This window comes from Strix uralensis, chromosome 12, assembly GCF_047716275.1.
Source record: "Strix uralensis isolate ZFMK-TIS-50842 chromosome 12, bStrUra1, whole genome shotgun sequence".
Lineage (NCBI taxonomy): Eukaryota > Metazoa > Chordata > Aves > Strigiformes > Strigidae > Strix > Strix uralensis.
This window is the reverse complement of record NC_133983.1, coordinates 21,611,446-21,755,624: the sequence shown is the minus strand read 5'-3', so window position 1 is coordinate 21,755,624 and position 144,179 is coordinate 21,611,446. Positions and strand designations below refer to the sequence as shown.

The following is a 144,179-nucleotide window of genomic DNA, read 5'->3' as shown; positions in this document are numbered from 1 at the left end:
TCTTATCACTGCTTTCTAGCCTGTGCTAGCAATGGTGGCTAATGGCATCCTGGAGTGTTTGACCAGTCAGTTGGATTGCCCTCTTATTCCCATGGCTCAGTGCTGTTGCCAAATTTCTACCCTCCTCTGACCAACACATCCTAAGAGGAAAAAAAGATGGCATCTGGGGGAACCTTTTTCTGTAATCTGCAGTTTTACAGGTCAGAGTTCATCTCTAGAGGAATTTAACCCTTTTTTTTTTTTTTTTTTTTTTTTTTGGTGCATTCTCCACTGAAATGCTTCAGCTCTAGGTTGGAACACACCAGCTTTTTAATCAAGTCCTAGGACAAGCATCCAGCACAAACCAACAGGCAAATATTTGATGGGGAAAATATCCAATTACTCATGTTGGCACCTAGCCAAACATCAGGTGCCATATTCTCACCCTTGTCCTAAAACACCAGGGGATATTTAATGCTTTGTAAGGAACCAGGATATGAACTTTATTTCTGACTTGAGACATGGAGATGTAATCAGTGTATCACCTCACCATGGTCACTTATTGGGGGTCCAGTGTCATGGCTCTTGTAGGCAAAGCTCATCCTTCCTCTTAGACCCTTAAATCTCTGCCTGCTGCCTGACAGGCTCCTGCCATCAGAGAGGGGTAACTGCCATGTTCAGAGGAGGCATCCCAAGGAGGTGACTTGGATATCTTGAGGGTAAAAAGGTAGAAACAGTGAGAAGCTACAAAATAAATATTACAGAGATTAATGTTACAAAGATTACATTGCAAAGATTAATATCTGACCCCTGTAGTTTTCTGGAGTCTGAGCTCTCACCCGCTTTGGAGACACCACATTGTCTTCCAGACCCCATCCCTGTGAAAGTTATGGGGATGTCAAGAAGCTTAACATGAAAATTAGTATGTTTTACACCAGAGGAAGAAAACAGTAATTGGGTTTTTTCTTCCCCAGCTATTTCTGTGGCTCATTCCTCCTTTCTCTTCTTTCCATCTCCCACCCTGGCAGTCCCAGTGAGTTGCATCACCCTTTCCAGCCTGAGCACTGCTGCTGCACTGAGTAAGCAAGTGCTTTACGAGCAGACTCCAACACAGTGAAACATGGGTCTGCAGAAAGAGAAAACTCTGGTTAACTTTAATTAAGTTTGCATTACTTTTCCCAGTAGGACCTCAAATTTAATGGTATTACGTTTTAAGCTGTTTGGCAAGCCTTGAGAAAACAGTTTAGTGTATTTCACTAATAAAAACAAAAGCTGTGTAATAAACCAGGCCTCTGTTGAACCAAAATAAGAAGACATTGATCCTTTTGAGCATGCAGAAATTCCTTTTGAAAGATGACACTGTTGACTGTGTGCCGGGACTGAGGGCTTCTTTCCCAGTTTGTCCTTGTTTTGCCTTGACTCAAGCAAAATTGCCATCGGCTTCATTGTGAACCTGACTTGAGAAAGTGGGCAAGAATTTCACAAACACTTTAGAGAGACAGTCTTTTCTATTTTTTCCTCTTTCTTTTATTTGCAGCCCCCTAAAAACTCTCTTCTGCTTGGTATCATGATAAGAAGGGGATAAGTAAGGCAAGATGCACTTCTTGCAGCCTGCTCTCCTCCCTCCTGCATACTGGGTCATGAAGTACAGAGCCCTGGATATGCTGGAATGGGATGGAGGAGCTCATTTAGAAGTCAGAAAAGCCAAATGTAACCACTGGATGACACCCCAGCTATCACCACTTACCCTATACTGGGAACAGGAAATAGCTGGAGGACTCAGATATCACTTCTGGTAAATGCTGACTTGCTAATGGTGACTAAGAACCTGGTCTGAAGCCCACTGAAGTCAATAGAAAAGGTGTCCCCTGACTTCAGTGACCTTTGGATGAATCTCTAGCATGCTGGAGCTGTAACTGCTACAACTCTGTTGGAAAGAGAAGGGGAGACGGAGGCTCACTGGCAGGAACAAGCTGCATCTCTGGCAGCGGCTAGGTGTAGAGATTTAGTGACCTTGTTAGCAGGTCAGAATGGCCTCAGCTGTTTGAAAGGACCGAAAAAGAGACCTCAGAGCCTCATGTGATCACCTGAAACTACTGCAGAGTAATGGTAAGTCAAGATGAATGAAGATGGCTTTGCTTTGCTCCTCCCTGGCTTGTCCATGCCATGCAACTACCTTCATGGTCCCTGGGATGTATGACCTCAGATAAAGTTGGATTAAGGGAGAACATTTTCTCCTGCAGTGACCTTGGGTCCATCCTGTGAAATGAGATACCCGAAGCTGTGTGGGGCCTGATCCAAAGCTCACTGAAATGAACAGGAATGTTTCCATTGGCTTGCCTGGGCACTGGATCTCTAAATATTTGGTAACTCAAATCTAAAATGAAAGCTTTTTTTGAAGCTTTAATTAAATTCCTGTGCTAATTCAGAAAAAGGATCATTTCAAGGTCAAGGACACTGCAATTATTTCTTTAAAATCTTGTTATGATTGACTGTTTATGGGGTTGACTCTTCTTTTTCTTCCTTTTTTTAAAGTCACTGCAAAGATCCTTATTTAAACTATAAATTGAATTAAAAACTCACATTTAATATTTAGTTATGATGTGGTTAAAAATTTTATGTGCCAGGCAGTTGCTCTTTTATTTGCTTACAATGTTGTCTTTAATGAATGCCAAAACCATGCAGCTCAAATGAGCAAGCAGATGCCAAGTTATTAACAATTATTACCTTTTACAGTAATTTTTGGCAGCCTTTCACTTTTTTGGTGGTCTAATAATTTCAAAACAGGGAACTTTGAAATATTACACCAAGACCAAACAGCACCGTGGATTGGTTGACTTCCTCTTTTCTGACTTATTCCAACTTGTTTCCTATTGTGAAATATTTTTCCACCCAACATTTGCCCAGCATGGAGTGAGGTTTACCCCTGCAGCTAAAAGCCATCTTCCTGATGAAAAATAACAACTACAGAGGTCTACAGACCATGTCCAACTACTGTGTACAGCATACAGAAAGGACAGTCAAAAGCACAGTGCAGGACTCAAAGGGAGTCCTGAGCTCACTCTCAAGGTAAACAAAGGTGCATGAAATTAATGAATCCTCCCAAATCAGGATTAACTCTGCTAAGTCAAAGGCCAGATTTAGAGCCCCAGGTGAGGCCTCTTTATTCTGCTAAAGCAAAGCAAAAAGTCCCAAGGCCAACACCACGAGTGTTGCTAAAAGCCTGCGTGCTTTTTGGAAGAGAGGGATGCTTTAAAGCTGGATTGAAGTTAATCACTGCTCGCAACTTCGGTGTATGAGCAGGGCCATGTAGTACTGTGTCATCTGCAGAGGCTCTGAGGATCGCTTTTCCATCCCAGGTCTCCTAATGCTCTTTATATGGTCTTCAGAGCCATTTTTTGATAGTCCATCAGTGTGCTGGCTGGAAGCAGGCAAGGCTAAGTCATGCTGCACCCACATATGATACGTATCTCATTTTCTGTTCTGGAACTACATTACTGTTAGTTGCCCACGTGATACTCAATTCCTCAGTAACAGCAATTTCTCCAGTTTTCTTCTCTTTTCAAGGATTTTTCTTGATTTGTTTCTGGTTCTTCTTAGATTTTATTATGGAAAAAATCATGAGCAATGTTTACATGTCTTCTGCTTACTCTCAGGTGTTACATCTTCCTAAAGTAAACATTTCACTCTTCATTTCTTCTTGGAAAAAAAGAAAATTGCCTAACTGTATTTATTAATTACAGGGAAACCTATTGGTAATTACACTGTTTTATAAATAATATTGTTGATAATGGTCAAAATCGATGAAAAAAAGTGGGAAAATCCTGGAAGGCTGTGGTGGTGCCATGCTCACTGTGGGGGGGAGCTCACCCACATGCATTTGTGTGGGCAGTGGTATTTAACAACCAGCTTTTCCTTCCTCCCTCCCTCCAATCCTAAATAGCAATTAGCATCCCCTTGTCTTGGGACCCATGCCCAGAAACCTTGCCTGTGAAACCGCAGCAGAATGGAAAGCAGGATCAAGGGCAATGTTGAAAGTCACAGAAATAGTGGTGTTCACTCATGAATGGCTGAAGAGCTTGTGCTTACTTCTGAAGAGCTCAAGAATCGTGGCCAAATTCAGGCTTGGCCTTAATGGGGACACCTCCTGCTTTTCTTAGGTTTGAATTTGACCCATACTGTTTATGAACCCTGGTGTTAATGCTACTTTGAATCTGCCAATCTTTTTTATTGCGACACTCATTCCTTTCAGTGCTGTGTCTTGGATTCCATAGGTTTCCATAGGTTGATTAGTTTTCCATCTGCCTCTGGAGTCAGCACAAATGCCTGTTTCTCCATGGTGGAGACCAAGGCTTTCCATAGCCATCACTATGAATACTTGTGGTAGCAGTCACGCAAGGCAGAATGGGCTTATCCAAAGCCCCAGAATTTATCACCATATTGACAGAAGAAGATGTTCAATTTTTGGTCAATAGTCACCTCCTATGGGAGTAATAGAAGGGCACAAAGAGGACCACAGAAGAAGACCACAGAAGAGTGGTCATTCGACTTTGAAGCTTTTTATTTCTCCTCATCTTCAGGTCCTGAGCATTGTCATTTACTAGAAGTCTCTTTCTGGGTGGGAGTCTTGTATCACTATTGAAATAATTTGATTCTTTTTTCTTCTTAATTCTTGGACTAGAAGATTTCAGGGCAAAACATCTTTTCTGCACTTCACTTTTTTTAAGTTAGTTTGTCAGTGTCATAGATACTAGAGTTTTAGGACAAAAACCAGATGCTGAATAACATGAAAATGAAATACTGACCCTTATTATCAGCTATCAGTGCTGCTTGACTCCCTTTTGTGTGTGTCATATTTCATTCTGAAGAGAGGGTACATTTTATTTATTTATTACACTTTAAAATAACTTGAGTGGATTAAATTCTGTTCTTCTAACCTAAACATTTGAAGGATGTTTCCTATTGCAAGATGATGTTGCATAACCAAAGCAAGATTTAAAAAGTCACTGGGGTAAAGTCTGTAAAATTTATGGTGTAATTTATTAAAGGGACACAGTCTGCTACTTTTTATAGTGATGTGAGTATGTGCCGTGTACAAGGGTAGCAGTACCCCGGTGAGTAGCTCCGGGTGGGTATCGAGAGTCAATGAACAGTTAGCATTTACATAGGGTAGCAGTTTATTAGGAAAGCAGTTTATTAGGGAAAGAGATTCAAATATTTAAAGTTCCACGGGGGGAAGCCCTGAACCCCCCTTTCCCAGATTTAGAAGAGAATTAGGGAGCCAAGCTCAGTTCCTGAGCTTTCCCATCCTATTGGGACCAGGCACTTTCCATGCAAATTGGTCCTTCCAACAAAAAACTTGTAGACATCAGGACAAGCAGCCACTGCAGATCTGTTTTCTCCAGTATATGGTGTGACCAATGCAAAACCTTTAAGTAAAATCCCAGAAGAAAAGCAGAAATTGCAGCCACTGTGTTCATGACATGTCACTGTACATTTATTCTTCTTTTTTGGTGCCTGTAACTGCTTAGAAGCCACATGGCCTGATTTCCTGAGAAACACCTTCCAAGGTGAAGCTCTTCTACTTAATAATCCCTAACTATTATTGTTATTTTTACTATCGTTATGCTCATCAATAGTAATGCTCCCACACATGATGCAATTAGTTACTGTGTTACAGTAGCACCTACTTAATCCAGGATTAAGGCCTCGTTGTGCGAAGCGTTGCACGGACAAATAACAAAGAGGTCCGTTGTAACGATTCCTTTGAAAACAACATTTCCTGTTTCTATGCTGAACAGAAATGAGACCACACAAGATTTACAATGAGGGAAGAATTGATTACAGATCTTAGCAGCCATTTTCATTTTTAGGTTTATTTTTATTGTTATTGTTATTATTAGTTCTAGGCTAAATAATTCAGGAAGAATATACTTCTCACTTGGACTTTCCAGCTCACAAAGAGCTTTTCATAGTACTGATAATTTGCAGAAGTTAAAGAACAAGCTATACACAGTAAAATACCTACAATTCTTTCACATGTGGTGTTTGCACCCTAACCTGTACCCACTGGAGATTTACAAGAGATCAGGTTTGGTCCTGGGTAAATTCTTTAGCTTTTGTAACCACTTACAGCACTGGAAGACACCAAGATTATAGCCTTGACGAGCCTAGAAAATATATTTTAGACATTTTTATTGAAATTGCTCTTTCTGTAAATCTGAGCCCTGTATACTTATGGAGTCATGAACTCCAAGCAACAAAAAAATTACCACTGACTTCAATAAGGGCAGTTTTAATCAAAGGTTATTGGGGGGTGTTGGCTCTTTTGGCAGGGTTAAATGAAAAGTAGTTTCAATAGTTCTACAGCAACCTTCAAAAACCTCCTTAGAGATTTCCTGCTGTGCGTGCTGAGGATGTGTGTTGGTTTGCTGTGCTGTAGGAGAGCTCTGTGCTTTTCACATCCCTCCATACCCCCTGGATGGTTTCAGTGTCTTAACATACATTTCCATCCTCATCCCGACAGCATGCCAAACCCACACCCTGGTATTGCTGTGTCCTTCCAAATGTCTGATATCCATTCTCACCTGTAACAACATAACCTGTGCTTTGAGACTCAAGTTATGGGAAAAAAAATTTATGCTGTTATCAGAATGTGAGTTTTTATTTTAAATTTATATTTTCCTGAAAAAGGTTATTTCTCCCCCTCTCATCTTTGGGATTATTGCAGACAGAAGAGTCCACCAGGCAGCGTGAGCTCATCAAATTGTCTTGAAGAATTGAAATTTAGAATGTGTCTACTTAGAGAGAGACAGATTAAATTCCCTGCATCAGTATGGGGTGGGAGCAGGAGGATTTGTAGTGTTACACACCGGAGGTAAATAGCACAAGAAAATTACTACTAATTGCTTGTGTCCCTGGCATTTTTCAAAATCCTTCAGAAATGGAACTGTTTGAGAAAGCCACTGGAGATGTTGGGATCTTTGCAAAGGAGAGATATATTTAGTGGAAATTCCCCTTCTCTGTCCTGTTCCCAGGTCTGGACAGGAACTTTCAGTCTGATTTGCATTCTTAGATTTAGCAGCCACGCTCTGACTCCTCTTCCCTTTTCTTGTCATTTTGCTTTCTTTATTTTTTCTTGTATTTCTTTTCTTTTATTTTGCCCTTTTCCGTGGGGAGGGGATAGAAGAGAGAAAAGGCTTTTCTAGCCCCCAAAGTATGTCACATCACTATATTTACAGGCTGGGGGGACATGAAGGGGGGATGCTCCCTGCAAAGTCCCTCTCGGCAGCCAGGGAAAGGGGAGAGAAGCAAAAGGGCAGCCTTTGGGAAGTCTGTTATAACAGATTTCTCTGGGACTGGATGGTAAATATCTTATAATCTAGATGATGGTGGAAAATTGCTTGGGGGCCAGATGGAAGTATCCTACTGGCTGCATTCGAAGCACTAGCTGCCAGATGGAAAAGGCTGGCTGCAAATACACCAGTGCAGTTAAAATGGAATAAGCATTCCATATAGGCAGTTATATCTGCACAGATTATCCATGAAAACGGAGAGGAGTAAACTGTTCTCGTGTAAGATACGTGCAAAAGAGCACAGACACAGCGAGCTTGCAAATGCAGCTCTGGGTTGGCAGAAGTTGGGGAGAGAAGGCGGAGATGCTGCAACTGTGTGATGTGAATTGGAGTTCAAACTGGTGCTAATCGGGGGGATTAAAGCCATTCCTTCTCCCCTGTAAACTTGTCACAGCACATTAAGGCCTACTTTACAGCAGTATTGGTAAAAATCTGCACAACTATAGCCAAGGATATTGGCATTAAACCATAGGTAGTCCAGATCTTAAACGTTGCACTAATCCTTTTGCATTGGAGACTCTGTCCTTAAAAGAAAAAAAAAAATAAAGAAAAAATGAATAATAAAAAAAAAGTAGTGCCAGTTCATTTAGAAATTAGAAGAGAGAGCAAATAAACAATTAAATTATTCAGGTATCCAAAATCTGAGCACAGCAGTCATATTTCATAGTAATGCTTCCCTTTGTAAACAACTTATAAATGGCAAATAAATATTTAAGACATTTTAATACGAAAATTGCAAACACGACTAGAATGTGTCAAACATCAGTTAAAACACATTAATTTGAGTTTTCATAGCTAGTTAGAAACCAGGGTTATAAACAAACTTCTGATCTCTACAAAAATGATTTGCCATTTATTAAAATGGCTATTTGGTACAGATAAATAAACTTACTCTTTATTAACTATTTATAAGCGCATCATTAATAGACAGTGTTATTATACTATAGCAGAAATGTTGAATTTCTGACCTGCTCACTGCCAAGACTCGTAACCTGTGAAGACTGGCAAAGCAGATCCCCTTGGTTGAAGTGCAATCTGACATCTTTCCAGTAAGCGTGCAAATGCTCCAGCCCCATCAGAGGCTACAGGCTTGAAAGTGAGGCACAAACATCTTTGGCCTGCATTTTGCCTAGGAATAAAAAGGTGACCCCCATCTGCAATGTAATCTGGTAATTTTATGTGTCAAGTTTTAGGACTCCAAAATTTGCAGTGCTGGGGAACATAGGTGTAGGGTATTTATGCTAGGTCAGAATAAAGCTAATTCCAGCCTGTAAGGATTTATTCCCCCTGGGAACAGTGGCCGAATACCATCAGCTGCCGTGGTTTTGAACAGATCTTCAGGGTTTCTGCCAAACCTGCCTGGCGGTACTTGCAGAGGCAGGGCTGTGGATAGGAGCTCACCCGTGTATTTCAGGGCATGTCTTTTGCCTCTCCCTAACCCCCTCGTGATCTGGAAAGTGGCCCTAAGGGCACATACCATTGTTCTGAAGTCAAGCTTTATTATTTTTTTTAAGAACAGGCTACTTGAGACCTCGTTTTCTTTTGAACTAGGGAGAGCCCATCTGTGAAGTAAAAAGATCCTATATATCACCCTGCTAATAAGTTTTCCTCAGCAGTTGTTAAAGTCAAGTGTTGGTCTTCAGCTGGAGTTTCATTAAAATAAAATAAAATAAATAAATAGATATCACTGGCTAGGAGATGAAAAGTATCCTTTCAGCCACATTATAAACTTACCTCCCACCCCAAAAAGAATTAATATTTCAAGTCATGTAGCAAAAGGATTTCAGGGCTTCATGTGGCAGAGGAGAGAGGGTTTTTAGGGGGGATTTAGATCTTTTTATCCCCTGAATAAAAAGATCTTTTACAGGTAGCTCTACAAAGCAGAACAATTAACACTATATTAATGTAATGGCTTTTCCTACAAATTTATCGTGTGAAATAACATAGAGAAATCATTTTTATGATGAACAGCAGCCTCCAATAGGAAGGTCATGGAGAGAACATTTTCTTGGAGATGTTGACACATTCATTTTTACAGGTTAGACACTGGCAAGAGGAAAAGATTGAAGCCTTTTTTCTTCAGAGGACCTTGCCACCATCTGATTTCTGATGTTAATGCAAACACAGTTGTCATCTCTTTGATATATTTTTTTCTCTCCTCCATTTTCTTTGAGGGAAGTCCAAGTTTTTAGTGCTGGGCTGTGAATTAGGACTCCATTGTTATGTGAACTGCAGGGAAACCTATGGAAAGGCTTAGTGAAGTCTCCAGGGTCATAAATCCCCCTCAAACCCATCTTAAAAAGTCCTCATCTTAACATCTCGTGCTTCATGAGTTCCCAAGGCACAGTCTGAACCCCCTGGAAGTGGAGCACATTTCACCACACCCGTTTAGCTACCTCTGAGCTGATGTGCTTGAGCTGGCCACCCTTCCCAGCTTGCTTTCATTGATGTTTTGTAACTGGGAAGTGAGGTTTTTAATTTTTAATATACATTTCCGCTATAGAGCTGGAGAGGACTGAATTCATCTTGAAAAGGAGATTAGAAAATGGGGTTAATATAAAATATATTAATATTCATATACATCCTCTTGAGAAAAGTACCATGGTATCATCAGGACCTGAAGGTATTCAGAAATCCAGTTTTTGTTAGGGATCACTCCCAGAAACACTCTGTCCGTCAGCAGCATCTCAGCAGGCAGGTTGCAGAGATCTTGCAGGCTGGGACTTTTCATTTGGAGTTTACCAACCCCCCTTGGAGGGCTGTTGCCGGTGCAGATCCAGTTGAGCACTTGCTGGCCAGCACAGAAACACACTGCTGTAAATCTCAGCAGACAGTCCTGGGGACCCATACAGGACCTTGTTGCATATTTCTCAAAGTTATCATTTATTTTACAGTGCAAATAATGTTCCTGTGTTACCTCTGAGAAGAAACACAGAACATAATCCTTCCTGTGCCCTATGTCCACCATGTCCTCACCAGCCTGCTTTGTCCCATGACTACCCTTACTGTTGCTGGACCTGCTTCAGGATAAAATATCTGCTTGTAAATTTAGGGTGGAAATTTCTAGCCACTACAGCAGGATCTACATTTCAGTGGGATACTTGCATCTTGCTTCCCAGGTGACCTCAATATTAAGGATGGTGCTGTATGAAAGGTGTTGTGTGATAGAGGGAGGTCTCCTGGTTTGGACTTGTTGACTCTGAAGAGCAGCAGATTCAAGGTGTTTGTCCGTGGCTGAATTAGGGCTGTAATTAAAACACCACCACCTACGCAATACAGTCACATAATTACTGCTTACAGTCACATTTAGCCATGGTTCATGATGTCAAACATATAACATGCACAAACCCCAACAGTGACAGGAGGCATTTATAGCAGCTTGTTTGGCTTTGAAAATGGACGATGTTGGGTAAAACCATCTCTTCCACTGCAAATGGAACAAAGAAATAAATAATGTCATGAAAGGAGTGGAAAGCTTTCTGGTGGGATGTGCCATCTGTTGGGAACTGGAACAGGACGGGCTTTTCCCTGGTGGGGGACACGGAGCTTTCCGGGCAGACGTTTGCATGAAAAGGGACTTGTTTGTGCATGCGGCCCAGGGAACCCTCTGCTTGACTTAACACAGGGATCGCTGTCTGCCTCAGACAGGTTTCCAGCCTATGCCTCCATCTGTCACAGACGCTGCCCCAGGGGCCCGATCCAGCTCTGAAACGCTCTTTCAGCTGGGGTGGACCCAGTGCCAGGGAAGGCAGGCAACAGCCATGACAGTAGCCAGAGCACCTCCCAGCCCCAAAAAGCATGGAAATCGCACCTAAAATAGTTACCCCTCCTGAGTTCTGTCTCTATCTGATCTTTGAAATGTGGCAGCATTCACAGCATTGACATTGAAGTGAGGAGCTTCCTCATCCTGAGTGGGCTATGTCTCAGCAGAAATGCATCCCTTTCGCTGTCTTTTAATTTGGAGGAGATTTATTGTGGCGATGGGCTCTGGCCCCGATGCCTGTGATGTGGCAGAGCTCATCCTTGGTCTCCTTAGTGACAAAATCTCCCAGTGGCTTGATGCAGAAGGTGAAGGACTATGTTTCCCATTGGGTAGCCACAGGGGAGGAGAGCCTTCTCAGGGAAATAATATATATATTTTTTTCTCATTAGACATCTAAGTTTGCTTACTGCTTTACCTCTTATGGAGCTGCCTGGTGTGAAAGGCTTAGTGACACCATTCCCCTTTTGCAGTACCCTGAATGGTCATGGGGTTGCACACACATCAGTGAACTTCTCTTCACACCTTCAATGCATATTTATTTGAACAGGAACACAGCAATATAGGGACATAAAAAATACCATCAGCTCTGCTGCTCTGTGCTGCATAGGCCACCTAGCTCTTTTGGCAGGCTCCTCTTGCTGTTGGCTGAACCCTGAGGTCTCTGTTAATAGGATAGCACTGTTTATTATCTCATAGAGATCATTATAAATAGATGCTGTTAAAGATAATGCCACATTGTAAATAAAGGCGCCATATGAAATCACAGTATTTAACTAGCTGCTGTCGAGGTATTTCTTTTCAAGAGAAAAGAGTTGAACAGCCAACACTTTGTTGAGGTGAAGCCATCCAAACCATCTTGGTGACAGATCCTTCATAAAAATCATTTATACAAGAAATAGCTCCTTGTGTGTGTCTTTTTTATCTAGTTCAACAGATGTATTGATTTGGAACCCCTAACTGATACAAAACCTGTCATTTTTAAACCCTACAAAACCTTGTAACAGAAAGTTTGTTCCTCAAACAGGAAAACTGAGACACGGGAGACATAAGCAGGTCATGTTGGCACCAGTTTTTCTACCAGGCTGCACCTTCAGATTCAGATTTATTAGTCTGGAGACAAATGTCTCCTTAGGGGCAATGAAAACCAAACGGGGGCAAATATCTTGGTCCCAGTCAGCACTCTGCTTGCCAAGGACATGAATGGGATGGTTCAGCATCATGGGGAGGCCTCAGAGCTGAGATGTGTTGAGGATTGACCCTGCTTGTGCAATTCCCACTGAAGGTTCACAGAGAGATGACAATCGCTCCAGGAAGTCTGATAGCACAGAGAGGCTGGGGAGAGGGCAGGGGGGCAGAGGGGAGGGAAGGTTAACTCTTGCATCACCTGAACTAGCTCTAGAATCTTCTTTTGGGGTCAACAGAAGATGAAAGCTCCTTTGCATTCAGAGTATTAACGTTAGACTTGAGCAGTGCTGGTGGCACAGCCCTTGGTTCGCAATGCGGTGTGTACAACAGTATGATTCCCAAGAAAACACTGGAGTCTGCACTCCTGGCCCAAGCTGTTTGTAGCTTTGGTGTACGCTGCATGGAGAAGGGGGTTGATGAGTACCTGTCTTCCATATCAAGAACATTTCTATGACAAAGGAATAGAGCAAAGCCATCATGCAAAACTGCTCTGTTGCTCAGTGAAGACCTGTGCATAGGTAGGACATATCTCAAACTTTTATCCTTGCCAAGTGATTCCCACATCAACATCTGCAGAGACCAAAATCCCCAGCTCACATTCTTTGAGCTGTCAAAGCAACCCTCAGCATCAGGATGAAGTTATAATTATGCAGGATGAAGAATTTCACTTAACAGACCCTAGAGGAAGCCTGACTCGGGCAGAAGCAGCAGTATGATAAGTCAACCAGGGCAAAAGGTCTGATTGCTATTTCCCTTCTAGAGAATGGGAATAGTCATCTGGGCAGGGAGAAGCACTTATTGCCCTGAGTCAGCCTGCAGTTTTTCCCTGTAAAATACCTACGCCAACAAGAAGTGGCAGATGTTTCATGTAAATCTGCCATAGGACAGAAATGTCCAGAAGGTTGGATGACCAGATGTACAGATAGAGATGGGGAGACGGAGGAAACTGCCTTTCCCCTGGAGGAGTACCAGGAAGGAGTTTTCATTAGTACTTTGGATGCAGGATATGCAAAGCCTGAGAGCTATTAATAGACATGGCCTCTTACAGGGATGCTGGAGAAGAGCGGGCCTCCAGGAATGAGGAAATGACAAATCATTTTAGATCCACAGAGGTTGTTTCACACATGAATGAAGCTGCAAGAAATTCCTACCTATGTCCTTCTACCAGGCTGCTGGCATTCAGTTCACTTTGCAAACACCGGTCGATGTCTAGGAAAGAAGAAGGCGCAATTTGGCTGTGGAAATGCTCATGAGAGCATTTATCCAGAGCCCATGAGGCTGATTAGGGTTAACACAGACAGGCTTTTCAAGAAAGGTGGTTGTCTTTGGGGAGTGAAGAGAGTGTCCCTGAAGATGGGATGTGAATTTGGGGAGAGCAAAGGGTGGCTTTTCAGGAGTTTCATCATGGGTGCCAAGGTCTTGCTGACCCATATGCTTTCTACAGTGCTGGATAAATTTGGGTTCTGACTGTGAAAAGAATTTAATACAGGTTCTTGAAAACTGAATAAAACCTTCTGCTTTGTCATGAACACCTTTGTAATTGCTGGGGCTGTGGGGGAAAAGGGACACAAGCATATTTGGCTGCTGCTGTGTCGTTCCTATAACCATTTATCTTGGGGACTTGCCTAAATCATGTGGTCTCTCATTTCCTAGGTTTCCCTTCATACAGAGATGTGAGAATAAATGCAATGCCCAGTTCTGCAGAGAGTAAAGGACTCACCATTCATGGTCAGGATCATCCCTGTAAAGATCCTGAAGCAGGTTGATATGTCTGTGTCAAGATTAAAAAAGAAAAGCCAAGAGAGTACTTTACCTTAATAATTGCATAAGGCGGTAGAGCATCCCTAGGGCTTGTCTTTTAGTCCTGCAGGGAGTACTCGTTGTCTCCTCCCAGCTGCACTGTAGCACTAATGTTCTTTATGATCCCAGAGATTTACTCTTCTTACTTTCCTAGTCCGTGAAATGGAGATAATATTTAGCTATTGCACAGATTAATGTCAGGCTACTGCAGAGATGTAAAACACTCTGCTAGTACTATGTAATTACATTATTATGGTCCTATAATAACAGAGGCAAACCTATTTTATTTAAGTGTTGGCAAGGGTAACATCCCACTGTATGCAAAAGTTCATTCAATTTCTTTCCAGTCTGCTCAAACGGCAAAATAATTCTACCTATTCCCTGTGGCAGTAGCATTTACAGTGGTTAAAAATAGCAAAGCAAAATTAGTTCAAAATAATGAAAACAGAGCATGATATTGTCATGCTACCTATGTGGCTGTTGCTGAATAGCTGGCATTGAGGAAGACAGAAAGGAAAAACAACCAAAAAAAATTGTTTGACACTGCCAGCAGAATGTATATATTAAAGACCTTTTGGGGCAAAGTTTCAGTTTTCCATTATTCTGTGTACACCAGTTGTTTCAGACACTTTAGCTCATCTGAGCAGAGAAAATTACAATTTTATGTAATTCCCAGATATGTGACCACTTCCACTTGTCACCTGTCCATTGCCTCAACAGACCTGAGTCCACCCAAGATAAAATCATGTGGATGTCTAAAGGAGGAGGAACATGATGGAGATAGAGATGCCTACCCCCTGCCAGGGGTGGGTGGGGGTCCAGGTGGTGGGTGGACACCAGTTTGCCCCCCACCATACTTCCAACTAATCTTTAATTCATCCCAAATTCCATTTAAGATGGAAAAAACTGTGCAAAGAGGAAAAATCTGAAGGACAGGTTTTCTAGAGATGATTAAGGGAGGACACCTCCCGCCTGTTTGGTGTGGTTACCTTAAAAAAACGCTCGTCTGTGCCTTGAGGAGAAAATGATGACTCATACAGAATAAACCAAATTTCTCCAACTCACAGGAAGACACAAGAGCAAATGCTCTTTATGGTATGAGAATAATTCCTGATAATTTTAGCATCTCCTTTGCTTTGAACAGTTTGCACTGGTCATTACCTGTCCCTGTTGGACATTGAATCAACGGGTTTTTGGGGGTATTAATCAATAAAACTGTCTTTTCCTGATTATTTTCCTGGTCATGAAGGTGTTAGTTAACTTTATCCAGTCTGGATAACCTGAAGAAGCCAAATGTTTATCCACTGGTGCATACATAGTACCTACAGGTATGACATATAACTCATTTTATTTTCTACTTTAAAATGCCACCTCTCTAGGCAGCAAGGAGAAATAGGTCTCCTTCTCCCTGCTCTAGCCCTTTCTTTTTTTGAATTGTATTTTCATGAAAAAATCTCACATTTTTACTGTTTTTAAAAAATACTTTCTGCAATAATTCAGTGTTTTCTTGTGACTTGTATTAATACATCCAAGTGCTTCAGATGAGACTGGAGCACTAGGACACTGGTGACCCCACAGAGATATTTACTGAAGGGTTTTCAGCTCTGCAGACAAGTGATAAAAGGTAGCACTGGGAAATGGAGACAGGAGGGGACTGCCAAAAACCAGAACTACTGTTGGGTTTTCTCCAGCCTTATTCACTTTCAGGTATGCCATACAATATGCACGTAGCCTGTTAGGTCTTATAGGGGAGGTGGTTCTTTGAGTTTCTTATTGAATTGCAAATGTACAAATAACCTTTTGAAATTTCAGAAAAAATATTTTCCTTTTAAATTTTCTCCTCCTTATTCAAGACTGTGAATTACCCTGATTTGAACTATTAGCTTCTCCAGCTTCTCTACCTATTTGTCATATAAATCTGTTGTAGCTTGTCATGGACCGAAATCTGAGCCTTTTCATGGGTTCTCTGGACTTTTTATCAATTCTGTGAATTAATGACTGAACTTTATCGGCTTCAGTAGAAGCTCATGCGTAAGGTCTAATCAAAACCCTGCTGGAACCAAGGACCTTTCAGGTAGAAATTACTTCAGGGAACCAGGCACTCCGGCGTAGAGTCTGTGATATTCACGGGGGTCATCTGTGGAAATCCTTCCCAGACCACTGAGGGATGGTGAATCCTTTCTCTGGGGGTGTTTGTCACTTAACATCTGATGTTCCTCAAGCCAAAACAAGATCTGTTGGGCTTCACTTCATAGAAGTCAGTTCACTGAGGGTCGCTGTGCTTTTACCCGACAGGGTTGTAGTTGTGCACTGCTGAAACATACCTGCAAAATCTGAGCATCTTGCATACACATTCATGGTGAGGGAAAAAAAAGAAAAAAGAAAAAAAAAAAAAAGAGAGTGGAGAAATATGGTAGATTTTAGGAAAAATAGACTGAGTATTTTTCCATCTTGGCCTGGCCATGTTCAGAATGTGTGATTTTACTGGCCTATGCCAAGGGCTCATTTTTGGGGGTTATTTTTGTTTATATAAAGGAATATATTTCACTGTCAATATTATAGCAGAGAAGAAAATCTTTTGGAAGAGACATATGTGTTCAGTTGCTGAGCATTATATCCTCTTCTTTTCCTTGCTTTCTATTTCTCATCAAGCTCTGTGCTCTCTCACTACGGGAAGTCATAACAGCTCTCATGCCAACAACCATCTTTCTTTTTCTTCTTCCTGAGGAGCTTTCAACTTTCCTTGCTGTCTTCAACAGCTCAGTGCCATCAGAGGTGAAAAAGGCCTTTAACTGCTTCCTCTGGTGGCATGATTGAAGGATGTTCCATTCTAAGAGGCATCACCAATCATGCTTCTTGGGTACCTGATTGACATGGGCATTGTCAGCTCTGATCGAGCTGGCCCCAGATAGACAAGCACCTGAATTCACCTGTGATCGAGGAACATGCATCACTACTTGACAGCCTGAGCCCCATTAGCGGAGGAAGGGTCATTAAAGAAGTAAACTGCTGGCTTGTTCTTGCCATGACCGTGTTTTGTATGGTCCAACTAAAACAAATGTCCGAATGGACATTCCAAGCATAATAAAGAGGTTTCCATATCCGTTGTACTTTCATTGCACAACACCCTTCAATAGAAGTGTTCAGCTAATGGAAAACCAAAATCGCTCAGGAAAAAAAAAAAGAAAAGAAAAAAATTGTCCATTTTTTCAACATCCTCTTTGCTTTCAGATGAGAAAGGAAAAGGGGATGTAGAGAAGAATGCAAAGAGCAAACATCTCAAAATGCCAACAAGAGCCTTTTGGAAGCTGATTAGAACCATTTGTGTGTGGTCAACAAAAAAAATTGAAGTTTGCAGAAAATGGAAGGGAGACAACCTCTGCTCTGTTCTGAGTAACAGAACAGATGCCAGCGTTTCTTCTGACTTTACAACTTTTTCTTGGCCTATCCGGGTGAAAGACTGATTAAAAATGGGGGCTGAGAATGCTTGTTGAAAAACCTCCCAGATTGTAATCCTAGCACAAGGACAAATGCAGACTTGCAGTAAATCATTCCTGGCTGTCTGGATCACTTATCAAATACAGCGAGCAAAGACACCCAGTCACGGACATAGGAAATTGCACGTCCAGTGGCCTGCTCCTTGCAAGGGGCCTTTGCCTTGTATTCAGTGGGAAACAGAGAGTAGAAAACAGATTATCTGATTTGTAGCTAAAAGGGAAGGGGGGGGGGGGGAAAAAAAAAAAGAAAAAAGAACAAGATTTTCTGAAAAAAAATCATAGACATAGATGGAAAGAGATTTATCTACTCCAAAACCATTTTTCCTTCAGTGGTGTCTTAGGTAAAATGAAATAAACCAAGAGGATTGAATTTCACTGGGAGAATGACTGTGAGGTCTGCTGTGCAAGCCAGATTTTCCAACCATACATTTAAAAGCGGTTACTCAAGTTTGGGTAAAAAAAAAAAACACTTACCCAATTTCCGAGCAGTCTGTGAATCGTGAGGTTCGGAGATGCAAAGAAACAGAGCACTTATTTACAACTCACACAGAGATCTTTCCGAAAGACGAACATGTCAGGACTTTTTTCGCTGCCCTCTTGACCTCTCAGGGGGTTTGTGTTGCGCTGTGTTTTATTTTTCACCATCAGGGGCTTTAGTGAACATAAAATTCCTTTCCCCATGAATGCTCCCAAGAAAAATGGGCAGCCAACACAAGCTGCCAAAGGTCTGCTAGGTGCAACAGCCATGAGCATTTTGAATTACTGGAGTGCCAGTTAATCAAAGACAGCTCAAACTGGAAATATCGTGCTCATGGTAAATTTAGCATCCATTATACCCACTAGTAAAACCAGCAGCAGCTGAAAACACTGGAGAGGGAAATTTAAACTTCAGAAATCAAGGAATCTCACTCAAGAAGAGTGTCCTTTATAAACGCAAGAGGGTTAAAATCTGGAAAGGGTAAAACTGAGAGCTCAAGGAGCATTGATTTACAAGGTGAAAGAACCATCAAGCACGGGCAAAGGAAGAGCCTTTTTTGTGTTGTTGATTTTTACAGGATTAAAGGAGATGATTCATTTGCTACAACTTCAACCAAAAGAAAAAAATGAGAGGTTTGGCCTCCAGAACTGGTGATAACAAAGTGGCTGGGAGTTAATACTGATCCAAGATTCAGACCTTCCACATTACCCATGAGGTTTGCTAAGTTTTTCATTAGCAGTTTTTAGTAGTAATTCAGTCACGCTGGCTCAATATTGTACCAAAACACAATGGCTAAATCCCTGATGGGGATTTCAATCTATGAGACCTTATTAAACTCCAAAAACTGGCATCTGTTTTAACCTGGCATAACAACTTCATGGCACCTGTGCCTCTATATGGACCAATCAAAAAATTGCATATATTTTTCTGGTTGAATGATTTTTCCTAGCAAACCTGGCTTCTATATTTAACCTGATTTTCAGCAGCATCACCATAGATTTTGTTTTCATACTGAATGTTTGTAACTTTTTGGCATATCATAATCTCTTGGCACACCCTAATGCTTCTAAATGGTGCTAATATAAACCACTCCTTAGCATTTTTAATCCAAAATGCTTTATGACTTGATCTGAAATAATGCAGTTGCTCAAACTATCCAGTGGTGTTGGTACAAAGCAGAGGAAGAAACCCAAAATTTGAGGAGGAGATAGTATTCTTCACCTCTTTTCCATAGTTTTAATGCTAATCGATATGAATTCAGCGATAATGAGAAGCAAATATATTCAAAATCAGAACTGCTGTAACAGAGAGCAAGATGGGACACGGTTCAGTTTTATTGACTGGAAAAGGTGCTACACTCAGGATCTCTGAGCCTGTTGTAGGAAAGGTTTTCCCAAAATATAGGATAGTTACATGGGAGGCTTATTTACCTTTTAAGATTATCACATGGTCAAATTTCTCTAATATCTTGCACTTGATTCCTGAACTGCTTTAAAAATGGTTATAACATTTGAAATTTGTCTGCTGTGAGCAGAAATCTAACAAGGAGAAGTTATCAATTTAACAAAATCTATTGTTAATGCCTCCCTAATTCTAACACTCCTCAAAGCTTACCCCAGATACCAGAGTGGTGAGGCAGTGGATATGCTCATCAGGTATCCTTATTGAAATAATTAGCATAACTTTATAGGGGTTTTTTTTCATCTCTTTTTTTTATTTCTACCATGACAAAACAGCAATAACTTAGTCATTCTCCAGCACAGGAACTTTATTTTTAACCAGAGGTATGGGCAAAGCCTTTTATTTGTGGAAGAGCTCCCCTGTGTCAGACTCACACATGGAAATGCCTAAGATGGGCGGAAGGGGAGGACTGTCCATCACCAGTGCATGTCCCAGTGGTAGTTCCAATCCTGTCAACAACAAAGGTGCTTCCATGACACACCAGTGGAAACCACCACTGATACTAATTTATTTCATCAAACAGCAAGGGTTTGACATCAACATGCATTACTGAAAGAGCAGGTGGGGCAGGTTTGCAAAATAATTGACCCTTGCACATAGCTGCATTAATGGGGACAGGAAAAAAAAAAAAAAAAAAAAAAAGAAGAAGAAACCAGGTCATTATCTGAATTTTCTCCATAATTTCCAGCTGTCTAGATGTTAATGAGGCCTTTATAAATTTTCTCAAGTCACTCTTCGCAGCCTTTGTTCAAAGGAATTGTGGTGAAGTTGTCTTGTTGTAGGGTTACCTTAGCTAATGTTGAGGGTTTTTTGTCCGGGACTGTCCTTAAGTTAGTGCCGGGTACCTTCTGCAGGCTTAGCTGAGAAGCTTCTGACAAAGCTTCTGTTTTCTGCCCCAAGGAAGCAGCTTTATTTTTATGATCCTAGCAGGGAAAACTAAAACTCCAGACACTTTATTTTTATGTAGGTATTTTGTCTGTCTTTCCAGCTTCAACCAAGTTGCAGCAATACTCTAACAACCAATAACCTCTTCAAAAAGGATTTTTTTCAAGATTTTTCTTTTTGCTGCTAGGGGAGTGGGAAAAGAATTCAGCTGTATCTCTTTATCTTCACTGGAAGGAAAGCAATTAGACAGATATATTACAATTCTTATCTTATTCCCTGTGTCTCACACGTATGTTATTGGAGGGAAATTTCAGTTCAGGGAACATGCTAAAAGTTAAAGGAGGATAACTGTGCTCAGGGGATGGAGATGAGATGGTGTCTCTGTGGGTGAGAATCCGGCTGAAGAGAGGTAGAAGCCCAGGGCTGCAACAGGGATAACTTCAAGTTACTTCTCTCTTTATATGAAAAGGAAAGAAGGAGCTGCCACCTCCACTCTTTCCTCTTTTTCCAGTTAAAAAGAAATTTGCTTTCTCTTACTAACTCACTGAGAGTGCAAAGTGATTCCTCTCTGCAAATAAAATTAGTGAAAACACTTACTTCCTCAGAAATACTGCTGATGGGCTCACCTTTTGTAATGAACCCTAGCAACATCCTGTTCGCTTATGTTTTAGTTCTTGGCTACAAAATTTGGCTTCTATTAAATGGACACATATGAATCTTGCAGTGATACTGGAAAACAAGTTTTGTCCGCTGTCTTAATTCTACATTACAAAACCACTCCAAAGTTGTACATATAAAAGAAGCCTGATATCAAAAAGGAAAATATTGGCATGCTTTAAGATTGTGGCATTTATTCTGCCTGCCAGCTCAGAAACACCCTAATCTATAGCAATACCCTCCCAGACAGCAGAGTGTATTCTATACACCAAGTTTGCTCTCCTGAGGACAGATATCTTTGTTACTCTCTTTGAAGAGAAAAAAATATTTTGCTAAGAGATATTAAAGTCAAGCCTCTAATGTTTTTTTGCTCACTTGCTGAGAATTCAAGAAACCTTATTACTGCTGAGGGGAGAGTCACGGATATAAGCTGCAGGACTGTGCAAGTGTTTGAATCATTACAGACAGGCGTTTCCAAATGCACCTCCTTTTTAATAATCTGTAGAGTGCTTCCTATTTTTCATATTGAATATTTCAGATAAATTATTTTGGAAGTGAAAGAAAATGGGGTGAGGAAGTGATAGAGTCATTTTTAGAAATTAAGACAACATCTTCATGCCTGAAGAATTTTAATGTTTCTATCTATGGGGGGGAAATGCATTTCATATGAGTTCTCCTTTCTTATTGAGTTCTATGCCATGATGTAGAAATATGATGGAAAATTTGGGAATTCTGTAATGAAGATGGACAGTTTCCACAGATGAGCTTTGATGCTCAGTAACCGAACCTGAAGGGGACTTGTTTGCTTCCAGCCAAGGCACCCACAGAGTAAGTGAGGTTTCAGAAGCACAAAGGACAGAGTCACCTTCCCCTGACCTTGTCATCTTATTAAAAGGTGGATCTGTATTCAGCTCCCTGTTGACTCCTTCGGGTCTCAGCTTTCCATCTCTGGCAGGAACTGGTACCAATGCCAACTTTTGCATTGACAAAGATTTGAGCTGACACTGGTGGTGATACTTTTTCAATAAATTTGACACCAGACACCAGAAATGTTTGCCACGAGGCAAGACTGCTCTCCATCCTACGAATGCAAATACATCTCTTCTAAAACTGTGTCAACTTAACTCGCTGCAACTTCTTTTGCAGTAATAACAGTTTCCTACAAGGGGAAATCCAGCAAGTGAGATCTGATTGTGGAGCACCGTCAGCCTGCAATGGCACTCAGGAGAGTGTGTCAGCATTTCTGTGTTTATAAGCCACCTGATGTAATGGTAATAAGATGCTAACATGAGAGTCCACCTCTGCAATCTGCCAGCTGCTGGCTGCTCTATCCCTTTTTGGTTCAGGAGTTTTAACAAGATGTTTCTGGTCTGTAATCAATGTAAACTTCCCATACAAAATCTGGTGGAATGTTCTGATTCCTGAATAAAACAGTGCTTCGTTTTCTGTCTAAGCATAATGTTGCCCTGCTTTAGCTGCAGCTCTGAAGATGAAAGAAGTTTCTAATCTTCTTCTGTCATCTAACTTTTTCTAAAACAGGATGGAGCTGGCAGGTGAGATATCAGAGACCAGCCAGCACAGCTGGAATATCTTGGAACCAAAATGCATCTCACATCCTTATTGACATTGTCCGCATCTCAGACTGAGTCCTGTTGATACCCATAAGCTTTGGTTTAGGTTTCTCTAACGCCAGAAAGCTGTCAGCCTCAGCGGGACTGAGGCATATGAGAAAAGTTATTCACATGCGTAAATACTTACAAACACAACCCTCAGTGTGTTCACAGATGATATTTTTTAGTATTGTTGTCACTGTCAATAAATTAACTAATAATTAAGCAGCATTGAAAATATATACTCATTCTGTACTATACTTAGGCACAATTTATTATGCATTTTTGTGTCATTTTATTGGGAGACTCACTAGCTGTTTAATAGAGTGGTATATTTGATGGTATAACCCAGCCTGACCTCTTGATGTTTGCAGGTGTGCAAGGGTGGCATGTGAGCAAGACACTCCTGAAAATAAAGTTCACCAATTCAGCAGTGATTTAGAAATTAAATCAATGGCATGTCAGGAATACCAAGTTGACCTAAACCACAAAACTATATTTGCATTTGACTCTTGAAGGCTTTTGTGATGAGGATGGATAGTCAGCAGCGTGTGCCCAAAAGCCTCAGCTGCCCACAGCATGATACCCTGTGGCTTCCCCTGGGAATCAGGGCTGCTCCCTGTGCCAGTGAAACCTCCAGAAACGATCAGGTCAGTGCTGTGCTCAACCTCCCTTGTAGTCTCATATCGTACTTGACAAAGTCATGTCCTTTCAGGCAGGTTTCTGGAAACAGGTTTGCTTTTGTGCCTCCTCCAAGGGCTCAGAGGAATAACAGTTCAGAGGACAGAGGCACGAAAGCCCTTTGAGGACTACCAGTGTCCCCAGCAGTGATGCTCTCCCAGCGTGAGCTCTTGTAGCACAAAATTGACTTCTTTTTCCTGGGTCTCAAGCAAAGCAACTCAACGTTGCAATATTGTCCCCTCTTTTGACTGGAACCCAGGCCTCCCAGCTGCAAATTCAATAGAAAGTGACTGCTTTCTATTGAAAACTGCTTAATTGGCTGCTGTTCTTGCTCCTCCAGCCGAATTTGCATTAAAGAAAGACCTGCGATCTTTGGCATTCCCTATGCAAAACTCCATATTTAGCATATAGAGCTGGCAGTTCTCTTAACGCCCACATCTGTCTCTGCTCGCCACAGCTGATTTATGTTTAATATCTCAAAGGCATGTGGTGCCAGTCCCACGTTGAGCTCTGGATTGTGGTGGTCCGTCTGTATTTGTTGAAATTGGGCCCAAAGAAGCTGGCTTGGAGCAGAGACTGCGAGGAATGTGAGCCAGTGGCCGTCCAGACAGCTCTGTCAGCAAGCTCAGGAAACTGGCTGAAAAATACTGGGAAGAGGCCCAGATTTCAAACAACCTGTGGAGCTCTCATGAGAACACACTGTTTTAAAACAGAAAGTTGAGTGATATTCTTAATTACAGATTTAAAAAAAAAAAAAAAAAGAAGGTTAATGATGTCCCTTGCCCTTGCAGAATGCAAGGCATGTTCCCCAAATCGTGACCATGGAACAAGCAGCCTTCATCCTTTTGCATGGAGATCTCATTTTCATGCACTATATTAAGCATTTTTTCTTCCCAGACAGAGATAAAGATCAGGACACTCTTGGGGTCCCACAGTTATGGGTTGAGCTGTAGATCTTTACAGCAACACTGGCCATATAGAGAAATCTTTGGCTCAGGAGTTGGCATTCGTGGACTTGTGCAGGCCATTCACCGCCATTCCCCATCAGTTACCTCAGAGCTGATGGTAGGCTTTGCTTGTTAAGGCTGTCATCCCATAAAACAGCTATCAGCCCAAGAGCTTCAAGCCCAAAGGGCAGTTTTATCTCCTGAGCTAATGAGCTCCATGGTCTTATGTCAGGGACAGAACAGCTTGAGCACAGATATGATTTAACTAAGCACTCGCTTTAGGGCTCAATATTGGACCAACGGGGTGAAATGCAAGAGTCTGCGTTGTTTGCTTGATGATCTAATGGTCCCTCTTGGTCTTAAATTTTACGAATTTAGACTCTGGATGGAATCTGGTGTATTGTGTCAGTCAGAGTCTAGCCTGGGAGAATGAATTACAGCTTTTAATCATGAAGAGGCACCTTGTACCCTGTCTGCACAGTTGAAATAGCACTTAGATGCTTTCTCTTGAGAAATCTTCATTGGGTTTTTTCTTTTTTATTTATTGGTCATGTGATTGAGTCAGCATATCTGGAGCTTGGGAAATTGCACAGATTTAATATTGGGCTGCAATTCATTATATCTGAGCATTTAAGTCTATATATGTTGAGACAGTGTTTCATTGCTTTTTCAGGCCAGGAAGTGACTATCCCATATCCTGACTTGCACAGAGCTTGCAAAGAAAGATGAGTTAAACCTGTGTTCCTTGGATTTTATTCATAGTTTATTGATTTTAAAAGATTTTATCTCAATTAAAAAGTACTCAGAAGATAAGTTTTAAAACACTGAAAGGCGCTGCTCATAAAATGTAAATTGGGAAAAACCAAAAGCAGACTTGGTAAGAGCAAACTGTTTTATTTAATTTGAAAATATTTCATATGAATGGAAAGAGATTTTTTCCTGTGTTTAAAAACTGATCTTCTCTTTATTATTCCACATGTCAGTGGAATACAAACTTTTTTGAATGTCAGTGATGACATTAGGAAGTGGAGTAAACAGAGAAAAACACATTAAAAATAAGCTCTTGATAGTGACTCAAGGTTAAATAGGATAAAACCTTCCTTGTAACATTTGTTAGAGGCTAAAATTATGCGGCTATGTAAAACTGTAACTATCGCTGCATTTCACAAAGATTATCTGTTAAATGCATGCTTCTTTTGGTCAGCAGCTTGGTGGCAATGATTTATGCCAACTGGCCTAGAAACCATGAAAATTAGTTTATGGCTCAGTCCTGATTCTCTGTTAAAAGTGTCGGTTTGAAAAGCAGTGTTGGGAGGGAAGGAGAGGACTTCAGAAGTTTCAAGTGGAATGGAAACCCAGTGTAACAGAGCACTAGACTATTTAATATCTATATTTAGTACCTCCTGATCCCTGATGGCTGTTATATGGACAGGTATTAAATGCTGGCCTTGACGGAGAGATCTGCACAACTTAATAAGCTCTGGACAAAGCCTCAAATTACTGGTCCAGAAATAAGGAACTGTGAAGAACTTCTGGGGCCTGTTTCCTCTTTTTAATTACTTTGCTTCTTACTCTGCTCCTTCTGCAGGAAGTTTGTTCCAGAGCTTCTTGCTGCCAATGGAAATGACTTGGTCTGAAGAGACCACCAAATTCAGCAAACTAGACATTTTCAGATCATTTGTTTTCCCTCTAACCCCATAAATGTCCTTCTGGCCAGCATGTGCCGTGTATGCCAATACTGTTCTTTATCTGGCAAGTTCTTCCTCCATGCCAGCACGTTTCCCTGGATGCAGTCGCAGGGGACAGTTGTGTCCCTGCCCCATTGCTGCTTCGCTAAGCTAAAGAGAACAAGGTCTCTATTTCACCCAACATCCTCATGCCTTCCCACTGCATCTATTCAGGTTCAGATCACTGAAGGCACATGGTATTCCAGGTGAGGACCAGTATCTTTCACCATCACATTCTTATTTTCCTCTTCTCAATGCATTCATTAGTGTTCCACCTGTCTCTTTCAAAAACAAGTCACACTAGCAGCTGGTAGTCTTATTGAGAATGAGTATATATGTCAGGTGTGTCTGTTCCTCTATCTTTTCCCACCAATAAGAATAGAATAGATTCTGACTTGCAAAAATCCTCACTCTCATTCCCTCAACTTCATATCTTGCAGTCTTAAATCTAATGTCTTTTATATTAGTTTAACCTTCAGGGTCCTCTAATTCTTTCTAGGAACTATGCTGAGCCTCTTTTGTAATAATTAGGTCTCCAGGCTTAATTTTGCTTCTTTGTCAAATCTTGTCAGAACTTTGGTGCTATGGTTCTTGAGAAGGACACTTAAAATTAGTCTCAAGATGGATCTCTGGGAATTGCCTGTAACCTCCCACCATCCAACCATTCCAGACAATGTGATTGACTCCCCTTTATCAGGTTTCTTAATGGGTTAAAATTTGGTGCAAGATTCCATCTTCTTCACTTTAACCAAAGACAACTTTGGAAGTACTACATGCTTTTTTAGCTCTGCTTAGAGAATGCAAAAAGATCAGGGAAAGACTTTGTGTTAGAACAGGTAAACTCACACCACATTTTGTTTCTTTTCTTTACCTTGATGTCTGTAATCACCCTTATTCTCTCCTTTTTTTCCTAAAGCTTTTCAGATTAAGGAGGACATCTGCAGGCATTTGTAGTTCATCAGGTCACCCCAGTTGGATACATTTATTTCTATTCTGCTTAATGGACTCTGCCAGTTTTTCCAGTATTCTGGGTGATTTTTTTTTTCCCTCTGTACACTGATTTCAGCATATTGAGTCCGCTGAGTTTTCTTCCCACCTCAGATGTGGCAACTTCCATTCCCAGCCACTCATGAGCCATCCAGCCTTTACCCCATTTTCTATACACTCTTCCTTACTGAAAACACATGCAATGCATTCATTCAATTTTGGGAATTCTACTCAGTTTCTTTTAATCTCATCGCCATCCTTACTGCATAGCAAACCCACGTCTTCTTTTCTGGTTCTCTTTTTATTCTTCTGGTTAAAGAACTTCTGTTGTTTATTTTAATATCCTTTGCAAGGTCTAACTCAGCTTGACTTTTGGCAGTTCTCACTTTACCCCTATGCTTGCTGACCTCTAAAATGCAGCTTCCTTTGTAGATTCATCTCTTTTTCCATTCTTATCCCTAACAGACCCTATGAAGTGAGCCAGTTAGCTCTGGACCCTTCAGGTTTTGACTCTCTCATTTGCAATGTGAGACCCACATCAGTTTTCCACTTCTGGTGCACAGAATTTTCAAACATCCTGCAAATACAAGTCAGCAAAAGTTTAGCTGGATCTGATTGCCCTAATTAGAGCAAGCAGACCTGATATCTACAAATTTTGGGAGTTTTATTTCCTCCTCTGCTTTGGGTCAGCTTATAGTGGCTGAAGTTTTATTCTCATTCTCAGTATCCTCTTCCAGAAGATTGTCTCTATGTGCCAAAAAAAAGGGCTTAAAATGTATTTAATTTTGCAGTTTTCTGGTAAAGATATCTACTGGTAATTACATCTCAGGGTAACCATGTCTTGTCATTACTGGTAGTATTTGTCCTCCCATCTGTATCTGGCAGTTATGGTCTCACATGTTGAAACAATTCCTTGTGGTATTACATTTTCTAATAGTATTTCAGGTCTTTATTCAAACCCTAAAATGTGAACAATTTTCTGAGAATTAAAAGATAGGGCACTACTTTGAGCTTGACACTACTATCATGGTGATGGATAACAAGGTATTCCTTAAATAACAGAGCAAGGTACTACAAGGGAATGAACTGGGGTGTTATAAAACAAGTAAAATAAAGCTATCTCTGACTGAGGAGCTCACCAACAAAATCTAACAATACCAGCATTGAACCTGGGAAGATCCTTCATATGATATGGCTGTTTACATCCACAGTAACTTGAATCCCTATGTTTAGGCATTAGAGTTTAGAGAATAAACATAAATTATGTTTAGAGAATAAACAAAATTACAGTCTAAATCTATTGTCCTCCCACATATAGCGAGTGCAAGATGTATAATTATTGACTTCAGAGCTGCTATCGCACTTAAATGAAAGGCTGTCCCACTGCCTGAAAGCAGGAACAACTTCCTTGCTTGAAACTTCTATGATATTGTCTAAGGGTTTGATCCCTATAAGGAAGTAAAGAAATGAAAGTTATGCATTACTTGTGTTGCCTGAAAATATTCTTCCAAACCATTTTTTAAGCAAAAATTAAAGACTTTAATTCAGTGAGTTTTTCCAAAAGGTGTCTGCTTTTGTTGCCTTAATTTTTAATTAGAAACTTGCAAGGTTTCTGTAATATTTTCAATGAAAACTGAAAGATGTGGGTTTTCCTAGTAATTTTTCATTTTTTGCACTTAGAGTAGCATTTTGCTTTTGTGTCAATAGAAGATTGTAAATGCATGAGTAATTTTTAGGAAAATGGCCTTTTTTTTTTTTTTTAACAAACATATCCTAGGGATAATAATGTGCTTTTGTCCAGATTCTGTACTGAAATGAGCACCATTTTCCCTTTCCAGTGATGCTAGCTCATACAGTGTTGAACAAAACTGAGAGGAACATGCAGCTCCTGTCCTACAGAAACACCAAATTGCAAATGAAACCTAACAGCTGAAACTCCCATTGTGATACATGAGGACTGAGGTTGCACAATCATGGCTTAATCCTATGTTACTATTTGTTTTATGCTTGCAAAATCTGAACAAATATCCAGAGATCATATTTATTCAGCATCTCTGCCACAGAATGTCATGGGGGCCAAAAGAATGCTTTCAGTAAGAGATTAGACAAATTAATGGTGGATAAGTTCACTGGTGGCTACCAAACATGGGAGTCTGGATGCAATGTCTGGTTTACTTAGTTCCTAAACTGCTGGGAGCTGGAAGGACAAACCAGGGAAAGGATTGTTCTGTTCTTGCCCTTGTTTTTAACCTATTTTCCCTAACCAGTAACTGTCTGCTACTAACAGAGCATCATTATTATTATTACCAGTATTATTATTTCAAATGATCCATGTTTAATTTAAAATTAGAAGTAACTACATTGTGCTACATCTTCAAATCCTGTATTTTCTCATGTCTCTTGAAACTCTGAAGCCTTCCAATCAAGACTAGGTTGTTCAATCAAATATAATTTCATCAAGAAAAAAAATGTTCTCAATAGCACACTAGATATCCTCATAATCCCATCTGACTTCAAAATATCTGTTATTTTAACTTTCATCACTTCTCAAGATGGAAGAGTTTAGATGGAAGCCCTTCCTGATTTTGATGTCATCTAAACATTCTTGGAAGTTACCAATAATCCCACAGCTGTTATTTACCTCATTCCTTCTCTCTTATGACTGTGTCACTAATTTTACTTCCACTAGTAGCTGTTCTGGGATGAATTTCTCACTGTCCACCTGGGACAGTCACATTCCCATCACACTTCACTTTCAACCCCGATTGGTTTGATCTAAACGTTAGTATGTGATGGAATTTGCTATGGTGGTGAAAAGTCTCATCGTTTTTAAAAAGTGCTCCTTCAGTTGACTTCGGGAAAGAGTTAAAGTTGGTGGCACGTATGGCATTGGTGTCTTGCTTTTCTTTCTGAATCAGAAGTGAGTATTCAAGAAGAATCAAATTCACCAAGATGCAAATAGAATGGTGTGTGGGGAGGAAATGCCTTTTTTTCACTGGGGGGAGCGAGTCCTTTAAACTAAATTTCTACAGACATTTTGAGTTAAATATTTCTGAAGCATAGAATCATTTTTTGTTTATTTGTACTTTAAAAGTATTTCTATCCATGTGGGGTTTTTCCCTCTAACTATTTAGAAAGTGTATTGATCCTTGGACAACATTCTACTCTATTACAACTGTCAACTGAACAGTAGAGGCATGATCCAAACCCGCTGGAACTGAGCAACTTACATGCAAAAACAATGGTAGCTATCAACTCACTTGTAGTTTGACTATTCAAACTGGATTAGAAGAGAAAACAAAAAAGGAAATGTCATTTTCAGCCAGCCCACATGATCCTATATCGCACCAGTTTCATTCTTCCTCCCCAAATATATAAATGTTTGCATCACTTTACTCAGATTATTAAAACTGCTTTCAGAATGTATAATGAGTATGTTGGTTTCTGGTTTACCAAATAAAAACAGAGCAGAAAGAAAACCCTTCTTTTTTAACTGAGTAACATCCAGCCAGACAAAACTGGATTGGTGGCCACAAAATACCATTATAATCAAATCTGATATAAAGAAAAATTTTTTATTTTCTATATGCCACTGGTAATTTATGCCCTCTACCAGATAAAAATTAACAGCAAATATCTAATATGCCTTTAAATGTGTTTTTTTACAGTCTCATGGAATATCTGTGAGCAGTTTGCCATGCCCTTGAATCCATTTGTTCTCCTGCTTTGTTTGATGACTAACTATATGGATATTTTATTTCATCAGACCCTAAGTTTGTTCAGAAGTGTTGGAATTAGAACTTTGTTGCTCAGTTTTGACAGACCACATAATATTTTTAACGGAAAGAGCATAGCAAGGATATTTGAACCTACAAATTTAAGGTCTGGTTTCTACAGTACCTTGCAAATTGCTTTCCAGACATGTTTTCCCAGTATACTTCTATTCTTATAGTCCCTTATAAACCAAAGTGCTTAAGGATTTATTTAGATGCTGAAATGTGTTGATGAGTGGGAGATGGACTTAAGAACATGCTTAAAATTAAGTACATAAGTAAATACTTTACTGAATGAGCCCAAATGATTGCAAAGTGTGACTTTTTTCCCCACTCCTTAAATTTAAATTAATACTCACGGAAATATTTTGCATTAATTTCCCATATGGTATTTAGACAAGCAAGAAGGGAGGCAGCACAGGCTACTGTAGCCACAAGTAAATACTGCAAAGAAGGTTTCATGCTCTGGACCCATCCTTCCCAGGGGCAGACCGCTTGGGGAATTGGGAGTCCGGTGGGTTTTGGCACAAGGCAGGAACAACAGCCCCAAGGGAGCTGCCTAATTACTAATTACCTGGCAGTTACCAGCTGAGGAACATTAGCTTGATCCAAAGAAGACACAGGCAAAGATTACTATTTATATTAAAATGCAAATATTTAGGAAGACCCTTTTAAAATAATGGTTATATGCATGAGCATAAATGTGCATTATTTAGATCACTTGCTTCTTTGGGAGCTAATTGTATAGCTAATTATCATATTTCCTAATGCTGTTGTGATATAGTTTCCTGGATCATTGCACTGGAGATGTAAAACTGTGCCCTTGCTGAAACAAATCTGTTGTTCAGCAAACTTGCTTCAGGCTGTAACTTGATGGCCATGGGCTCACTAATGTCATCCTTACTCAGGTGAGCTTTCTGCTGGCTCCAGAGAGCATTTTGCCTTAGTAAAAGAATAATTAATCCTGAGGATCAGGCCCGGGGCTGCTCCCAAACAAAGCAGCAAGTCTTTTAAAATTACTTTGTCTGCTATACTTCCCCTGCACCATCAGTGTGTTTTGCAGCCCCTTTGTGGAAAGAGAGCAGGAGGAAGGATTTCTTTCCAGAAGATGAAGGATTTCTCTAACCTTTTTGAGGTCTGTCATGCCCAAAGCATGGCAGGTCGGCGGCTCTTGTGCTCTTGCTCCTACGACTGAGCAATGGGCATTCACTGCTTTCCTTTATTAAATTGGAGACCTTGGTGGGCTGCTGGAAAAAAAAAAAAGATTGGGAAGGGGGTACTGGGGAGGGGAGGGCAAGCGCGTGAGAGAACCACATGTTAACATTGCCTGTGTATGAACAGCAAGCTTTCTGGCTTGACATTTATTGAAAAAATAGATCTTACACTGTATCCACCCAACACCTGTTGAGAAACACTGACCCCATTACAGAGGTTGGATTTACACTGGCTCTGTATAACACCCTATAAAGGAGGCCACTGGTGCAAAAGATTAAAGAATGCTGTTAAGTAAGTTGTTTTATTTCTTTTGAGACTGAAAGAAAGCTGCAAAGTGAGAGAAAGCTTTCCTCGGTTATTTACTCTTCATTACTGGGGATCTTGAAGGGCCTTGTATAAACTGCTCTAGTCGGGTCATGACAACACTTTATAAGGTGCAAATGTTGAGGTGGAGCCAGTGCTATACTGCCGGGGAAGCAAATGGAAAGGTCCCTCCCGACTAAATGGAAAGTTAGTGCTAATAAAAGCTCATGACTCTGGCACAGCTTCCCAGGCACAAGGGGCCCATGAACACGGGTTTGCACCAGGACTGCCGAGCCCCGAGCAAGTGCCCCAGCCCCGCACACGGCCGATGGCAGTACGCACTGCCCTTGGTGAAGTTTCTCCACGTGAACTTCATAAAGTCCTTGTTGGAGCTAAAAATCATATGTTTAAGGGCTGGGGGAAAAATCCCTTCTTTTTTACTAGCTGCTGTATAATGAATAGCCCATTTCAAGGAATGTGTGAGTTCCTATTAGGACTGAGTGAATGCTGCAAAATATTTTCAGTCAATGTGTGTCCCAGTTTTCAAACAAATGGCTTTCTGTGTATTTGCTCCCCTCTGCTCTCTGCCCTCCCCAGTCATTTGTGGCATCTGGTTCTACCTGGGCAAAGGCTGACAGAGACGTCTCATCTGCATTCACCAGTGGTGGGATAAGGCTGTGCTTGCCTCTCACCCCGTTTTGTTCAGTGAATTATTGCTTGTGATGGGAACCTCCAGCATTTTGGGGCCAAGCAGGTGAAGTAAGGCTTGCAAGGGGTCATGGACATTGAGTAGTTAGGTCCAAGTAGGACAATGAAGGATTGTCTTTAATCCAGCCATAGACTTTTGAGGCTTGAATATATTGCCTTGAGACATCCTGAAATATGAGACTGCCAGGTCTGATGCAGGACCTGTGGGAGACCCACATCCTTTGGGAGTAGCTGTTGGAGCCAGAGAGACCCCTGAGGAGATCCCAGATAGCATTAAACAGCCACATGTGTGTTGATAACTTGACCCCTTTAATCACCCTCTGTTCAAAGACTGGCTGGAAGTGTGGGGACTCAGAAAATCCCCAGCCAAAGAAGATAAACAGAAAAGAGACGTGTCCACTGCTCGAAAGATTAAAATACAAAGGAGACACCAAGGCAGGAGGTGTTTGCTTTCATCAGCAAAGATGAAGACTCCTCAGAGGGGTGAGGACCCTGGTAGGAGACTGTTTCGCTCACTCATCATTCCACAGAAACCTGCAGCTCTTCTGCGCTGCCTCAGAATAAGCCCTTTGCTTCAGAGAAGATACAATGCAAAGCCTGAATTCCTTCTTCTATTTTCCTATGTGTCTGAAAAAATTTGAACCACAGCTACAAAAAGCTCTGGAGAAGTGGACAAAGCAGCTCAGAAGCCTCCGGAGGTTCTCTGCTGGTTTCAGGATGTCTCTCGTTTGAGCTGTGACACGTTGCATCAAAAGGGCCACTTTAGGCAATGAGTTCCTGTCCCTCCCCCGGTTGTTCCCGTCACCAAGCACTCTCTCTGGCTATGGGCAGGGATGGATGGACTCTGGGCAGCAGATGTCAGGGTGTGAGAAAGTCTCCCTTTATTCAGTGGGCCTTTGAAGCAAGCTTCTTTCTCATCCCACCCTTTCCACAGCTCTGTTTGGACACAAACACAATTTTTGTGTAGGAATAATTTCTTCATAGCCAGGAAACATACTTTCAATGAGACCTTCTTTTAGAAAATAAAAAATATTTTTTTTAGTCCCTCTGGGCTGGGAATAGTCCCTTATTTCCCACATAGAGATGTAAGGCTGGCATGTGCTCTGTATTTGCAATAGGCAAAGCAGCTGTGTGGAGTTGCAGAGTTGGGCTCCTTGTATGTTAGGAGAACTAAGCCCTGCAGGTTCAATTAATAGACTTTGGAAATGAACCAAGGCCTGACGATCCCCAGGCTTGTTTTAAGTGAAGGAAGGTGGCTGCCGGAGAAGAATTAGACCTGCCAGGGTCTTAATGCAGCTGGGACACACAGCAAGAGCCCGAAAAGCCAAGAGTCTGGAACCTGTGCTCCAATGGCTGCCGAGCCAAGAAGTCCCATTGCTGGGACAATAAACAAACAGGAACGGTCTGTGCAGATGAATGCCTCAACTTTTGGTTTGCATGGACTGTAAAATCCATATGCTTCCCAAGTCACAAGCCCCAGTATTTAGCTCTGAGGTCTTTAATGAGAAGGATGAACAGAAAGCAGTTTCACAAAGTGGGAAAATGTTAGGATTTATATTTTTTAAAAAAAATAAAAATCCAACGGTGCTTTTCAAACACTTAAGGGCCCACTAAGTTAAAAAATCTTTCCATTACTAATTTCAGTTAATTACCATCTTAAACAAATAAAAACCTTGGTTACTAGGATCAAAGGCTGGTGCTTCAAACTAAGGCAAATTCTCTTGAAGTCACAGATTTGGAAAAGTGCCTAAACACACAGTGTGGAGCTGGTGATGCAGAAGGCCAGGGAAGGTGAGCATCACGAGAGCTGATGGGAAAGACAGACCTGTCCCCACAACCCCCCTTCACCTTCACCTGGAATGTGGGCATGCTCCCCTGTTGTTTCCACATCCAGATCCAGAAGAAATCATGGGGCTATTTGCCGGCTGCTGGTCGGCTGGGTGTTACTCTTCCTATCCTTCTCGTTAAGCCTCTGCATTTTGGCTCCGGCAAAGCCCAAGGTCAGAGTAAAATGTACTTGGTTGCTGAAGACTGATGACTAATTTGGGGTGAAAAGTCCTGCGTAAGGAGTTTTCCATCCAAGAACCTAAATTCTCCACTCTGGCACTACTTCTTTTAGAATAAGCCCATTCAAAAATCAGATTTCAGGTTGAATCAACTGAGTGAGAGGAAACTGGCATGCCAGCTGAATATTTAATTGTTGTATCTGTGCAAGCAGTAAAAGACGAGGAGGGGAGAGGCAAGGAGGGAGGAACAGAAATACTCTGGGATGACCGGGAAATGCACAAGTTTTTATTTATCAACTCTGTTTACTTTAAAATACATCCAACTGGAACTCTAGGTGCAGACATAAAAATTAAAATAGAAAACATCCTGGGCCAGGCTCTTAGAGGATGCAAATTGACATGGGACTTCCCATGGCTTCCAGCAAAGCCTGCTGCATTCACACCAGCTGCACGCAGTTGCTCTCAGTTAAGTCAAATAAAGTCAGCTCTGTCGCTGCCATTGATTTTGCAAGGAGAGAGACAGAGGGAGAAAGAGATGAGGTCTCTGAGGTACCTGTGAGCTGAACCATTCGGGGCATGGTGAGTCTGAATGAGACCAGAAATGAAGGGGAAGCCAACTAGGGTCAAGGAGCGCAGGTGTGCTCCAGATATGAGCAGTGCTACGGCTCGCTGCCATTCCTGGGTGGTCCAAAGGTGTAGTCCCACCGAGGGCTCATTGCAGTAAACCAAGCCCTTGCCTCCTGGACTTGCCATGGACTCGAGGGAAGCAAGTTCAAGTGAGGTCAACAGAAAGAATACGATCATTGAGTGGTAACAATGCATACAAATTACCAACAGACCGTGAAATTCAGCCTCAGTCTGTTAAAAATGCTGGAAATGTGGAAAAAAAAGAGTACAGTTAAACTTCATATGCTCAAAAAGTGATGTTGAGGCCTCTCGTAAAGTCTGCATGATACTTGTAGCACATTGTTCATATGGTATTAATAGGAATAATCCCATGTTTCCTTACTGCATGGATTAATTCCTTGCTGAAGTGTCAGAACAGCTGGACCAGGCTGAGATGGGGCTCTGCGGGCCACCAAAAATGCCTACAAATCTGTGGCAGCCCTGGCAGATTTGAGTAACTACAAATGGCCAGATCTGCAACTGGAAACACATTTTCCCTCGCCTCAAACAGAAATCTTTGGGGAGACCAGCGGTGCAGAAAGATCATGGTTTAGTCTCATCTGGGCATTTCCATCAATTTATAAATATTTTGCTCTTGTCCTAGCAAGGACTTCGCACTTGTTGTGGCGTGATGGAGAGCTTTTTCACAGGGAATGTATGGACCTTTCTGGATTATACAGTATTACATCGGTGCTAGTGACTGTGAAGAACTGAGACAGGCACCCAAACAGTCCTTTTCCAAATGAAGCCCCGCTAGTTTTTAGGTACGGAAAGCAAAGCAGAACCATTTAAAACTGAACAAAAGATGTAAGAAATAGAATATTTACAGAAAAAGCTCAAATGAAATTACGGTCAATGCACATTTGATCAGTTTTGCCTGCTTAATGTACCTTTATTAGCTGAAGATAAGAGCCAGCCGACTGCGCTTGCAATAATACCGTCACAGAAAAATGCCCCAGTGAACTCTCTCTGAGATAACATCTTCAATAATCTTTCCGGTGTTAAATAAACACCTAGAAACGAAAACAAGAATGGATCCAAATATTCATTTCTCCCTAGCAGTTGTGTTTTTGGGAGTGGAATGGTTCTGGATGGAGGATCCTACATATGGCTTAGTTAATGGTTCGTGATATGAGTGAAAACCTTCCTAAAGAGGAATTTAAAAATAAGGGCTCAAAGAAGAGCCTTTCTTGTTGTAATTTATGGGCTGAATGCTTGCTTAAGGAATGCAAATAATCCCTGTTTGGCAAATAATGCCATTGACACCTATGGGAGCAGGCACCTCAACAAGGGGAGCTGGGTTTGGGCTGCTGAGAGAGACTAGAGAAATGTGATGGCATGTGGTAGTGCCTTTAAGGAAACTATTAGCTGAGGAAGCGAGTCACGTTTCTCTAATTTTATTAGTATTGGCCAAATCTGGGAGTTCTCACCTAGACTTTAATTGGCCAAAATTTCTCCTGAAGTCAGTTGGAATTTGCCTGAGTTAAGGGCTCTGTAACAGCTGAAAAAGGTCTTCAGGACTAAAACCCACTGCCCTTTCTTGTACCAGATGCTCTGATTAAGTGTCAAGAAGTCACCACAAGGCAGTTTATAGGCAAAATATACAGTCTTGAAGCTGTAGAACCACTGTGGCTGACTGAACAGTATTTTCCCTTGCATCTGAACACTATTAGAGAGAGAAAAGAAGATGGAACAATACTTAAAAATGTGAAGCACAAGCAGAAATTTAGATGGAGACATCTCTGGGTCTGCCAACACCATTAAGAGCACATATTTTGCTGTTTCGTCTCAGTTTCTACCCTTTTCCATAAAACAACATCTTAACTTATTCTGGTCCTCAGGGGTGAAGGTAAAGAAATAACCTCCATGAAAATTAGCCACTTGAGGTGCAAGGACACTAAAACTTGCCTTACTTTTTTTTTAATGGGTTTTCAGATTTTTAATCTCCATGATGAAAAAGTCACTTCTCCAAACAATGCCTTCAAAGAGAAAGGGTCAGAGAGTAGAGAGGAACTAAGCTTTGCCCATGATCCTTTGGGTACCAAAGGTAGCTTATCTGCAGATGGAGCACAGATTTCTGCTTCTTAGGCACATTTGTAGAAAAGGAGAGCACATGAAGTTCATGATATACTCAGTCCCTTCAAGCATTCCTTCTGAGCTGGATCTGAGTCAAGATTATATACATTTATGATAGAGCCAAACTCTCAGCCATTTCTCTAAGCAAGATGCTGGAGTGAATGAAGACTGTTATACATTTGTAAATGAGATCTCTAAAATCAAAGCATGAAGATAAATAACAATTTAAAAGTGAAGAAAACTAATAATGAAATGACTACCAAAGAGAAATCTTGACAAAACCTGGAAAAAAGATTGAATAAAAATTATCAAGCTTTTCTTCTTTTCTCGTTTGACCCCCTGAGAGCCACTCACATGTGAGATTTGGGGGCCATGGAAATCAACAATGAATCCAAATGAATGAAATTTGGAAAGAAAATGCTATGGATACATTTGGGACTTCCAATGGAATTTTTTTAAGACCTTTAAAATAATGATGGGCACAGTTTCAACTCCACTGAGCTATGCTACTTATACCACTTCTATGCTTGACCTAAACAGCTGTTTGATAGCTTATATTTCAGTGTGTTTTATCCACTCTCCTTTTCTCTTTTTTTTTCATTTCCCCATAGCTTTTTTGTTATAAAAACATCAGTGCATGTGTTTTGATTTAAACAGCTAAAATGCTGGTTAACATTGGTTATTTTAAATGGTTGAGGCTTGTTTAAATACATGGAACTTTCCTTTTCTATGGAAAATTGTAAGAAATTAAGACAATGTTCTTACCTTGGACTCTCTAAGCTTATATATATATATATATATATATATAAGATTTGGGTGGTGGTCTTGTATGAATGTGTAGGCACATACATATATATGCATGTATGTATGCATGAATGTGTATGTGTGTGTGTGTGAACGGAGAAGAACCTTAAACATATTGGGAATTTCCTAGTAGTAGAAGTGGTAGGCCACTTTTCTTAAGACTTTTATTAGGATCTTTTTTTGGGCTAAGGTGTGAAAATTGGCAGCTCATTGCATTTTCTGACAGACTGCTGAAGATTGGCTAATTAGAAATCAAGCCTGATTCCAAGTCAAACAAGCTGAGGCCACTAAGTCTTCATAGGATGTTTGTGTGAAACATTTCGGTGAGCACTAACATTCTCAGAAAGAACAATATTGTTAACCCATGTTCACAAATGCAATACAGGACTTGTTATAAAATAAAACTGGTATAAAATTTGCTTTATGTGAGTGATCAGTCTTCACACTTCTTCCAGCCAGGAAATAGAGCCCAAACCATATGATATGGTTGTTATTTATGTAGATGATAACACTGATTTAAGTGCAGAAGCTAGGTTTTTAGCAAGGGTTTGATGGTCTATTTGGTTTCCCAGCTAGGGTGATTAAAGTCAAAGGATTTCCCAAAGGTCACAAATCTCGGTGATGCACCAGCCCCCGTAGAAGCCCCCCATCCTCCACCCCTTGTCATTCAGCTGGCTTCTCTGTGCTCTAACAAGCAGCACACCAGTGAGGCTGAGGACAGAATTTTGGCCCCATTTCCTCAACCTTATTAATTTCAAAGAGCTCTTCTACTAAATACACACCACGGGCTTCACAAATCCACATTCTGGCCTGAGAGACCTGGTAGACAGTGAAATAATTTTCCCCAAAGACGTGATGGAAGCTTCATAACTCAAATCATGCAGAATTGGGTCTGACAAAGCATGGGCGAACACACTAGTGTGAACAGAGTTACTTTGGCAGAAGGAGTCGGAGCAGAGGACTTAACATGCAATGTGCTCTCATGCACCATTACTCACCCTGTGGTCTGCAAACCACTGGTGGTCCATGAAGCATCAGAACGTGGCCCAAGAGATGATCAAAATTGCTTTGTTGTGGGTTTTTTTAATAAAAAGGCACATTCTGAAATTAAAATTAATGAAAGGAGAGAAAATGTTAAGTCCAAAGCACTTAAAACTTAGCCTTGTTTTCATTTGGTTATAAAGGAAAGCCCTCACTGCAGCACCACACAAGATGGCCCTTGGATTTTACATCCTGCAAGAGTGACATTGTTCATGGATTTAAGGATGCTGAAAGGCACTGAGGCAGCAGAGGAAGATGAAGACTGGAATGAGAGAAGCCTTCTCATTCTGCAGTGGGGCACTGGGAGTGATAGAAAACTTAAAATGATTGGGTCACATAATATCTCATTTCTGTGTCATATCAAGGTGTTGATTTTAATATTATGTCCACTTTGGGAGTCAAGAGTTCTGCTTTCTTCCCACCACACCTGCTTTTGCTTTGCTTGTCACTCTACATGACTTCTTGTGCCTCTATTTGATTGTAGTAAAATCAGGACTGTTTCAGTGAGGGTCACATCCTTCTACTGTTTTGAGGACTGTCTAAACAGTGCAAACCATCTGCAAATTTCTGAGATGCTGTTGGAAGGTCTCTTCCAATCGTGCTGCCTGAATGTCCAGTCCATCACAGCCCTTTAATATTACGAACAATTCTGCCTGAAAGGTTTGTGATGAACCTCTGGATTTGGTGGGGATGGGTACTATGAGAAATGAGATTATTGTGAAAACCAGCTTTGACAATTTGCATTTTTCTACAAACAGACAAAATAATAACTCCATTAATTGTGATGCTACCTGGATTCACAATCACAACACAGAGGGGATTATCGTAAAGTATATTAAGAATGAGACAAGGCTTTGGGAGAAAGCAAAGAGGGAAATTCTTTGTGTGAAATCAGCTATTTTTATTCATTCCATGTTGAGACTGAACCCACACAGAAAGTCACATCCATTTTTTCCGCTGTGAACAGTTAGCCAGAATAATGCCAAAAGAATGGGAGCATCCCCCAACCTCTCACACCAGAACTGCTGGATTCCTTAGGCTTTGTAAATCAGCATGATGTTAAAATGATATTAAAGTGTCTGTGATTTCATGGCCACCATGGAGCCATGCTGAGCTGGCCTCAGAGGCAATCTGCATTCCCGGGATGTGTGGTCTGTACCATGCAGGCTTAAAAATGCTCTTTGTGGTGCAGAAGTTAGCCTTAAGCCCGTTTTATTTGTTCTGACCATTTAAACCACTATCTCTTTTTGAACATGGGCATTTTTTATAGATTGTGAAGATCATTATTTGTACAGTCAACTGCTCGTTCTTTCGTTTCTGACTGTTTTTCTTATATACATATGAAGTACTTTGGATCCAGCAGAGTTCATAGAGTACAAAGACTTGTGCTGAAAAAAAATATTTGCATTTCGCTAGTATTCAAGAGAAGGGTCAATAAAATAAAGCAAGATGAGAAATCATGGGGTGAAATGCTGGCCCCACTGTAGTCAATGGGAGTTTTGCCATTGACTTTAACGGGGGCCAGAATTTCACCCATGTTGCCTCAGATATGGTGAATGACTCCTTTTTGTCCACATATTTCAAGCCTTAGGAGGCAAATGGAATAGAAATAAATCAATATTCCATCAGAAATGCAGATTTCACCTTGTCCTTTATGTTTCTGAATCCATGAAACATAAATTCTGGGCAAACTTTGATCTCTGTGTTTGACTTAAATTTTTGTTATTCCTTCGGATTTCAGGAAGGTTGACTATTGCAGACGTTGCCTGGATGGGCTCCATAGGTGGAACAACCTGAACAACAGAAATGTACAGCATTCTTATAAGATGAAAGCATCCTTCGTATAGATCCAGGACCGGACAGGCTGTCTGCTCCACACAGTAACAAAGACTGAAACCATATTGGCATGGTGCCTGATACAACACTAAATGCTTCCCTGTGGCTTTCTACTCCCAGGGAGAAAGAGCAAAGAAATCAGCAGGGAGACCAGTGGAAGTCATGGTTTGACAACATCAAAGAGCAACTTGGACCCTATCCTTATAGAAAGAAAAAGGTTGCCAGGATCCCATGAGTTGGCTGACTAATAAGTGAAGTGCTGCCAATGCTCTGTTTCAGGACGACTTAGGGTGACCCAGTGAGTGATGGCCATTGCCAGTGGAAGAAGTTAACAGAAAAAAGCAGGGACATAAAGAAAAATAACCAAGCAAATACAGGAATTGAGAATGCATAGGAGCACAGGGGGAGTCGCCTCTTGAATCAGAAACGTCTGTGTTAGTAGTAAGGTCAACAGTGACTTCTGAGAAGGCATTTGCAGCCTTCGTTACTGCTTCCGTCCTCTGACAGAGACACATCGGTGTGTGGTGCTATGTGTCTTGTCCACACTGGTCAGGATAACGGACAACGTTGGGGAGGAAGGAAGAAAATACATCATTTAAAATCCAGGATGGCCAGATGTACATTTTCACTGGGATTTCACATACTGCATGTGGGTCAGCCCTGCTAGTTATTATAAATGACCTTGTGCTCCTTTATGAAGACCAAGTCCCCAGTGAGGGCTGAGTGACTTGATTTGCTTGTTTGTGTGAGAGAAAGCAGCTACAGCATGTGACAGTCCAAGGCAAGCTGCTACAGACAAGGGACAGGCAGCTGTCTTTGGGCAAAAAAAGGCTTAGTTGGGTGAAGGACTGCTCAGGGTGTTTAGAAAATGTTTCCTAGATATCCAAAGGCTGAAAAATCCATAAAATGGATGAAAAGTATTGTGATCTTGAAGTTCATTTTCCAAAATGAAATATTCAGAGGAATGTGATGAGCAGGGTGGCTCCCAGTTTGCCGTAAATCATTTCTCCCTCTGCTATACGCCAATATGCTCTGTCCCTGCAGCTCCTGAATTTCAACTCACGTTGAACAACATTGCAAGACCTTGTTTTCTCCAAAGGGGATCTCAAGGCAGTATTAAAGTCAACATCTAAGAAAGAGGAATGATTTTGGCCACAGCTACACCTGTGGCAGCTGGGTCTTGTCTTTAGCTGGACCACTGGGTGACCAAAGCAATGGGGAAGGAGAGCTGCTCCCAGCCTCCTTATATTTTTGACAAATCACTTCCCTGTATTTCCATACCTCTGATTTTTGCCTTAGCTGTTTAAATTGTCAGCTCTTCAGAGAGGTTTTGTACAGCACCTATTGCAACAAGACCCCGATCTCTTCTAAGGCCTCTGAACACTGCAGTAATATAAATAATAAGAAAGCATTTCAAAGCATACAAAGGAAACTCTCTGTGCTTTGATTTAAAGCATGTAAAATAAGTCTTGGAAAACATTCCTCCAAAGGAGCAGAGGATTAATTAACACTTGCCCAGTCCATTGTGACCACAGGCAGTGCTAGGAGCCCTCAGCACCCACTGACTGGTGGCATCAGGATTAGCTTTCATCAAGATGGGGTACAGGCACTGGATCTTTTGCAGGGCGTCACAGACATAACAGCATCTCTTTGTTTTAACTGGGTTTGTTTTTCTGCACAAAGAACCCAAAAGAAAATAAAGGGGCAAAAAATTATGTCAGATTTAAAGAGATGAGGGAGGAATAGTTTAGCAACCTTGAGACTTAGAGTGCTTATTGCTAAACTTTGATACCCTGCTGCATATTTGATTAACAACCATCTTCAGAAATTGAAATCGATGAATCTTCTCCTTGATTAAGGTGCTGTCCCCTGACTTCTCCACTGCAGGTCTGGAGGGAGCTGTGCTGTGACACCGAGTAGCATCCATGGGGACATCGGGGGTCCTCGCAGCTGCTGAGAGCCGAGTGCTCAAACGCCATTTGGTCTGAGTTCATCAGTCTTCCTCGCTTAAAGACTCAAAGTTGGAGTTTATCATCTCAGCTGGTTCAAATTGCAGAGCACAAGAAGAGAGAATGGTTTTCCAGCTTTTACGCCAGGATAATTTGTTTGCTTTTTTTTTTTTTTTTATTGTAAAAATGGTTTAATTCCATCAAGTCACTCTTCAGAGTTATAGAGCTGCAATAAATCCTAATCTGTTTGGACTCAGTTTCCGATTAATTTTTTTGCCAAGGACCCTAATAAAAATGGATTAATTTAAAACTATATGGAGAAAATATATATAGAATTTTACAGCAGCCATTTCTTTAGCTGGACTATGCTTTTTTTGTATGCATGTTTGAATCATTATAATAGCAACAAAAAGAACTGGTAATTACATTGCCTGTAAAAAGTCATTAGACAGGAATGGAAATTTATAAAACCCCACAATTAATGGTAGATGAGTACATACGCACACACATACACATATGTACTTGAAAAAATATTAATATAGAGGATAATTATGGGATATGGACAGAAAAGGAGACTGCTCTGAGGTTTAAATGAGTTATCTTCTAGGTTTGTAGGATTCTAGCAGTCTTGAGGAACCTCATACATTCCTTAAAAATGAAATTTTTACCACCACCAAGCACATCCCTGCAGCAGATTCCTGGGCAAGGAGCAATGTGGAGTGCATGGGGATGAAAACACGATGCCCCATTCAAGTATGAGGAGCATCCTACCCTGCAAAACTTGCTGGATGGGAATGCCCATGTCCACAGACAATCCTGAGAGCTGGATAGATGGGTTAAAATGAGGAGGGACTGTGCCATTTCTGCAGCCAGCCACAAAAGCCACATGCCCTCATTTCTCAAATGAACTTTGTATAAAACTATAAATGCCAGGGCTTGACATTTATTGTTCGCAGTCCCGATCACTGTCTCGATTCAGGGACAGCAAATAAACACTCCTGGCTTGAAAGAATTAGCTCTCTGCAGAGACATGAGTATTTCTCCCTGGGAGTGTTTGTGAACCCCAGTGTGATAGCCACCGCCTGGACAGGCAAAAATTATCCTTCGGATAATCTGGAAGCAAATGCAGCCTGAGGTAGGGTTTTTTAGCCTAAGGGAAATGAAATGTTGCCGACCCCACAGGACCCCTCCACAATTTTGTATGGACATGAGGGTGCAGCAGGATCTTGCGGAGCGTCCATTCCTTCCCTGCCACAGGGTGTTACTGGCATCCTGCATGTGCAGATGATGGGAAACCACATCGTGGTGTTTTGGTCGCGGTTACGGGGCAGTGGGGCTGGAGCAGCCACCCCCTGCCGCAGGAAAGGACGGTGGGAGTTAAGCTACGGGTCTTGGGAAAGAAGAATCGGTGTCATCTCTGTTTAACTACTCAGCTTCCACCTCTCCAGAGAAATGCACTCAGGAAAGATAGGGATATGTATTTCAGGGAGTGAAACTGTGGAAAGAGATAGGATCCCGTCACCTGGGAGCAAAGCAGGGAGACCTCTGGGTTACACCTCACGTAGGTGGTCTGGGCTTTAATGAATACATGGGAAATGAAAAGAAAAGGTCAGGGGAGAAAATCATTCTTCTTTCACTCAGCCATCAGAGTACAAAAGGATTATTCTTAAACTTATGCTTTAAAAGCATTGTCAGTCCTTGAGGCCAATTATTAAATTTTAAAGGAGCAGCAGAAGCTCAGAAGTTGAACATGGGGGTTCATTTACATGTTCAATTCAAAGAAAATTTAAAAAAAAAATCAAACTTCAAGAAAAATAATCTCAAACAAGTGATATTTTCTTGCCAAATTCATTCAAAGGATTTTTTCCCTCCTATCAGCTACTCTTGTATCCAAGGACAATGTTCTTTTCCCCTTTTTGGAAAAGCTTTGGACTGACATTTGTTTATCATATCTTATTAGAATTTACTAAAATATTTTCATCATCAGACCCATTTTTCAACTCATCTTTCCTCACTAAATCAATAAGCACGCATTAAGGCACAACGCGTTGGGCTTCCTGTTTACTTCCACAGATGGCAAACTAATGCGTGCTCATTCCTCCGATGTATTAATCTCGCCTTTTCCCACATAATCCGTAAATGAAGCCCAGATGGAAAGAATTAGCTTGAAATCTCTCCCTTCTCCTGCCCCCCACCCCCCCAAATGTTGGGAGAGGGGTTTTGCTAGCACTGATTACACAGCAAAATTGTTCTATGATTCCTTAAGTTCTTAAGTATATTGCTATCTCCCAATAGCAATATAGGATTATACTGCTGGTGTAATATAGCACATGATATATTATGGTTCCTACGCTACTTCTCTGCTTACAAGACCAGGGATATTAAAAAGAAACCATTGAAAATTTATAAAGCAAGTAGCTAGAAACTAACAGACACTAATCCGAGCTCAGTGAATTCAGTGAAGAGACTTCCAAACAACAGACATGGGATTAAACTTTTCCAAGTTTTACAAAGCTAGACTTGGTGTAGGTTGTAAACTCTTACATTGTTTATATGCTTTTGACAGTGGTCTTGCTGGATATAAGATTATGTTCTATATTCCTTATTTTTCAAGGGCAAAACTTCTCATGAGATGCCTATAATGCCTTTTGTAGATAGCTGCTTCAAAAGCTTCGGATAGCTGTTCCTTATGGTATCTTTGCCAGGTGACAGACTATCAGATCAGTATTATCAGTTATGTTTTAATTACACCGGTATTTCAGGTTGCTTCACAGTGTGTATCTATCCTGTAGTTTACAGGACTAACTGCATGATGGATGCCTTCCCCACACGATTTGGAAGTGGGGAAATCACAATGAGAACTCGTGCCCTAAGAAAAGGGACTGGGAAGAGAGTCATGTCCAGCACCCTCTCCTCCACACCAGATTTCTTGTGCCAGTTAGGACACACCTGTCTTATTAACAATATTCACCACTTTCCAGGCTTCAGAGGAATGCCTGGATCTCTTGGTACTCTTTCCCTACCTACCCCATGCAGTCATCTCCAGCTCCAGAGTTGTTGTGTTGATCAACCTTTTAAGGGTGGGGATATCCCGTAGTATTAATTTTCTGCAACCACAGTTATGTCATGGCCAGTTCCTGATCATCCCACTGGGAAGATCTGAACCTCAAGTGAATCTGTGCTTACATAAAGGCTTTCCAAACTGACAGTGAATTTTACCTGGCTAGTGCATACCATGGGAAAAATTCATCAAAGGGAGTTAAAGAACTGGTCCAGCTACACATTCATATTCTAGTAAAAGCAAAACCACAGATACATTATTTTAATCCTCAATTATTAAATTGCTTAAAGGAGTTTACTGCAGTGGGGAACTCTGAAACATTTTAGACACGACGCCAGCAATTTGTTTGAAGCCCTGCGTGCCACCGCATGCACTGAACTACCCATGAACTCGGGATGGCTTCGACATTCCTGCTACCCAGGTCATGCAGCAGCATCAGTTTAGACCACAGAGGAGTTTGAATCCCAGGCGGAAGGAATTGCTTTGCAGAGAGTGCAGGAGCAGACACAGCTCCGAAACCATGTGCCAGGGATTGAGCTGACAGAAATATAAGCTGAGAAACCACTTCTTTTTGGTTTTATACCACCATACTCACCTCAAGGCAGGGCATCTTCCTGCAGAAACTGGTAAATGAGATGGAGAAAGGACTCTTTCTTCAGTAGCTAATGAATAGGAAAAGTTGAAAGATCAGAATTAATTGCCATGAAAATTCCAACATTTTAAAAAGGATTTTTATACGGGTGACTCTGGAGTTCTCTGGAGTTTTTATTCTATTTTATGAACATTGTAATAGTCAGAAATGACATTGTTCTGTTTGAATGTCAGTGTTTCATTTCAAAACATTTTTTTTTAACTTGAGAAACACCCCCCTCAGTGAGGAAACTGAGGAAAACAGAACTGAACTGAAAAGCAAATGAAAAATGAGAATCAAAATGAGCAAATGAAAATTACCAAAAATATAGAAGCAACCCACATTTAATAATGATCAGTGACCTTTATTTTAAACTTCAAAAAGGGGACAAATATCTAGACAATCAAAATGTTTGCAAGAAAATTTGCAATAAAAATACTCATCTCTACTCCACTAAACATCAAGGTAGGATCCAGTGGAGGGTCACTATTTCTTGTCCACAAGTGGTCAGAAAAAAAAGAATAAAAGAAGAGTTACGCAACTTTAGTCTGGGTAGTTAATTGTTCAAGGAAACAGAGTTTCCTCCAAGATTGATAAATACCATAGGCTATTTCAAACAACTCCGTAGTAAATCAAAGAGAAGTGCTGTTACATTATACAGTGAAATCAAAGTGATTTGCAGAACTCTAAATGTTTCTTCATTACCCTTAATCCTATACCATTAAAGTAATGAGGAACTCTGATAAGGTTTTCAGACAGTGACAAGGGAACTGGAAAATTATGGGCATTTTTATTTAAAGCATTTTCTCTCAGTGCTTTTGGTTTAAAATATAATGAAATATTGTAAATACTTTAATGAGGTTTTAATACAAAACCCCTGTAAATGAACCTAAAACAAGCTTTGTCAAAAGTTGAGAACAAGACCAAGTTGTGCTGTTATCCTGAACTAAAAAAAAAATAGTATTTTATAGCTTAGCATACTTTTTGCATGACAAAAATTCAGAATATTTAAAAAAACCCAAGCCATTACTGTGCAGTGGCACAGAAAACTTACTCAAAATGTAGATAACTAAAAACTAGTTTTTTGTAACCAGTAGAGAGAAGACAACTGAATAATGAGCTGTTTCCTTAAATCGCAGATGTCATGTGCAATTTTGATACAATATTCAGGCATACATTACACTAGATCTCTGTCATATATAGACATGTACAGAATTACTTGTAAAAATATAATATAGTTAATTTATGTAGTGGATGTGCTAGGATAGAGATCATTCCTATTTTTATATAAACTAGTTGCATGTACCATCATAGTGGGAATAAATATATGTTGTGCTCACTTTATGCTACAGATTTAATGACATCTGTGCTGGCATTTTCATCTATATGGCTATATACCCACATACAGAGATATGGAAAGGAATTTAGAGCATCAGGCATGACTTCTTTTTTCACAAAGCTGGGCTTATTTCCTTGGCAGGAGAGGGCATTGCTTACTTTCTGGTTCACTTTGGGCTTTGCCGACTCCTTGGAGATCTTCACGATAACAGATGATTTTCTCCATCAAATCAAAGTGGGGCTGCACATGTGATTAGGTCTGAGCATCTCCTCCGCACGCAGCAAGAGGGGACCGCAGACAAACCCTTGTGACTATTTACTGGCAGCAAAATGCCTCCTGGGCAGAATTTAATCTGGAGAGTTTATAAAATGCCACGCTCCCCGATGCAGGGAACACTGCTTTAATTCTTCTGAACTGGATTAAAAGAAACATATGCTAATAGAGGGGTTGCTGTTAGTGCAGCTGCTGTGTACAACTCTGCGTAGCAGTGACAGAAAAGCCATAACTCACTGCTACTAGTGAGCTTTCTGCTATTTATTTATTGAGTTCAGCCAACAGACTTCTAAGTGATTTAGATGTTCCTCAAGATAAAAACAGTATAGTAGTCAGGATTTTGTACAAATCTAGCATTGCATCAGCAACGGAAAGGGAGCAGGCGGGAGGGCAGAGAGGGGGAAATGACTTGGGCGTAAATGGGCATGGTTTAGTCTTTCTGCTGACCAGCATTAGCAAAGACCAGGAGGTTTTAATGCTCTTCAGGCATGTCTTTTATTTGGTTTTAGTACAGAAAAAGAGACAATATATGTGCAAAGGGACGGAGTAATGCACTAGTGGAATGGCGACAGTTCTCCTAGATGCCAAGTAAAAAGAAAAGTAATAAATGGCGAGAATCAAAACAAGGGAGGCTCTGGGGAAAGGAAAAAAATCAATTATTAAAGGGAATAAAAGCATCACTGTCAGAGGATGACAGGAATTCCTAATATAAGGGATTTAGCAGTGAAGGACAGATTCCTTTTATTTTTTTTTTTCACTTAAAGGCAAAATACATGTTAACTCTGATGAGCATTTTTGAACTTTGAACTCTCTGACCTTTAAAGCCTCCAAAGTAAAACCCGGCCAACTCTGAAGAAATGGCAACAAACAACAGAGTCAGTCCCTCGGGTGGCTTCGGCAGCACACCCGTGGCATCATTTGGCTGCGTCCAGCACCAACGCGGTGGCAGCGGCTCCTGCGGACAGACAGACAGACAAGAGAGCAGCCAAACTCTGCTCCCGTGCCCCAGCCTCCAGCTGCAGTCACCCCGTGGATTCTTCCAGGATTATCCCGGCATTACAGCATCGGGTGAAAGAATTAGGCTGGGGAGACAGACTGTTATTATCTCTGCTTTACAATGGATACCAGAAAAGTCACATTTTGCCCCAGTTTGCACCTTTCTTCCCTTCTCCTGTTTGTCCAAGTGAGGTTACAACACAGCATTAATCACGGAATAATTTATGCCAAGGTATAAAACACCCAGAGCCATTTTACATTAGAGAGACCTTTAAATCCTGCCCAGCAGAAAAACAGCTGTTCTCAATCACTCCATAAGAAACTCTGGGCCTCAGAGGAATAAAAATGTCACCCCTTTTAGCAAGTTCCTGGGAGCAAATGAGATCATCCGCAGCAATTTGCAGCGATCCGAACATTTTCCGAGCAGAGTTAGCTAGAGATGTTTAATAAGCACGTGAAAGCATCTCTGCCTTCACGTGGCAATGGGAACCAGAAGTGACAGAAATTCGTCCTTAAACCTTAACCTTTTCAAAAGGCTCAGTACAAGCAAAGGGAAGAGAGGAAATCACACGGAGCAAATCCCTCACCTCTTCTACACTGATCTTGGTGGAGAATTTTTGCATTGAGTAAGAAAGAGGAAATCTGTGTTTACAACATCCCCTGAGCTTTACCGCTCCCTCCGTACCTGTACTGTGTCCTCATAAAGTATAAAATAGTGCCATCTACTGACACTGCATTTTAATACTTCCCCCAGATGGTTGAAACAACCGTGTACTCAGCATGAGACCCTGAAAGCTGATTTTTCTCTCTCTTTATCATTGTATTAACTCTCTAACCGGGGCATGCCGCTCAGATGGTACTAAAGCAGCTGTAAACTGATACGGAAGAAAGTATGCTAGTGCTAGCAGGGCTGTTGCAAGGGATTAAACCTACTGGTGTCAATCCAAAGCCCCCAGTAATAAGGCAAAGATATTGGCCAGGTCTGAATTTTCCTCTGCAAAACGCAGGAAGATGGAGCGAAGAGTAGTGGGGCATGCAAGGATGGTTAGGTGTCTTTAGCAACGCTCACGAGGCGTGTTGTTGTGCGAGGTGCACATGAAATCTCTTGGCACATTATTTAAGACAAGAGGAAACACCTGAAAGGAAGGTCCAGAGACGAGGCAATGTGGCTTGTGGCAGTAACATGAGCGGGGCCACCCGTGTCTTATATATGGGGAAAAAAATCCTGCTTGGGAGCTGCACACCTGTGGGGGAGAATGTGTCATCTCCTGCCATCCACTGTCAGTTAAAGCACTTTCTCTAAAGTTACTTCACAGAGTTAATGTGGCCCAGATAGGTTAAAAAAAAAAGAGGAAAGGGAGCAAGATTTCACTGGTTTGGAGATCTGTGGTTAGAACCACATATCTCCGTATGAACATTAGTTTCTGATAATACCAAAATCACAGGGTAAAAATGAGATCAGCCCCAAAGGTAGAAATACTTTGCATACTTTCACGTTGCTCGTAACTGCTCTACACCCAGATGCCAATCATGAGAGAAAAATAATGTGCCATGTGCATACCTAATAGTGCTGAGGAGGGTTTGTTTGGAAATACACACATAACCTAGGTTTTCAATGCATATAAACCATATAGAGAACTTGTACACATCACAGAACCACCTTGATTTGGGAATAACTTTATCCTGCAGCACCTACAGTAGCATGTCCCAGAGGGTGGTTTCCCGTTTCCCATTTCCCAGCAGAGTTAGTTAAAACTCGACGTTTCCCACATCCCCCTGTGCTGGGTGAGGTGCACCCCATGCCTGCCGGCACGCAGACCTCCTGCAAACCATCCGCATTACTGCTCCTCCATCCTCCCACCCATCTAATTGCAACAGGCTTTGGCTCCTTGTCCAGAAGTCCCCAAGTGACAAATGAATCTGTGTAACTTTCCATTTACCAGCCTCCTCGAAGAGGATATGCAAGCGCTTGATTACAGCACGTTATCAGATACCAGCACTGGGATTTTTCCCTCTCCTGTTGTTTTTATGATGACGATAAGTTGTTACAATCTTTATTTTACAAGACAGCGCTCACTGGCCAGTCTGACTGAGCGGGGTCGCTGATTGCCGCGACTTCCCTGCAGGTATAAAGGCTGGTGATTTATGGCAGGGGAAATTCATATTAACCATAAATATCTTAATAACTAGCCATCTGGGAGAGAGAGCAGGCTATGCATCCAACACAGACTAATTGCTGTTTAATGGGCAGCATCTACAGCACTCTCTAAAACAATGCTTTTGGCAGCGGGTGTTGCTGAGGTTATAGAAAGGGCTCTTAATCTGCAAGAGGAACTATGCCACAGTGGTGCCGACTGCTGCTTTCGGCTCAGCCCTGCTAGCCCATGTCCCACAGGAAATGATTATCTTATATTAAACAGAGAGATGCATTCTTCTGCCCCTGGCTAACAACTGGACCCAAAACACCCAGCCACAGCTTGGTCCGCCCTCAGCTTGGCCATGGCCACCCTCTAGCTCTCACATGCCCAAGAGGGGACTCGCATCTCCCAGCCTCAGGATGAGGGTTGTAAACTCAGCTAAAGGCTCACTAATATTTTGGATGTCCTTCATTCATGAAGGCTTACAGGTAGTTTGGTGCTAAGTCAGCAGAGGAGGGGGAAGGTGGACACAGGGACACCATGGTTTTCTACATGAGCTTCCTGCACAGTAAGATGGGATGTCTGGACATCTCTCAGCTCTGCGTGACCACTCTGTGGCCTCATGTCCAAAAAGAGCTGCTTCTTACCAGCTCACCCATTTCTATTTTGTTCTTAACCCAGGAGAGACCGCTCTTTGGATCAGTGCCTTCCCCCAGATATCGACCTCCCTGCTCCTCTCTTAACTCAGACTTCAAAGGAACCAAATCCCTGTGGCACTTTCACTGCAGGGGGAGATAAATGAGTCTGAGGATAGTTCTCATTTTTTAACATAAATCCCATAGCTTTTGGTTCACAGGGTCTCTTTCAACCCATAGGGAGGTTTCATCTGTATTGCATCCTCCGCAGAGGTCTAAGTCAAAGGACCTCCTCAGGGTTTACACCCAACTAAGGTATTAATGAAAATAAAATGACTGAGATGCAACCCATGGTTCTGCCTAGATGTAGGATCATTTACAATTTCTTTGAGATCAGCTGAGGTCTGGCAGGAAACACTGCTCATGTATTAAATATGTCTCCTGCCTTTCTATTTGGGATCATTGTTATGAGAGAGTCTTGTGCAGAAGTGAGTGATGAAGACCCACAAAAAGAGTTCAGAGGCCTGGCCATTTCCCTGTTTAGCCACACTATTTGATGAAGTGTAGCTGAAAACATTATTAAAAAACTCTACTGTTCTAGCAAAACTCTTCAAAGTTCCTTGGACCATGAGGAAAACAGCTTTCCACCAACCTTCCCTTTCCTCACTTCTGATGAATTTAAGAGCAAGAGCTATGAAATACTTGTTATGAAATTTTTTGGACTTCAAAATGAATCTAAAGTTCTGGAAAGAGTCTACAAAAGATTGTTTGGGCTACCTGTGGTACCTGAACAGTAGACACTGGAATAACTAAATCCTGGGGTGACTAGAAAAGTCTATATAGAGAAAAAAAGAGACAAGAGAACCAGTGTATCCTCGGAGAGCAGAACATGCCCTTCAAGGTGTTCACGAGGCATCAGGTTTCTTTAAGCTAATGGTCAAAACAAGATGTCACCAGGAGTAAGGCAGTTGGTGAAACCCTTGTGGAAGGTGACAAATGCTCCATCATGCTGTATTTATTTTCCAGTCCTGCAGTTGGTTTGTGTGCGCTGCACACAGCTGTCCTGAGGTCAGGCAGGATCCTGGAGAGCATGTCCTCAAACACACCAGAGCAATAAACGTGGGCTGCAGATGCTGCTTTGTGGGACATATGCCCAACAAATCCCTTCTGATTAGTAGAGGTGTGGAGATGTTGCTCCTCCTTCCCCATGCCTCTTTTTTTTTTTTTTTTTGCAATTTGTCATTCAGTTCTCACTCAACGCTTTTGCTTTGAGCATCAGTATTGACAGAGCCAGTGTGTTGGTTGCAGATAATTATAATTGTTTTAGGTGTTTAAATCCTCTCACAGCCTCCCCAGCATCACCCAGAAGAGTTTAACATGCCAGAACCTGATGGGAAAATTGCCACATTCATCACCACAAGGTACAGAACCAGCCTTTCCACAACCACCTGGAAAAATAAAGGCCAGATCCAATCTGCCAGCAAAATCAGTGTTTCCTGCAGAGATATTAGTGCCTAATGCTGCACTCTGCAACTGGTGCACTGGATGGCAGATGCTGCCACAATTTGGTGCTGGTTTTCATGGACTAAAAAGCAGCATTTTCAGCTCTTTCGAAATCTGGATGCAATGCAAAACCTCATCAAGCTCCAACTTCTCCAAGTGAGGTGACTTGTCTAGGTTGAAGGTCAGTTACCTGCATGAACAACCTTTCCATCAAAGTCATTTATTGGAAGTGAACACATCACATCCCTGCCCCTATTTAGATGATCAGACTGCAGATGACTCCAGTGCAGTTGCTTATATGCCTTTTGGAAGCAAAGCCCCTGCGAGACCATCAAGAAGAGAATCAAATCACCCGACATGTGCAGGTTAAACATGCACCTGCACCATGGTGCACACACTTGTGTGCCAGGAAACAAAAGGGTGGTGAAATCACATCGTTTCATGTCATGGCTTTTTGGCTCAGCACTCCTAGACATCAGAGAGAATGTGTGGTCCCACCCAGCTATAAAACCGCAGCAGTATCTGTGCCTGGGAGGTGCTGCAATTGATGTCACACCCTGCTGCGGGGCATCGCTGGGAGTGGCGGGTGGAGGACACACAGCAGTGGCACCTTGGATCCATCTCATACCTAAAGTCTGGATGAAAACCCAATAAAGCAGAGGCAACGGGCACAGCCTGCACCTTAGCAAGTACAGCCTCACCATTTTGCCTTTACAAAGCTACCACAGACCCGGCATCAAACTGAGAGGAGAGGAAGTCAATGCTGCCAGCGAACGCAGGAGGGGGACTCCATTACCTGTCCCCCTCCTGCCTCCCTCCAGGTTGACCTTCCCTGTCCCCTCTCCAGAGGGCACAGAAGACCTCCAAGAGGCAGGTTTAGGCTCCCTGGATGCCCACTCCCTGGAAAGGTTCAAGACCAGGTTGGACGGGGCTTTGAGCAACCTGGGCTAGTGGAAGGTGTCACCTCTCAAATGAGGAGAGGTGATGCTCCAGGTGTGCTGACAGTGATCTCCATCTGGGAGATGGACCGAGTGCCACCATAGCTGAGTTTACTCCACAGAAACACCGAATTTTCTCATCTCCATTATGGTTTTGCAGTGGGACAGCTGATGTTCTACCCAGGGGACTGGAAAACCAACAACGCTATCTTCCCTAGCCAAGACAAAGACTGAGAGGGGGAGGTTTACCAAGCTGTTGTTGTTAGATGTCCTCCTAAATCCATGTCTCAGCAGATCTGGAGGCTGCTTTTCAGCACTTTGCCTGAAGTTACAGCACACCCAGCTTTTTCTCTGTCCTGCAACCAATGCACAGCAAATGCACGGGGCAATACCATGCCCGCGTAGGCTGTGCACTAACCTTCCCTGAAAACTTCACCACAATTTGAGCCATTTGTAGCCCACACCTTGTTTTCTTCTTTGAACTAAATCTGACATGAAGCAGTTGAAGAATTGCTATGATAAATGAACAAGTAGATTCATGGCATGAAGGGTAACCCCTAAGAGGAATGAAAAGAATAGTTTGGCAGTAAAATGGTGGGCACTTGGTACATAAATTTCTCACAGCCATGAAGACAACTGGCAGGCAATGTCAAAGGCATTAACACCTACCATTGAATGTAATTATTTCAGTCTGTTACCAGTCTCAGGGTTAATATGCATTTCAAAAACTCTGCAAGAAATCAAAGCCTGGGAGGTCTGTGCAAGCCATTTCAGGAGGTTGTAAATTTTATTTTAAAAGGAAGAATTTAGAATTGCATAAACAGTGAACCTTTTTCTACCAAAGAGTGGAGCATTTTACAGCATCAGGTTTAGCCAAAGATCAAGTTGTCTTTTCTATTTAAAAAATCTTAAAATTCAGAATTATATGCACATTTCAGAGAAAAATACTTACAGTAAGACTAAAACACTAACAGAGAAAGCCTCAACAAAATGTCTCTTCCCACATACATGCTTTTCCTTCTAAACACAGTGTGTGGATTTTGATAAAATCCATTTGTAGATGCTTTACTCATGCAAATCACTCCTATTCTCAACAAATGTTATCCTCAGATACACCCATTTCAGCTACTTGTGACCACCAGGGACTTCACAAGCAGCCAGCTCATGAAAATGTCTTCTTCCAAGTAACAGCAAGTATAATACTTTAACAACAGTGGCAACAGGAAAACCTCAGTTGATGGCTGCCGGGAGGATTATCTACACTGAATATCCACACTGCAGGGAACAGCTACTCTGCTGTCAGTGTTTCGCACTAGTGTTTTACACCTGGAGATCAGCTATACTTAGCTACAGCAATGGGAATCTCAGGGCAGGCTTTAAAACTGCTCTGAGATGTGAAGTACCTATTTTGGAGTTTAGCCAGTGACCAGTTTAAAGCTGACACAGTTAGGGCTAATTACACCATGGTCACATCCCAAGGACTTCTTCTGTGACTGTGATCTTAGAGAATTTGAGCAACCATCTGTTGGAAAACAGATTCTCTGTCTCTCTTCTGCCCTATGGAAATCCCATTTCCAATAAGAACTTCTGTCTTCTCCTTACATCGGTTTTACTGATATTTTTATAAAGATATTTTCTGCCAGGTTATAGTCAACCTTATAAGAGCATTCTGCCATTGCAGCAGGTGTGCAGGGAAGAGGGACAAGATTGCTCATCAGCAATGGAAAACACGTTGTTTTCTCCAGAAAAAAATGGAAAAGGCAGACTATCCTCTATTCTGAAGGATGATCCACAACGATTTCTGAAGAAGTTTCTACATAGAAGTGATACAAACTCTATCAGGAATGAGAGTGGAGTACAGGAGCTCCAAACAGCAATTTAAATGGTGATTAATAAGCATACAAATAAGGGAAGAAAGGCCAGTGGTCAGAGGAGACTATTTTTTTTTAAATAGGGGATTTTAAAAAAAACAATTTGGTTTTTTTCCCTTCATGATTTTGCAAAAAACACCCTGGCACCCTTGTCGTGAGACACACTGCTCTTCATCTCTGCTCTAACAACAATCTTTTTGTATGCATGAGGGAAAATCCATCAATTCTCTAGCAGTCTTCCTGCACTTTGTCCTTTTGGAGTGAGGAGTCACAGACAGGAACAGGAGAAATCTCTGTCATTCTGCAAGACTCTTATCTCAATTTCTCCACTTCACTTCTGACACATCTTTGCCCTCTGCTATCCGCAGCCCCGGGGATGCCAGTTGCAGGCTGCAGCACCACCAGTTGCAGAAAGCTATATTTATTAGTCTCCATAGAACTTAATTTCTCAATGCCAAACACAATTTTACAAGGTTCAGAGACCATTTTTCCAAATACCAGTTTCATTGCTTTTTTCTTTTTTCTCCTCAGCCTAGGACAGCAATCTGGCTGCACTTAAAACACTTCATTTCCCATCTTTCATCCCTTGGAAGGGACTTGGAAGGCTTATTGCATACTGTGATCTTATCACCAGCTACTCCAGCACAGTCCTTGGTATTAAATGGGGAGGGCGTCCAGGACATCCCATGGCAGCTGTGATTGCACCGTGGCATCCATGGGAGGGGTCCTTTCCCACCACAAGCTACTGCAAAGTACCTCTGCACCTATATATATATATATATCTCATCCTTTTCAAGCAATGTTGGCAGTTTATTTCAGCACTGAATGGCCACTGGAAGGTTTTGATGGGATATTTATGAGGTCTTTAAACTACTTTGTCATAGTAATGGTGATGTTACACCACATGCTGAAAGCCTTCCAGCTAAAGGCTGTTCAGCACTCCTAATGCTTATGGCAGCTACGGCAGAAAGAAATTAATCTCCTTTTTAAGTTATTCGTGTCATTAATTGTTGGCATAGCCGGTAGGTTGGGTAGCCCTAATGTATCAGTTACCCATGAAATAGGTTTAATATCTGAGGAGCAATGCTGAGAAAGGAAATAAAGCTATGTGAAAATTATCTTCTTTCAATGTGTTCAGTGCCTACCAGGATCTGTTTATGCAGAGGAGGATATAATTTCATATTTTCCAGCATACAAATTCACCAAGATTAAACACCATGAGCTGAATCCTTGTCTGACGGAAGCCAACTTCCGTGGGCTAATGTTGATTTACACCTGCCCAGGAACTAATTCTCTGAATTCAGCCAGAAACTTCTTTCAGATCTTTGAGAAAAATAAAACCAACAACAGCAATTTGATCTATTAAAAAAAAAAAAAAAAAAAAGAAAGAAAGGATAAATAAATTAAATGATACACATGAGGAGAAAGAACTCCACCATCCAAAATCAAAGCTCAGGGCAATAGCCAAACAGAAATAGTATTGTTTAGGGGCAGATGAAAGAACATGTAAGTTCAGCATGATGTCATGGCTGTTTATGCTGTTAAATCGCTCTTTATCATACACCAGACACATAATGACTTTCTAAGGCTCCCACTGGACGGATGGTCCGTCTCTGTAATAAATGTTGACAAGTTTTATATAAAACTGTATATCATTTTCAATTCCCAGTGTAGCCATTTCAACCTGTGATTAATAACCTCGCAAATCTTATCTGTTTGAAAATAAGAGGAGCTGGGTTTGTTTCCTTCAGATTAGGGTTCAGGGCTTAACAACAGGAAAATAGCCTGCTGAGATCACTCTGGTTTTCATGGCACATAAAAGTAAAACCCAAGAAAATAGAATTTAAAAATACGCTAAACATTCATATCACAAAGCAAATAAGATACTTCACGAGTCGTGATAACATTGATTCATGAAGTCTGTAACCAAACAATTGTTTTATATCAGGCAGAATAACTGTGAACAGAGAGATAGGCACTTGTACATTTAAATTAAAACACTAATTGTCCGATAAGTTGTACCACAAAAAATAATATCCAGACTCAGACTTCTTGGTGGTTTGTCAAACTGAGATGAGAAAGCTTTAGGCAAAGATAGGGAGCAAAATGGGGTAAGAATTTGGGATTCCAGATCCATGTTTGGCCTGGATACAGCTGATATCCAGGATTGCAATAAAAGGGAGAAAAAACAGAAAAAAAAATACCACATTGCTCCAGACTTTCCCTCATGTCTGAAAAATACCCAGCATTTTATTGTGAGAATATGCTGGTTTACAGTCAGCACAAGGACAAGAATAAATTAAAAAGTGGTGTTGAAATTACACAGGTGTAGGAGCTGAGTAGAGCAACCTGCTGAAGAGAGAAATTTCCTCTAAAACCCACTTAAAAATGTACTTAGCACAGTATATAAAGCTTTCCTAGTACGGTTTGGGAAAAGGAGAGCTAGCTCTGGACCTCAACAGCGTTATCCTCTTTTTCCCAATTCCCCCATTAGAGCTTTGCACCTACAACCAAAGCCATGAAGGACAATGAAAAAATATTGCCAGGTCCTTTCCCTTGCCGAAAAAGGGTGGAAAAAAATTTAAAAGGAAGCACCCAGTCTGTGTTTTTCCCCTGGCAAAAATTAAAGTGTATTCAGCTGAAATATGTCCCGCTCGTTTAGTTTTCAGCTCTCTGGTACACTGAAATTTTCCTACAAAATCAGGCACTTCCTGCCAAGATTTTAATTTATTTTTGAAATGTAGCTTTCTGTTCAAAATTGTCAGCAGACTTTCTCTTAAAATAGCTTAGAGTTATTGCAATATTAAAAAGAAAAATTACCTTGCCTTTGACTTCCACACAGTGGGCTGCTCACAGAGGCTGGAGATAAGCACTGAGAACTGAGTGCATTCTTTAATTATATCTCCTTAATATAAAACTTTTTGTCTGCCTTTAATTTTACGGCACTTTCATGCAAAGCCAGGGCAGTGAAGAAAACAGTCATTTCTCCTTATGCTTTTCGTTAAGTGAAAACATCAAGGGTCACCAATAATTCACCTAAGTGAGGAAAGGATAGAACTGGAAAATGAGGCGGATTGTGGAAAAAATTGAATAATCTCTGGAGAAAAAGCAATTTATCCCTGCTCTGGCAGATGAGTACAGACGTGGATTTTGGTATAACACTTGTCTCATAGAAGGCAGTTCCTGGGGCCTGGACCCAACCAGGTTAACACAGTTCTCAGGGAAAAATTTTGAACTTTTTTCATCAGTAAATAAAAATTCAATCACTGATTTATTTCTTGTATAAGAGTGATGGTTTTCAGCCATTGAACACCTTCTGCCATCCTGAGAAATGCTCAGTAACCCCCAGCTTTCTCTCTGGATGATGGAAATTTTCTGTGTTGTGACAGAGGAAAAAGTTGTCAATAAAAAATGAGTGGAAAAAGAGTCAACAAAATTGATTAATATTGATAGGTTTTTAAGATGAGAAAAAATACCACATTCCAAGTAATTGATGTTCAACAATAAATACATAGGAATAAAATTTAGTATTGTTGTTTTAATTCTTCCTCCTGTAGCACCTATATTGTCTAGCAAGTTAAAATATTAAGAAAAACCAAACCCGTTCCGGTCAAGAGCAATAAGGCAGCTATGTGAATTTGAACAATATTCACTGCCATACACCACTTCAGAATACCAAGAACCTAACATAAAATAAACTGCAGAACAAGGCAAAGTGGGAAAGTAGATAAAAAATATTCAAAATGTTATTTGCTTGATCGTCACCATAGGACCAGAATCAGCCTTTGCGTCACCACAGACCGCTGATAAACTGGGTGAAGGCTCGGAAAATAAATGCAAAAATCTGTAATGCAAACATGTAACATCAAGGAAACAAACGTGTTTGTCCACAAGAGGTCTCTAGAGCCCTGTATAATCACAGGATATTTTCAAGTATTCCTCTTTTTCTGCTTTGAAATGAGACGGGTATTTGTAGAATCTCTTCTCACAATTTCACAAGAGAAGATGATGTTTCTTTCTGTTTGTCTAAACAATAATTCGCAAATCGTTGACCAGTCCCAACCCAGTTGGTATATTGTTTCTTCAGCCTCAGTAACTGCTCTTCTGAGTACAGGTAGGACTAAATCCAGTCTCCACGTAACATTCCCACAGAATATATCTCCTTTTTGAATAGCTGGAGCATTCTCAGTACCTGGTGATTCCTTTTACCACCCTGCGACCAAAGGCTAAAACAGAAGGCACATATTAAACAGCTCACTTAAAGACAGCAGACTTTATTTTTGGAGCCCTTCACTTTACTGTGACTCAATGACTGGGATTCGCCAAAGGTAGGAATGGCGAACATGAAGGGAAGACAGAAGCTGAAACACGCTGAATTAATGCTGATTTTACCAAGCACTTTAGAAAATCGCGGCAACCATTTTTGGCTTGTCCAGCCTTGGTAACTGTTAAGTGTCATCAAAGGGCATCACGAGGAGAGCAGAATTCTGCCCTAGGAGTTTTAAAGATGAATAATAGAAGTCTTTACCTATTCTAACACAAATTTCACCAAATCCCTGTTGGCTGTCATAAGCAGGGCATAAATCTCCATAGCTAATACCTTTGCATATTCTTCCTTGGAAATCTTTTTGCTTGCTTCCTTTACCAAAAATGGAAACATCTCCCTGAAAGATAAACATTGTGTGCCTGAGAGCGGCACCCCCACCTATCCCTGGGCGAGCGGGGTCTCAGAGTCAGATCTCAGCACAGACTTCCTCAGATCACGGCCCCGTGGAGTCTCTGTGAAGACGGCAGCCCCCAGAAGATCTGGGCTTTGAACAATGAATGCCTTAAGTGTGGTTTTCAACTTTTTCTTTTTCTTTTTTTTTTTTTCTGATTTGTGGACCATTAAAAATGTTCCAGCGGGGATACAGGATACCCTTTAAAATATGGAGATTTCTGTGTAGCATATGTGAACTCTTCTTCCTTACTCCCCTTTCATGGAGCCCCAGGGAGCTGCTAGAAAAGCTGGCCCTGGGAGATCAAACAAGCTCAGGCTCTGTGAATCAGACAGGGGAAACAAATTCAAGAGACAAGGTCCTCCCGGAAACACCCTCCAGAGTCGTTCGAGAAGACAAATTGGAAGTGCAAGCCCCAGCAGACTGAAGGGGGAGAGACAGCAAAACCATCCCGAGCTCACAAAAGGAGAAAGCAGCAATGTGAAGCGAGCGGAGGCAGCCAGGGTGATGCTTTCCTCTGGGACTGCATCGCTGATAGATGCAGGAGAGCTTTCCTCCAGGACTTGACTGTGCTGTGTGAACGCAGCTCCAGCTAACGTGGAAGGCAACGAACACATCTGGGTGCTTTCATGCTCCTGGCAGAAGTTTGTCCATGTACATGCCCAAGATTGCCCAGGGTCCTTGCTCCTCTGTCAGTGTGAACTAATAAAGTGCCATAAGCTTTATTGTTTTCTATGAATGATTGCTAAATAATGGTAACAAATAACATTTAAATCAGATGTCTGGTGTCAGTGAGGAAAAATTTAAATAAAATAAATGCAGAAGAGAATCTCCATGTAATGATTTGATATTTTTTTCTTGAGACAGAGTCAGTCAAGTCCATGTAAAAGAGGGTGCAGAACCAGAGTTCATCAATGAAGCTGAGAAAGCCTGAGGAAGAAAGAGATGGTTAGAAATGCATCTTCATCATCCAGCTTATACCAGTTACAGAAGAGTCTCAAACATCAGCAGAGCTCTGTGCTCCAGCACTTCCCATATGTTACCTGAGCCTTTGAAGGGCTTAGTGCTGGCCAAAGTCAGGACTCAAGAGCTGAAACCAAGCGCCATAACCACTTCCCACAGCAGAAACATTTAGTATTCTGATTGTATCAGGACTAGCTTGTCCATGGGAAACTACCATGTTCTGGAGATCATAAGTGTGAAAGCAGATCCTGAGTCGTCTTATGAGCATCACTCCACGCCTGTTTGTTTGTGTGTAGAGCTGGACCTCCTTCGTGTGCTTTGCCACTTTTTTCTGAGACAAATGTAAAGCCATGGGAATAATGCTTAAGGAACAGTTTATCCACAGTTCATTAAGATGAGGGATAACTGAGCTAATCATCATTAATTTCAGTGTTTTTCCATCATTTCCAGAATACCAAATTATTCAGGACCAATGTGCTCCACTAAATCTCCAGATAATGGTAACTCTGCTGCTTGATCCAGTCATCGCTATGAAACCCAAAGACTAGCAGTGATTTGAAGGAAAAAACCTTGGCATTATCATCATGGTATGATGATATTAAAACCGAGGATTCTTCATATCCATTGGGCTCTTCACAGTCCAAAGCAATGATTTCCAACTAATAACACACATCACAACTTCTGCAAAGATATGTTGTCATTCTTTGCAGTCACAATTTTAACTATTTCACTGGGGTGACTGCACAGCGTTTACATGATGCAACGCACATCAGGTATTAACAGCAGTTACTACCGTGTTCCATTCATGGTTTTGACTGTGTTTTACTTCTACAGACTTTCCCCCCTTCTTCATCTTGCCTGCTCCATGTCCCATCCCAAAATGTGTAAAGGCTGCTGTAGGTCTGGGCAGAGCTCACAAGAGACTGCGAGCTGCAGCGAATGTGAAGTAAACTCTTGGGTTAACATTTAAAGAATGCTGCTACAGAATTGGCCAGGCAATTCCTTCGCTGGAGTTTTCCCATGGGTAAAAGAGAGACCATAGCTCTTCCTTCCCTTGAAAGGCACTTTGATCTCCCTTGATGAAATGCTTTATGTATTTTGGGAGTTTAGCGTAATTGGCTGTGATGGCTCAAGGCTCTTCCCTGTCTCCAAAACTTCTCTATGTCAGTGTTTGTTCTGAAAGCCTCACACAACACACAGCTCTTCTAAGTGCATGAGAGATCAAGAGGACTGTATTTATGGCTTTGGGAAAATCTCATTAGAGATAATTTAAAATACTCCTTCTTCATTACGAAAAGCATTTTGTGTGGCTGCTTTGTCTTAATGGGAGTCAAACCCCATGTCATCAGAAAGCCTCCTGACATGTACGATTATGAATTGCTCAGCAGCGGCTGCAGAAGGACTCAGTCATGTCTGACGGGACTTATTCTTAGATATTTGGACTAAACATTATGTCACCTCTCCTGTCACAGCTGAGGGTTGCCAGCCCACCAAAGCAGTGGTGCAATAACAGGGCTCCCGCGAGGAGAGCGCTGTCAGGAGAGCAGAACATTTTCCATCAGCATGGAGATGCACAGCTACATCTTACATTGGCATTTACGATGAGTGACTCTTATTTTCTCACCTCTCCGTGAGTTATGACATTTATTCACAACTATTGTTTTGGTGTGGAGAGTATGGCAAACAGGGTTGTATCTGAAAAGTCACTTATTTTGTTAATCTAATAGAGGAAGGAAAACATTCCTGGCATTATGGTTTTATCAGCTTATAAACATGTGGTAGAAGCCTACGTGCCTTAGAATAACAGCAGAAACAAGACTGGGAAAGGAAACACTGAGATCTGGATGCTTTAGTAAAGACAACCAGCAGCACAGCACATTGTGTAACCTCAGAGCTTTTGCCACTCCTCATCTCTGCAAAATACTATTAGATATTCTCTAATTCTGGGGGCCTGTAACTGATTTTTTTAAGTCCTTATCAACTGATTAGCCAGCCCTTACCTGAAGGACATTTAGGATTGACAACAAAAGCAACAAACAGTGGAATTTCCCGTGCTTCATCCAAAAGGAAGGTTTTACAAGTTAATCAAAATGTATCAAGTGTGCATTATTTGGGTTGTCTTGCAGAAAGAGAAAATTGCGATTTCCACTGAAAAGTGGTGATGAGAGTAAAAAACAGTCATCGTCTCCTTCCCTGAATTGTTGCTACTCTCCCAATCTTAAGGGTAGAGAAAAAGTTTGAATAGCATTTTTGACCTGTACAAAGGTGTAAGTCAGCTCCCAGATGTCCTCATGGTCACTTTTTCTCTGTTTATAGATGCATACATAATATTGGCTCATGTCACCACAGGGGTGTGCTTGGTACCATGCCTTCAGCCATGACACTGCTCTTGGCACTGTGGCTCACTGGACTTTCTGGGCAGGCAAATTTTTATCCTACTGTTGCTGAGTTGCACAGTCCTGTCTGAATGTCTTGTATCCTATCCCCATTGCCATGGGACCTGACCAAGCCTGGCCTCAATCAACTTTTATGGTTTTATGGTAGAACTCTTTCTGAAAGAGATAATCATCATTTTCACTTGCACCCAGATATCAGCATATTGAGTCACCCACAACAGCACTTTTTTTTGCACTGGATGCAATATGCAGAATGCAGGTGTGTCCCTTCATGGTGCAAACAGGATGAGACCAAAGGCTTTTCATCCTTTTCCCATCCTTTTAATTCTCCCATGAAAAGCATTCATGCCTCCTGACACATGGAAATTTGCTGGGTTCAATGAACAAACTCGAACGACAGAGTCATATGAGGGTTGAAACCAAGGCAGCATCTGTGCTGAGGTTTATTTGCTTATGAAAGTCTCCATTTTTGATGGTTAAAGGCACCACCTTAAGGCTACTGTGATTATTCAGGGCTGTTTTCTCCTTGTGTGGGTGTTTTTTTCACCAGTGGTGGAGTACATGTTTTGGCAGAGATTGGCTAAGGGCGCCTTTCGGCCCTATTTTGAAAAGTTAAACTTTAAAGGGATATGGGCAGTTATTTATCCTTGCAATTGAAAACATGTAATTAGCATTTTATAAAGCCAGTTCTATGGTGTGAGCTCTCTACGTGCTGCAGAAGGTTACTCCATAATCATAAGACCACAAAGGCTAGAAATTTACAACATATTTTCGAAAAAGAAAAGACAAACAGATGACAATTAAAAAAAATCCTCAAAACCAAAAAGATGCTTCAAGCCAACAGGATGGGTGGGAAAACTAAGGTCAGCTCTCAAGCAGAAGGGAAAAATAAGCCCATAGTGTTGAGGTGGTGGGGCCCAGATGTGCCAGAGATGTCCCTGAATGCAGAAATCAAAGTCACTTGGTTGCATGTGAAAGAAATTTCCACCTTGTTGAGCGTCTCCAGAGAAATAATAGCAGAAAAGACACTCTGTAGAGGTAAAACTTCTTTCCCTCATGCCCCAGACCTCCAGGGCTGGCACAGCCATGGGTGGCACCCAGACCCTCGCTCCTGTCAACATCTTCTTGCTCAAATGGCACCTGATGTCCAGATCAGATGCGATGCAAATCACATTTCTAACACCTATAGCAACCAAAAGTCCCTCACAAGTCTCAGATGCCCCAGGAGATGTGACAAGGACTTCAGCCATGAACCATTGCCAGGTTCATTTTGCACAGGGCTATTTCTAAGTTCCTTTGACCAAAGCATTTGGGGTCAGCACTTAAGACATGTTGTCCCATGCACAGCTACCAAGCAGTGTAGGAGGACACTCCAGAAGAGCATGGCACTCCTACTTTCCCCTCTGCATCTTTCCTGGAAAACATGATAAATATGTGAGCGAAGCTGCTGAGACATGTCAGATATGCATCTCCACCCCCTTGCTGTGGATTAAGAAAAAAAAAGTCATTCACCTCATATTTGGAAAGCATATTTGGAAAGTCTCTTGTGCACAGAGCAGACACCTCCAGACGTCTCCATTGGTGATGTTATTTATAAGTGGACCAAACAGCTTGTTAAGCTAATTGCTCCTGGAGGGATTTAACTCTATTGAGAAAGCTTGAACAGGCTCAACTGTTCCAGAGCATTAGCTGCCACTCCTCCCTTTGATTTACATCCCTCATAAAACTTTATGGCCAGATTAGAATGAACTTCACTTGCACTGTGTTTTTAATAAAGCTTTTTTATGCTGAATAAAAGCAAAAATCAATGCTGTAACTAATTACAGTCTCAACCAGGAAAGGAAAATACCTCAAAATGGAGGGGGGGGGGGGGGGGGGAAGGACACAAAAAGCCACCCCAAACAGATCCCTTTGGAGGCCTTGCTTCAGGCACCTGAGCTCTGAGTCTAAGTATGTTAGGAGAGCAGCACCAATAAAAAAGCCACAGTTCAGGGAAGAGCAGTTTTGGTTGGAGAAAGACTGATGTGGCTTTTTATGGTAAACAAGAGAGAGTGTGAGGCAGTCGGGGTTCCAGTAAATGGGAGAAGGGAGTGGGTGGTTATCAGTCATTTTGTCTGGAATGTCTTTGAGTCATTTGGCTGCTGAGCTTGTTCTTATGGAGGGAAAAGTCTACTTCTGAAATAATTGGTTGCTTTGCAGAGATAATTCAGCTATATAGTGCATTTTTTTTGATAAATTACAGAACTCCCTGGGCTACAGTTTGCTTCACCAACTGTAAAGCTAGGACATAAATTCAAACAGAAAAAAAGATTTTTTTTCTTCCTTTCTTTCTGCCAGTGAAATACAATGTCACTGAAAATGGCCTTTATATCTATACTATGAATACATGAAGGATTGCAAAAAGGAAGGAGAATAAATAAGCCTAGTAAAATATTTACCATTCTAGACATAAGTAGCCAAGGACAGATTGATGGGAAATGCTTAGTTTGGGGCTGACAGCCTTTAAATGACCTCTTTAAAAGTGCCTGAATCTTGAAATTCAACATGCACGTGAGCTCCAGTGGGACGTGCAAGTATTTTGTGCAAGTATTTTGCCGTGTCAGGCATTGGCCCATTGACAGCAGCGGGAATTACAGGTGTTCAGTTCCTCCCAGACGTGCAAAACGCAGATGCTGGAAAGTAGCTCATCCCGACAAGGCTCCAGCTGCCTCCCTTCATGCCGCATGAGAGCAGATCATATGCTACATTTCACTTCTGGCCAGGACTTACTTCCATTTACTGCTTTTTTGCTCAAAATTAATGCTTTTGGGCTGCAGAAGCATTTCCCAAGATGGATTTTTCCACTGAGAAAGGAGCCGCAAGAGAAGGACCACTTCATATGGTCAAAGCGTGGGGCTTGGTAGATTTATTTTAAATTAAATAAGTTATTCCATGTGTCCTGGACACAAGCTCACTATAAACTAATTTGAAATCCAGGGAGAAAACCCCCAACAGTCAATTTTTCAGTCCTTCAAGCTGAAATACCGTACCAGTAGTTCATCACCTGGCAAATAAACCTGCCAGCTCAAAACTTTATTAATCATTTTCTGTACCCTGCTTGAACTTTTCCAAACTGAACTCAGGAGTGCTCTAATTCTCCATCCACTGGTACCAAAAGAAACAAGTAAAGAGGACAAAAGGAGAGTGATGAAGGCTACGTCATCCTCCTCTGCCTCCTCCATTGCAGAAACACGAACTTCAGAAACTACAGTTTGGGGGAGATATCTGCTATTTGCCCCACAGCATCCCTAGTTGTAGCCCAGTTTCTGTGAGTCAGAAACAGCCAGTCCAATAACTTCCTTGATGGGATGGAATTTTAATTTTTGGCCCAGACAGATAATTTTTTTACAGCAATTTCTTGAACTATCATTCCAGAATAATAATTAACAATTTTTCTCATTGTCTACGTTCTCCAACACCTCCAAAGACCTTGTTTGATTATGTGCCTGTATTCCTTCTTCTAAATGTTAATGTTTTAGTCTTCAAGAAAAAAAAAGGAACAGATGTTCCTGAGATCATAGCAATACAAGCCACATACTTAGTAGGGACAAACTGTGATGTATAACATAGTTATTTTTCTAACCTTTCTAAAATTACCTATTTGACTGATTTCTTATGTGTAAAAAGAGGCATAAGGCCTTCCCTTCTGTCAAAGTACCATTGTCTTAAGTAATTTAGAAGCTCCCTGTTTCAGTGCATCGAGACTACCAACACACAGACAGATTTAAGACATCTTTAAGTTTGTGCAAGACTTACAAGAATGAGTTCCTTAATACCACTGTAACCAGAGAAGTATTTATGGAAGTTCAGCTAAAATCCAAAGCTCTTAATCAATGACTATCCAAAAAGAAATGCAATCATAAGTCTGCTTCACACATATAGCTGATGGTTTGGGGTGCTAGGAGGGGCATGGCACTCACACCACAAATCTGTGTTCGGTGGGGTACAGCTCACAGGCTCAAATGCAGAACAGGGACAATATTATAAATCAGGGAGTAGGAATCTCTCTACCCTACTGCACAGCTGCAGAAGGGACAGCTGATAAAATCAGCTTGTTACATCATATCAGGCTGTTGCTTGCATCATCCCAGCCTTGTTCAGTAATGCATCCCAAATTTGAACATGCAGTCATTGCCGTGATATATATAGGCTGAATAATTTTACATTCATGGCCCTAATCTGCATATAACACTGTTATAGTAATAAGTGTAATAACTATGTCAGAAAGGAGAAAGTCGTCTTTAAAGTCTATTGAAGTCTCCTCCAATGTCAACCTAAGCAGAGATTATAAATATATATATATATGCACCCAGATTTTACTACTTTCTTAAATGGAGTGGAGGTACTATTTAACATATCATTATGATGCTCCCAGCAGTTGCATGGCGTTGCTGCCTGGTACAGAGAACGAGGCATCTTTCCTTAATTCCTTCAGATCTTCCACGTAACTACTTTTTCTTGACATATTGTAAGTGTATTTAATTTTCAGTACTTAATGGCAAGATGTATCTAGGTAGGGAATACACTGCGGGCTACCTTGGGCCAGTAGCTATCAGTGACTAACATGGATGTTGTGATTAACATGGCATCTCAGTTCAAGTGAGTGAAGAGAAATTCAGATCGTTTTCTGAACCGGACTACCAGACCCTGAGTTTCCTTCAGGCAAGGGAAAAATGTGTTTGCACCACTTATTTCATTGTCCCTTAATGCTATTCCTAGAGGACACCTCATTTAGATGTGCCTTCTCCTACTTCTTCCAGTTCAGCTCTCATATAGTCATAGACGAGACAATCAAATCAGTGTAGTTTCCTGTAATAGCTTTTTCTCCTGTTTTAATGACTATAACAACCAGCGAGTTCAGAAAGACAGAGCTTTTATTTCAAAAACAAATCTGAAAGAACAGAGGAACTGCTGAATTGGGTCAGAGATCCACACAGCCCAGCATCCTGGTCTTCACGATGGGGAGCAGCTGGCAGTTTAGGAAAAATATCAAAAGGCAGAGCGTAGCGTGATCCCTCCTGGTGCACTCCTCCTGCAATCAGCTGTTTAGAGGTTTCCTTTAAATTGCCTCCAGACCATCATGGTTAGCAACCACTAAGAGCTGCACAACTAAAAATGTATCTCATTTCTCTCCAAATCCTTTTATACCCTCAACCTCCACAGCATCCTGTGACAATGAGTTCCACACTCAAAACTGTGCATTTTGCAGGGAATAAATTTTTTTTTGAAAGCTGCTGCTTGCTAATATCACTGGGACAAGCTTGCAAATGCTCACAGGGGAGAGCCGTCGGTCACAGGACACCAAGAGGAAAGGTCAGGTCCTTTGGCTTTTGAACCAAGATGTAAATTCGGAACCAGCGGGGCGACTTCATCCCTGTAAGAAGAGCAGCGATGCTGAGTTGGCATCCTGCGGCGAGGGGGAAGAACCAGACACCCACCCTTTAATTTCTAACATGGTTTTGATTTGGAAGCAGATATGACATGGGACCCTACGGGAATTTTGTCAGCATTGCCAAATTAAGCCTTCGTGGGGCAGATCTAGAAATGTCCAGGACTGTCCAGACTTGCAGAAAGTGCCTTGTTTGGGGTTTAGCTGAGATTTTCCATGCTAGGACATTTCCTCCACTGCGCAGGTTTTGACAGCCAGTGAAGGGAGTGGAGCACGAACCTGGCAGCAGCTACAGGCCACGGTTTTCAAGTTCACTCAGCGGGCATTTTGCAGTTTAGCGGCCTATTTTATGTGTTTTAAATGTGTCTGGTTTTCCAAAGAAGCTGAGCTCTCAATTTCCTGAAAGTCATCTATGGTATTTCTTCTGACAGCCAAGAATTAGTGTTTATTTTAAAAAGCAAACTAAATGTAAACAACCAAACTTGCCTTTTTTTAATGAGAGAAAAGACTCAATAGGAAAAAGGCTCCAGTAAAAGACTGTGACAATCATGTGGCAGGAGAAAGCGCACTTCACTGAGAAGCACATACTTTGTCGATATAATCCTTTCCTCTAGAAGAGGCATTCTTGTATTGATTTTCTGAACATTTATCTGTTCTGCGTTCTAGTCTGACAAATACTCGTGTGAGCAAATTTTACTGTGTAAAAGGTTAGCCTGCTGTTTGGAGTAGAGGACTTATTATTTTTATAATGTGACAGATTGCCTAAATAAGACAGTCTCCAGAATGGACCATCCACTAACTCATAAACCTATATGGAGACCTACATAAAATTCTACATAAACCTGTATAACAACCAACTGCAAAAGTACCCATGGTTTGTCTGCATGTATGAAGTTCTTGCACAATCATTCTTTTTCAAATAATATATAGAGTGTTTGTCAATTTAATAACCACATTAAGCACTAAATGAACAACATTTCTTTATATCAAATACAAAATCTCTTCATTTATGCCTCAAATATCTATTGGGCTGTAGCCACATAGGTCAGTATAGGAGGATGGGAATTCTTTACCTCTTCTTGCCTGTCATTATTTTACCTGTAATAAAATTCAACCAAGCCCCAGCCTTGCGTTAAGCCGTTCAGTCGGAAATCTGCAATGCACTCGTGGAAAACGCCACTTCCAGTCAGGCCGTTATACACCACGGGGCAAGCCTGCTCATCCAGGGTTGCAGCAACATCAAAGTACTTGCCACCTTTGATAAAAGTGAAAAAGGAAGAATGTCTCCAACCTTCAGTAGTATTTTTTTATTTTATTTGAGTATTTTATCTCAAAAAATCCCAAGATCTATTATTTTTGTGTATGGTTTCTTCTCATGCTTTTCTAAAGAGCAATAGTTTTCCTGCCTGCTTTGTAAATTAAGTAAAATCGTTGATCAAGCCGTATTTCCAGAGCAACTGAATCCACCTCGTAACATATGTTTTGACACACAAAAAAGCAAAAAACACATCATTTATCTGGATTAGCATAAGGAACAGTCACCACAGATAGAAACTGTAACTCTCCCTCGGATACAGCTGCCTGAGGCCCTGATCCTGCAGTGGGCACACAGCGTTTCACCGATGACACACTACACATATGACTTAAGCACAGAAGTAAATTTCTCAGGGTGTAAGATGACGCATTTAGCTTTCAGATTTGCTCCAAGGATCACATGGAATTCCACTGAATAGTCTTTCCTCCACTAAATTAGCTGCATGCCAAAAAGCTGAAGGCAGATATAGCTGGGCTACACATAGCTTACCGGCAGTAAAACTGACTCCATATTCATCCTTGATAACACCATCATCAGCCATCTGAGCCAGCGAGGCGTTGGACCACTCAATGCCAGCCTTCCTCCCATCGGGGAAAAAGACATAACCTACAGCGAGGCTGAAGGGGAAAGCAATGGAGCAGATTTAAAGTTCAACCAAAACTCAAATGGACCAGAACATTGGCCTTCTGCGGGAGCTTAACGCTGGGCATGGCCTTCATCCCTGGAAAGCAGCAGGAATAGATAAAAAATGTTATATTGTGGGATACTGCAAATGGTGAGTGGGGGAAGCCACACATGCAGGAAAGATGAGGCTTGCAGGATGGGTTGTGGTGGACAGGTGGGACAGGCAGGTCACTTGGTCCCACTTGGTCACAGGGCCATGAACGCTGGTCTTTAAGCTTCCGGATGCAGAGAGCACTGGTCAGCAAGGCAGGGCTCGCTGCATAGTGCCCCACCACAGATGGACAAACCTCCTTAAATAGCTGGGAGTGCTCAATTTGTACCTCTAAATCATCTGGACAGGAAGACAGGCAGCTGCATGAGCCAAACAGTTACTGAATGGAAGGGAAGAAATTGAAGGTAAAAGCTGTCCTTGTGACTAACTGCAAATGGAAAATTGGGCAGAGGGAGTGGGGAGCAAGAGGGTGTGGATGAAAATAGGGCTGTACAGGTTCAAAGCAAGAATGTGCATATAGGCATCCTGCAGAGCAACTTCTGACACCTTTAAGACATACGTTTTTAGCGGCATAAACTTCCTCGGTTACTTACTTAGTTGTGGTAGCTGGCATATTAATAACTGTTAAATGTGCCGCAGTCCCATCCTGTAAGAGAGTGACAAAGAAAAAGCAGCGTAATTTGTGCAGACTCGTTTCTGTGGGTCATACACTGACTTGACCAAGGAGACACTGGATATAACTCAGGTTATGCAATGTGCTATAGCTTTATACTTTTAAATCTTCTCAGTACATCTTCCATGAAAATCTGGCTGCAAATGAGAGTTCAAAAATATAAACCAAACACATTAAGGACAAATTAAGGACATTAAGGACAACAGAAAGTCCACAGCAAGCAGGCATAAAAGGAGGAGGGAAACAATACTTGCAGAGATGTCAGCTAGCCATGCTCAAAACTGTTGGGCAACCTATCAAAGTTGGCCCTGCTTTGACCAGACATCTCTTCTAGCCTGTATTATTCTATGCCCGAGAGCAGCATACAGGAAAAGTGTTAAATAAGAAGGAACTGGAATCTCATGTTTTTATTCATTTCTCTTCCATCCTGAAGTCTGAATCCCTTCATGCTTCACTTGGGCTGCTCTGAGGCAAATATAAACCTACGCTGTGATGTTATATATGTACAGACACTTGGGGTATGAGGACTCAAAACTTCAATCAGTGATAAATTTTAATTCCTTCTTAACAAACAGTCAGATGGCTTTTAATTAGGAGGGGAAGAGACACAGTTATTTTGAGTCCTGAATAACTAGGAAGAAAAGGGAGAGGTTACTACCTGATTATACACATCACAGCACAAAAGCACAGCCTTATTAAAAGGTACACAGGCATATGTTAAATCACAGCAGCTACTGGATCTGCACATATGTGGGATTTTCCAAGGTGTGTTTTTGTGCCAGCCAGCACATATTCAGGAAAAGAACTTTTATTCTGAGTTCAGTCTTAACTCCTGTGATGCTCCCTATAATGGAGAGTTTAGATTTCTTTATGCCTGTGTTGGCAAAGGAAATGTCTTTTCAGGAGCATCTGTTCAGGTTGCATGCCAGCTTGTAAGGCCAGCATTCAGCATTTCCCCAGGCTGTGTGCTCCCAGCAGCCACAGCGCTGACTCTCCTCCAGCACAGCCACAATGGCAAAGCAGAGAATTAGAGCTCAGCACAGGCAGAAATATTTGCTGACTGCTGTCATGAAGGCTTAGGATGCCTTCAAACACCTCAGGCTCTCAATTAGTGTGAATCAGCACTGCATCAACTCCACTGAGTGCTGGGTATCTGCGGCAGCTGAGAATCTGTCCTGTAAAGCTGCCTATCTAATTTTTCTTTTAAAAGCCAAAACAAACAGTTTCAAGTTATCAAAACAACTTTTGGTTCAGCCAGTGTAGCAAAATATCAGTTTTTACACACGGGGCTCTGCTTCTGAGAGCTGCTCCCAACACTGGTGTGTGCTAATGATGGCACCAGTTAGTGCTTCTGACTGATTGCACACCATGGATGCTCCCAGTGCCTTATTTCTGGTTATTTAAATATGACTGACAAGCTCAGGAACACCTCCATTTTCATGGTTAAGTAGCATATTGGCATGTTAATACCTACTTCAAAGTGTGCCAAAATCATGACATAACGGTAAATCTCAGACCAGTCCCGGATACCTGCAAAAAAGAACACAATCACCCAACCTAAAGTTCACCATTGTTGGAAAATGTGAACTAATAGTACCTGACTTGCCATTAACTTTGGATAAAGAAATATCCAGTAATTGACAACATAATAAGCACATGCCTGTCCCCAAAACAGTAACGGTACTTCCTCTGAAATGTCTTAACTTCATGCCCAGTCATGAAACTGGTTATTTTTAAAGACAATCTTTTTAAAGACAATTTTTAAAGACAAAGTCCCACTGTCCTGCCAGTACCAGCTATAGTGAAGGTAGCCAAGAGAGTGAATTTTTTCTGGTGCTGTTACCATAAGAGTGGCTCCGAACACCTTTGAGGGAAAGTTCAGTTTTGTCATGATTTTTTATTTCAATTTCTCCAACAGACTGGCCCCACTGCTCATGTCGGAAATGTTCTTCCCTTTGTCTGGGAGAGAGAAAAGAGTGAATCGACAGGCAAAATCAAGGCAGCTCCAATGCCAATCTGATAAACTTACATCCCAAAATGAAGGAAAGATTTCAGGGCATCTGGATCATGGCTATGCCAGATTTTACACATTAGCAAACACTTCTACACTTCCCAGTTATTGCTACATAATGTCTACTCTATAGCAACAAATGTCTAATCTATAGCAACAAATTCCCACCCTGGCAGACTATAAAAATGCCCTTTGTTTGAAAAAATGCTGTACTACCTGTACTACCAGGCAGTTGCTGCTTAGAAGTCAGCAGGTATCATCAAAGACAACACACTATCGGTATACGTATTTTCTGCTTGTATTTAGACAAGACACTATTGATACTCATATTTTTCTTGCTGTATTTTCAGCTCTCCAAAGGTTCTGCAGTATTTAAAACACCAACTTTAGCCCTCCTTTCCCATGATTATATTTGATCCTTTGCTTAGATACACCTGCATCATTGACTTTAGAAGCGGCCTAAATCAGGTTGTTAGCAATGAAAATAAGACAGAATAAGAAATATTGCTAATGCTCAAAGTTTTGCAAATGAAAACTGTGGGCAGGTCCCTCCACTCACACGTCAGGAAGACACCATCTGTGTGCAGGATCCTCCTTAGAGGCTGCCAGGTCTGGTGTGGTAATGAAACCAAGAGATACCTGACAGGAGGCATGTCCTTTATCAGCTCACTTCAAATTAAACCCAGCTTCTAAAATCACCTATAACAACACACAACAAACCCTGAAAAGATCTGTAGAAAAATTACTATTAACCCTAGAAGAAATTAATCTTGCCTCTCACTTTTTGACCCTTTGGAAGAACTCGATGGTCCACGGTTCCTGGGCAAAAGCACGTGCAAATGTGCTGGGGTGGCTGTCGACCCTAAAGTTAAAGATTTCTGTGAAGTTCTCCCAACTAGGAAAAGAGAGGGAAAAAATAACAGACATTATTGGCTTTCAGGTCATACTAGGTCAAGTTGTGCACTTGCTACTCTGACAGTGGCAATCTTTGTGTTTTACCATTATTGGAAAATTCTGATTTTTGTCATTTTAAATGTTACTACTTTTCAAGGAAGCAAACAAAAGGAAACCAAGATGAGCAACAACGGCCTGCAAGAGTCAACAGATTACCTAGGAAGGGAAGCTGGCAAGACAGAGCCGCAAGCAAAAATGTGCTGCTTTCTCTCATGTAGTCTGTTTAGAGGTACAAATGCAGCTTTAACTCCAGAAATGCTGTGCTACTTTGACAGGAAATAATTTTTATCAGATCAACAGAGTCCATAAAAGGAAAAAGAAAGCAGAGGCAAGGGCTTCATGTGTTACTCTGCAAACATAGCCTTTTGAAAACAGTAACCATATCTCTAACCATGAACTCACTATACACCCCAAAGCAAATGGGAAACACTCTTACTGGAAAGAGAATTTAACTGGTACGAGTTCGCCTTCCTCTTCGCTCCACTGCTGTCGGTAGGGCCCTTTTCTGTAAGGCAAAGCACTATAATTTTGTATCACTCTAAATAAACAGCAAAATGTTTCTTACATGTTTGAAAATGGATGCAATGGGAGACACTGCAGAAGAATGACACTATTGTGTGCTAAGGTAGTAGTAGCTGTATTTTCATTCCATAAAAATCAATGCAGGCTGTTGTTACCAAATAGTTTTTGGTTCAGGTCAGTTAAATATATTTCCAGATAGTGTTCAAAAAGCCATGGTCTTAAGTGGAGATAAATGAAACTATAGAGTGCTGCAAACCTGAGTAATCCGTCAAAACTTATTTTCCAGCGTGTTTGGGGCTCTAAGTATTCAATAGTGAGTCCTCCTCCACTCCAAATCTCTTCAGATTCATCACTCACCATCATGTTTGGATGTTGTGGGTGCTAAAAAGACATTTTGGGAAAACATTTGCTTAATTCAATTATGAGGATGCAACATCAGTGAATTCCTGCTGTGATGGTCCTCTGCAGGAGGAACATTTATTTGAATTGGCTTTTCAGTTCTACCTGATTTTTGGTAATCAGATTATTAGAGAGGGAAAATTGCATCTAAAATACCTGAGTTATAAGATAATACATTATTGTTTCAGATAATACAACTGAATTACTTGTGTGAAGGGAGGTCACTGCAAGAGCTCAGCTCCTTAGGCTAGTAACTGTCAGGCTTACAGCCAAGCTGATGCAGGGCTTTGGGGTTAAATCTATTTTTAGACTGAATTTGATGAAACTGTAAACTGATTTAAATTTCCAGTGCATACAAGCTCCCAAAACTCTTCAGCTGCTCTTGTGAAAATATGTCATTTCTTAAATCTGCCACCTTTCTAAAAGAGAGTTTATGCTTGTTGCTGTAGGGAAGGATCCAAGAAGGTCCTGACTTTGGCTGGCAGTTCTAAGTAACAAAGTCACGAAGTAGTATCGTTATACTAAATATTACTAGAAAACAAAATAATGTACATCGGTCCTCTCTTTTTTTTATTTTCTGCAAATAGGATGACTCCTGCTTTTTCGGGTCATGGCTACTTAGCAAAATAAATTTGTGAACATAAAGGTAGTTGAGTGCAATGGGATTTGTGCCAGATCTTCCCTCCTTCTCTACCATGTAGTCAGCTATTAACAAAAAAGAAAATCCACAGGCAAAATATATGATTAATACTGTTTTCTTTTTAGCAAGAATAAAGCAGATGTATTTAGAACTCCCTAAAAGCTTTCCTTTCTCTTTTAAAGAGGCAATTCCACAACGGTTTTTATAGCATTCACTCATTAAAAAAGGGGAAAAAATCAACCATAACCATACAACGTAACTTATTATCCATGTGTGGCACATCATCAGAAGGACCGAGTGCTTAAATTCTTCCTGGGAGACTTACCAAGACATTTTTTAGAAAATATGCTATGTTTTGTGCACATTATGGGAAAAAGGAAATGAGTGTTAGATACCTACTCAAAAAATTAGACATAACCAGTAATCTGGCCAGTCCTACCACTGCATTTGGACTCGGCACTGATGTTAATGTGGTGAAGATGCAGAGAATGTTAATTTTTGCTTGAGATCCTAATATGGGTTCAAGACAGGAGCTAAGCACTGCTCTTGAATGTCATGCCACATCCACCACTTACTTCAAACTCTCCTATTCCATCCACCCTCAGGAAGAGCCACATCTCACAGATCCCATCGGGACGTTTTGCAAGACGAGCAATCACAAAGGTCTTGTTGGTCTCTGCAAAGCCAGTGAAGTAAACCGAATCAAGCGCCTAGGGAAAGGGAAATGGATTTCAGCTCCAGCTGGAGGCAGGAAAGGAGGGGGAGAAGGTGAGTAATGCTTGGTTTTCCGTAGGCTTCTTCTCAGGAATCAAATTTTACTTTCACTTTTTATATTCAATAGCAGGCACGCCAGCGACCAGCCAGAGAGTTTTGCTAGCAGCAGTGAAGCCTCATTCATGAGACAGGAAAGTCCATGTGCTCAGAAAATGACGGAGATCCATGAGATTTAGTCAATCTAGTGTACAATAATCACATCGTTCAGTGACACAAAAACGTTTCTCCTTTCTTGTTTGCCTGTTTCCTCATCAGGGCAGACACAGAAAGCAGAGAGGGAGCAGATGAGAAGCAGTTTTAGAGAGGGAAAAGGGAACATAATTATTGCATGATAGCCAAGGTGAAATATTATCCTGAATGATTATTTTGCAATAAAATAAAAAAATAAAATAAAATAAAAAATAAAATAAAATAAATAAAATAAAATAAAATCTTTGTGAAATGTGTGCTCAGAAAGAGTGTCTGTGAGGATGAAATTGAGCCACAATCATGCTGTTTCCCCATCTAGCTACAGATTGTATGTAGGACAACTTATACTTAGGAGAAACATAGAACTAAAAAGGAAAAAGGAACAGAAGGAAAGTAAATCATAGGAAACTCAGCACTTTACTAACATGATTAGCAGTTGGGCTGGTATAGGGCCAGTTAACACCACAAATCTCAAAAACCATTAGGCACAGAAGTCCACAACTTCAATTTCAGATGTACATTTCCATGTATTTGTACAGAACTCACTCAAAGTGAAGTCTTACAAGCTGGAACATGAAAATTAAGATTTATGAATGCATTTTTGGGCATGGATGAAGTTCTTCTGAAAAACTATCCATGGTAAAGTGCAAAAAAGATACTGAAGTCAGATTATTATAGCCCTTATGCATACAGATAAAGGGGGATTTTCAGGGCAGAGTCTGGAAATACACACAGAGCGAGCTTACTGGATGCCAATGCAAAAATTCAGAAACATAATTTCTGGAAGTATTTTCCAGATCCGTTTTTAGACCTCTCTTGTAAGTGTTGCACCAGTGTTGCTGCTTGGAGGAGCAGAGAGGAAAGCACAGACCCCTTGGCTGTATCTCAAACCACCTTGGATGTCAGTTTGATTTGGAAGATGGTGTCACTCCTGCCTTATCAAATCTGGTTGAGATTGGCAAAACACTTCAAAACGCTCCAAGAAGCAGCTTAATGAGTAGAAAAGAGAAGCCAGAGAAAACAGCTGCTTTTTTTAAAGGCTAAGCAGAAGCCTCAATGCATTTGTTAAATAACATGACTTTGGATTCCCAGAAGGCTCCAGGAAATGTTAGCAAGAAGTTGATTTTTCACAGAAATTACTTAGGATCCAGAATCTCAGCTGGCATCTGCATACCGAATCTTGATGAGGCAAGGAAAACCGAGGGAAATCCTGTCTCATCAGCCTTTCCGCTACCTCCTCTCACCAAAAATACAGCAAAGCCCACCCAAACCTCCCTGTTAGGCACAGTGGGTATTCTGACAGGATGGTACATGAACACGGGCAAGGTACAGGTTGTAGATAGAGGGTTTATTACTTATTAAGCAGACAAGTACACCTGGAAACTTCAGATTCAATTCACCAAGAGTGCTAAAGTAAAAGGCTTCTGTGTCCCATAGTGTGTCTGCTTTTTCTCATCGACATCAGCTGGTCTGATTAGAGGTAACCCTTCTCCCTGCGAGGGACAGCCAAGGTGACATCCCCAACCTGCCCTCTCTGGGATGTGTTGAAGGGGAGGGGAAAGGATGGGGGTCCTGAGGCGTCAGGGGATGGGGGGTGGGGGGTGCCAGGCACCAGGACGCAGGGGATGGGGGTACCTGAGGGATGCAGGTCCCAGGGGGATGCAGGGTGCTGGGGTGCAGGTCCCTGAGGGATGCGGGTTCTGCAGATGGAGGTGGTGTGGGTCCCAGGGGATGGGAGTTCCGGGGATCGGGGGGTGGGGATGCTAGGGATGGGGTCCCGGGGCACAGGGCGGTGCTGGGGGCACAGAGGGGTCCCGGGGGCACAGGAAGATGGCGGAAGGGGGTCCAGGGGAAGGGGGCTCCAGGCTTGGGGGGGGGGGGGGGGCGGGGGGGGCGTTGGGACACTCACGTGGGGGTCAGGGCGGAGCGGGCGCGGCCGCCGGGGCTCGGCGGGACCTCCGCCGGCCGCCCGCTGCCTCCAGGCGCCGTGGAAGAGCAGGAGGCAGCCCAGGGCCCAGCGCTTCAGCGGGGCCCAAGCGCCGGGGGGGGCCGCCCGCCGCGCCCCGAGCAGCGCCAGCAGCGCCAGCAGCGCCAGCAGCCCCGCCATGCCGGCGCGGAGCGGGGTGCGCAGCGGGGCGCGGAGCGGCGCGGAGCGGTGCCAAACCCCGCCTGGGGGCCGCTCCCCGCGGTGTCCCGGGGCCGGTCGCGGTCATTTCCGCGAGAGGCTTGTCCCGGCTGTCGGCGCGCTGAGGTCACTCTGGGAAGTTGCATTTACTCCTTTTATTGTTTTTTAATTTTTTTTTTTTTTTAAACTTTTCTCCTGAGAAACGTGGTCTCCGCGCGCGTTTCGCCCGGCTGTATGGAAGCGCTCAAAGGGAAGCTCAGGCAGTTCCCCTGGAAGGGCACAGCCAAGTTTCTAGGAAATCCTGCGGGTTAAGTGGTGTGGTGCAGGAGAGGTGGGTTTGGGGTCTCCCCCCTGGGGCTATCGCGGGGTGTGAGGGCGACTTCGGCGGCTCTTTCCCGAGGCTGCAGGTTGTGGATGCGCCCAGGTCTTTGATTGGGATCGCAGCTCGCGCTGATGATTTCTGACCCTGGTTTATTGGGTTCTCAGCGCAAGTGGGTCCTTCGCTTGCCCCCGCTGCCAGCTCCAGCCAACGGGCAGGGAAGAGGCTTGGCAGCCCATTTCACCCAAGGCACACACAAAAAAATTCGCAGTGGGCATCCCGTCAGCGTCTCTTGTAGGTACCACTTGTAGAAGCCTCATTTTTGAAGGCTTTTGGCTGGCTGCACAATAGAACTTTTTATTCCTTTTGCAATTAGCAAGCATCAGTCTCATTTCCCTACGCTAAACCAAACCCAGCCTCTCAGGAGTGGTTGAAGCGTAGCTGATCTCGCTTTGGGCTCTCAGAAGCTGTGCTTTCTTTTGTCTTTGGAGTGTTTTGACTCGCTGTTAGCTCTGCAGACTTCCCAGTGGACATTCTATTACTTGAAAAAGCATTTATTGAACATCTTTATGCCTCGTCTCAGTTGTCCCTCAGTTTGGTTTTACAACTACCTCTGCTGTGGTTTGTGTTTAACGGATCAGTGCTTATGGTTCTTTCGATTTTCTTCTCTGAATGCAACTCATTTTTAATAACCTTCTTAGCTCTGCTGCTTCTTTTTGCCCTTTATCTAGTCTATTCTGGTACTGATGTGCACGTACTCTGCCCCTATGATCATGTCCTTCAAAAGCTTTTAGTGTCTTAGATGTTCCTTTTACCTTCTTTAAAAGCTTCCTTATTTTTACACAGTTCCCCTTTTCTGAGACTGGGCACAACTGTTCTGTATTGCTTTATTGCTATCCATGGACCACATCAAATCAAAAGTAGAAGGGCAGGAACTAAAAAGCAGAAGGCGCCAGAGATTAAGACAATGAGGTTCAGAAATTTATTTCTGTAAATTGCCATTTCTTCAGTTAATATTCAAGAAGTACATCTTAAAGTTAACCACACAGAGTAGGCAGAGTGCCAGACAGATAATAGGTTGTTTTCTTGCTTCAGATTGTGTCGTGGAGGGACTGAAAATGGTCTAAAAATAGGAGATGTGTCACAATGTTATCACCCTGCACCTGCAGCACAGCGGATATAGTTCAGTCCAGAGAAAGGCTGCAAGGGGAATAGATTATGAAAACCAGCTTTTCTTTTTAGTTAAAATTTAAACACAGTATTGCCACAAAGCAATATTCAATGGGGAAAGATCCACACAAATGACAAACCTTTGGGACTTTACAAACATGCGCATAATTAAACCCTCAGCAGCTCTAGTCTGCCTGAGATGTAAGAGCGTATGGCAGATGACATATTCTCATAAACTTCCTTTTTTTTTTTTTTTCCTAATGCAACCCACGAGCAGCTTTACTGCCCTTTGCCAAACTGTTGGAGTCCTTATACAAATAATTTGAATTTCAGTATTTGATTTTCTGAGGGGAGGATAAGTGGGGCATGAATATTTCATATGTTCCTCTGATATGTGAAGTATTCAAAAACTTCCATCGCCTAAACAACACATCAGTGAAGGTGTTGTGGCTGTCTCTGTGGAATCTGTACCAGAGATAAGCTCTGTTCCTTCCTACGAGGACAGGAAGCATGGAAACAATTTGCTTCGTGCAGCATTATGTTTCAACATTTCTTAGGTAATTTGTTTGAGGACTTGAAGTTATCTCTGGCAAACAATTTATCTTGGCAATATTGTTGGCTGTGGAAATGGGTTCCAAACCAGCAGAACTCGAAGAACCAAAGTCTTGACATGTCTGGTAATGTTTTTAGCATGGCAAAACCAATGCTGTCCATATTAAAGCAAGTCTAAGATCTGCTCCACACGCTTAGCAAAAATGTGGGGAGGAAAATATTCAACTGATTTTGTTTTTAACTTCAGGAGGAAATAAGGAACCTGCAACTGATACACAGCGCTAGAAATGCAGAGAACAAAGCAAGCTGAATTTAAGAATTTCTGGTTAGCATAAATTTGCTAACTTGCTCTTAAGCATCTGCAATATTGACCATCAAACTTCTCATTGCGTAGTGAACACTTCAAACAGCATTGTCTCTCTTAAATCCAGCTGCCTGGCAAAGGAAATGGGTATGTTAGGACTATGTTCCATCAGAAAAAATATTTTGGCACCCTCAGAAATCAAGGGCCTGCAAAATCAGATTAAGTGTAGCCTTGAGGTCCAAACTGGTTCTCAAGATCTTTGCACTGCAGCAAGCACCGTGTTTGCTGTGCAAAGCTATCCAGTCTCTCTAGCAGTGTTTGAGCAGAAATCAAAGCCAAGAGAAAAACAAATGCACCATGGCTTCTCCTCCTCAGAGAGCTGCAAATGAAACTGGATTTTCAGAACTACGTCCAGAAATAATAGCCACACACATCTGTAGTATGAGACCCAGACACGCCTGTACTTCAAGCTTAGATCTGGGAATTCCCTGGTTTCCGCCTATATTTAGGTTACGTATCATTATATGTGATGTTTCTTTAAAAAATTGACAAATAACTGCCTTGTCAATACACCTTTTCACCCTGCATTTGCATCTGGGGATACGCTGTTCGCCAATTAACACTGTTTAGGCTGCCCCAGGGCTGCAGAAATAAGCGATGCACCATCCAGTGGACAAACGCACTAGTTACACCGTGGTGACAAGTTATTTAAAAACATCAGTTCCACCGAAATCGATTGCAAAACTTCCACTGAATTAGAAGGTCTCAGCGATAAAGCATGTGTGGGAACTGCTAAAGTGTACGACTGCCTGGATGTGACAACATGCAGACACTGTCTAGTTGCTACTACTAAAAAAAACCCCAACAGAAATAATTAAACTTCGTAACTTCTGGGTAACGGTCACATCTCGGCCATCCGGAGATAAAAGCACGAGGAAGGCAATGCATTTCAGTTTTCTCAAGGGTTCAGCTCACTATAGTCAGCACTGCACCCCCATAAGTATGTACCCAAGAAAAAATGCTTTTCTTTGTTTTCATTCCCAGATCAATGACGTATTAGCTGTATTAAGGGAAAACGTGGAGGGAAAGTTTTAGAAAAAGATGAGCTCTTACGATTTTCTGTCTATAGATGTTTGCACACTTTTGTTTGAATAGCAGAGACACTGGCATAGAGTATTTTAGTATGTGAAACCCAGCTGTTGGGAAATAGAAGAGTACACACAAAACCAAGCTTTTCTAAAGTCCCTAATATTTCAGCATAGAAGCAGAATGCAAAAAAAAAAAAAAAAAAAAAAAAAAAGAAGCACACATAGACATGCAGGCAGCTGTATTTTATTGTACTTCTCAGCGTACAGAACCCCTTACGCACTTACTGCCCGTGTCCCACTAGATGGTGTTCATGCTACAAGAAAAAAACAGGATGCAGAAGCGTGCCCGGGCTGTCATAATTTGTCATCCTTCAGCTTTTTTATCTTCGTGTGTTTTAGACGTATCCTCAGCTCACACGCTGCGAGGTTTGCTATTTTGCACACCGAGTATATATTTTTCCTAATACGCGCTGTGGAAAATTCTGAATGAGTGTCACGCAGAAAGACAATGTAAGACAATTTCCATGTAAGACGATTTTCATGTAAGACAATTTGTCTGATTTAACTACTTATGTTGACGCCTAGGCTGACCAAATTCAGAACACGGCCACAGAACAGGCGCGACTTGGGGGCCAAATCACCCTCCTGAGACTCCGTGAAGTAGCGAGGGAGTGTAATGAAGTATCACCAGGAAAAGGTGTAACGCAAAAACGCTTCAGGGAAGAGCTGATTCATCTGCGAATCCAATCTTATCCTTAAATTCTTTGAAAATCTGAGCTGGGGGGGGAAGCGCCCCGCTGCCGCGGCCGGCGGGTTCCAGGCTGTGGGTGCGGGCGGGCTCCCGCCTCGCGCCCTGACGCGCCGCGCGCATGCGCGCCAGCGCCGCTTCCCCGGCCGGGCCGCCGGCGCCAAGGGCGTCCCGCTCGCAGCGCGCATGCGCACAGCGGCCCGTGCCCCCGCCCGTCTCCGCCCGCCGGCGCCTGCGCAGCGCGCCCAGGGGCCGGCCCCGCCCGACGCGGCGCCTGCGCAGTGCGGGCCGCCCGGCTTCCGCCTCCTGCGGCGCTGCCCTTCGCGCTTCCGGGAGTCCTCGGCTCCGCGGAGCGACCGGCGACGGGCACGGTGGCGGCGGTGGTCCAGCGGCGGGGGCTCGGCCCCGGCTCGGCCCACCGCGGCGCCGGCACGGCGCCAGCCGCAGCTCTGAGGGCAGCGGGGCCGCCGCCGCTGAGGTAAATCCGCTCTCGTTCCCCTCTCCGGGCCACCGTCCCCTCGCCGCGCCGGGTCCCCTCAGGGCGCCTGCCGCCGCGGGCTTTCCCTGCGCTACCCCCACGGCCCTCGCGGGGGCCCGGCCCCGCGGGTGGCCCGGTGAAGCCCCGGTGAAGGACGAGCGGGGAAGGTTAGCGGGGATCAGCCTCCTCTCGTGGGGCAGGTCGGGCTGAGGGCTGCGCGCCCCGTCAGTCTCCGTCCTTGCGGTGTTTAGTGTCAGTTCCTAATAGGGTGTTTCTGGGTCTCGGCTGTGCGCCTGCCTCTTTTCGGGTTATTTAAAAAAATAAAAATCATCTGACAGCAGCCATGGAGACAAGTGCATGGAAGTGTCCCTGTGCCCCAGCGCGGTTGTGTTGTAGAGCCTCAGCTGCCGCCGTGGGAAGCTGAAAGGGGAAGGAACAGCAGTCACTTGACACACCGCTCTTTGCAGTAATGTCCTACACTTGCTCTAGGGAGTTTTGCTCATTGACATGGTGCTGGTTTTCCTTCTTTTCAGGAGGGAAGAACAGTGCTTACAGGGTGTGGGAATGCAAATAGTTCACACTCTGAAAAAGGAGAGGGTAGATTCGTACAGCACAGCACATATGTGATCTGTGCTGTAAAAAAAGGATTGGGAAATCAGTGGCTATTTCCTACCCTACATATACAGCTGTATAATGGTATCAGGGTGCTGAATTACAGTGGTGTAACTGTTTGCTTTGCTGAAGACATAATTAGGTTGAAGTCAATGTGACTGTTCACATTAACAGACTTAAATTAGATCTTTTGAAATGGGTATTCCCTGACTTTGAAAATTTACAGATAAAGTAGAGTCATACTGATTCATTAGTAGATGAAACTGATGTAAAATTTTAGTGGTTTTAGATTAGAGCTAAATAGCTGGAAGCTCTTTGTGACTAAAAGAAATTGGTAATGCTTTTCATCTCTAAAACTTTCTCCGTTTTGCTCTAATATAGTGTATTTTATATCGTATATATCTGATGGATTTTTTATGCCTTTTACGAAGACATAGAACTTTTAAGGAAGTAAATTGATAGAATTCTGCAGCAGTTGAAAGGCTGAAGATGAAGAATATAGGGGAAATGTCAGGCTTTGTATGTGTTTGGTATGAAACAAAGGCTTTAGCACTTCTTTAATCAATATTGAAAATTTCTAGTGAACATAGTTCATCTTTGATGTATGACATTACTTTTTGGAACCCGGAAGGAAGAATCACAGGTGGATATTAATAACTGACAGAAAAATGTGCTTGCCAGCCCGATACCACAGTGCAATCAGTAAATGTGATAGCCAGGCTATCTTCAGTTGAGTGTGAGGGTATAGTGTATTGTGATGAATGCAAAAATTAGCATTGAAAAATTAAACTCTGAAGCAGAATGTGGTTCATCCAGTTGCTGTTGGCAAAGGAGTAAAACTTTCAGTTTTCACCTAGCAGTACTGATATTGGTTTAAACATCTAGCTTTCTGGAGTCTAATCTGAGTTAGAGTTTGTGGCCCTGTTCCAAAAGAGGTAAGATACAAAGCCCAGCCATAGATTGTGTTCATGTCCTCCTCTCAAGTAAAGGTTGTGCTTTAATCCAGAAGCATCTGTCCTTGCTGTTGTAGTTTAGTGAACTCTTCATTTATCGGATAATGTGTATCTTTGCTGGGTACCAGAGTCTTGTGAAGTATATTTTCTTTAACTTCCATATCTGTGGGGGAAAAACTGTTGCCAAAAAGATACCTTGCTGAATATCTCTGATGTTATTTTTGTGCTTATGGAAAAGTGACTTGGTATCACAAATCTACCAAGTTTATTGCTGATAGCAAAGCTCTTCAATACTTTTTATAAATGTGTGTTCTGAAGACATGCATAGATTTTTTTCTTACATTTTGAATAACTTGCTTTACTCTGAATTTTCATTGCTGGGTTTTGAGGATGTTTATAAAGGTGCTACTGGCATAAAGACATAAGTAGTTAGATGACCAGCTTCTTAGTAAGACATCCATGCTTATGCTTAAGTACTTCTATATATCTCTTTTCTGAGATTATTTAGAAGAAGCCCATCCTCTTTTCAAAGCTGAAAAGAAACAATTCCAGTGTTTTCCTACGGCCTGGCACTTGTTGTGTAAGAGACTAGGGTAAGGAGAATCATCACAATAGCTTGAAACTTGACTGTGTTAAGTAAGTATTCCCTGAAGGTTGTCTCCTGAACATGTTGCTGGGTGTTTGCATATAAAAAGCATCACATCGTTGAGGTGTTTCTACTGTAAAGTGTCACTGTGTGCCTGCACTGCAGCAGGTGTGGGTCAGTACAAAGAAGGGCTACCAGGCATGAACAGGAAGTTCATGAGATAAATATGGTGCGAAATACATTAAGTTAGAGCAAAAGCAATAAGGATTTAGGGAAATGATGAGCTATGCCACCAAGGGTATGGGATAGGTTTGGGGCTAAGTTGATAATAACACTTTGGGATTGTACGGTGGATTCACATCACAAGCAATTTCAGCTGCTCTTTTCCAGAGTTGGGTGGCACTGTGTTACATATGTCCCACATTCTTGACACTGGGCCTATGTCTTTGTAATTACAGATAGCAAAAGTTGAGTCTGTCAGGGCTAAACCGGGATTGTAGATGATGGATTGGGTCTTCTGAATACTTGCTACTCTAGCCGTTCTCACACGTTGTGGTTCCTGAGAAGGGTCAGCCTTGAACGTAGCAGAGGGCTCCTTGTACAGAGCTAGGCCCTTGCTGGGGCTGAGCTAAAGGCTTTTCAGTGTGCTTTACTGGTTGTTGTAGTTACTGGAGTAGTTTTATTTGTTTGCTGTGAGGTTGTTTGCTAGATCAGTCACTAAGAAGTTGAAACAAGCCACAGTTTACTTATTAAATGGCTTTGCAGTTCGGATTGCATGTATCTGTAATAAAAAGTAGGTTATTCACCTAAATTAGGCATGATTATGTCTAGACATTATCTGATGGCTATTTATCTGTCACAATGAATGGTTCACGTTGCCCATGGAATTGGATGTGATAGTAGGTATGTTCATTTGGTTTACTGAAAATTTTTGCAGTTACTGAAGTTAATGTTCACACTGTAACCTTTTAATGAGACCGCAGTTCTGTGATTGTGATTTGCCATCGATCCTGTGCTTTCTAGGTAGGATTTAAATCCGTCGTACATAATAGCTGTGGTATTATTGTGTTAGTGTGCAATATCTGTTAGTGTCCCTACAACTACTGACTACGCAATCTGAAATTTTGAAATAAAAGCATTCTCTTTACTGTTCTAACTGAAATATGAGGAATTTTAGGAACTGTCCGTTGTATAACTTGAAGGAAAAAGCGACCAAAAAAGATTTAGGCTTTCACAGCTGATGGATTTTTAGTCTGTATATAAATTCTTATTTGTATATCTGTTTTTTTTTAAAAAAAAAAAGAAAAGTTAGATTTTTTTTCCTACAACAATGTTTTTCCTTTCTTCCTCAGAAAATAGCAGGGAAGAGGACTCTGCTTAACCCTGAAGTGCCCTTTTTTTTTTTTTTTTATTTAAATGATAGCACAGGGGCCTCATGATACAATAGTTGTATCATTCATCTTCCTAATGCCTGTGGTAACCTTCCAGTAAACTTAGAGAAAGGAGATTTGCTGTTGCAGTGGATCTTCTTTAGCCCCATTAGAAAACTAAAAACATCTTAGGCGCAGTCATTTTACAAGACCATCTTTCCAATGATCATGGGTTTGTAATGCAACTTCTTCAAGAGTTGGTTTTTTTATTCCAATAATATATCTGCATTTTGGGTCTCTATTACATTAACTATTCTATTTCATTAGGTGCAGGTCAGATGAGACATTCTTAACCTGACAATTCCAAGTAACACCCAAGAGTAGAACAGCATCAGATTAGGTTTAATATAATCACCTGTGCAAACACATGATATTTTGCATGAAACATTGAGTAATTTGTATCTTCCAATGCTAGATAAAGATTTTTAAAGGGTCAAATGAAAAACTGTTGCTTGACATATCAAAGTGTCATGCTTTGTTCTGGAGGTTTGTGCTTTAAGTATACAACAAAGGCTCAATGTAAATTTGGTTAGGACAGGCATTGAAGCAAATAAATTAATAGTCTAGAGGAAAGCTGTGAGCATCTCAGTGGGGATGCTTAGCTTTTCATAAAGTCTTTTCAAGCATTGATCCTCTTCCCCTTGCAGGGGACCAAGGTAGGGGGGTAATGGTGTAGGCAGCTGGAGAGGAGAACGACACACAGGAGCAGGGGAGGGAGAAAGCACATGAGAATGACTAAATCTATTATTCTCATGAAAGCTGAGCTGTGGTGGCACTTCCACATAAACCAATAACTTGTGAGGCTATGATAAACACTGAAATTTTGCACAGAATTAAATTTAGGATTAGGTAACTGACGGAACAAATCATGTCCCTGTCTTGTCAATGAATTCTCTGTTAACAATTTCAAATGATGACTCTGACTTTAATATTTCACCTGCAGAGCCTTAACATGTCATCTTCTATTGCTTGTCATCTGCAACGCAGAGAATGGGTGGGTGACATTGCAAATTAATGTGATACACTCAACCTGCCTTCTTGTGTGTTTCTTACTTAGTTTCCACAAAATGCCATGTCGATGACAACTTAATGATTGTGGAATTCACAATATTGTGAAACTTGTTTAACAAAAGTATAAAAGCTTATTTATAAAGCAAAACAGAAAGCAATCAGTAGCTTTATGCAATTATATGTGCATAATAAGCATTTGCATTACCTTTTAGGCTTGCAATAGAATATATAAATGAGTTTAAATAAGACAAGAGGCTTCTTATTTTCAGGGGAGGTCTGCATTGGTATAGTTACCCTTGATTTGGGAAAATTTGAAAATGTATACTGAAGAACTCCATCATTAAATGTCAGAATCCTTACATTACTCTCAAAATATATTAAAATTTAAATTAACCTTCCAATTAAAAGAGTGAAGCTTCCATGTCACAAAGCTTATTTTAAAAACTAGAAAATAAACCAACTGAAGAAACAAACCTAGGTACTTCTTTAGCCAGCTTTAATCAGACACAAATTTGAAATTCCTACTCCAAGCTAGTAATTTTATTCTGTACCATATAAAACAAAGCAAGAAAATCTTCCTTGATCACATATTGGGGATTTAATTGCCAGACAGATGTTATAGTTTGCAGCAGTAGGACTGGGTGAGAGGACGGCAATGGCAGTCAATGTTGTTGTGCAGAACAGGGGTCCCAACTTAATTTGCCAGAAGCCAGTGCAGCAGCACTTTCTGTGCAGCATACATGTGGCCACTAATTCTTCCAGTCAGAAATTCGAGCCCACCCCTCTTCTGTTCTTTTCCCCAAATAAACATCTAACTGAAGCTTTTGTGCTGCAGTCCTGCTCTAAATGCCATGTCATGGTTTCCAAAAGTTAACTGCTAAAACTTTGAAACTTTGAAGTACCTGGTTTTCTAAATAAGTTCCTCTTCCTCTTTTATTATGAAAAAGGAAATCTTCCACTTTCTACACATCTACTGGTGTTCTCTTACTTTGCACAGTCTGTGTTGGATTTGAGTGTTACGTCCTTGTGAAAAGGAAGGAATGGGATTCAAGATTGTGGCACATTTGTATTGTAAAATCAAGCATGGTTAGAATAGCTTATGCTAGCATTTTAGTCCTTATTCTGATTTGTATATCGTAAGTCCTATGGTAATTATTTGCCTATATGGTGGAATTCTAACAAGGAAAGCTTTCGAAGTGCATATTCCCTTTGGCAGAATTGTGGGCCATTTTCTTTTATAAATAGCTTCTGGAATGAGTAGCTTCTTTATTTTAAATTGGCCATAGTTTGATCTAATAATTAGAGTTAAAACAATCTTTCTTCCTGTGTTATCTAACAATTATAAAAATACTGGTAGGCATGCATGCTTGTTATTAATAACCTGGTACCAAAAACCTTGCTGTAAGATCTGAAGACAATCAAGTAAGATTATTATTTTTTGCATACTCTAGCTCTTAGTCATACAGGAGTGGCAAACAGGAAAAAGTCTTTGGATACATTAGATTGTAATGCTAAAATCTGGATATCCAACTCATCTTAAAACCGAAACAGTGTTACTTGAAACACTGCCTAGAGTTTTTTGTTTTGTTCTTTGATAGCTTAATCTAAAAGATTTTTCCTCTTGATCAGAAGCTTGTTTGCTGTAAGTACACACAGCATATTTCAAAGTACTACTATCTATGTATATTATTTGTGCTTAACACTATTTTCCTGATGAAGCAAGAGTGCTTTGCTAATCAGTTTGTTGATGGTGTCTTTTCAGATTACATCAGATATGACTATGTGAATAGACTAGGAGAGCCCAAAGGAAGGACATGATGTCAGAATAACATAAAAATATTTGTGAGGTATGTGGGGTTTTTTTCTGTTGTGCTAAAAAATTTCTTGGTTGTCCTTAATACAGTTAAACAAAATGAATACAGTAATTTTGTGCCATTTTATTTGTATGCTCAAGGAGCTGCTTGCAGAGTTGATCTAAAATTCGTATTTGTAATGACCTACCCAAATATCGATTTCCCCCCCGCCCCGAATCTTGGTGTCTGTTCTGATTTAAGGTAACTTGTTGATTTGAGCAGCTGAAAACTTGCTTTGATTGAAAAATAGTTGTCGATTTCTTCATCTGAGGTATTGCACCTTAGCTGGAAGGCATTCCAGATTTGTGTTCTGTAGGAAGTTTCAGAATTGATGCATTGGTTCCTCTCAGATACTTCAGAACATCTGTGCAGCAGGAGGTCTTGAAGGAGTGGGGTTTCTAAACTTTGGTGGAAAAAAAAAAGACATTTTCTTTGAAAATAAGTTCCAAATGACTTATGCATTGACTTTTTGAACAAAAAGAATTGGGGAAAAAAGAATACTAAAAAAAAAGGGAAATTCTAGTACTTTTGCTATTGTGAATTTGGTTGAATTTACCCTAAATTTGAGTTAAGAAAAACAGAACTTGCAGTGAAAAAAATATTCTGATGACAAGCCAGCATGTAAATGCATTGTAGTTGACTGTGTCTGCAGTACCACTGCTTATGTCTTTAGAAGTTTGATTCTTTAGAGCATTTTTGGGGTATTTTGTGTGTGTGACAACTTTGACTGTCAGCTCTTCATATACTTAAAGGCTTAGTTGAAAGTTTACTGTACATACATTTTTATGGGTCCTTTTTTTTTGACAAAGTTAGACGATAACATTTCTTAGAAGTTTTATATGCCCATTTTTGATTAAATAATAGCTGCTTTGCCTAGTTATCTTCGTGTTCTAGCTGCTAATTATATAGGCTTCATGAAACTTGAATTTTCTTTTTCAAGTCTTGACCACAAGTGGTTGAAGTTCTAAAGTTCTATTGAAATTAATTGGCATAGATTGTAATTTTAACTGTAAACATTTAGAAAGATTAGGATAATTTAAAGTGGCAGAAAAAGACGGCCTTATCTAGGTTAAGTTAAGCTTGAATTGCTTTTAAGGAAGGTGAAGTTTATTCTTTTTTAAAAGTGTTTTTCAAGTATGTGGCTACCTTCATCCATGGCTTAGTAGCCATACTCTGGTAAGAGAGGGGACTTCTGTGTAAAAAAGACAAACAAACCAAAAAACCCCATTGTGTGTATAGAAAACACAGTGTAACTAGTAGAAATTGTAACCTTGCCTTGTTACCAGCAAGGTGTGTTTCGGTTTGTTCTGTTTCACAACCAGAGAACGTAGCCCACACTGAACTGTGTCCTGTATCTCAACGAGCTATTTTATCTGTTGCTCTGGGATCTCTGCACTACAATCTACATATACTTGCTCTCATTTCATGTCTTGCATTATTCCTGCCTAGTTCCAGCATTAAGGCTTAAGAGTCAGAAAAATTTACTGGGCAGAGTATGCTTATCTGATTCCTGGTAGATAGGACTGAGAATTTTTTAAAGGGTTTAGAAATACATAGTTTCATCTGAAAACTATCTCTGTGTGAGTTTCTTTATCTGGCAATGGTAACTTTGACCATTTTAGACTAACAAAGTGATCCTATATTCAAGGTCTTGGGATGTAAATTAGAGTGCCATAGTTCCTCCCAGTCATAGGCTACCGTTAATAAGGGGTAAAAATGGAGACTTCTGCGTGGCTGTCATCAATCAGTATAAATGCTTTCAAGTTTCTCTCAGCCATGGCCTTTAATAGCATAGATCAATATGATTTTTAAAACACAGTATAGTTTTAAAGTAGCAGGCTATTCTTGATGCATAATGTTTAAGCTTTATTTTGTCTCCTGTTTGTTGATAGCACTTCAGTTCTGCCATTCTATATCTTTGCTTGTTAGAGGTGTCTGGAAAATAATTCTGTTTTCATGGAAACTATTGAGGTTTCAAGTCTTGGTTTTGTTCCACCTTGGAACAACAACAAAGCCCTAAAAGAGCTTTCATGAATCAGATTTTCAAAAACACATTCATTTAATTTCATGTAATCCACTGCCATGCTAATTTAACCACCACCATTTGTTTCCCTTAAGTTTGGTCTGATCTGAGACAGTTTTGTAAGTTATCCAATATATCTTTGCAACAGGTTTGTGGTTTTTCCAACACAATAGCACTTTTGTCAACAAATTTAGCTGCTTTCTAACTTACTGTGTTTTTTGTTGTGAACAATATACTAGAACAGCTTTATTTCCATTCTGTTTTTCCCTTCTGCTCTTCCCTGGGTTGCTGGAGTACTATGAAAAGTCAACAGTCTGGTGCCATAATTTGCTGTTTTCTGAGAGACATGAGCTGTAATTTAATGAACACTTTGCCATTTTAGTTTGAGATAAAAGAAAGAGGTTGCATTTTTGACAAAAGAGGAAGAATGGTTTACAAGTACAGCAAGATGGAAATGAAACCATTCTAAAATCCCTTTGTTGAGCATTGAAGTTGCATGATTGTGGTGGCTTGACCCTGGCTGGACACCAGGTGCCCACCAAAGCTGCTCTATCACTCCCCTCCTCAGCTGCACAGGAGAGAGAAAATATAAAAAGGCTCGTGCGTCGAGATAAGGGCAGGGAGAGATCATTCACCAATTACTGTCACGAGCAAAACAGACTCAACTTGGGGAAAATTTATTTATTACCAATCAAATCAGAGTAGAGTAATGAGAAATAAAACCAAATCTTAAAAAACACCTCCCCCCCACCTCTCACTTCTTTCTGGGCTCAACTTCACTCCCTATTTTCTCTCCCTTCTCCCCCCCAGCAGTGCAGGAGGACAGGGATGGGGTTGTGGTGAGTTCATCACCTGTTGTCTCTGCTGCTCCTTCCTCCTCAGGGGGAGGACTCCTCACACTCTTCCCCTGCTCCACCGTGGGGTCCCTCCCACAGCAGACAGTCCTCCATGAACTCCCCCAACGTGAGTCCTTCCCACAGGCTGCAGCTCTGCCCAGACTGCCCCAGCGTGGGTCCCTCCCGCAGGCTGCAGCCCTTCAGGCACAGCCTGCTCCAGCGTGGGTCCCCCACGGGGTCACAAGTCCTGCCAAGAACCTGCTGCAGTGTGGGCTCCTCCCTCCACGGGGCCACAGGTCCTGCCAGGAGCCTGCTCCAGCGTGGGCTTCCCACGGGGTCACAGCCTCCTTCCCCTGTGCTCTGGTGTGGGGTCCCCCACAGGCTGCAGGTGGAATCTGCTCCCCTGTGGGACTCCATGGGTGCAGGGCACAGCTGCCTCACCAGGGGCTGCACCACGGGCTGCAGGGGAATCTCTGCTCTGGTGCCTGGAGCACCTCCTCCCCCTCCTTCCTCACTGTCCTGGTGTCTGCAGAGTTGTTTCTCTCACATATTCTCACTCGTCTCTCCTGTCTGCAGTTGCACAGGTTTTTTTTCTCCTTCTTAAATACATTATCCCAGAGGCACTACCAGCATCGCTGATGGGCTCGGCCTTGGCCAGTGGCGGGTCCATGCTCTGTTGGACATGGGGGAAGCTTCTAGCAGCTTCTCACAGAAGCCACCCCTGTAGCCTCCACACCCCCCCTCACTACCAAAACCTTGCCGTGCAAACCCAATACAATGATTAAAAAAAAAAAAAGTTACGGGATTATAAAACTGAGTAAATGGCTTACAGAATTGTTGATGAAAATTTGTAAATGAGTATCTTTTGATTACAGAAACATTTGCTTTTTATGTAGTCATAGAATTCAGATTTAGATAAAAAAAATCAGTAATGTATTTTGAACTTGGATATATTTTATCTTACAGAGATGAAAAATGAGAGCCACCTCTATTTCCAGTTTCCTCATGCATAATAATGGTATCTTTGCTTCCTGCAGGGCAAGGCCAGAAAACCATGCAGTCATCAGGGCACAGATTCCGTGATGTTGAGCACCACCCGCTTCTTGCTGAAAATGACAGCTACGATTCCTCTTCCTCAGAGGCCGACATGGCAGAGAGGGTTTGGTTCATCCGAGATGGCTGTGGTATGGTCTGTGCTATAATGACATGGCTTCTGGTTGTCTATGCAGACTTCGTAGTGACTTTTGTCATGTTGCTGCCTTCCAAAGACTTTTGGTACTCTGTGATCAACGGTGTACTCTTTAACTGCTTGGCAGTACTAGCTTTGTCATCGCATCTGAGAACTATGCTAACTGATCCAGTAAGTATGCGATTGTTCCTTGACGTTGGATTGTTCTCTCACGTAGCTCATCGTCTGCAGAGAAATTTGGAGAAGTGGTACCAGTCTTCTCCTGCTAGGAAAAGTAGTGTTAGATTCAAAACTCGCAAGGGGAAGGGATGATATCTGTACTTTCCCTGTTGTTCTGTTAATGAAACTATAAATAATTTTTTCTTGAGGAGCAGGCAGTATAAAAGTAATTTATAAAGGAGAGGTAGGCTCGTGAGAAATACAGTTTATTTGTAAAATATTAACCCAGGTTCTGAAGAAGCTAATAAAGCTTCAGTCTTTTCTGTCCCAATTTTTCTTTTTTTCATCAGATATATTTTCAAAACTTCATAAGAAGTTGTAGTTTCATCCTGTTGTATCATTTGAAATGTATCTTCCATTTATGGCACATGAAAGAGCTTTTAGAGGTAGACATGCTGAAAAACCTCAGTCACATAGTGACGTAAAGTAAGAACTATTGTCCTGCATGGTTCATGCATTGTTGTGTTTAGGTATTTGGAGTCAGTGGGAAAGGAGATTTAAGTTTAACCCACATTGGAATAGTAGGTGTAAGAGGTCTTGAAAGTACTAATTTTTTCAGACTTTTCAATTCAAGTGTTCCAAGAAATTGCTTATTTTGTACTAAAATCTATTACTTTTTTTAGGGAATAAATCTGGAGAGAGAGGGATGAGGGGCGAAACGTTTATTTTCTCCAAATTTTTGAGACAGCAACAGCATGTATAGAAATTATGGAAGCATTCAGAAAAACATCAGGGTGTTGTAGTTAATGGTTTTCTAGGTCTTTGATTTACTTCTGAGTCCTCACCCAGTGATAAAATGTTACGACTTCTACAGACTATGACAGCTAAGAAGGTTACTAGTTTAAGGATAGATCGCTTAAAAATACGTCCTGGTAAAATTGTGTCTCTTTCTAGACCTTTGTTGTTCTTTATGGATAAAACATGATAGAAATAGAGATGAATCACTACCTTTCTTTCTCCACTCCTTTCCTGCTGATTCCCAGAATGGAACACAATTGTGTGGTAGAAACTCAGCTTGAAGGAAAAAAGGAATAAACTGCCTCAAAACATATATGAATTAAATTTACTCTTATGAGTGTAAAAATAGATTTTTCATTGAAAGGAATTGGTGACCAACTGAGACTATGAAAGATGTTTTTGAAATAGAGTATAATTTTATCAATAAAATGTTAAAAGCATGCCTGAAGTTGTGATCCTTAGTGACAGGGGAATAGGTGAATGTGAGATGTGTTTTATAAGCATAAATTTACCTGGAACAAGGTAAATTTGTGCTTTAGGAGTTCTCTCTGAAATAATTCACCATGTTTACACCAAAGTATTAACTTCAGTGAGAACATACATATTGCAAAAAGCACTTCAGCAATACAACATGAGTGTTCAAGAAACTGGCTTTCGGTTCGTACCCCTGCAAAGGCCACCTGGCTCAGGTTTGAAGCACCACTTAGCTGGAGTTCGTCTGAGGCAGAACTTGGGCTGTGTCTCGGACAATACAAACACAAGATTGTTATTCCAGGCCATAGGCAACAAAAACTTTCTGCCTAAGTACAGAAGTGTTTTGCAATTGAATCTGAAGTGCCTGCTGCTTTCTTAATTCTGTCCTGAAAACTTCCTTAAGGTGTCTGTGTAAGGTGATGATGCTGCCAGTGGGGTTTTTTTGAACAAGGAAATAATTATAGAATGTTGCAGGTGATTTAAGCCAACCTGGAGAAGGCTATCCCTGTGTGAAGTAAGAGCTGGCCTGGAGGAGTTGGTACAGAAAGACCATTGCACTTTCATTTCACATCCCGGTTCACTTCACAATTTCTTCCTGTCACAGATAAGCCTTTAGCTTTATAAATAAGCAAGGTGACAGTGGTACTGTCCATTATTTTCTTCTTACTAGTCGAAAGTTAGATTCTGTTCTCAGCAGGCTCTAGATTAATATTGTTACTGGAAGAAGCAATCCTGCCTACTATTCCTGTCTGTTCATCATCTTCCTCATTGCGCTGAAACAGCTTCTAATGCAGTTCAGTGGTGAACAGCTCAGAGAACTAATCACTAAAAAATAATTTCTTTTCCTGATGGGTTATTTTTCTCCTGTATCTATTCCTTCAGCTGTTTACCATATAGCTATACAAACTTTCACAGTAGCGGTGGGCAGCAGGAGATGTTAGATGTAGAATAAAGAAGTCAGTGGTGGTTCATGCTGACAGTGTCCAAGCTAAAAACTTAAGTATAAAGGAAAAAAGGATGACTGTTGGTTCTCAAAAACTTGTGTATGTGGGGCAGGTGGCTAAATCTTGGATTCAGAGAGTTGAAATGACATTTTTCAAGTAGTTGTTGCTGATTTAACTTTTGTGGATGGCTTGACCTAATAATCGAATGTCACAACAATTAACATATGCTGCTGTAAGAAAGCACATCTCCTTTAGTAGTGCTTGTTCAGAGTAACTTCTCAGCAAATATTGTAGTGCTTTTACCTGCATGTAAAGATGTCTTCCTCTTCATTTTATGTATGCTGGTGACAGTAGATTCTCTCAGAGTTATGCTAATACTTGGCCATAGATGAGTCTTGCTGAAATGAAACTGAATTTGAGGTCAAGCAGAGGTAATTTATTCATTTGGAAATGATTCTGGCTTATGGCGGACTAGCTTTGAATAAATGAATTTATTTCAGCAATTATCCTGAGATTACTGGTATAAAGTCTATAAAATGTATATTTAAATGCTCTCATACCATTTAAGAAGCTTTCTCTCCTTTAATTGAAATGATTTCAGGGGGCTGTACCCAAAGGAAATGCCACTAAAGAATACATGGATAATTTGCAACTGAAACCAGGAGAAGTGATCTACAAATGTCCAAAGTGCTGTAGTATCAAACCTGAACGTGCACACCATTGCAGGTATGCCATAGTTTTCTTTAAAGCAGTTATGCGTATTGAGCCTTGGAATAATGTCCCTGATACTTATGTGTTAACTTTTTTCCCCAAAATTTCTTTTGGTATCCAATAAACTTTCAAGTTCATACATTGCAGAGTATTTTATAAATAGGATATACTATGGCTAAAAATGAATGTGGGTGAGGGGAAAGAAGCAAGAGACTCGGGAGTTTTAAAAAATAATCATACTGAGGTATTTTAAATACTTTTTTGATTTGTGAATATTCTTTCCTGTGCATCATTCTAATTATTGTGCCATACTGTTGATAATGCAGGGCAAAGGGAAGAATCTCAAGGACATTTTGGACAGAAGGTGATTTAAGAAATGACTCTGCAATCTTAATTTAAGAAAATAGAGATTAGTTTTAAGCTATCACTTTAATTTGTGTCTTCTCGTCTTCATAGTGCGTCATTTTGGTACGTGAATTGGCAGATTATTTTCCCAAAGTTTTATGCATCGTGGGTTAAATGCACCTCTGCTTATTGAAGATTCATTTTAATAAGGACAGAAGTGATAATAATTTAAACTGAACATGCTATGGAAGAGATAGTAAATTTATCCATTTTTAATTAATTCTCAATCTTTTGAGTTTTCAGGCACTGTGGATATGCATTTGTAATGTTTATTGTGTGAGAGTTGAAAATAGATATGCCTGCATAATTAAGACTTACATAAGTATGTAAATGTTTCTGGTGGCTCTCTCTAGGTGTGAGGAGTGATGTGTATTGAATTGTGTGGCGTATTCAATTTAAGTCTCTGAGTTAGTGCCCGTTAAAAGAACAGAGTGAAGTCTTGTCAGGACTCTCAAATTATTCTGTAAATTTGTGGTTTCTAAATTAAATGTCTCCGTGTATGTCACTTATCTGTATGAAAGTTATGGCTGAGAAGCTATTTCCATTATAAATACTCCGCCTTGGCACTGAAATCTTGTTCTTCTCTCAGATGCGAGTGGGTTTTTGTATCTGGAGTGTGAAGGGAAAAGTTTCATGTATAAATAGTCAAGTATAGGATTATCTTCAGTTAGTTTATCTGTGTTGTAGGTTAGTTTCTTGCATGGATGCAGGTACCAGGCCTGCCTTCCTGTGCAGCGAATTGGATTCTGGCTGGCTTTATTAGCTCTGGTAGAGCAGTACGTGAACAAAGCTGTGCCTCTTGCTCGGTGGGCCTGGGGGTGGAAGCAGTGCAGCTGCTTTCTTGTGGCAGAATATAAGCTGTTCATCTCTGGGGATCCAAACGAGCTTTGTGCAGTCTGTTCAGATGTCCTGGCACTGCGTTCACGGGGTGCGCTGGAGGGACACCTGAGAGCCTCTGCTGAGCGTAGGTTGCATCTTGCTCATTTTCTCATCTTGGATTTAGGCTGATTCCTGCAGAGACTTTGCCGGAGTCTTTGTAAAGTGTTTCTCACATCTTCAGTCCCAATAGGATTTACCAATTTGGAAGTGACCCTAAATGAAGACATCTTATATTGAACTCTGCGTATGAACAAAAAAGCTGGAGTACTGGAGAGCCTGGAGCCCATGCAGCTGCATGGCTCTGCGTGGGCAGTGCTCACCTGTGAGACCTGGGGCTTACAGCTGTAGAGGCTTCAGACAAACCCTGCAGAGTCCCTTGGGTGCCTCTGGGCCCTCACCCTCAGCAGGTGCTGAGTTATTATCTTGGATGTTCTAGTAGCCTGTGATCCCAGTTAAGGCGGTGTCGATTGCAAAATTATTTCTTCATGGAAGAAGAATAGAAATAAACTTAAGTAGGGAATTCAAATACATTGTTTATGGCTAGAATTTGGATTACATTTATTGTTAGAGCAAGAATGGGTAGTGTCTACAATGAAGGAGATCTGTGATGCTTACAAAGGGTTTGTTTTCACTAAGCACTGGTTTAGGGACCTGGCTTTGCATGTCTTGTGAATTGTTTTACTACTTATGCCTTGGTAAAATACACTGTGAGATGTTCCACGTAAGGGTAAAGGACGCGTTTTGGTGCTTGCACAGTGCATAGCTGGCTTCACAGAACATCTAAAAGTGTATGTACTATCCTTTTGTAAGCCTGCTGTCATGTTTTGCTCAGCAGTTGGATATCTGGTTTAATTGTCTTTGTTTCTGTTACTTGTACAATACGTGCTACTAGTTGTTGCTGTTTACTTAAGAAAAACAAAGGATTTTTTTGTAATTTCTTGAACATTGAATACATACTGCATAGACAGGTAAATGGGCTGGAAACCAGCTACCAGAATCTGATTCTTTGCCATAGATTTAGCACTGCAGAAGTTCACTGAATAGAAAAAAGGTTTGTTTGATTATACTGCCAACTTTTTATTGGCTTACAAACCCATTCCAAGGACGTTAAAAGGATGGGCTGGTCCCAAGGAGTCAAAGTGGCAATTTGCTGATAGAAGAGGCTTGAAAATGGAAATTAAAGTTGGTTCCTGTTGGGAAATACTTACACTCAAAGCCACAGTGTATGTTTTGAATAGTAAATTATTAACAGAAGAGACTCTTATGATGTAGTTATGAAAACTGTTGTGCAACACTGCAGCAGAAGTTCTTTTAAGGAAGAAAAATAGTTTCATAATACGCATTAGAGATGGGGAAAAAACCCAAACTTTTATTTACAGCTAAATATCTAGCCTCAGTGAAATACATTAAACTGGTATTTTACTAAGGAGTTAACATTTTCAGCATAAAGAGGTGGCTTATCCTGAGTGAATGCTATTTTGTTTTCACTGAAGGAGCACAGCTGCCATTATTTCTAGCCTATTCTGAGTGCCTACATTTGTATGTGGGGAACTGTTATTCAGAATCAAGTCACTGAGATGTTTGCATCAGTCTTCCCGTGAATTTCTGGTATCCAGACCAATTTCTCTGAAGCCATTAGCTGTGTCTGAATGTTATCTTTGGCATTCAAAACTGTAATTGCACCTGCAGTTGCCTGAGCGGCATTCAGCAGCAAGGCCAAGCTGGAGAAGACCTTCCTTTGTCCACAGCTGCTTGTTCTCACTCCCAGATTGCTCCTTCCTCTTGTGTAAGGCGTGAGTGTTCCTGCACAGTGAAGTGACCCAGGTTGCAGGTAACACAGTGACTTCCCCAAACTCTTGCCGCATGAACATCTGTGCTTGGACAGGGGAAGGAGTAGAATACAAGTGATGGGGACAGGAAGAAGGCAGAACCACTGTTCTAAGCATTGCTGTGAGTTTGATGGCTGGAAGTGTTCGCTGAATCGTGGTGTGAGATTAGAAATGAAGGCAGGGTTCCAGACATCTGATGTCTTGGAGAGAGAGCTCTGCGTGGGCTTGTGAGAAATACTGAATGAGCAAAAGTGAGTCCTGCCAACCTCATATCCTCCAGCGTTTGGCTTGATTGAGTCTGGATATGATTTTACTCAGTACTTCACATTAATATTCTTTTTAGAGTGACAGTATATATTCTGTGTTGCGTTAGGAGGCTTGCATGGTTGTGATAACTGGAATTAGCTCACCTTCCCACAGAGCTTGGGAAATTAATGAGAGGCTGAACTTACAGGTAGGAGGCTGTGAAATGAAAATCTCTTGGAGAGCCTTCTGAATGCCTTCTCTTGAATGATACCTGTTTCCTCTGCACTAGAGAATGGTCGCAGTGTTTAGTTATGGTATTGGGATTTTCATGTGTAACTGGCACTATTTAAAAAGTAATTTGCATCAGAGGATGAATCGTCTTTAAACAAGAGGCAGTGGGAAGGTAGAGGCTGGGTTATGATAGCTTCGGAGGAGCAGTGAGAGATTTGGGGTTCTTTCATATAACCTGTGCAGGAGTATGTTCTGCCTCTTGCTGAATTAGCTTATAATCATGCATATGTGATGTGCCTTAAAAATTATTTTATGCCTCAGAGCATTGATTTCCCCTTCACACACACCCCTTTCCTCACTCCAGTGACAATTGTCTAGCTTTGCTTCGTAGCTTGTCACTGCAGCACTCACAGATACCTACATAAATAAGCATGCATTAAAAAGAAAGGATTTTGAATAGTCATGCCTGCATTTTTTAGGCTTTTTTGGCTTTGTAACTGCTGAAATAAAAATGCTTAATATTTTGGATGTTCTGCAGGAAAATCTGGAATGCTTTGAGAGTGTGGCTATCTTAAGTACAAAACTAGAAAAATGAAGTATCAGCATTACTTAAGCTATTGATTTATGGAAGAACTTCAACACATGTTGCAACTTTTCTGTTTCTCTTGTATAACATTGGCTGCAGATGGAACTGAATGTAAGAGAAATGAACCCTCTGGTGCTGTATGGCCTAGCATGTAAAATGGAGCTGTTGAAATATTTGACTTTTCTTCTGGAAATAACCTTGACTCAAAACTGGGTAGAAACTAAGCAATTAGTTGCAGAACTAGCAAAGAATGGTAGTGTTCAAGTATTCATTAACAAGTAAGCAAAGAATGTGTGCTGCTTATAGTTTCAATATTTTTGTTTTATGTTGAGGAAGTGAAGTGTGACATTGTGAGCTGTTCCTTAGTTGAGATGTTGATTGCATATGTTCAAAATTGTATGGTCACTTGAAACCTCAAGAGTGACAATTTCTCTCTTGAAGATGTGAATTTTTATTTTTTTTTTTTCTGAGTCCTAAAGTAAATTTACAACTTGAAAGTCTGTAAACTTGAAATAATTGCTTTGTCTAAAAAAGCTGCTTCAGAAGGGAAGGGGTTTTTAACAGTAAAAACCAACTAAAATTAGAAAACAAAACCACACACTTTGCTCATTCAGTGCCACAAGTGTCTAAAACAAGTTACTGGATTCGCTTGACTGTGTTTGGATATGCAGTGATTCTCATATTAATACTGGTTTTCTTATGTGAAGAATGTCTTATGTTCACAGTCAGTTTTGTGACAACCAAAAGCTGAGTTGTGAGCAAATAGTTTCTTTAAAGAAATGCAAGTAAAAATCACTGTTTGCAGTTTGTCAAGAAAGATTTCAGCACATCATCTTATGACCACTGGGTACCCTTGTTTCTACATTAAAACGTGAAGTGTTGTTTCTCAACAGAAATCTCTTTTCCTTTCCTTCAGTATTTGCAAACGATGTATTCGAAAGATGGATCACCACTGCCCGTGGGTGAATAACTGTGTGGGGGAGAAAAATCAGAGATTTTTTGTTCTGTTTACGGTAAGTGAAAATCAACAGCAGCTTTACCTCCGTATGAATCTACCTTGATTGTAACAATTTTGGTTGTGCTTACTAGTGAGTAATGGCTTAAGGGCACAATTTTTTTGTGTTGTTTGTTGGGTTTTTTTCCCCTTCTATTCAAGATAGTCTCCAAGCAGGAAGATATTTCTGCTCATACTCATTTTAGTCTTGTAAAGTGCTGTTATTTTAAACTATCTTAATTCTACTGTGTTTTATGTAGTAACAGTTAGTGAAATGGTACGTAAACTTTCATTATTGCCCACATTTTTAGATTCAAGCTTAATTAGAATTTGTTTTTTAACATCATTGTATTGAATTGAAAATTGAAATAGGAAAGTATATTCGCTGTGCAGTGGTGAAGGCTGGCTGAAAGGAATGTCTGGTTTACTACCTGGCAGCAGTCAAAAGTAAGCACTCTCTCTTATTTCCAGATGTATATAGCCCTAATTTCAGCTCATGCGCTCATACTGTGTGGGTTTCAGTTTTTCTCCTGTGTCCGAGGGCAGTGGACTGGTAAGCAAATACTTTCACTGTCATAATCTAGCAGATATTAAGGGAAAGTCATAGCGTTCCACCTATTTCCGTGCCATGTATGAAATATTACAAGACTTCAATATTTTTAAAGTGAGGTCCTGAAAATATTTCATACCTGTTTACCTATCTCTCTCTTTTTAAGACATTCACTGTGAGAGCTGTGACTGTCAAGGGCATTCTCACTCCCTTTCCACATAGTAAAAATTTACTGCCTCTGTAATAGGAAGGAAACAAGTAGCTGGTCCTCGACCACCTCAGCACTGTACTACCTGAAGCTGCCAGCTGGGCTCTGTGTGTCCCACCATAGTTCTGTGAACAACAGCTGAAACTTAAACAAATGTTTCCCTCATTCTGTTATTGGAGCCAACTGTGGGGGTCCCATAGAAAAGAAATTTCCTAATTTGTTTGTTTAGGCCTCTGACTTACACTTCTTAATGTTCCAAAGTGCCTGAGCTCATTCTGATCTTGGGCATTTGGCAGAAGAGGGTTGATCATATGTTCTTCCTGGTACCAGAAGCAACAGGGGAATCCATGTGACTGTTTTTTGCGGAATATTCCATTAAATGGATGGAATCTTAGTCCTTTTTTTACCTGAATGTTCTGCTTCCTGTATACTATCCCATTTCTTCTTTATTTAACTATAGTTGAGTTAATCAGTTGATCAGAGGATATCCAGAGATGTGACTGTAAATCAGAACCTGGTTACTTTGTGTGGTGAATTAAAAAAAATAAGACAATTGCAGCACAATGGGATGTCTGGATTAACTAGCAAGTCAGAGCTGACAGTGCTGATGGTTTCTACAGTGTTTGTCATGCATGAAACTTCAAGCTGTTCTCATCTTTATATATGTGCAGTTCCGAGTACTTAAATTGTTTCACGTACAAACGTTTGATATCCTTGGAATATGAGGCAGCATTGCAGTAGTGCAGTACCATATGCTTTATAGGATGCCAAAACTGTTACTTCCTTAGAATTCTTTATTTCCTTGGGCAGCAAATAAAGCTGCTGCAGTGCTAGGAATTAGAAGTTTGTTTTAATTGTGAAATACACTTTCAAGTGTCAGATGCTTAGCTTTTATTGCTGTTTTTATTGAAGAGGGGATGTCTCAGTATGAATGTACTCTTTAGATTTTTTAAATTTTTTTTTTTATAACTACATACATCGTTTTCACAGAATGCAGTGACTTCTCCCCACCTGTAACTGTGATCCTGATGATCTTCTTGTGCCTTGAGGGTTTTCTGTTTCTCACTTTCACTGCAGTCATGTTTGGCACCCAAATCCACTCAATATGCAATGATGAAACGGTAAAGACTTCTACTTTTGTATGCTCTAACAATTATTCTAGGAAGGTGTGTTAGATGGTGTTTTATTTGCATGAGGGAAGACTCTTATTTTGGAGAAAACCTCGAATCTGAAATAGCTCATAATTTTTATTTTCTGCAGTTGTAAAGATTGAAATACTTTCTTGGGGTTTGCATTCTAACAGAAGTTCTTGCATTGTTTGCTTTTCTGACATAAATTTTATAATTAGGGTTTCAACTACAAATATTGCACAGCTTCTGACTTCAGTTTAGACTTACACTTTTCAACCGTCAGAAACTCCTGATAGGTGTCATGAGAAATGTCTGCTTTTCTCAGGTCTACACTTAAACTAGCTATCCTGTATCGACCCTTCACACTTCCCTCTACTTTGGTACACAGGGAAGGTTTAGACTGGCTCTTAGGAAGTATTTCTTTGCAGAAGGGGTTGTTGGGCGTTGGAATGGGCTGCCCAGGGCAGGGGGGGAGTCCCCATCCCTGAAGGGTTGAAGAGTCGGGTTGACCCAGCGCTGAGGGATCTGGTGGAGTTGGGAACAGTCAGTGTGAGGTTCATGGTTGAACTGGAGGATGCTCAAGGGCTTTTCCAACTGAGACGATTCTGTGACTTTACTAGAGGATAACAGTAGTTTAGACCTGTGGCTCCCTTGCCCTTAGATCTGCAGTGTTAAGCCTTGAGAGAACATTTTGTGATAGATAATTGTCTGGAAACATAAGGAATTTGAATCTTGTGGCTCTTCAGCGACACTGTTTAAAAGTGTACTTTTGTACTGAAGAGTAACTGTGAAAAACAATTAGTAAATGTGGAGCCTTCATTAGTGGGAAGTACAAAAAATGATCATCAGAATAATGCATGTGGGAGAGTAAGCCTAGCTTCAGTAATTGCAGTACAAAAGCCTTCTTGGAAGCCTTATTGTCTGGTTTTATTAACTGAGTAAGCAGCTTCTAGTGTAGGTATATTGCCTGCAGATCCTATCCTGTAACATCAGCTTTGCTGGTCATTTTGTCTTTTACTTTGAGGGGGGAAGAGCTAGAGGTAGACCAACCCTCTTGTACACAGTTTGTGTTCTAAGTCTTCTGCCCTGCACCCACAGGACTAAATCAGCCATTCTTATTTCTTCCTTACTAAACAAATAACAGTCAGAAACTAATCATCTCACTAGCTATATGTTAAAAGAATGCAAAATAGTAATCATTTTTGGTAACTGCTGTTAGACTTTACTAAACTTTAGACTTAACAGTGTGTCACTGCATGTCTGTTTATGTACAGGAGATTGAAAGACTGAAGAGTGAAAAGCCAACATGGGAGCGGAGACTACGTTGGGAAGGAATGAAATCTGTTTTTGGGGGTCAGCCTTCACTCTTGTGGATCAATCCTTTTGCAGGATTTCGAATCAGGCGACTTCTACTGAGAGCAAAGAAAGGAGGACCTGAGTTTTCTGTTTGAGCCTAATTATGCTGGAACTTGCAAGAATACTATATAATATTTATTTGGGGCCAGAGAAGGCTGTCTACATATAATCTGTGACCAGGTGAAACTGATATCGGACATTTGCTTGTAGCAAGCAGAGTTTTATACGTTTCTCGTCACAGACATCTCATTAACTTTCAGAGACGCGAACTGGATCTGTAATGGTCTTAACAGCAAGATAACAAAGGAAAAGCACGTGGTCACACTAAAGAAGCCAAATGTTGTCATGCTACTGTAATTTATTTTATGAGATTAATTATCCATTTTTGTTAAACCCTTTTTATTTGATAAATGTTTGGGGAATTACCTGTGTGTTTTTATAAAACGTATATACTTAGGTGCAGTTGTCAATCATAAGGAGGAGCATTATGGTGAAATGGATCTCAAATGAGACCTAGCCTTCTAAATCCAGTTTTCAGGGAATAGTGGTTTGTTCAGTTTTAATTTATATTTCAGCTTGTCCTAATAAACAGAGCTGTACTCTTGTGTCCCACTTCAGGCACACATTCCTCATATGCAAGTGATTCAAAGGACTGGTGCACACAACAGCATAACACATCAGAGGCACTGTTACACCGCTGCCAAATGTCTTCCCAGGCTCACAAAAGCATGTCTTGTGTTTGGCAGTATTAATCTCATATGGCATTTAGGTAAGTTCTAAACCTTCAGTAAACAACACTTTTAACTAACAGCTGTGGGCCAAATTCTGCCCTCAGTTATGCATCTCCAATTCTTAATGCATTGATTCTAGAGGAACTTAAGTGTAGGTGTTTGAGGATTATATCTAGTCTTCTGTGCAGGAGTAAGTGGGACCAGTGACTATCCTCCTCTGTGAGATTGAAATGAACGTACTGCAGACTGGAGTTAACTAACTGAAAACAGTTGTCTTTGTAAGGTCTTGCTCTGCCCCTTTTTTATTGTACAGACTTTTCATAGAAGGAAAGCTGTTGACTTCATGATCCCTTGAACAAAAGCATCAGAGGAGTGAGGGAGGTTGCCTCTTTCTCAAGTAAAACAGAGCTTAAAAGTAGAAAGATCTGTAATAGAAGCAATTATTTTGAATTTAACCATTTGCCAACCAAAACTACTTTCAAGAAATGAGAGCAATATAGATCTAGAACTGCTTTATGTGGGCCTGACAAACAACAGTAGTGCTAAGAAATGTTTATAAATCTGCAAGTAATGAAATAAAGCTGCAAGTAACGAAATTCAGCTAAAAGTTGATTCTTTAAAAATTAGATTTAGACTATTTTTTGTATTATTGTTAAACTGTTCTATAAATTACTGATAATGTAAAGGATAAAGCAGGAGCCTTGATGCATAGCTTGAAATTGTGCCTAGAAAGTAAATAGCTCCCTGTTCTGGGACTTGCCTTAAAATTGTCCTGTTCTTGCTTTTGCTTTGCCAGTAGCACTGATGATCTGTCCCACCTCAAGCAGTTCAACGTGCTGAAGAATCTTGCATTATAAAGTTTACGTACTACAGAAGCTATACTTTCTTTTTTCAGTAACTTGCTTCTCCATTTCTTTGTGACTGTTTGTGGCATCTTGATTCCAGCTTCATCAGGTTTTATACCATTGGGTGGGTGAGATTACTAAGGGATCCATTTATTAGCTATGGCCCTGCGAACAAAACTGTGCAATACTATGTAATATGGTCACTTTGCGTGGGGGAGATGGTGTGTAACACTGGACAATTTCTGGGTGGACACGTCCAACAAAATTGCAGTCAAATGAACAAAACTACGTCTCATGTAACTGAGAGGAAAGTTGGAAGTTCCACAAGAATCTTTGCATATTCAGTTGCACATCTTAAAGATTGGGAAAAAATGTGTCTGGCTTTGTCATGAGGCTCTTAATGTGTATATTGATTAATAAAATATCCTGATGAAAATCAGAAAATATCACTTCAAGCGGTTGAACCCTGTGACTTAGCAAATGTGTGCGTGTGTGAAATCAGGTTTACTTGGCTTTTCAAACCCTTGTTACGTTGTAATTTTTTTAATGTAAAAAAAATAAAGTAATGAAGTCTTAGTTGATTAACTTCTGCTCTAGATGTTGCTCTTTTTTGCACATATATGTGCATATTTGCATATATTCAGATTACAACAACTTCAGGGTAATGGTCTTGCATCCTTTGGCTTGTAATTTATATGTATATGTGTATCAGGTAACAGATGATACTGCTCCAAATTAAAGATGATACTCTGCTTATTAAGGGTTTCAAGCTATGCTGACTGCTTAGCTGCTCTTGGGCATTTCGTCTTCTGCATCCTCTGGTGTAACTGCTTATCTCATTAGTACCTGTTTGTCTAAGGCGAGTGGGAAAACAGGCAGTGAATCCTACCTATTTGAAAACTCCTGAGTTTCTTGGGCTTCGCACTTTCAAGGTATTTGTGTGAAATAGAGGTTAGGTCTCAGGTCTCCCTAGTTTCTCTGTGCAAATGTTGACTTTTGCCACTAGTTCTGTAGCTTCAAATACAAAGACAGCCAATTATGCAGCCTAGAAAGCAGCAGTTCGGGTACTTGTCAGCAGAACAAGTGACCCAACAAGGGTGAGGGCAAGGAGGACACAAGGCTTACAAAGGCAGTAAAAGAGGGAGAGACAGGAAGCAGTTTATTTCCCCTTTGCAACAACTCTTAAAAAATACTTTGGTACCTTTCCTGGGTGTAGTATCACACTTCTATACACTGCTGTTTCTGTGGAGAAAATAGCTCCAAATATAGTCATATAAACTATGCGCTGCTGCTTCTTGTATGTTTAAGCAGGTTAATGATTTGATTATATTTGTATGCCACAACAGTTAGGCAGTGCTGTGTTTACATCTATTTTAGGGAAGAGTTTGTTTACTCTCCAAACGGAACAGACCTAATTTATCTCCTTTTTATTTTCTTGTTTAATTTCTAGTAGTAATGTGAGGTTGCTTCATAAACCTTGTCTGAAGTCTTAGCTGGCAGCAGTGAGCGAGAAAGAATTCATTTATGGACTTCTTTATGCCTACCCTGTGCAGCAGTGCTGTGTTTCTAGGATTGTTCTCACTTCTTTCTGTTGGCACTGTGTTAACATGTGAATGTATTCGATGCTATTGGAGAAAGAAAGTGGCGTAAGAGGCTTTGAAATACAGAAGTTGGACTGTAAAATGAGTCTTGAATTCTGTTAATAACACTAAAATGAAATGCACCAGCATTACAGTTCTGTATATTTTTTAAGTGTTATTCCACTGAACAGAGCAACAGTTCAATTCACGCAGTGTGCTTTGGGGTTGAATATGGATTGGTGCTTCTTGATCGATGAGACTGTTAAATTTTTTTGCTTGTGTCACTTTTCATTCTTTTTTTTATGTTCTGAATTTCTTCATGGAAAAATACTGTCATTCAGGTTTTGCAGTATTTCCTGACTCTATTGCAGTAGCATAGATGCTGCTGTAATGCACGTTACTCTTGGAAAGAGGTCTGCAAAATAGCCAGCATGCATCACAGCAATCACAATTACTTTCTTAATAAGTGAAACTTTGCACCTCCAAAATATTACTGCAATTTCTCCTCATACTGTAGTGCAGGCTAAAGTTAATACAAGACCCAGATTCAGTGTTAATAAAGCCAAATGTTATAATTGGCAAAGAAACAGATAACTTACAGAGAAATAAGTAAGATTTTATTACTTAAGATATGTGATTCGTGTTGTCCTGACAACTTTTGTTGCCGCTTTTGTTAAAATCCTAATTCCAATAATGCAGAAATGTAATAAAATAGTCACTTACAAGATACATTTGCATAAGAATATGGGTTTAATTTAGAGTGGGGTTTGACATAGGGAAGCTAGAAAGAGATTTTTGCCATGAATCTATTCTGACCCTTAATACAGTGAATTATTCTTGCTGTAAACCTTCACCGGACTTGCTGAACACTGGAGGCCGAGGCCAATATCTACTTGTTCCCAAACAATTTTATTTTCTTCTATCAGATAATATCTTAGATTGTTAATTACATCAGTCTCAAGTGAAAGCTGGGCTTTGCAGCCCTAGGTGATTATTTTAGACAAAAAATAAATCCCTAAAGTGAAAATCCCTAAGGTATTTGCATTGGAGAACTTGAAAACTTGGTTTTGAATCAAAGAAAAAAGGCAAACCGTCCATGTGAAATATGAGAATATGGAATTTATTTCCCCCATAGATATATTTTCTTACCATTAATGAGTATAAATGTACATTTAATTTCTAGAAAAGTAATGTAATCTACATGGTGGAGGAACTGGAAGCAATGTTAGCCGAGTACAGTTGCATCTGTCATGCAGCAGGAATGCTTGCAGTGGAACCTGGTTTCCAGATATAGCTGTTTCAAATCAAAGTTATCAGCGTATAATGTCAGATCAAATTCATCATAGACAGTAGAAAAATAAAACATTGTGATCCTAGGTGAAATTCAACCCAGTCTTCAATGGTTTTCAGATCTCTTGTGCTGTAGAATGGCAACTCTAAAATATCTCCCCAGGGAATGAGAGACAAAGTATTCCCCTTTTGATGGAAGTTCAGGTGCTCTTCCCAACTTCTCTTTCAATTAGATCACATTTCCATAGCCTCCTCCATCTGAGGATCTCAAAGTGCTTCACGAGCATTAGTGACATAAGCTTCACCAAACCAGAGCCGGGCACCATCACCTCATTTTTGCCATGCATGGGGATGCATGGGGGTTGATGGAGCTGTGAGCTAAGAATTCTCCATCATGTCCTACTCTTCGGCTGCTCCTGATCCCTCAAGAGCTCTCTGATGGAGATCATTGGAGTTGTATACAGATGAGCCTAAGTTTTGTACATGTCTGACAATCTACTTTATTCTAATAAAGGTCCATTGCTTCAAATAAACACCATAAAACAATGACTGTGCTTTAGGAACGTTGGAGGGTCTATAGTCATCTAGTGGGCTTATTTTAAGTAGTTAATATGGTTAATGTTTAATGGTTAATAGTTGGTCACCTACCACTGATTAAGTTTTACTTTAAGTGCAGAAGCACCTTATGTTTTAAATGCAGACTTTTTTTAAAATGATAAATAGCTCATAGGAGACCTGCCTCTTCCTTTTTTATCTAATTTAGAGCTTTGAAGTTTAGGTTGCAGACATTGCAAAGTTACATAAAACTACAGCAAAAGCATATCTGTCTACTGGAGAAAAGGGTTTTTTGGCGTTTTTGTTACAACTGTTGCTTCTTTCAAATACGTTTGCAGTAAAAGTTTGCAAAAGGTACAAAACAGTGATTTGGTAAGTCAGCAGCTTCTTGAGCTTCCTGCCAGTTGTGGGTTTTAGTAGACCCAGCAGCCGCGGTCTGATGCAGAGATCCTTGCTGTCATCTTGGAGCTGCATGAGATGTGCACACAAAGCAGAGGATGCATCGAATGACTCACAACTGAACTCTAGATATACTGGAAATTATGGAGAATGTCAAATTATTGGCATTCCAGATGACAAATAATTGACCAGCATTAAAAGTTAGCTGGTCTATGTGGAGCAAGACACATCTGTGGAAGGGTTGGCCTGTGAAGGGTTATGAAGATATTCTTCCTAAAGCTTAACACGCAGCAGGAGAAATGGGAGTGTAACTAAATTTTTAATGGGAATAGACCTTTTCATACTGACAATTCAAGACACGCCGTACTCACTACAATTACCAGGAGCTGTGTAAGGCATTTGGTTTTAGGAAGACAGCGGCCGAAGGCTTTGAAAGGGTTGTGATCACACCAAGCTGGGAGATAACGAATGTGATCAGAAGCCCTGCTCCAAAGAGCTTACAGTCTTGGTCTTACTGCAAAGAGCATTAACCCGAATCTTCTGTGAAATGAGGGTGACGGTGGTGGGAAAACCCGTGGTGAGAGTCCTGCTGCAAGCTGGTACCTGGTGCTTGACTCACGGATGGGAAAGAGTGTGACCGACAGATCCGGCTACAGGCAGGGGGTTGCTGTGCTTTGCCTCTGCAAAGAGAAAGGGCCCGTTTCACTTTCAGCACGGTTTTCACATTGCTCCCAGCTTCTCCTTCCACCTCTCCCTATAAAATCTCCTGCTTGGGTATCACTGTCTGAGGCAAGAGCTGTGCTACAACGTTGGGTCCTGTGCTAGAGCCTAGCTTATAGTCTTCACTGCCTGTGCTTGTAGAAGGAGATGGAAGGGATGTTTCAGGAGATGCTGTGGGAGAGAAAAGAAACAGAATTAAAATGGACTTGGACACTGTTCCATGGAGCAGAGCCCGAATAAAATCAGCAAACCATCCTATGAACCAAGGAGCGGGAGCTTGGGGGATGGGGCAGAGGGATCCATCCCAAGTTCAGGCATGTTCAGGCATATTCTTCCTTCCTGCTTGTGATGAGGCACAGGGTGGACTGATAAGGCACAGACCACCTCTTCTCAGTATTTTGCACTTGGGAAATGCCCCCAACTGCTTTCCAGTCCTCCCTCTCCTTGTCAGAGGAGAGCTCAACCTGCTGGCCACTATTCTTCATTTACAGAACACAGCATCTCTCTAATCTCCCTTGCTGCAAGGTGGCTTAAAAAAAAATTTAAAAAAAAAAAAAAAAGCAAGCAAGCTAAAATACATGATGCCAACATTTATATGGCTGAGAAATAGCAAAATATTCTACAGGAGGTAGATGATCGTAACAGTCAGAAGGAGACTGTGTGTGCAAGACATTGTGAGGACATGGCAGTGGCTGTTAAATTGCAACTCATGTTCTACTTTTTTCTTTTAATAGCATGGTCCGTTTGCTGCTACAGTGGATAAATGCCTTAACAAATAGCCATTGCCTAGCAGCAGTGCCCGGAGTGGTTGAAGACTGTCTTGTATTCAGGTCATATTGTGTTCTGGTTGACAGCAACCAAGATGCTTTGCGTAGGGAAACTCTTGCCACTAATAACTGTGTGTGCTGCTTTGTGGTATTTCCCAGCATGGAATAATGGGTTGCCATTATTTCATATCTCACACAGATACAGCACGGCCTGTATTCCTAGAAACACAGTGTCGCCAATCTTGATTTCTTTTTTTTAAATTTTGTGATGTTTAGTAGCATCTCAAAATCCCTCTGGATTGTGCTATTACATGAAAATCCCAGCTTTTCTTTGAAAGCATGTTTCCAGACTGCGTAGTAAAGGAAGTCAGCAAGGGGGGGGGGGTGAACTCTGATTAAAGTGTAATGCTTAAACATAGAAATAAATTTAAAGGTCTTTTTCTTAACTGCTTCTCCTATCCAGTCCCTTCATTATGCTCACACTAATAGTGTAAAAATGGACACGTACGGTCTGGAGCGGTGTGAATCACAGAGCTCATGTTGCTCGGGAGGACATGCCCTGGCAGCGGTTCCAGGCTGAGGTTGGGAGGTCCTGACTGGTACTGGAGATCAATGGTGGTTCCTGCAGTGGAAGCGGGAAAAGACATCATTCTTTGCATAGTTACCGAGAAGCCAGATGCTCTGGGCCAAATTTCATTTTTTTCAGAGAATGTGGAAGACCTCTGTGGGTGGGGGTTAATGTCCTGGCTCATCTTTGCTTCCTTCCTGCTCTGGCTGTCCTCTTTGCCCTCAGCCTTCTCACTTTCTAGGGACAACCCCCCAGGATGGCTGAGGTTTACTCAATTACTGCTGTTATCATGGTTTCCTGTATAGTTACAATTTTTGCATATTGCTAACAAAAAATGTGTTGTCTTCTTGCAAATCAATTTGCCTAAAAGGCAAGCGCCTCACTGGTGTGAAGCACCACAGAGCGTACCCATTTCTATAAAACTGATCCTGGGTCAGACTTTCAGAGACAGGCTGGAAACAAATGGCTTGGGGATTGGACTGGAGTGAGAAGGATCCATGTTCAAGCCACAATTCAATCTGAACCTTCATTTCCCACCTCCCAAGACCAAGTTCTCTCCACCATACATCCTCCAGAGAAGGACACAAACCCAGACACAAAGCCCTGTAATGGCTTTGAAATAAAACAACATTGCTGTCCTTTCTCAGCAGGGTTTGTACCTCCCAGCAGCATCTCCTGCAGCAAGCTGTCGATCCTGGCCACACCGAAGAGCTTCACGAACTGGACTTGCTCTATCATCTGCCAGGTGATGCTCTGCAGTGGGGGCAGCAGGAGGAGGATGTCGCTGAACCGGCCTCGGGAGTCGTACTGGCGATCATTGATGTAGTCTTCTAGGTTGACTTGGACCTGGAAGCGCATGTTCTTCACCTTCCCGGGCTCACTCAGGCCTTTGCAGTCTGGGAGGGGAAAAAACGAAGTTAATTGCTGGCCTGTGTAACCAAAAAGTCTTACGCTGTCAGTCAGGCTCTGTAGAGGGAAAAGGGTGAGATGCCAGTGATCCTCTGATATTATCAGAGTCTCCAAGTTTATCTGACAGATTAACGTTGGGTTGCCATTATTTCATATCTCACATAGAACACAGAAACAGTAGGGGGAATTTGAGGGGAAACAGTAATTTGAGGGCAATTTGAGGGGAAACAGTAAGAAAATAAGAGCTTGCTTCAGATGGATGTCCGGTTACTGCCGTTAGTGAAGAGGAAGGATTTAGAAGTTGAACCATATTTGTCCTTCCAAGCAAACAGCCTGGAATTTTCCCCTGAAAACTTTGAGTCCCAGCTACTGCCATGCTGGTTTAGTTCCTATGTGTTGCAATTATACCTGCTGCAGCATCAGATTCTTGTCTTCATTTCCTGTCTTTGACCTGTGGTCAGTACATTTTTCAGGGACCTCTGATCCAGTTTTGCTTAAGCAAGTAAATGTGCCCTCTGGGTAGGGTGAAGTGCTGGGATTTACAGCCTTCCATTCCTGTCTCTCCTGCTATCTAAAACTGGGATTTCTGTCTCACTGGAGCATTTCCTTCAATATCTACAAAGAATCCACAAACACCACATTTTAGGGATCATCATGCCAAGAGATTAAATTAAGTGGTTTATGAATTATTGTATGTCAGCATGTAACTCTGTGGACGTGCCTACTTGTTAGCATGAACGCGTTTCACTTCTGCAGAGCCTCGCACTTTTTCCTTTTGGATGAAATCACAGCGCCTCACTGTCGCAATGATCTAAAGCTTCACTGAGATACTGATCAGCCAAGAAGGTAATTTGTCAGACTCAATTTGATAATACCACCCTTACTCAGGTTTACAGCAGGTTCTCTGGCGAGCCACAGTTCATGAGGTTTGTAAAACTCCCGTATCTTGATTTCAAATCAGCGAACACAGCAAAAAACAGCTAATGGAAGATACTCTAATTTCTCCATGCTAACAGATGCCAAAGACAAAAGGGCATTGTTCTGGGTTTGGGATTGGTCCCCCATCTCTTCTCCAAGCTGCAGGGCAATACACACTAAAGGGACTCGAGTGTTGCAGCGAGAGGCAGTTGTGTGTGCTGTAGGCATACAGAAACAGGAGCGCTTGAGGGGAACCCGGGCTGAGACAGAACCCCCCGTGTTTGTGGAATGTGAATACAGCAAAGGTTCAAAACAAGCTTTCATTTGCCTCTGTGTGTTTCCCTGTTCTCCATCCTGTGCGGATCGGCCCTGACCTCGGTTGGTACAGGCTGCCAGCAAGATCCATTAACAGACATCCTTGATATTTCTGGGTGCTCTGAACAGTCCAGCTCGCTGTGGTTTTTAATGCTGCTTTCTGAACTCTGCTGGATGCTCCACGCTGCTGCCTAGCTGACTCACTTCACTTATGCATAATTCAATATAGGCATATACGTCCTTAATAGTCATCTCCTTCATTTCAGACTGATGGGCTTTCCTGAAGCCAAGCTACAGAAGCAGCAGAACTCCTCTAGGGTCTGCAGAGTCTTGCACATCGGTCTGGCTGGAGTTACTGCTTGCTAAATAGCGAAGTGTTCAGGAACAGGTCACTTCTAACATGTCCTTGCTGCACTGCTAAGTATTGCTCATCAAGGCAGAGACAGAGTGAAATGCAGAGCTGATGCCAAGGGGTTTTCCTGGTTATTGGAGAACCCTCAACTCCTTTCCAAGCCCCATGCTTGGCAGTCAGGAAGGAAGCTTACCTGGATCAAAGAAGATGATGGCTTTAAGGCAAGCGTACTCATTGTCATCAATCTGGATGTCCCGCAAGGGCTTCACCAACTCGTCCAAGATTCTGGTGGCCACACGAGCGATTTCCAGTTCTGGGCAGTGCATTGGGATGATGAAGTCATTCCCTGGGGCAACAACAGAAATTCACCGTCACATTTTCACTCTAGCTCTGCGGACACAGCCCCACCCAGAAGTTACCCCAAGGCATGTTGCCAGGTAGTTCCAGTGCCCATGTGCAGCAGATTTCCAGTGTGCAGCTTCATACTCAGATTCACAATTGAGAAGCAAGTCGTAGATCTCATTCTTTGGTCCTTAATTATCTCGTTTGCACACGTTGGTGCACCCACACTGTACACAAAGCCTGCTTCACGTTCTGCTCTGCTTTACCCTTATTATACCCAGCATCTCTTTACAAGTGGTGTTGCATCTTTATTTTTGGTGTGGTTTTTTCTAAACAAAGCTCTCCCTTCCTCTTTTCTTTAATGTGTGGCTTTCAAGGTCAGTATTTGTATTTTTCCAAGAATAATCCCACCTGGGATTTTGGTGGCAGAGAGCTACATGAAAAGGAAATACCTATTTGCAGTATAATTTTTAATAGACCTTTCTGCTAAGTTTTTAAGTGCTGATATCCAAATACCTAATTGCCTGTGTCCTGGTAATTTCAGTTACAAAAACAAAGCAAAGCAGTTTGAGATGCTATTTAAATATTGGGGGTTTTCTCATCCACAATTTCAAAGCAGTAAGGGAACAGTTGTAAAAGTCTCAGTGAATTTGCTTGCTCTTTTTTATGCTTCTCCAGAGACGTTCTCAAGCACTTAGTCTCAAGCCAGATGTGCTAGACCATGCGCAGGAGCACAGAGAGGATTTCAGTCAGGCAGGATACTTGGCAATGATTCAGGCGTGCGAATTATAAAAGCATGAGTGTGTTTCACTACTTTACCTAATAACAGAAAATCGGTGTATGGTATGGACCGCTTGGCTACCCCAAGGAGCAGGTGTTCCCCTGCGTGGGCTCTGAGCAAGGCAACCTGGAGATGGCATAGAAGAAAGGAATAATACTATGTTTGAAAAACAGAGAAGAGAACAGTGAGCTGTTGCTGTTTAGATTAAGCTAAATTTGGTGTTTGCTTAGATATGTCAGATCTACAGATAAAGTACTATTAAGAGCTAGAAATTATTAGTATATCTTCACTTTTCAGAAGTGCTACATTTACGGCAAAATAAATAAAAAGGTGTTTTCAAACTGAAACAAAGAGGGGCTTCAGTAATTTGAGTTCTTAGGAAATAAATGGTACCAATAAAGGGAAAACCAGTACTTTTTGTCTGGATCCTTGTGCAGACCGGAGTGACCAACTCTATTATATCTGGGGGGACTTTGGCTACTCAGCTTATTTTTAATTGATCCCTTCTTTTATTATTCTTTCTCTCCTGCTAGTTCGTTGCTCTGCATAGGGAGATCTGTATGTTAATGTCACCTTCTCCTGTTGAAAGGTATGACTGGGATTTCCTATGGAGGGTGGTGGGTTTGCAGGAAAGAGGCACTCGCATTTTACCTGGTCGTCAAGTGGGAGCTCACAAAATGCCGGGATGTATTTTGCCCATTCAACCAGCACTAGAAGCTGCTGTTTCATGGATTCACACACATCGTTGATGGTTGCAACCTTCTTCATAGCAATGTCCGCGCTGTGCACCGGACTCAGCGATGAATACTGAAAGAGAAACAACCCAGTTGCATTGGGACTAGATCTATGCTGTTTTGCCATTCTCTTTAACAACAATTCCTTGATAACATGGGGAGCCTTCGCAGACTTTAACCTCATCAGGTCGCCATTGTGGTTGCACATTTATTTGCTCAGCAGTGTATACTGTCCAACGTACAGCCCATGGTGAAACCTCCACGAGGTGGTGCTCAGTCCCAACAGACACCCCTCCCTCCTCCGCCTCCTTCCCCACTCTCCAGGCTGGCTCAGGACAAAAATCTGATTAATATTCCCGTTTCTAGCAGTAGCCAGCAGCACTGGGTCTCAGCTTCCCATCAGTCACTTCAGCCAGCCAAATGCATGAAATGCATCCAGTCTTTCTCCCCCAGCTTGCTGTCTGGGACACAAAACACCCTTTTCAATCTCTAAAGAGCTGCATGGGGAGGGGAGAGAGAGTTAAAGCATAATAATTTTTGAAAAGGAAGTGGACACATTGCCGCATGTAATATGCAACATCTGGACCGTATGTTTCAGTGGAGAAAGGATATTTGCATAAGAATTTAAAGGACGCGCAGGGTGAAATTCGTTGTAGAACATGAAATAAGAAAGCTATCAGCGTTACTTGAAGCCCAGTGATTTTATTAGCTTTATTTTTCTCCCCTAAAATTGTTGCCCTGGTAAAGAAGTTACAAGAAAACATAAAATCAACCATGATGGGAACATTATGTTCTGAGCAGGACGGAGTGTGCAGCAAGGAGGGGTAAGCTTCTGCGTGAAATGCAGTGAGTTTTTAGGAGTGCAGCAACAACTCAGGCTGGGGGCAGACATGGCCCAGAGTCTGCAACATCCCTCAGTCCTTAGAATTTCAGCTTTGCATCTCCCACACCAAAGGCTGCATCTGCTCCTAGCAGGACTTGTTGTCTTGATAACGCACCAAGGATTTTTTACTGTCTGCCTTTGGATCTCTCTAACGCATTTTCTTCCCTGTGGCTTTCTGCAAGAGCCATCCAAGGGCAGCAAAAGATCCAGCCCTGGTTGGTTTAGGGAGTTTATATGGAATAGCTGAGGGCCGTGTACTTGTTTGGAGGGCTGTCCCTGCATTTCATACCTGCTGCGCCATGGCCTCGGCCTGAGTGAGCACGTTGATGGAGAGCGAGCCATTGTCCTCGTAGCTGCTCCTGCGAATGCTGATCCTGTCACGCTCGTTCTGCACAGCTGAAATGAGAGCGAGCAGGGTTTGTGTTAGCAAGAAACTTCCCACACAACTGATTGCTGTTACTTGTGGTCCTCAAACAGGAGTGGATGGGGCTTTAGTGCCTCCAAGACCTTCCACTCTTGTTGAATGCTTGAATAGGATTAGATAGGCCTCAGGGGAGGGGAAAAGGACACCAGAGAGGAGAAAGACCACGCACAGGAGCAACAGAGGGAGATAAGGCCCTTTGGCAGTCAGACCACACCTTAGCTTGTCTCACTGGGTGTGATGCAGCTCAGGGGGAGTTTGGGGATTTGATGTCAACTTTTTCACTTGGCAATGCACCCACATGGCTGGAGACCTGCCCTTCAATACCCTTTTTGCCATGTCTGCACTGAGGACTCCTCTCCTGAGCTCCCGGTACAGTAGGATGTTCTTGAGATTGTATCTCGTCTTACGGCAGCACTGGGAAAAACATCCTCTGATCCCACCTCAAAGCAGCCTTGGATATCTCTAATGCATTTTCTTCCCTGTTCCCTTTCCCGTGGTCCCTGGGGGACATCTCCAGAGCTGAGGGGGAGCTGGAAGAGTCACCTCATTAAGGAAGCTCCAAAGAAAGGAAGCTTAAATTTGCCAATTCCCCCTTAAAACCATTCCCTCAGCCTTGCCCATCATGCTGCGGATTTCAGTGAGCCTGTAACCCTGACAGCGATGCCGGCACACAGCTGGGCAACAAACCAAGCCAGGGTTTGCCTCCAGCTCTGCTGGCACCCTGTGCAAATTGCTGCTGTAAATCAGCTCAGAGTGGCTGAACTGTTAATAACAGTGATACAACGCTCCTTGGACAGACTATAGCGACCACAGCAGAGTGAAGATCAGCCCTGGGCTTTCTGCAAACAGAAAGGTATGGCCATGCCATGGTGAATTAGGAAAAAAAGGCTGATTTTCTGAGGTCTATTCCACTCTTTAAACCAACCTTTTCCCTGAAGCACAAGCCACATCTAGGCCCATGCTCTGTCAACCCTGCATGTTGAACGTAAGGGATTTATTGCCACTTTGGCAGCTTATTTTTGCAACACAGGCTCCAAGAACTGACTCACCTCAACTGCAACCATCAAGTGAAACAGCAGCAGAGACAAAAGCAGAATTTAGACTTAGTCCAATCTTGTTTTCAGTGTTAGTTTCTCCCCCAAGCCCTATTGCCTCCGTCCAGCAGCAAACAAGCCCACGTGGGGCTGGAGGAAGGAGCCTGAATGCAGACTCAGCGTTTCCCTGACAGCTCATACTTCTTGGCTACATACAGCTCGGAGAGGCAATTGTCAGGTCCTTAAAGCAGAGGGAGCGGGAAGATTTAGCATGTGGTGATAGTGCAACACATCCCTCCTCCTTCCTACATCAATTCTAGGCTCCTTTTGGTTTTATTTAGGAGGAATGACGCAGACATAGCTGTCAAAGAGCGACTCACTCTGCTTTAACCCCTTGGATGTGAAATATTGCTGGTTTGGCTCAAAAGTGGCCACTGGAGAAGATTTTTTCAGCAACTTTTTTTTTTTTTTTTTTTCCAGAGGCAGCAAAATCATTTCACCATCACTCTTTCAAGACTTTACCTCGTTGCTGGGCCTCACTTTAGAGCAAGCAGCACTTGTTGCACAGGGCACGTTTCTCTGAATTCATGCACAGGAGGAGATGTGGGCACCGTTTCGCACACAGGGTGGGAAGGTGGGGGTTTTTTGTCAGCTCAGGTCCAACCACCGATTTGTTTTCCTAACTGGCCTCTGATGAGAGGCCAACAAAGTGAAGGGGCAGAAAACAAGCAACAGTGACAAAAATCAATATCTCCCGTTATCAGCAGGAGCATGGTATTTATTTTCCAGGATTTGAGGCTCAGCCTTGCTGTCAGTCAGGACCCACTTGCTGCTGAGCTGGATGTGCTGGTGGGGATCTGCTGGGGTCCAGCCACCAAAGCCATTTTGCACCTCGGTGCCAACCTTGCCTGAATGGCTGTAAGGGGCCGGATGGGTACATTGATTTGTAAAAGATGCAACACACATATATATTACTGGAACCTTTTCAGGCTATGGATACTACATAGTGGCAATTAGACATCAATTTAGAGAAAAAACTACTACAGCCCTTTGGAGTCTCTGCTAACCTACTTTGGACAGCAGCATACACTACCCTATGCATGACAGGGAGTGATGGAAAAGGCTGTTCAGCTGGGGATCCCCACCAGTCCAAAGGTGAAGGTGGTTATAGGGACCATAATCTATAACTAATCTTCAGAATGGATTAACCCTTCACAGCTTTTTTTTTTTTGTACACCAGAAAGACAAACAGCAGCATCCAGCACTGAGTAGAAACAAGGTCATCACTGATGTCCTTGGAAAGTCCCCACCCAACTTTCCATGCCTGGTTTCATATCAGATGCTCCCCCACGTAGCTCTATGGCGGTGATGGGGGTCTTTTTGTCCACTTACAGGAAAAGGTACAAATTTTGCCTTTCCAACCAAGTTATACATCTTATTTTACATAAGTCCTACAAACCCAGGGAGACCTGGTCCTACTTCCCAATGACAGACTCCTTTAAGAAGCCTCAGCCTGTTTTTCTCCGGAATCCTTTTATGGCACATATTTCAGTGCTTCCCTCATGCTCTGATAAGCTCAGTCTTCAAGTGTAAGTGGATGGTACAGATCAACTTTCTCAAGGTGATTTGGGTGTTATCACTGAAAGTACCCAAGATGTGATGGAATTAGATACAAAAGGGAGTTAATGTTTTACCTGCCACAAAATTAATCTATTACTGTGTGGTAATTATATTGCTATATTTATTGTGCTTGTAAAAGGGAAGGGATAGGTCACTTGTGGTGAGGCATCAGGAATGCTCAAGGGGTGTGCTGACGCTGAGGGTGCTCGGGCTTGGACGTGATCTTAGCTTTGCAGTCAATAGAACTCAGCAAACTTGCAGGGAGGACTAAAAACCCAGTGCTGGATCCCACTGTCTCCTGGGGACAATTATTTATAATATATGCCTGGCAAAAGCTTTGCTCGCCTATTTTTTTCCTCTAATTCTGTCCTCTGCACAGCACTCCAGTTCCCAAAGCAAATAAACGCTGGCAAGGGCCACTGCAGCCCTGCAGAAGGGGACGTCAGAGGGAGCGAGCCCCCATGATGCTGCCGGCCAGGGACAGTGAGGTCCCAACCTGGGCTTTCCCCCATACAAAGGGGAGAGAGGGCAAGATAGTGCTCGCGTGTCCCTCTGAGGAATTGTCCACAACTATGGCATGTCCTGACTGTGGGAAGCAGCCGGGAAAACAAACATATTCTCCATCTGACGTAGAGGAGCCATCAGAGAGGGTTTGTTATTCAGAGCAAGCCCTGGCCCTTTTGCCACGAGTGCATCAAAGATGCCGGCAGCAGAGCACGCACAGTGGCTCTTGAACAAACAGCAGTGTGTTTGTGGGATTGCAACAAACCCGTGTTTCCCAAACATTTTGTCCTTGCTGCCTTGCCACATAGGTACAGAGCCTGTGATGAGGAACCTCCGGGGAGGCCGATAAAGACGGGCACAGGCATTGATTGGAAGGGGACAGCAGCAAACCAGTAACTTTCCACAGTAACTGCAGAGATTAAAGCCCTGCCTACATGGGAGTTACCATTTCCATTATTATTCCTCTAAAAACATCCTTGTTTAAACCCAATGGAGTTGGAAATGTATTAATAAATGGCATAAAGAGAGAGCAGGAGGAGGGAGGTGCAAACGCCGTAGCACAGTGCTGGCATTCACCAGTGCTCACAGTGTTTCTGTCTCCACCAATAAATTTATCCCTTCTGCTGGCTGATTGTATGCACAAATAATTTTTTTCCCCAAGCTACCTCTGATTTTGTAGGTGTAGTATATTTTATTTGCAAATAAATCCCTATGGTACATGCACATTTAATCACTTCACAGGCTTCTGGCCTGATTTATGACTATCACAAAGTGGGGAAGATGCTTTAACTTTTCCATCCATCTTTGCAATAAACTGCAGTCTCAGCCTTCTAAAAGCTGGCAGAAGAGATGTACAAACAAAAGGTATGAAACAAGATAAAGGTTCTGTGAAACACTAATAAAACTGTCTTATAAACCTGTCCAATTTAACAAAAATAAATAAAAAATAGCCTCAAATCCTTCCACTGAATTGTGGCCATAAGTGATACAATAATTCTGTTTAGTTCTGTGTAAAACTAAAAGAGTTCATGTACATTCATAAATTACTTTAAAGGGGGTGAGAGGTTAAATATTAACCCCTTTTTTTTTTCATCAGCAAATGGAGTCCTGACAGTGCAGTGCTGGCATTTCGAAAGGCTTCCAAGTTTTCAGATACTCGACTCCATGTGAGTAGATGACCTGGCTTACTTGAAAAATCATACCTTGCTAATTTATTCAAGGTTAAACATGATCTCAGTAAGATGCTAAAAATAGTACTCTGCTGTTTTCTTTGGGTGCTTAAGTATCTGGTGCACTCCTCATTCACTGATGCTGTAGTGAGCAAAAACCTGTCTGGTAGCATTGTGCAAAGCCATAGAAATCAAACCTTCTCCTGTGCAAAGAGAGAAAATCAGAGAAAACAGCCAGAAAATCCCTGAAACACTCAGACCACCCTGTGGTACATTCCCAGCCTTAACCACAAAGCAAGAATAAAGGAGTGAATCTCCTGTAAAAATCTTAAATCCTGGTCATAGTGGCGTTTTAGGGGACAAGAAGGGGTTTGTGTTTAAGCAAGCTTTTTCCTCTCTTTTCTACCTCTCTTTAACGATTGTTTACTTGTAGTTATTAAAGTGAATTCTTGATACCAAAAATGTAATTCAGATAAGAGTGTTTCTGAATGAGCTAATTCCTAGGAAATCTAGGGACTGGATTTTCCACACGACTCAAGTTTTGGCCCATTCTTGCTCTTGCTGACACCGATGAATCTCAATACACAAGCCGAGAGGTGGAGGGTTTGTGTGGGACAGTCCTGGTCCTTTCCGAAAGCAGGATCAAATTCAGAGTGTACAAACAAGACAATCTAAAGCACCTTATTGATGCTTTTCTCAACAACCTCTGCCCAGCTTCCCCAAACCCATAACAAACCTATAACCCAACTGCATGATGCTCTCAGGACCAGCTCACATTGAAACCCTCAGCCCTGCACTGACACTGCTGCCCCTATAGACAGGCAGTTTAGAGCTAGCTCGGGTATTTGCATCACATAGGTTTTTCTTTTAGCAGAAATTTCCATTCTACCAGGCCAGATAATATAGCTCCTCTCAATCTCTTATGCACTAGAGTTGTTTCCAACAGGGGAAAAAAGAGAGAAAGAAATGTCCAGATGTGTCATGTCATGTCTTACAACACAGGAAGATTGGAAAAAAATATCACTCTGGATCCAAAATTCCAGTTTTTCAGTGAGTTTTGCTGGAATAAGAACATTTGGGGAACCACAGGTTTTCCAATATTGAGCACACACCCATCGAGCAGTGGGCCAGTGGGGTGCCAGTGGTGGGGAACATGCGAGGGTGACACAACCCTGCTAACTGCACCCCAGGTGTATTGTCACAGACAGGCTGGGAAAAGGATGTTTCCAGCTTCTTCCCTTCTACTGTGAATAAACAATGCTATTACCACACCCTGGAAAGTCTGATTGCTATTATAGGGGCTGACTGAAAAGTGGTGTGTGCCAGAGAAAGAGAGTGTCAAACTCTTGTGTGCCAGCGCTGGAACAACGGGACACACTGAGTGTGGGTGTCACAGCTGTGGTCTCCCAACATGAATCAGTGCATGCCATCAAAAAATTATGTACAAACATTTGTAACATCCTTATACTGCTCTGTACCAGGACATGGCTTCTCTTTTTCCCCTAATGCTTCGCAATACTGTTTAATATTAATCTAGAACCACCCTAAAGCAAATAACTCTGTTCCTTTTGTGCACACAATTGTGCAAGAAAATTTATTTCACAGTCCTGCACACATGCTTTGGATATAGCTCTGGTCAGCTAAGCTAATTTCTGCAAAGCAGTTGCTCAAGGTGCTTTAAAATCTTCCTTACCAAACACATGAGCAGTCTGTGAGCACACAACCTGACTGCACTCATAAAAATGTTTCAAAGAATGTGACTATGTGGAACTTGAAATGAGTCATCTTTCACCAGGCTACAATCAATAATGAAGGCATGAGCCAAGGTTTTATAACTTTTACCATAAAATAAAAATCATGCTTCAGCTCAAAGAATGGAGCTGATAACCAGATTTCAGCCTTTCCAAGCTGTGGAGCTTGCTGCATCGGCAATTGGCTCCATCCCCATCTAGAACTGACCAGATATGCTTCAGTTTTGTCTTTATTACTTTGAGGGCTATTTTTTTTTCCATCCATTGTATTTACTCCATTTCTCCTAAATTAAACCAGAGGCATTTTTGCTACATCCATGACCTACACTAGATTGCAAGACACCCTTGTTGTCCAGGAAAACATATGGTCAGAAGGTTGGAAAGATTTTTTCAACACCAGTGAAATCTTATGAATTACCAGAAATCAACGAGAAATTTCCCCTTGGTTTCAGTGGAATCATGATTTCACTCTTTGGGTAAGGGCTGTTTAACTCGGTGGCATGGAAAGAAACTCTCAAGTTCCTTCCTAGCTCCCTCACCCTTTAGCTGTCGGTGGGTTGGAAAACGGTACGAATGAAGGGTGAAGAGTGCTGAAACTGTCACCCAACTACCTGCATGTCAGGGGGATGTACTGTCAGTTGTGGGTTGGGCCCCCACTTTCCCAAGTACTCAGCGTACAAAGACAGTTTCTACACAGAAAGCTTGGAGTAAATAAAATGTGGTTATCAGCATCCATGCTCTCCCACCATGTAAAAAACTGAACAATCAGAGATCAGAAATGCTATGGCAGGTCCCAGACTTCCCCAGGGAGGCTGGCTGTAGGGATTTAAGACATAGGTTAACAGCAGTGTTTTTTCTCTTGCTTAGCATTAGGCACTGTAACATTTAGTATTTCCTTCAGTGCATTGGAAGGGCAATTCCCGATGATCACTGGTAGCCAAATGCTCTACAATACTCCATCCCCCTTTTAATACAGCCAATGTAAAGTGCAACAAAAGGCATCAACCAATACTGGATTGGTCATTCACAGTGGTTCTATAGACATGCTTATACCCACCATGAGGACAGCACTACCAAAGGGTTTCACTCTGACTTAGGTCCAAGCTCAGGGGACACAGGAACCATCTGCCTCTGGGAGCACTGCCTGTGTGCCCTGTGCCATGGAGGAGCCTCTCTTGAACCATAAGGCATCGTGTTCAGGCTGTACTTTGCCCTAAGGGTTGCACTAAGCTACATAAGGACCAGCAAAGTCAACCACCAAACACTACTCTGCATTAGTCAGTTCTTGGCATTTATGAGAATGAGGATGGCTGAGATTGTCACAGCTGGGATTAGGAGTTGCACTAGCAGGTATGTAGCAAGGGAATTTCTGTTGTGAAACAATAAGAGACTAAATAAACCCTGAAGAACCCCATCCTTTTCCCAGTATAAAAATATCCTAAAGAGTCCAGCATCCCATGGTGGGTGAATATTGTCACAAGGCTCTAACTGAAATTTCCATCTGATATGCTAGGAAATGGGGCTTTCAGCTTCAACAACAAGAATTTTATCACTGCGACACACGAGCATCATCTCCCTGGGCCAGGGCTGCTGCTGCTCTCCATCATGCTCTGCAGTGGGAGTAGGGACAGAGCCAGCAGCAGGCAGTTTTGTAACGTCTCTTTGCACCTACCTTCTTTCTTCATGCCTGCTCTGAAGCACTTCTTCAGCCTGCAGTACCTGCACTGGTTCCTCTTGTCTTTGTCTATCACACACTGTCGACTGAACCTGGGAGGAGATGGAAAATAAAACACAGAGCAACCAGCCTGGCATCTGCAACCCACTCACACCAAGCAGCCCCAAATACAGTCCCAGACCTCACTGAGCTACACATTGCCTGAACCCAGAGAAGAGCCAAAAGTTTGCAAGAAGTGGATTGAATCAACGTTGGCTTGGCCCAGTTCCTCATCTTCCCCATCGCCGTTCCTGCCAGCTGGGAGCGCAGCAATTTCAGACCACCCACCCTGTGAAGACTCTGGTGGTGTTGGCTGTGAAAGCGTGACTGCGACTCAAGTTGTGCTGGTGCCTGGCAGTGTAGGAACTCCATCTCCCTCTTTCAGACAGTTATTGGGTGTTTGGCATCAGGACTCATTTGATCCCCTTTGTTAAGACTGTCCTGATTTGAGTAGAATAATTACACTATGGACCACAAGCTCTTCTGTGTCTTCAGCCTAGTTTTGAGGCATGTGGCTTCCTCCTAATTCCTAGTAATTTCAATGGAGGGTTTAGTAACCCATGTGCTGTTCAAGGGTCAGCCCACATAGATTTGGCAGCTCTTGCCATGGTGGGTCAAGCGATGGAAGAGGAATCTGCCACGCAGCGAGAAGGCAGCGTGGGTTGCTCCGAGACCATCATCAGGTTGTAAAAGCTGAGGCACTTTCCCAGACTGGTAAAAAGCCAAAGGTACAAAGGCCAGAAGACTTTCCAAGGAATTCATGTCTGCGATAAACAACAGAGCTTGGAGCTGGGCTAAATACAGCGTGGCTCACCAAATAAGGATTTGCAGACAAGCGAGCATTTGCCATTTGCTTGGCTTCGATGATGTGGATCTTCCCTGAGCTGCCAAATATCACAGAGATTCATGGATTCCTGGGGAGGGGCAACAACTCTGCTCCCAGGAGACTGATAGCTGAAATTTCAAAGAAATTAGTAGTAGCTATTTGCCTCCTCCTGCAGGGATCCTGGGGTGGGCACTGTGCGGGTGGACACTGCTGTCACCTCGGGTGTCTTTCATGGCTGGTGTGTGTTGGAGTGATAAGGACCCCAGGATAATTTTGCACAAACAGGGTGACTCACGTTGCAAAAATTTGGAACGCCCTTAAAGGAGGAAAAGTTCTGGAACAGAAAAAAAACTTCCAGGTTTTAATTAGAGATGAAGGGCTTGAGTGTATTCAGGTTTTTTTTTCCCCCTTCCTCCTGTGTTAAAATAAACAAATTTTTCTAAGGTCAACGAAGATAACTGCTGTATAATTTATAGCCTCCTCCTAGCAAAAAAAATCTCTCAAATGTATACCTATGTGCCAAAGTGGACGTGAATCATCGCTGGTCCACACTAGGTTCTCAGAATGACTGTAAAATCATTAGTGATATGTCAGCATACACAGTTTAATGATTTCAAAACAAAAATGAAGACACTGGGGGGCAGGTAGAGGCTTGGCAGGTTCTTGGATGCTTGTTGCTTTTTACCAGAAAAGGTAAGAAACACTGCATTTGAGATTAAATCCCGGGAGCTTTTGTCCTTTACCACCTTGGCTTTCCCTTGTCAGGCTGTGATAGGTTATAGTGTCACTCCGCACCCAGAAGGCTCTACTTACGTATTATACACCCCAGACATACCTCAGGTCTATAAGTTTCCCTGGATTTACACCATGGGGAAAGCAGTTACAGTGAACTCTTGAAATGGATGGCTTGGTGTGACAAAAGATGTCAGGGTCCAAGATGAGATAGGACTTAGCTTACTCCTTAGCTCTCTGTCTTCCAGTCAGAAACTAAACTGCAGTATTACTCTTAGCATTCGCTGCATGTTAATTCGGCATTTGTGATAGGGGTCCCGTTGTACAACCTAATTTTCACCCCAAATTATTTACAACATCAATAAATTGTACTTATTTATTGCAGAAGATGCAGGTACCTGCAGGAATAGACATGGTTCTTGCGGACGCTCCTCCTGAAGAAGCCTTTGCAGCCATCACAGCTGGATGCCCCATAGTGTTTGCCAGTCGCCCGGTCCCCACAGATGGAGCAGAGGGAGCCAATGCCGTTGGTGAGCAGGTTGGCATTTGCCGATTCGGCTGCGATGGCCTCTGCAGGCAGAGAACAGGGATCATTAGACCCCTCTGTGATGGAAACTAGAGTCAGCTGACAGCAAGTTGCTTTTTTAAGCAAAGCACACACTGACCCAGCCACCCACACACATGCACATGCAGTATGTGTTGCTAGTAAAGCCTCCAGGTTGATGGTGATGCTCTTCTCAACCACAACTGAGAGTAACTCAGTTGCTTTACTTCTGATATTGGTGTTTTCTTTGCTTCAGTGAACAGAGAGATTTCAAGCTGCATAACCCAACATGCTCATGAGAATTTAACAATTACCACTACTTTTCTTGACAGATGGAGAGAAACCTTACCTGGATGTGAGATATATGCTTTTGGGGGATGGGGAGTCACTTCCCCAGTTAGGCACTTGGAAAACATGGTTCAAAGCTGGTGCCCACAGAAGACAGTGGAAAACATCATTACCTTGAATAAGTAGAAAGCAGCAAAGAGACAACAAAGGCAGGAAGGATGAACTACTTTGTCCACATGACAGAGGTGTTGGAGATAAAAGGCTGCTCTTGAGAGCGCCTCTGCAGCCAGAAGACAGAGACAGCAGCTCCCACTCAGGTCACTTTAGTTCTCCGAAGTCTAGGTCCTGCTCTGAATTGCCCTCTGAAGAGGCTCATTGCTTTCCACTGGGAAGCAATAGAGGGTTGTGGGAAGATTGACCTTCTAAATTAGGGACCTAAAATTAGGTCATATGAATGCCCTCTGTCAGGTCCTCTGTTTGCACCCACTCATTTGGGGCAGGAATAGCTCTGCTCCTGCCTGGCCTGTGTATACACTGCTGAAAACTCCCCTTTAAACTTCTCCCTTGGCCTTAACCACCAGACTCACTGCCCTCTTAATCCTCCTAATTTGAGGCACAGCTTGGGGAAGAAAAAAAAAAAGGGAAAAAAAAAAAAAAAGGAGACACTTGAGAAGATGCAGATGACACTGTTTACATCTCACTGAGAGGAGGAATGTTTGCAGAGTCTGTCCTGACCTGGGCACTAACTGCAAGATGGTTTTATGAATTTATCGCACCTCTGGGAGCATGTTCTTTGCTCAAGGGGAGCCGATCTCGTGCTACAGTGACCTCAGCAAAGTCTCTGCAACAAGACGCATCCTGCCTCGCAGAAGAGATGGGCAGTGACTAGAAACGCTCAGCTGCTGTTGTTTTGAACAATGAGAAGTCTTAGAGAAAATTACTCAAAGGGAAGGAATTGGCTTCTGATCTGGACAGTCTAAAGAAAGTTTTCTAATGCATAAAAATAGCTTTGGGTAATCCACACACAACATGTATATATACAGAGAGAGAGAGAGAGAAGGCTATTTTTGCGTATGAATACACATCAAAAAGTTAGAGTGAAAATATTTACTATGCAATTAAAAATGTAATCAAAAGCCAAAAAAAAAAAACCACCAATAAAGCTTTAGTTTTTAAAAAACTGGAAAATTTTTTAACTAAGGCTAAGACTAAGACATTTTTAGCTAAGACTTCACAAATGCAAAGGTCAGCCTTCCCTTCACCCCCTCAAAAAACTCTTTTGATCTATATTTTACCTTCTAACATGTGGATGAATAAATAAGTAGGTTGTAGCAAGATGGGAGCAACATGACAAGAAAGAATGACACCATCAAAATCATTTTTAGGTCATAATGACAGGCACTGAGATTTACCTGTTCCCAAAACTCATGTAAGATTCTCCCAGCTCTGACATTTGTCAGTAAGTGGCGCTTGGGTCCTTTGGGAACATTGTCTGTGTCAGAGGTGCTTAATGGTAATTTACATTGATTTTTAGTTTTTTTACATTGATTCTTCATTTTATTTTGCTTGATAACTCAGTATTAAATGAGCTGTAACTAGAATATGCCTTTGAGGGTAACTGTACTGCTAAACATTCGTACATCTGTTGCTCCATCTATTTTTTTGAAGGAACATATGACCATAAACAAATGCGCCGAGTGTGCTGGATTCCATTTAAAAAAATTGCACAACAAAAATACAGATAAGAAGGCAAATTTTCTCATTCTCCACTCATGCTTTCTCTACTGACTTCAGAGGAATCAAGCCGAGGTCATACAGTTTGCGTGTCCAATGGACCATTCATCCTTCAGCTGGGTCCAGATTGCAAAATGTTACTAATGCTGGAAAGCATTTACTCACTAGAGAAGACTTTTTTCCCTATGTGAGTAGGACACATGAGGAGGTGCTTGCTGATATAAGGAAGAAATTACTAATCTGGCCTTAAATCAAGTATTACTGGAGGAAGGACCATCAGCCCTGAACATGTGAGGGCCCGTGGAAGTTAGCATTTTGTCCTCACTTATACCCATGAAAATGCAGACAACCCCATGGGCTACAGCAGAGTTGGGTGGCTCTAAGTTAGGACAGATACATAGCTAAAAGTTCAGTCCCTGTTAGGTAGCTATGTGTCCTTTCAGCTTGATTAAACGTGAACAGAAATTTTTTAAAAATAAAAAAAAAAGCAAGCCCTAAGCCAGTATGCACAAGTTAATTATAATGATAAATTTTAACTACAAAATCCTGTCACCAACTAATGATGAATTCCAAATGAGAATTAGCTCAAAGAAGAGCAAAGGCACAACCAATAACATGTGCATCAGAAGACTGTTTCGATGTGGCTTTCAAACCTACCCAGTATTTGGGGAATATCTGGGTTTTCCCTGGGCTGATCACTGCTAGGAAAGGCACAGGAAAGGCAGGATCCCTGCCAGCACAGTCACTGCCTGTGAAATCAGCTGAAAACTGTAGACCGTTACTTCAGCCCTGACTGACACGAGGTGATAACCTGCTCAGAGCTTCATTCAATATGTTGTGCCTCTCTAGAGGGGTTGCTACCTGGAGCTCAGCACCACACTGAGATGGGCTCGAGGACTGCTAGGATGGGTCTGGTCAGAGTCCACCTGGCTCACAACAGCTGAAACAAGCTCACACTTTTTCTCACCACCCTGGAGAGAGAAGCTCAGAGATGTGTATTGGTTATAGACACTCATCACGGTGGTATAACAGAACAGTTCCTAAGCCGTGCCACAGCGCCTCTGAAATTTCTCCGGGACAGACGCAACTGATGATGCTCTCCAAGAAGAGACTGTAACTCATTTTGACCTTGTGTAGTTCCCAGGCTGAGCTGAAGACCCGTGGTTGTAGCCAGACTCCTCACTAGCACTGTCCTGGACATTCACTGGCAGAAAAATCTGAAGTTTCAACCATCTTTTGTGAGTTATATATAAGTAGCATTCAGATTGGAAACTACAGCCTACCCAATGCTAATGAGAGTGTCCCAGTGGCTTCACCAGTTTTGGGGTCAACCAAGATCACAACCAAAATGCATACAAATTTTTGTTACCTTCTGCCTCTCTATGTAAATCATTACCTAACCAGGGCTGAAATGAAGATGCCAAGTTTTACAGTGATAAGAAATGACAGTGAGGATGGTCTCAGTGAGGATGCTGCCAGGGAATGGTATCTGGCTTCCATTCAGAGCTGGAGCTCTGCACAATACCTAACCACTGCAGACCTCTTTGTTGCTTTTCCTTTCAGTTATGTTACTGGCTACATCTCTTCTGGATGCACATTGTATAGGAGAATTACCTTACAATACTTTCCAGAATGGCTTTTGCTTTTATCTACCCAGAAATCCAAGCTAGTCTTGGTGCACATAATTTGTAGCTAACAAATCCCTGAATTACACGTGCTGGGCTAGAATGTAAAGAGATCATAAATGCAGGTTTAGGGCATGCACATGCAGTCAAACTTGGTGGCCAAAGCCAGCATTGCAAAACCTGTGCATACAAATGTCTGGATGGATGGGGGCTAGCACTGAAGTCCTGGCCATGTGCAGGTCAGCCGCTTTCTACATTAGCAAATAGAGGGGGAGTTTTTGAGATATAAAACACTGCTTTGATTTAGTGTTCCCAAATCCTACATTAACAATGCTGAAGAGGCCAGCTAGAAAGGCCAGAGTCCCTCACAAGCACTCTGACAGCTTGAGGGATGGTCAGGCACTGTCAAAACATCTTTGACGGCTTTTTCATGGTCTGAATTGGGTCAGACTGCAGCAGGGCTGGGAGAGGTTCTTCGCCAACCTTGTGCCAAAGTCCCAGGAATCAGCATGGTGTTTGAGTGCTGAGACAGGAAAACGAGCACCACTGCAGGAAAAAGTGTTCACCGACACTCAGCTAAAGAATTAGCGCAATATTTCAATAATGCTTCATATTTTAAGCAAACCAAAAACTCTGACAAGAGCGTGAGGAAATGGGTATTAACAGCACATAAAACCCAAGTGAGAACATGGCTTATAATGCCAGCCAAGGTAAAGGAAACAAGTTTGTACAGAATGGGAAAATTTCTGCAGTTGCAACACATGTTTTATAAAGGAAAGATAGGATTAGCATTGATTTTTGTACATTTCCTTTTGTCATTCTTTATATTTAAGACAGACAATTTTTTATACTCCTCTTCCACTCCGATAATGGATTCTGTTCTTTATTTTGATTTAGTCTCAAAATATGTGGCAAATTATGGTCTACTTAAAGGTGGAAAATCAAAAATATATATCTAGGCAAACCTCGAAATGATAGCAGCTTCCTGAAGCAGAAAGCTTAGTACTGGAAGTGCTCTACATCATTAATCAAACCCAAATTTTGATGAAATAATATTCCAAAGAAGGAAACAGATCATTTCAAGAAAGCATGACCTTATTTGAAAATATTATAATTTTCACTTTTAAAATTGTTCAGAATGTCAGAAACAGTCCTGAGTGATTTAAAATAAATATTGCACCCCTTCCTGTTCATGTTTATAAAGTGCAAAACTGCCATTAGATTTAGTAGGGGAAATAAGACAGATGAATCTCGCATAACGGGAAAGATAACAAGCCAGTATATTTTTAAAATTACTTAAAATGAGATTATTTCTTGCTTCTAAGAATTTTTAAAATATTTCTGAAACTACAAAGTATCTGTGTGAACTGTTATTTTGAGTTACCTATGGGAACTGAACTCAGCTGGTTAACAATATATTTCCAGGCATGGACATTTCAGGTCTTTTTTGAAGTTATTTTTACAAACTGTAGAAGAGGACACTTACCCAAGACAAACAAGTTAATTTCAAAACAGCTAGTTCCTGAGGGAACCAGTTACTCATTAACAGCTAGACAAATAACACAATACTGATCTAGATAAACTTCAGAAAAACTCAACCTGTCAGTTCCACTGCATGAAACAACAGAGAGCCCCAAACAGGTTTTGGTAGTTAATTTGCAAAATTATATTGAATTTTGAGGAAATTTACTCTAGAAAGTAAAGAATATCTCGTTGTTCAGCAGCAAATGACAAAGAGAAATATCTGTGTTACATAACACTTTTGGAGTAGGATGGCAGATGGAAACACTTCTGTAAGAATAAGAAATAAGATCCAGTCTATCTGGAACTGGCAAAAAAAAAAATTGAAGATCCTTTATTTGGGAACAGAGCTTTTCTTGAAGTCAACTTTAAATTCAAATTTCTTTGGGCCTTTTAACTTTGTTTGTCTCCTGACATCCCTCCATGTCCCACAATAATAAGTCTAATCATTTTATATTGGAGACGATAGCCCTACTGAAACTCTGATTTCTTCTGATGAGACAGCTAATGAGCAAACGTGAGACCATGAAAATCCCATCTTAATTTCACTAAGCTTCTTGAAAAATTACATAAAAAGCTGACAAAACTCTCCAAAGACATTGCTAATGTTGGAGTCTCATTCAGTTACATGCTATATGACTAAAATGCCCTTTATTTTTCACACAATGAAGAGTTAATTTCACAGAATAATGTTCGCTTTATGTCAGAGTACTTTTGACTGCTTAAAACCTAAATATCATGCAATATGCTTTATTTCGGTGAGCAAAGCGGAAGTCTTTGCATATAAACACTCACGCCTCACAGCCGAGTTCTTTGTGTGCTGTAAAGGCTTTTAGACCATCTTGGTAGCCAGAAAAAAATATAAGGCAAGTAATGATTTGGATGTTGCTTCTCAGTCTAAGTACCTAGGAACAAGTTAAATTGGACACATGGTGTATTGTCTGCGTAATAGGCAAATGCCATTTGAGACGGCATTTTTTTACCGGCATTAAATATGAACCTAACTCATATATGGGAATGAAACATATTTTAAGGAAGAAATACTGGTAATAACTCCTCTCACAAGTTATACAGGGGGACAAGTCTATGGCGTGCCATGAAGAACGCTACAAACATTTGCAATATGTTGTGGGCTCTTCAGGACATGACGCTCAGCCCACCAAAGAAAATAACAACTCAGAATAGAACCAGCAAGTGAAGGGGTCCCATTTCAACCCAAGCACAACTGCAGATGCAACACAAGTTGACAGGTCAGCTGCTTAAATACTATTTCTTCCACCCTTTGCCCCACACCTCCTACCTGCCTTTCCTAGGTGCTCAGCTTTATAACAAAGGTTATTCAAGAGGAAGCAAACAGAAATCTCACCGGTGTTATTTGGGAGCACTCGAAGGTTGTCAAATTCCAGCATGGTATAAGAGGAGTCCAAGGAGTCGACATAATCTGGCATATCCATGTCCATGATGGACTGACAAAGCTTCATTATTACTTGTCAACAGCAAGGGAAGCGGCAAAAAACAGCCCTGCTGTCAATCACGGCCAAGGTTTCCTCTGCAGAGAGAGACACCCCAGCTCTTGCGATGACAAATCATTACCCAGCTCTGCCCGCAGTCCCCTCCCCGTGCCAGGAGAGAAGGTACGGAGCCATTCCCTCTCGCGCGCGCAGTCCCCTCCCTTCCTGGGGTGCATCTGTGCTCTCTTGGTCCTGATAATATGGTGTAGATAAGGCCTAGACTCAAACGACTTGGATTGCATCTTCGGGTCAATACAGCCTGGTTTATGGCTGTTCCTGCGCAAACATTTTGAAAAGGGCTGCAAAGAGGCGTTCACACACATGCACTTCCAGAGCAAAGGGGTGGTCACGTCAAATAACACCTGTGCCGATGTCACCTTGCTCAGCTACCAGGCCTTGGGAAAAGATCAAATGATGTCACTTGATGTTGGTGAAGACAATGAGTCAGTGTCACCACTGGCTGAAGACTGTCAAGATAGGTTGGCATTGAAAACGTGAGGCATCGACGTGAGACACCAACAGTGCTGCACACCGGATCACACCTTGAGTTACTACTGGAAGGAAAAAACGAGGCTTTATTGCAGCCATCTGCACAGTTTCACCCTATCTCAGAGAAAGAGTGGAGGTGACTTCTCCCACCCACCACCCACCATCCCTGTCACCTGCATCATCCCCCTCCTGACTCCAGACAGCCCCAGTGTCCCAGAGTTCCCAATGAGAAAGAGCTTGGTTGTGGTTGTGAGTTGTTAGGGCAGAAGGTTGCAGGTGATGGTAAATGATGAAAATGAAAAAGTCTGGAAGGAACCAGGCAGACTCCCTTGCAGATGTGTGGTGTTGCATTTCACGCTGACCTATGCCTGGCTTTTCTGGGAAAGGCCCGTATTATGGAAATACAATTCCAGTTTTTCCCCACAGGACTGTGGGGTTTTTTTAATTTACTGAATTTTGCACAGGAGTTCTTCCCTTGTTAAGACTCATCAGCTGTACTACAAAAGACTGGAAATAAAACACAGCCACGCAAAGTGGTATAGCTTAAAGTGCTTGGTCTTTTCCTGGTTTCACCTTCCAGATGCCTCCCTGACATTACAATTCCCTCTCCAGTGACGTTGTTTTGTGTCAGAGGGCCTTTCCTTTCCATGAGCTGTTCTGCAAGATCCAGTTCAACATCCTGTTGAATCTGGAGGAAAAGAAGTCTTGAGAAATAGGGAGAGGTGTTGCCAGAAAAGGAGCCTTGGCCAAAAGAAGAGGATTGCCAGACTGCCTGAACTCTCACTGAACCAAGGAGCAGGGCGGCCCCATGTATCTTAGCAATCTCCAAATAGCAAGAAATACGCCAAAACTGAGTTTTGAGATGTCTTAAATATACTCATTTTGATCCAATTCCCTTATTACTTTTTTTTTTTTTAAAATGGATTTTTCCATATCCTGGGGACTTAGAGTGGACATTGCAATGGGTTAACCCTAGATAGGCTTTTCCCTATAAAGATTGGGTGCAGGAACACTTAGCTTTATTTTCTTATCATTTCTGGGGCATAAAATAATTTCATGTGCCATAGATATTTTTTTTCCTTCTTCCCTTTTTTAAGAACATGTTGTAACTAGTGGTGCACAAATGACTCCTTGGTTAGATAAGACGTTATGCTTTTATCCTTGGACTATGTCCCCAGGCTCTCAGTAATGCCAGCATCAGCTAAGTTAGCATCTGATTAGTCGTTCTTGCCTCTTACTCAATGTCAGTCTTGATTATGCCTATTAATCTGGCACATTTTTTTGAACTGAGTTATGGGCACAATCCTCCCTGATTCTCAGCATTCTGCTACTATTGCAGCTAAGAGTTCTCACATTTCTACAATTCCAGGGGGGTTTGTATGAGTTTCTCACCATTAAAAGAGCCATATTCGTATTCACCATGCTTTTGGGCTATTGTGGCTCACAGAGAAGAAATCTGGGCTTCTGCCCTGATATATCTCTGCTCTAGAGATCCCTCGATGTTCTTGATCTCTCAGTCCAAAGTGAGGGTTAAGGCTTATTTCCAAAGAAAGCTGGGCCATGAGGACACACTAGGACAATTTTCATTCTGGGTATGAGAAAAGGGTATTGGGAACAAGGAAATGTTATAGAGCAAATTTCATAGTTCAGGACCAGATTTCAACATCACATCCATATTGATAATCAGGACTGACTTGTTATGGAAGGTGGAGTTGGAGTGATACTACGTGGCATTTCTATTTCAAACAGATGTCAGTGCCCTGTTCCAAACCACTCCAGCACAAAAACAGCCCTGAAAAGTACCAAACTTTGCTGAGGGGTTGAACAGTTTCTTCTTTTTCCTCTGCCTGCTTTCTTACATCACTTTCTGAGTCACAGCTGCAATTCAGCTATGATCTATTCAAAGCTGGGACTGAGTTCTATTAACATTAGGAGAAATCTAGCTCACTTTGAGGTGCCCTCACATCTACTCAGCACTCTTCATTATCGAAATGAAGCGGACACCTGTCCCAGCCAAGAGCCAGAAATCTCTAGCTGATTTCTTCATTACCTTACAATGATTTAACCTAACAGAGCAGACCAGATGGGGAGCTAGGGAGAGATCTCTCTCCAGTTGACCTCAAGAAAGCATTCAACATAAAAATCTGCCCTTGGAAATCTCGCTTTGATGTGGGAAACAGGCTGGTGGCAGGTGGGAGAGGGCTGGTGTTTGGCTCTCAGTGCTTCGGCATCACCCTGAAGGACAGCAAACCTGCAGTCCTTTTGCTCTTCTCGCCAGCATCTCCCAATGTGTCCACAGGACATGCATCAGCCTCTGTTGGTCTCTGGAAGAAACACATGACAAGTACACAAAAGGTACTTTGGGGACAGGAGGAGTCTCAAACCTTTCACAGAGCGGGGCAACAGTAGGGAAAGATTTTAAGGTAGATATTTGTGGGGTTGACCAACAGCTCTCTGATGAGACACTCTTCCCATGGGGCACAGACATGGCAGCTCTCAAGGAGCTGCTTCAGCTCCATTTGTGTGTGTCTGCAGGCTGTGTGCAGATGTTCTGGCCCTCGCTGTAATGTGCTAATGTTGAGAAGAGCCAACCAGGTCAAACAAGGGTTACTACACTGAATGCACAAGGCTGTGGGAGAAACTCCTGGCTTCTGGGGTTGAGAGGAGACCTGGTGGGACAGAGCCAGGCTCTGATCTTTCTCTACCACCCATTTCTAACCTTCACTCCATCCAGAGAGAAGGTGGGGGTGCTAAGGTCCTTGCATAAGCCAAGGTAACTTCAAGGTAACTTCAACATGACTCAGAGATATTAACCCCAGTAAGTAAATCTATGGGTTTGAAGACCATTCACCAGAACAGACCAGGAAAACCAAAAACCATCTGCCTGTCCCATATTGCTCCTTTTTCTCACCCAGAGGAGGAGGAGGAGAATGTGTGGGGAGCATGTGCTCAGCACAGATGCCTATGCTGCTGCTGGGGCTGCCAGGGGGGAGCAGCCACCCAGTTGTGGGCCACACAAGAAATTCCACAGCAAATATTCCTCCCTGGGGTCACTATGCCCCACACACCAGTCTTAGCAAGCAGCTTTACAAGAGGGGAAGAGCTTCTATGTAAGAGCACTCCCTCTGGGCTGCAGAACTGATGCTTGCGTAGGTGAGTTGATCATAATGCCTTGCGTACAGAGAAAACTGCATTTTTTTTTCAAAACACCTTGATGGTTTTCCACTGAGGGGACAGGACTGAGGGTGTCTGTCCTTTCTTTGGGTTCCTGGACACTGACTTACCTGCAAAGGCATCTTAGCTGTATGGATAACCAAAGGCAAAACTGTATGGCATAACACAGGCTTCCCAGTTTGCAAATTGATCTCAATCCTCCTCCATATGGACATAAGACTCTTTTTAATATGTTTTCCATTTATTCTTTTTTTGACTCAGTGAGGCTGGATATAGCTGGAGAGTGCAGGGGAAAGGGGAGAAGGGAGAAAAAAAAACAGAGTTATTTTTAATAAAAATAGTACGAATGTTCAAAGATAGTGCTCTGAGAATAAATCAATATGGTTTCTCATATGTACTGCGGGGAGGACAGAGGGCAAGCTCTGATGAACACATGGTCCCAATAAGACAACACATTTATTCCTAGAAATAAAATTCGGATGCTTTGGCGAATGCTTATTAGACAAGATGAAGTGCAGAAAAGATAAGAACTCTTTGATTAATTAAGAGAGAACACAAAGTACCATGAGCAAGCCACCAGAAACAACATTTCTTTGGCAAGGTAAGTGGTGGGAGAAGATGTTTGCAGGCTATGGCAACGGCACATCGATCTCTGGAGGCTGTTTTTTAAAGTTACACTATATTGCACATGGGAAGAGGTCTCTGAGACACTAAAACCTATCAAAAGTCCTGTTGCTATGCAAAATGATGAGGCAGACTTAAGCCACTAACTGTATTTTTGGCACAGAAGTTTTATTCTTAGAAGCACATTTAAAAGCCCTACCACTTCAGATTTTCTCCATCTGAAATGCAGCTATAATTATACTCTGTCCTGAACTTGCAGGGATTAGTGAACATAAATCCACCAATATTCAGGTGGTTCTCAGGTACCAGAAGCATCAGTAACCATAAAACTACCTACTTGGAGAGAGGGTGTCTTGATAAAAACAATAATTGAAAGACAGAAGCCAGTAAGGCCTTTTTTCTGGGTAATGTGTAATTAGAAACAGTATGCTTCTGAGATTATAAGCAGTGTGAAATCATATCATTAGCATATAATTACAACAGCAGACATGCCAAATTTATCTAGACCAGATGTCTATTAAATCAGTTCCCTCCTTTTATGGGTGCAGTTTCTTATGGTATATGTCACTGAATGATACTTGTGAAAATACTAAAACCTCTCTATATTTTCAGGTATTTCTTGTTACAATGAACAATGAATTTGTGAGTTCATATAACTTCCATTCTTGGCTGCAGCACGTTTGGCCCAGGCCAGAATTTCAAAAGTGTTAAGTGCTCATTTAGGTTTCTAAAAAAGAAACAGATCTGGAAATCTAGAAATGGGAACTCCCACTGGGAATAACAACTGGATTTGCAAATATATCTTCAGGTAACCACAGGTCACTGGTGGTGGACACCTGAGTAAAATCTGAGTAAAACCTCATTTCCCAATCTACATGGGGTCTCCTGGAGTCCGATGCCCTTTACAAACCTCTCCCTTTCTGGCAAAAGCTTCATAGCAAACACCTGATACCTGCATGCACGAGTTTGAATTTCTCTTTGTTTTTCATAAGCAGGAGTAAGTTCTCAGAAAGAGGAAATGTCTGCAATATTTTTGAAACAACATATTTTTCCTCATATCAACAAATACCTCTATCAGTGGGTATTCCTTGGGGATATTTCAGAGGACTTCTTGTTTCTTTTCCTTTCTTGAAAGAGATCAGCTGATCAGCACTTGAAATGATCATGAAAAAAAAGGGAACAAACTTCATTCTTTCTGGGGAAAAGAATATTTGTTGGGTTCAAAATTATTTCTACTTTGTAACTGAACTTTGAATGTCACAGAAGAAGGGAGGGAAATTAAGATATTTAGTAACAAACACAATGAAAAGTACTGAAAGAACAAAACCAAAACATTTTTGTTCTTACTATTGTTTGCAAACATTAGTCATGGTACCAGCTTCTGACTTAAATTTGAGACCCTTGGCAACTTGTTTTCTGCTCAGTGCATGTGACTGAGATTTCAAAAATCATAATCAACTTTATTTTACTTTCTATCTTCTGTAACTAAGAGGAAAGTTATGTCTCAGGTAGCAAAACCAACAAATTTGGGGGAAAAACACATTTCATCTGAAAAGATAAGAATTTCAGAATAGATTGTATCTATCTGACACCATAAACTCATCAAAGCATTACTCCACTCTATCTGACACCATAAACTCCAGCTCACTCCCCAGAATTAACATGTAACTTGTTTCAATAAACTTATTTTAGTGTCTCACAGGTGAGACTTTTTGCAATGTTTCACCCTCTGGCAGGAAAAAGTTCTGTTTCCACTTATTTCCTACAAAGATGACATCCACTTCTTTCCATGTGAGTCTTTCCTAAGCCAGGCTTACATGGGAAAATCCAGACTCAAAAAATCACGAAAGTTTGGGCCAAGCTCTGCTCTGTCTTAGACTGATCCAGCACAAACTCCTCCAAACTGTCAACATATTTAACACTGAATAGAAAGCGGAAAACACACACTGGAGAATGCTATTTGGAGAACAAAAACATGTGAAGAAAACCAAAGGAGAAGTACCCAATCTTCCAGTCCTTCCCTCATTCACCCACTTCATTGCTCTCAGGATGAGATGTTTCACACACGCTATGCCAGTCAGAGAAATACATCATTGCAGGAGACGACCTGTTCTGGATCACTGTCTACCACACCAAACAACTGAGTTCTCCTAATTTTCACTATCCCAGACTAAGGCATCATATCTGGATTGGAAACGTCAGTATCTCTGCAACCACTAAAGAAAAATTGGCATGTCGTAGAACCATAGAATCATTTAAGTTGGAAAAGACCTTTAAGATCATTGAGTCCAACCATAAAGCTAAGTTCACCACTAAACCATGTCCCTAAGTCTCACATCTACACATCTTTAAAATACCTCTGGGCATGGTGATTCAACCACTTCTCTGAGCAGCTTATTCCAATGCAACTCCAACTTTCAGTGAAGAAATTTTTCCTAATATCCAATCTAAACCTCCCCTGGTGCAACTTGAGGCCATTTCCTCTCATCCTATGTCCAGAGAGTGATTCATCCCAAACTAAGACAGGTCTCCAAGGGACTGGGGATGAATTGCATTGCAATGCCAATCTCTCTAAACTGAGCACATGAGGACTGTAGGTGACTTACACTCAACCTGCAATTTTTTTGAAAGGTGAAGTCACATAAGATGAATTCCCCCTGCCAACAGAGAAAATGACACAAAGCCATCAAGAATTAGGCTGGATTCCTCAGCTGTGGGTGATGTAAACCTCTGACTAAAGCAAATACCCTCGCCTGAACCAGGGCTGACAGCAGGAGAGGAGCCAGGGAGAGGGGAGCAGCGTTACCTCACCCGCTGCTACTTGGAGTAGGCATGGGACTCATCTGGAGCACTTTGCTGCCTGTGGGCAAGTTTGGGGCTTTTCTTGCTGAAAACGGCATGTCATTAGTCAGGGGTAACCAACCTTGAAAAGAGTATTTGCTACGACTCCCATCTCCCCTGTGAATGACATTCCTGCCGCTTTGAGTTTTTTTGGTT

The 144,179-nt window shown here is 41.7% G+C and overlaps 3 protein-coding genes across 6 annotated transcripts; 1 reads left to right on the top strand and 2 right to left on the bottom strand.

Moving 5' to 3' along the window:
• Nucleotides 1-69,746: 69,746 nt before the first annotated feature.
• On the bottom strand, nucleotides 69,747-80,923 carry LOC141948678 (uncharacterized). Its single transcript, XM_074881432.1, has 11 exons — nucleotides 80,342-80,923; nucleotides 78,045-78,179; nucleotides 76,687-76,811; nucleotides 76,345-76,413; nucleotides 75,736-75,849; nucleotides 74,787-74,902; nucleotides 74,418-74,473; nucleotides 72,864-72,916; nucleotides 72,084-72,211; nucleotides 71,378-71,534; nucleotides 69,747-70,264 (listed from the first exon to the last, which is right to left on the bottom strand). The coding sequence occupies exons 1-11, from the start codon at nucleotides 80,537-80,539 to the stop codon at nucleotides 70,162-70,164; spliced, it is 1,254 nt and encodes a 417-aa protein (XP_074737533.1). The 5' UTR covers nucleotides 80,540-80,923; the 3' UTR covers nucleotides 69,747-70,161.
• A 4,153-nt stretch (nucleotides 80,924-85,076) lies between these two features.
• On the top strand, nucleotides 85,077-109,370 carry ZDHHC7 (zDHHC palmitoyltransferase 7). 2 transcript variants are annotated; one of them, XR_012630627.1, is made up of 9 exons: nucleotides 85,077-85,216; nucleotides 91,571-91,655; nucleotides 95,558-95,880; nucleotides 98,686-98,810; nucleotides 103,888-103,984; nucleotides 104,437-104,518; nucleotides 105,714-105,844; nucleotides 107,128-107,978; nucleotides 108,737-109,370. XR_012630627.1 is itself a non-coding variant. In XM_074882170.1 (8 exons), the coding sequence occupies exons 3-8, from the start codon at nucleotides 95,575-95,577 to the stop codon at nucleotides 107,302-107,304; spliced, it is 918 nt and encodes a 305-aa protein (XP_074738271.1). In that variant the 5' UTR covers nucleotides 85,077-85,216; nucleotides 91,571-91,655; nucleotides 95,558-95,574; the 3' UTR covers nucleotides 107,305-109,370. The 2 variants fall into 2 exon arrangements, 1 of the variants encoding a protein (XP_074738271.1); XM_074882170.1 differs by having other exon boundaries at nucleotides 107,128-109,370.
• A 2,094-nt stretch (nucleotides 109,371-111,464) lies between these two features.
• LOC141949019 (hepatocyte nuclear factor 4-beta-like) lies at nucleotides 111,465-136,888 on the bottom strand. 3 transcript variants are annotated; one of them, XM_074882168.1, is made up of 10 exons: nucleotides 136,751-136,888; nucleotides 130,071-130,242; nucleotides 128,073-128,167; nucleotides 120,188-120,294; nucleotides 118,933-119,088; nucleotides 118,320-118,407; nucleotides 117,352-117,504; nucleotides 115,324-115,560; nucleotides 114,605-114,718; nucleotides 111,465-113,500 (listed from the first exon to the last, which is right to left on the bottom strand). In XM_074882168.1, exons 1-10 carry the CDS (start codon nucleotides 136,863-136,865, stop codon nucleotides 113,364-113,366), a joined length of 1,374 nt encoding a protein of 457 aa, XP_074738269.1. In that variant the 5' UTR covers nucleotides 136,866-136,888; the 3' UTR covers nucleotides 111,465-113,363. The 3 variants fall into 3 exon arrangements, with proteins under 3 accessions (XP_074738269.1, XP_074738270.1, XP_074738267.1); XM_074882169.1 differs by having other exon boundaries at nucleotides 111,465-113,289; XM_074882166.1 differs by having other exon boundaries at nucleotides 130,071-130,275; nucleotides 136,751-136,865.
• Between the last annotated feature and the right edge of the window lie 7,291 nt (nucleotides 136,889-144,179).

Bases quoted from the DNA above. Each gene is read 5' to 3' on its own strand.
- LOC141948678 (XM_074881432.1), bottom strand. From the start codon at position 80,539: ATGGCGGGGCTGCTGGCGCTGCTGGCGCTGCTGGCGCTGCTCGGGGCG. The intron at 71,535-72,083 runs GTAAGCTATGTG...CTTTTATCAAAG, and splicing joins TGGAGTCAGTTTTACTGCCG to GTGGCAAGTACTTTGATGTT. The intron at 70,265-71,377 runs GTAAAATAATGA...CTCTTCTTACAG, and splicing joins TTGGTTGAATTTTATTACAG to GGATGAAGTCGCCCCGCTGG.
- ZDHHC7 (XM_074882170.1), top strand. From the start codon at position 95,575: ATGCAGTCATCAGGGCACAGATTCCGTGATGTTGAGCACCACCCGCTT. The intron at 98,811-103,887 runs GTATGCCATAGT...CCTTTCCTTCAG, and splicing joins GAACGTGCACACCATTGCAG to TATTTGCAAACGATGTATTC. The intron at 104,519-105,713 runs GTAAGCAAATAC...TCGTTTTCACAG, and splicing joins TGTCCGAGGGCAGTGGACTG to AATGCAGTGACTTCTCCCCA.
- LOC141949019 (XM_074882166.1), bottom strand. From the start codon at position 136,865: ATGAAGCTTTGTCAGTCCATCATGGACATGGATATGCCAGATTATGTC. The intron at 130,276-136,750 runs GTGAGATTTCTG...TTTCCATCACAG, and splicing joins AGTGCTCCCAAATAACACCG to AGGGGTCTAATGATCCCTGT. The intron at 119,089-120,187 runs GTATGAAATGCA...TTTCTCTTTCAG, and splicing joins CCGAGGCCATGGCGCAGCAG to TATTCATCGCTGAGTCCGGT.